At 43.3% G+C, this 138,799-nt stretch overlaps 1 protein-coding gene across 1 annotated transcript; it reads left to right on the top strand.

Moving 5' to 3' along the window:
• Positions 1 to 19,859: 19,859 nt before the first annotated feature.
• Positions 19,860 to 80,316, top strand: LOC128704770 (uncharacterized). Its single transcript, XM_070105418.1, has 5 exons — positions 19,860 to 20,019; positions 27,451 to 27,574; positions 56,135 to 56,379; positions 61,216 to 61,313; positions 80,112 to 80,316. The coding sequence occupies exons 2-5, from the start codon at positions 27,457 to 27,459 to the stop codon at positions 80,314 to 80,316; spliced, it is 666 nt and encodes a 221-aa protein (XP_069961519.1). The 5' UTR covers positions 19,860 to 20,019; positions 27,451 to 27,456.
• The last annotated feature ends 58,483 nt before the right edge of the window (positions 80,317 to 138,799 follow it).

Raw genomic sequence — 138,799 nt, 5'->3', positions numbered from 1 at the left:
GAGCTAAGAGGTATGTCCTACGAGGAGAGGTTAAGGGAAATCAACCTGACGACACTGGAGGACAGGAGAGATAGGGGGGACATGATAACGACATACAAAATACTGAGAGGAATTGACAAGGTGGACAAAGACAGGATGTTCCAGAGATTGGACACAGTAACAAGGGGACACAGTTGGAAGCTGAAGACACAGATGAATCACAGGGATGTTAGGAAGTATTTCTTCAGCCACAGAGTAGTCAGTAAGTGGAATAGTTTGGGAAGCGATGTAGTGGAGGCAGGATCCATACATAGCTTTAAGCAGAGGTATGATAAAGCTCACGGCTCAGGGAGAGTGACCTAGTAGCGATCAGTGAAGAGGCGGGGCCAGGAGCTCGGACTCGACCCCCGCAACCTCAACTAGGTGAGTACAACTAGGTGAGTACACACACACACACACACACACACATACACACACACACACACACACACACACACACACACACACACATACACACACACACACACACACACACACACACACACACACACACACACACACACACACACACACACACACACACACACACACACACACACACATACACACACACACACACACACACACACACACACACACACACACACACACACACACATACACACACACATACACACACACACACACACACACACACACACACACACACACACACACACACACACACACACATACACACACACATACACACACATACACACACACACACACACACACACACACATACACACACACACACATACACACACACACACACACACACATACACACACACACACATACACACACACACACACACACATACACACACACACACACACACACACACACATACACACACACACACATACACACACACACACATACACACACACACACACACACACACACACACACACAAATACACACACACACACACACACACACACACACACACACACACACACATACACACACACACACACACACACACAGGCTAAACTGTCCTGCATAACTTCTCAACTTAATATTTTCTATTTAGATCAAAAATGTGTGTGTCCAAAATTTTAATATTAGTCCAGTATTAAAATAACACAAAGTTGAACACACTAAAGGTAAAGTTTGAAGTAGACCTCCCGAGTCATTCTCCAGGTAACAAAGACAATAATAAATTTATAAGTACAGCAACAGATGACTTGTGTATCATAAGTAACTTATAAAGTGTCTGGTTTACCATAAGTTACATCAAGCATTAACAACTGAAGACGTTCATACAGTCTTAGGGAAACACAAATTACTTATCAGTGAGAGAAATCTGCAAGAAAGATATATTATGTTAGTAAACCATACCACGGGTGGGGATAGAACCCGCGGTCGGAGACTCTCAAAACGCGACGGTCTGGAGTTTTGAGGCTCTCTGATCGCGGGTTCGATCCCCGCCCGTGGTATGGTTTGTTTGCAATCGTGTCATTACGATTTCGTTAATTATGTTAGTAAGTAGGATGATAATAAGCGGAAAGAGAAATATACAATATATATTAAATAAAAGTCATAAGAGGAATCTAGGAAAGTCACCCCTGGATAATGTAATTAATATGTGATACCATGAGAAGCAATGACCGGAACTGGTGGACGACCCTCGTATACTGATCATGTTGGTTAACGACTCTTGGTGTCGTCAGGATGGTCGTGACTTGAGGGTAATGATGCAGGAGCCCAGCTGACGTGGAGGCAAAGGACACCTGACGTGGAGGCAGAGCCCAGCTGCCGTGAAGGCACAGGACAGCTGACGTGGAGGCAAAGGACACCTGACGTGGAGGCACAGCCAAGCTGACGTGCAGATACAGCCCAGCTGACGTGGAGGCACAGCCCAGCTAACGTGGAGGCACAGGACAGCTGACGTGGAGGCACAGCCAAGCTGACGTGCAGATACAGCCCAGCTGACGTGGAGGCACAGCCCTGCTGACGTGGAAATAAAGGTCAGCTGACGTGGTGGCACAAGACAGCTGATGTGGAGGCACAGCCCAGCTGACGTGGAAACACAGGACAGCTGACGAGGAGGCACAGCCCAGCTGACGTGGAAACACAGGACAGCTGACGTGGAGGCACAGGACAGCTGACGTGGAGACACAGCCCAGCTGACGTGGAGGCACAGAACAGCTGACGTGGAGGCACAGGACAGCTGACGTGGAGGCACAGGACAGCTGACGTGGATGTACAGCCCAGCTGACGTTGAGACACAGGACACCTGACGTGGAGGCACAGGACAGCTGACGTGGAGGCACAGCCCAGCTGACGTGGAGGCACAGGACAGTTGACGTGGATGCACAGCCCAGCTGACGTGGAGGCACAGGACAGTTGACGTGTAGGCACAGCCCAGCTGACGTGGAGGCACAGGACAGCTGACGTGGAGGCACAGGACAGCTGACGTGGAGGGACAGGACAGCTGACGTGGAGGCACATGATAGCTGACGTGGAGGCACTTGACACCTGACGTGGAGGCACAGGACAGCTGACGTGGAGACACAACATGATTTAGTCATGTCGGGGATCCTGGGCATTTGTTTCTTGCTCTTCATTATATCTTCATTATATCTTCATTATATCTTCATTATATCTTCATTATATCTTCATTATATCTTCATTATATCTTCATTATATCTTCATTATATCTTCATTATATCTTCATTATATCTTCATTATATCTTCATTATATCTTCATTATATCTTCATTATATCTTCATTATATCTTCATTATATCTTCATTATATCTGTTCTTGTGTTGAGACGCAGGGAGACAGATAAGACTGATTTCCTTATAACTTTGTTCTCGTAATGCACGTAGCTGCAAATTGCACGTAGCTGCAAATTGCACGTAGCTGCATACTGCACGCAGCTGCATACTGCACGTAGTTGCATACTGCACGTAGCTGCATACTGCACGTAGCTGCATACTGCAGGTAGCTGCATACTGCAGGTAGCTGCATACTCCACGAAGCTGCATACTGCACGTAGCTGCATACTGCAGGTAGCTGCATACTGCAGGTAGCTGCATACCGCAGGTAGCTGCACGCTGCAGGTAGCTGCATACTGCAGGTAGCTGCATACTGCAGGTAGCTGCATACTGCAGGAAGCTGCATACCGCAGGTAGCTGCACGCTGCAGGTAGCTGCATACTGCAGGTAGCTGCATACTGCAGGTAGCTGCATACTGCAGGTAGCTGCATACAGCAGGTAGCTGCATACTGCAGGTAGCTGCATACTGCAGGTAGCTGCATACTGCAGGTAGCTGCATACTGCAGGTAGCTGCTTACTGCAGGTAGCTGCTTACTGCAGGTAGCTGCTTACTGCAGGTAGCTGCATACTGCAGGTAGCTGCATACTGCAGGTAGCTGCATACTGCAGGTAGCTACATACTGCAGGTAGCTGCTTACTGCAGGTAGCTGCATACTGCAGGTAGCTGCTTACTGCAGGTAGCTGCATACTGCAGGTAGCTGCATACTGCAGGTAGCTGCTTACTGCAGGTAGCTGCATACTGCAGGTAGCTGCTTACTGCAGGTAGCTGCATACTGCAGGTAGCTGCATACTGCAGGTAGCTGCATACTGCAGGTAGCTGCATACTGCAGGTAGCTGCATACTGCAGGTAGCTGCATACTGCAGGTAGCTGCATACTGCAGGTAGCTGCATACTGCACAGTTGCAGTGGACATTGAAGATAGGCACAGACAAGCATTTCAAAAAAAATAATTGCAACTTCAGCACAAGTAACTACAACTGTTGTTCGTAACTTTGAGACGATTATAACATCCGTACACCTGGAGGATCAGTTAGGTTTGCCAGGCGCCGGTATGGTGCAGCAGTACACATCCGTACACCTGGAGGATCAGTTAGGCCTAAAGGCAGAGACGAAATGAAAAATAATTATATCCTGTATTATATAACAGTCAAACAGTGCCTGGGGAATGGAAGGTATTCAGGCCTAATTCAGAAACTGGACCACAGGCCTAGTTTCTTAGATTAAGTTCCCCTTGAGGGAAGAATAGGCTACTAACTTAACAAGCAGTTAGCTGCCAATACAATGTTAAATTGGTAGTAACTGTGTAAATCTGATTTAACACAACATCTGTTTCCCACCACAACAGTGTCCCGAGAGAAATACACAGTATTATCACTCCATCACTGTCTTGCCAGAAGAGTGCCGATACTACAGTCCAATAACTTCAACACATCTCGCACCCATCCTTCAGTGAGCAGGCACTGTACTTTCCACCTCCAGGACTCAAGTTTGGCTAACCGGTTTCCCTTAAGCCCTTCATAAATGTTACTTTGGTTACACTCCAACAGCACGTAAACTCACAAAAACCATTTGCCTCCAGCTCCTTCTGTCTAACACGCTCATCCATGCTTGCTGGAAGTTCAATCCTCTCGCACATAAAACCTTCACTACCTCTCTCCAACATTTCATAGCACGAGACTTACCGTGCCATTCAAGTCATTCTATTTTGAGTCATCCTCTCTGTCTGAACCACCTCAAAATCCCATCTTCAGCCCAACGAAAAATCTCCAAGCTACGGATTCTCACCATAATATTCACACAACACATTGCCCTCAGACACAACATCTACACTACCTCCAAGCTTCTCCTTGATGCAACATTCACCACCTTTGCTTCACACCCTAATAAGATCATTGGTACCACAATACTTATACATTACCCTCTTTGCTTCCATAGATAACGTTGTTTCCACAGATTCCTTAGTGGACCAATCATATTTTTCACCTCGTTATTTCTATGGTTCACCTCGTCTGTCATAGACTCATCAGTAGACAAGTCTGGTCCCAGATATCTGAACACATTCACTTCCTCCATATTTCCTCCCTCTAACCTGATATTCAATCTTTCATTTTCTAATTCTTTTGCTTTCCTCATCATATTCACTTTTCTTTTACATGCTCTCCCAAATTCGTTCACTTTCCTCTGGTACTTCTCTTTAGAGCCTCCAAAGAACACAGCATCATCAGTAAAGAGCAGGTGTGGCAACTCCCACTTTGTGTTAGATTCTTTATCTTTTAACTTCACACCTCTTGCCAACACCCGAGCATTCACTTCTCTTACAACCCCATCTATAAATATATTAAACAACCATGGTGACATCACACATCCTTGTCTAAGGCCTACTTTTACTGGGAAATAATCTCCCTCTCTCCTACTTACTCTAACCTGAGCTTCACTATTTTCGTAAAAACTCTTAACTGCGTTCAGTAACCTACCACCTATTCTATACATTTCCAACATCTGCCACATTCCTTCCCTATCCACCCTATTATACGCCTTTTCTAAATTCACAAACACAGCCAAAACCTTATCTAAATTTTGTTCGCTTATATACTTCACTGTAAACACTTGCACTACACATCCCCTATCCTTCTTAACACTCCTAGGTCGTCTACGATCCTGCTCTCCATCTATCCTTCTTAACACTCCTAGGTCGTTTACGATCCTGCTCTCCATCTATCCTTCTTAACACTCCTAGGTCATCTGCGATCCTGCTCTCCATCTATCCTTCTTAACACTCCTAGGTCGTCTACGATCCTGCTCTCCAGCTATCCTTCTTAACACTCCTAGGTCGTCTACGATCCTGCTCTCCATCTATCCTTCTTAACACTCATAGGTCGTCTACGATCCTGCTCTCCATCTATCCTTCGTAACACTCCTAGGTCGTCTACGATCCTGCTCTCCATCTATCCTTCTTAACACTCCTAGGTCGTCTACGATCCTGCTCTCCATCTATCCTTCTTAACACTCCTAGGTCGTCTACGATCCTGCTCTCCATCTTAGTCAAAATTCTTACAATAATAACTCTACCATATACGTAACCAGGTATACTCAATAGGCTCATCCCCTATAATTCTTACACTGTCTTTTGTCCCCTTTGCCTTTATACAATGGAACTATGCATGTTTTCCATCAGTCCCTGGATACCTTCTCGCTTTTTATATATTTATTAAATAAAAGCACCAAGGATTCCTAAAGTACATCCCACCTGTTTTAAACATTTCTTTTTTGATCCCATCATTCCCAGCTGCTTTACCTCTTTTCATTCTTCCCACAGCCTAATGCACCTCCCCCACACTCGTCTGGCTCTTCCTAACTCCTAAAAGATGTTATACCTCCCTGGCAAATGCACGAAATTACAGTTTCCTTGTCTTCAACATTTAACAGTTCCTCAAAATATTCCCTTCATCTTCCTGTTACCTCTAATTCTCCATCTAATAATTCTCCTGTTCTGTTTTTAAAAGTCAAATAAATTCGTTCCCTACACTGTCTCACCTTCTTAATCTCACTCAAAAACTTTTTCTTATACTCTGTGGAAAATTGCATTTATCTGAATGTATCATTATATACATAACAGTAAATGAACAGATAATTATTATTTATCAGTTAGACAAGTAGGAATTTGGGACACCTAGGTCGCAAAAAATGTCCCCCTTCGATACCTACCATTGTCATATCCACAAGTTGCTCTGGACCTATTAATTACCAATGAAATATGTATAACCAGGAATACTGGTAAATATATAAATTTTGTGGACTGTATATTAAAAATAATAAATGGTTATATATATATACACAATTACATAACAGAAGGAAAATATATCTTAATATCACTCACCAATTTGACTGGAGATTAATGTGTCATGTACAGGACCCCCCCCCCCCTTTTGCCTACATTTATGAAAAATTTACTGGCCAGAAATTAAACATAATTTAGACAGCTTATCTGAGGTTCCTGGAGTTGTCCTGTCCTGTCGCCTGATATCTCAAGTTATACAGGAATGCACATCCAACAATTTCGCCTCCTATTTGAGAGGTGTCAACCCAATTTTAACCTCTAGAGCACGAAAATTCTTCACATTATTAATTAACGTCTTACTCTATTCAAACAAACTGGCGACTCCCTTCTCCCCAGGCTCAGTTTCCCATTTTCTATGACATAAACGTTATTAAATACAGTATGGCCATCTATATACATATAAATACTGAATTTCTGGAAAATATATACAGTATTTTCCACATACTCAACAAAATTTATTGATAACATCTCACCCACTCTCTCATTTGCTCTCCTTTTACATCACTTCACCACTCTCTTAACTTCTCTTTTTCTCTCCATATATCCACAGATTTCTGCTAAACACAAACACTTCATTCTTAAATTTACCACATACTTCCTCAAACCCTTTGTCTATACTCTCGCTACCACATCTTTCTACCAATTGTCACTTATATCGTACTCAAACTGTCATGATGGAATGACATGATGCAGAGGTGTTCCTGTCTGCAGACAACTTGAAGCTTATGCGGAAAATTCACACGGACGAGGTTCAGGTAGTACTACAAAGGGATCTGGACAGATTGCAAACCTGATCTAACAAATGATTCCTGGAGTTTAACTCCACCAACTGAGAAGCCATGAATGTTGGATAAGCATAATATACATTGAAAGACCCTCCTTTCTCTTTACCCTTCCTGCTCATTTCTGTTTTTCTACTAAACCTATTACTGTCCTTGTCACCTAGTGTCACTGGCTTTTCAATATCTACCTCGTTCTGCTTATTACTAGTTCCCCTAGAACTCATAACATTACTACACTGGGACTTCACTGTTTTCCCGCCAAAACCCATACCACTAACTATTCCTAGTTTAAAGTCCTAACAGCTCCCTCCACTGAAGTTGCCAGTGCTCCCACCCCACACCTAGATAGTGAACCCCATCCCTGGCATATATGTCATTTCTGCCATAGAGGAGGTCCCAGTTGTCAATGAATGTTACCGCATTTTCCTTACAGTATTTGTCCAGCCAGTAATTGACACCAATTGCCCTGGACAACCATTCGTTTCCAACTCCTATCCTTGGCAAAATACCACATATGACAGGATTCCCACCCTTCCTCCTAATTATCTCTTTTGTTGTCCTATACCTGCTAATCAGGTCCTCACTCCTACTTCTGCCAACATCGTTGCCACCAGCACTGAGACAGATAATAGGATTGCTCCCATTACCTCTCATGATGTCATCCAGACGGCTAACAATATCCTCCATCCCAGCCCCAGGAAAGCAAACCCTGTGTCTCCTACTCCTGTCCTTCAATCAGAAGGCCCTATGCATGTGCTTAACCTGGCTGTCCCCAACAATAACAATATTTTTACATTCTCTGGTGTCGCTTATCGTGACGTTCCCAGTAGTCGACTCACATTCGTTGGGTAGCACAGAGAATGCATCAGATGTTTCCACAACAGTTTCCGTAGCAGTCTCTTTCATCATCGTTTCTACCTTTCCATTCGTCTTCTTGATCGTCAACTTCGTTCCATGCTGTCCAGCCACTGTCCAGGTTCCCTTCTTGACCTGAGGACTCAAAACAGGAGAACTACTACGAATCCTCTTGTTTTCCTCAGTCATTTGCCGTATCTCCATCCACGCTACCCTCAATTCTTCCTTAGCTGTTGGTAGAGTTGCTCGATGGAGGGCATCTTGGTTCAGTCCGCAGAAAGCACACTCGACACCTCCTCACTGAGCTAAGTACAGGTCACCACTCCACTTGCATCTCCACTTGCATATATCCACAGTCGTGTACATACATACGCATAAATCGTCAAGTATGAATACATAAACATATGCACTCTCCCGCAGTCCCAGACTCGTGGAAATCTGTGTTCATCAAAAACTGCAAGAAGTCCCTGTCACGTGCCTTCAGTATTTTATGGAGAGGGAGCATGGACACAGGGATCATCCCACACACACTAAAAACAACAAACATAGCCCCACTCCACAAAGGTGGCAGTAAAGTAATTGCTAAGAACTTCAGACCAATAGCTTTAACATCACATATCATAAATATCTTTGAGGGGGTTCTAAGAAGCAAGTTCGCCAACCATCTAAATACCCATCAGTTACACAACCCAGGGCAACACGGGTTTAGAGCAGGTCGCTCCTGCCTGTCCCTGCTACTGGACCACTATGACAAGGTCCTGGATGCTGTAGAGGATAAACAAAATACAGATGTAGTATACACAGACTTTGCAAAAGCTTTCGACAAGTGTGACCATGGTGTAATAGCGCACAAAATGCTTGATAAAGGAATAACGGGAAAAGTTGGTAGATGGATCTACAACTTCCTGATAAATAGAACACAAAGGGTAATAGTAAACAGAGTAAAGTCTGAGGCAGCCACGGTAAAAAGCTCTGTTCCACAAGGCACAGTACTCGCTGCCATTCTATTCCTCATCCTCATATCTGACATAGACTGAGATGTAAGTCATAGCTCCGTGTCTTCCTTTGTGGATGTCACCAGGATTGCCATGACAGCGACCTCCATCGAAGACACTGCAATCGAGCGTAAAAGTAATGTGAAGGACCTGGGAGTGATAACGTCAGAGGATCTCGCCTTCAAAGACCACAACAATGTATCTACCTCATCTGCTAGGAAAAAAATAGGATGAACAATGAGAACCTTGAAAACTAGGGACGTCAAGCCCATGATGATTCTCTTTAAATCGCTTGTTATCTCTAGGCTGGAATATTGCTGTACACTAACGGCCCCCTTCAAGGCAGGCAAAATTGCTGACCTGGAGAGTGTACAAAGAACTTTCACGGCACACAAGTGCGATAAGGCACCTAAATTACTCGGAACGGTTGAAAGCCCTTGATTTGTATTCCCTGGAGTGCAGGCGAGAAAGATACTTGATAATATACACTTGGAAGGTCCTGGAGGGATTAGTACCAATCTTGCACACGAAAATCACTCCATATGAAAGCAAAAGACTCGGCAGGAGATGCAACATTCCCCCGATGAAAAGCAGGGCAGCCACGAGTACATTGAGAGACAACACAATAAGTGTCCGGGCCCAAGACTATTCAATTGCCTCCCAGCATACATAAGGGGGATTACCAATAGATCCCTGGCTGCCTTCAAGAAGGCACTGGACAGGCACCTAAAGTCAGTACCTGACCAGCCGGGCTGTGGTTCATACGTCAGCTTGCGTGCATCCAGCAGTAACAGCTTGGTTGATCAGACCCTGATCCGCCATGAGGCATGGTCTCAGACCGGGCCACGGGGGCGTTGACCCCCGAAACCCTCTCAAGGTAAACTGGTACAAAGAACTGTTATAAGAACTGGTTCAAGCAACTGGAACAAGCAACTGATGTAAGCAACTGGTACAAGCAACTGCTACAAGCAACTGGTAAATGCAACAGGTATAAGCAACTGGTGCAATGAACTGGTATAAGCAATTTGTACATCAACTAGTACAAGCAACTGGTTCAAGCAACTGGTAGATGCAACAGGTATAAGCAACTGGTACAAGGAACTTTTACAAGCAATTGGTACAAGCAACTGGTACAAGCAAATAGTACAAGCAACTGATACAAGCAACTGGTACAAGCAACTGGTGTAAGCGACTGGTAGAAGCAACTGGTACAAGCAACTGATACAAGCAACTTGTGCAAGCAACTGGTACACGCAACTGGTACAAGCAACTGATACAAGCAACTTGTGCAAGCAACTGGTACACGCAACTGGTGCAAGCAACTGACACAATTAACTGGTGCAAGAAACTGGTATACGCAACTGGTACAAACAACAGGTACATATAACAGGGAAAAGCATCGAGTACACGCAACAGGTATAAGCAACTGGTACAAGCAACTGGTATATGCAATTTGTACAAGCAACTGGTTCAAGCAACTGCTACAAGAAACTGGTACAAGCAACTGCTACAAGGAACTGGTAGATGCAACAGGTATATGCAACTGGTAAAAGGAACTGGTAAAAGCAATTTGAACAAGCAACTGGTACAAGCAGCTGGTACAAGCAACTGGCACAAACAACTGGCGCAAGCAACTGGTACAAGCAACTGGTGAAACTAACTGGTACAAGCAACTTTTATGAGCAATTAGTACAAGCAACTATTACAAGCAACTGGTACAAGAAAGTGATACAAGCAACTGGTACAAGCAACTGGTGAAAGCAACTGGTAGAGGCAACTGATAGAAGCAACTGGTACAAGCAACTGGTACAAGCAACTGGTGTAAGCAACTGGTGCAAGCAATTGGTACAAGCAACTGGTACAAGCAACAGGTACATGCAACAGGGATAAGCAACTGGTACATGCAACAGGTATAAGAAAGTGGTATGTGCAATTTGTACAAGCAACTGGTACAAGCAACTGGTCAAAGCAACTGGTACAAGCAAATGATACAAGCAACTTGTACAAGCAACTGGTGTAAGCAACTGGTAGAGGCAACTGGTAGAAGCAAATGGTACAAGCAACTGGTGCAAGCAACTGTTACAAGTAACTGGTCCAAGCAACTGGTACAAGCAACTGGTAGATGCAACAGGTAGAAACAACTGGTACAAGCAACTGATGCAAGCAACTGGTACAAGCAACTGTTGCAAGCAACTGGTGCAAGCAACTGGTACAAACACCTGACACAATCCACTGGTGCAAGCATCTGGTATAAGCAACTGGTGCAACCAACTGATACAAGCAATTGGTACAAGCAACAGGTATAAGCAACTGGTACAAGCAACTGGTACAAGGAACTGGTACAAGCAACTGGTTCAAGCAATTGGTACAAGCAACTGATACAAACATATGATACAAGCAGCTGGTGCAAGCAACTGGTACAAGCAACTGGTACATGCAACAGGTATAAGCAATTAATATAAGCAACTTGTACAAGCAACTGGTACAAGCAACTGGTACAAGCAACTGGTACATTCAACGTGTATAAGCAACTGGTACAAGCAATTGGTATAAGCAACTGGTATAATCAACTGGTACAAGAAACTAGTACAAACAACTGACACAAGAAACTTTTACAAGCAACTGATACATGCAACAGGTATAAGCAACTGGTCCCAGCAACTGCTACAACTCAACTGGTATAAGCAACTGGTACAAGCAACTGGTATAAGCAACTGGTACAAGTAACTGGAACAAGTAGCTGATACAAGCAACTGGTATAAGCAACTGCTACAAACAACTGCTGCAAGCAATTGGTATAAGCAACTGGTGTAAGCAACTGGTACAAGCAACTGGTAAAAGTAATGTAACTTAATGCTGAGGTGTGTTTGGTCAATGTTCGGTCAATGTTTGGTCAATATTTGGTCAATGTTTGGTCAATGTTGGGTCAATATTGGGTCAATGTTTGTTCAATGTTTTGTAGGTGTTTGGTCAATGTTTGGTCAATGTTTGGTCAATGTTTGGTTAATGTTTGGTCAATGTTTGTTCAATGTTTGGTCAATGTTTTTTCAGTGTTTGGTCAATGTTGGGACACTGTTTGGTCAATGTTTCGTAAATGTTGCATCAATTTTTGGTCAATGTTTGGTAAATGTTGGGTAAATGTTTGGTCAAAGTTTGATCAATATTTGGTCAATGTTGAGTCAATGTTTGGACAATGTTTGGTCAATGTTTGGTCAATGTTTGGTCAATGTTTGATCAATGTTTGGCCAACATTTGGTCAATGTTTTGTCAATGTTTGGTCAATGTTTGGTCAGTGTTTGATCAACATTCCGTCAATGTTTGGTAAATGTTGGGTAAATGTTTGGTCAAAGTTTGATCAATATTTGGTAAATGTTGAGTCAATGTTTGGTCAATGTTTGGTCAATGTTTGGTCAATGTTTGGTCAATGTTTGGTCAATGTTTGGTCAATGTTTGGCCAACATTTGGTCAATGTTTGGTCAATGTTTGGTCAGTGTTTGATCAACATTCGGTCAATGTTGAGTCATTGTTTGGTCAATGTTTGGTCAATGTTTGGAAAACATTTGGTCAATGTTTGGTCAATGTTTGGTCAATGTTTGGTCAATGTTTGCTCAATGTTTGCTCAATATTTGGTCAATATATGATCAATGTTTGGTCAATGTTGGGTCAATGTTTGGTCAATGTTGTGTCAATATTTTGTCAATGTTGGGTCAATGTTTGGTCATTGTTGGGTTAGTGCTTGGTTAATGTTGGGTCAATATTTTGTCAATATTTGGTCAATGTTGGGTCAATGTTGCATCAATGTTTGATCAATGTTTGGTCAATATTTGGTCAATTTTGGGTCAATGTTGGGTCTATGTTTGGTCAATGTTTTGACATTTTTGGGTCAATGTTGGGCCAATGTTTGGTCAATGTTTGGTTCATGTTGGGTTTATGTTTGGTCAATGTTGGATCAATGTTTAGTCAATATTTGGTCAATGTTTGGTCAACGTTTGGTCAGTGTTAGGTCAATGTTTGGTCAATGTTTGGTCAATGTTGGGTCAATGTTTGGTCAGTGTTGGGTCAATGTTTGGTAAATGTTGGGTCAATGTTGGGTCAATGTTTTATCAATGTTTGGCCAATGTTTGGTTAATGTTGGGTCAATGTTGGGTCAATGTTGGGTCAATGTTTGGTCAATGTTTTGTCAATGTTTGGTTAATGTTTGGCCAATGTTGGGTCAGTGTTTGGTCAATGTTTGGTCAATGTTTGGTCAATGTTTGGTCAATATTAGGTCAATGTTTGGTCAATGTTTGGTCAATATTGGGTCAATGTTTGGTCAATATTGGGTGAATGTTGGATGTATGTTGGGTCAATGTTAGGTCAATGTTTGATCAATGTTAGGTCAATGTTTGGTCAATGTTTCGTCAATGTTAGGTCAATGTTGGGTCAATGCTTGGTCAATGTTTGGTTAATGTTTGGTCAATGTTTGTTCAATGTTTGGTCAATGTTTGGTCAATGTTTTTTCAGTGTTTTGTCAATGTTGGGACACTGTGTGGTCAATGTTTCGTAAATGTTGCATCAATTTTTGGTCAATGTTTGGTCAATGTTTGGTAAATGTTGGGTAAATGTTTGGTCAAAGTTTGATCAATATTTGGTCAATGTTGAGTCAATGTTTGGACAATGTTTGGTCAATGTTTTGATCAATGTTTGGCCAACATTTGGTCAATGTTTTGTCAATGTTTGGTCAATGTTTGGTCAGTGTTTGATCAACATCTGGTCAATGTTGAGTCAATGTTTGGACAATGTTTGGTCAATGTTTCGTCAATGTTTGGCCAACATTTGGTCAATGTTTGGTCAATGTTTGGTCAATGTTTGGTCAACGTTTGGTCAATGTTTGGTCAATATTTGGTCAATATATGATCTATGTTTGGTCAATGTTTGGTCAATGTTTGGTCAATGTTTGTTCAATGTTGTGTCAATATTTTGTCAACGTTGGGTCAATGTTTGGTCATTGTTGGGTTAGTGCTGGGTCAATGTTGGGTCAATATTTGGTCAATGTTAGGTCAATGTTGCATCAATGTTTGCTCAATGTTTGCTCAATACTTGGTCAATGTTGGGTCAATGTTGGGTTAATGTTTGGTCAATGTTTTGTCATTTTTGGGTCAATGTTGGGTCAATGTTTGGTCAATGTTTGGTTCATGTTGGGTCTATGTTTGGTCAATGTTGGATCAATGTTTAGTCAATATTTGGTAAATGTTTGGTCAACGTTTGGTCAGTGTTAGGTCAATGTTTGGTCAATGTTTGGTCAATGTTGGGTCAATGTTTGTTCAATGTTGGGTCAATGTTTGGTCATGTTTGGACAATGTTTGGTCAATGTTTGATCAATGTTTTGGTCAGTGTTTGGTCAATGTTTTGCCAATGTTTGGTTAATGTTGGGTCAATGTTGGGTCAATGGTTGGTCAATGTTTGGTCAATATTTGGTCAATGTTTTGTCAATGTTTATTCAATGTTAGGCCAATGTTGGGTCAATGTTTGGTCAATGTTTGGTCAATGTTTGGTCAATGTTTGGTCAATGTTTGGTCAATGTTAGGTCAGTGTTTGGTCAGTGTTTTTGGTCAATGTTTGATCAATGTTGGGTCAATGTTTGGTCAATGTTGGGTCAATGTTTGGTCAATGTTGGGTGAATGTTGTATGAATGTTGGGTCAATGTTAGGTCAATGTTTGGTCAATGTTAGGTCAATGTTTTGTCAATGTTTCGTCAATGTTAGGTCAATGTTGGGTCAATGTTTGGTCAATGTTTGGTCAATGTTTGTTCAATGTTAGGTAAATGTTTGGTCAATGTTTGGTCAATGTTTGGTCAATGTTTGGACTATGTTTGGTCAATGTTTGGTCAATGTTAGGCCAATGTTAGGTCAGTGTTTGGTCAATGTTTAGTCAATGTTTGGTCATTGTTGGGTCGATGTTAGGTCAATGTTTGGTCAATGTTTGGTCAATGTTTGGTCAATGTTTGGTCAATGTTAGGTCAATGTTAGGTCAATGTTTGGTCAATGCTTGGTCAATGTTTGAACTATGTTTGGTCAATGTTTGGTCAATGTTAGGTCAATGTTAGGTCAATGTTTGGTCAATGTTTAGTAAATGTTTGGTCATTGTTGGGTCGATGTTAGGTCAATGTTTGGTCAATGTTTGGTCAATGTTGGGTCAATGTTGGGTCAATGTTTGGTCAATGTTTGGTTAATGCTGGGTCAATGTTTGGTCAATGTTTGATCAATGTTTGGTCAATATTTGCTCAATGTTTTGTCATTTTTGGGTCAATGTTGGGTCAATGTTTGGTCAATATTGGGTCAATGTTTGGTCAATATTGGATCAATGTTTAGTCAATGTTAGGTCAATGTTTGGTCAATGTTTGGCCAATATTAGGTCAATGTTTGGCCAATGTTTGGTCAATGTTGGGTTAATGTTGAGTCAATGTTTGATCAATGTTTGGACAATGTTTGGTCAATGTTTGGTCAATGTTTGGTTAATGTTGGGTCAATGTTGGGTCAATGCTGGGCCAATGTTGGGTGAATGTTGGGTCAATGTTTGGTCAATGTTTTGTCAATGTTTGGTCAATGTTTGGCAAATGTTTGGTCAATGTTTGGTCAATGTTTGGTCAATGTTTGGTCAATGTTTGGTCAATGTTGGGTCAATGTTGGGTCAATGTTGGGTCAATGTTTGGTCAATGTTTGATCAATGTTTTGTCAATTTTGGGACAATGTTGGGTCAATGTTTGGTCAATGTTTGGTTAATGCTGGGTCAATGTTTGGTCAATGTTTGATCAATGTTTGGTCAATATTTGCTCAATGTTTTGTCATTTTTGGGTCAATGTTGGGTCAATGTTTGGTCAATATTGGGTCAATGTTTGGTCAATGTTGGATCATTGTTTAGTCAATGTTAGGTCAATGTTTGTTCAATGTTTGGTCAATGTTTGGCCAATATTAGGTCAATGTTTGGCCAATGTTTGGTCAATGTTGGGTTAATGTTGAGTCAATGTTTGATCAATGTTTGGACAATGTTTGGTCAATGTTTGGTCAATGTTTGGTTAATGTTGGGTCAATGTTGGGTCAATGCTGGGCCAATATTGGGTGAATGTTGGGTCAATGTTTGGTCAATGTTTTGTCATTGTTTGGTCAATGTTTGGCAAATGTTTGGTCAATATTTGGTCAATGTTTGGTCAATGTTTGGTCAATGTTGGGTCAATGTTTGGTCAATGTTGGGTCAATGTTAGGTCAGTGTTTGGTCAATGTTGGGTCAATGTTTGGTCAATGTTCCGTCAATGTTTGGTCAATGTTTGGTCAATGTTAGGTCAATGTTTGGTCAATGTTTGGTCAATGTTGGGTCAATGTTTGGTCAATATTTGGTCAATGTTTGGTCAATGTTTGGTCAATGTTTTGTCAATGTTTGGACATTGTTTGGTCAATGTTTGGTCATTGTTGGGTCAATGTTTGGACATTGTTTGGTCAATGTTTGGTCATTGTTGGGTCAATGTTTGGTCAATGTTGGGTCAATGTTTGGTCAATATTGGGTCAATGTTGGGTCAATGTTTGGTCAATGTTTGGTCAATGTTTGGTCAATGTTTGGTCAATGTTGGGTCAATGTTGGGTCGATGTTAGACAATATATGTAAATCAAGAAAGTGTTGCACTTGTGTCTAATTATCAATCAGAAAATTCTTTATGGTTTAAAGTTAGAATTAAAGACAATAGTAAACTTCACACCAGCTGAGGGAATGTTGCATCTAAAGAGTACCAAGCAGATGAAGTTGCTCCAGCAACACTAGACAAGAACACCAAAGTGTTGCATCTAAAGAGTACCAAGCAGATGAAGTTGCTCCAGCAACACTAGACAAGAACACCAAAGTGTTGCATCTAAAGAGTACCAAGCAGATGAAGTTGCTCCAGCAACACTAGACAAGAACACCAAAGTGTTGCATCTAAAGAGTACCAAGCAGATGAAGTTGCTCCAGCAACACTAGACAAGAACACCAAAGTGTTGCATCTAAAGAGTACCAAGCAGATGAAGTTGCTCCAGCAACACTAGACAAGAACACCAAAGTGTTGCATCTAAAGAGTACCAAGCAGATGAAGTTGCTCCAGCAACACTAGACAAGAACACCAAAGTGTTGCATCTAAAGAGTACCAAACAGATGAAGTTGCTCCAGCAACACTAGACAAGAACACCAAAGTGTTGCATCTAAAGAGTACCAAACAGATGAAGTTGCTCCAGCAACACTAGACAAGAACACCAAAGTGTTGCATCTAAAGAGTACCAAGCAGATGAAGTTGCTCCAGCAACACTAGACAAGAACACCAAAGTGTTGCATCTAAAGAGTACCAAGCAGATGAAGTTGCTCCAGCAACACTAGACAAGAACACCAAAGTGTTGCATCTAAAGAGTACCAAACAGATGAAGTTGCTCCAGCAACACTAGACAAGAACACCAAAGTGTTGCATCTAAAGAGTACCAAGCAGATGAAGTTGCTCCAGCAACACTAGACAAGAACACCAAAGTGTTGCATCTAAAGAGTACCAAGCAGATGAAGTTGCTCCAGCAACACTAGACAAGAACACCAAAGTGTTGCATCTAAAGAGTACCAAACAGATGAAGTTGCTCCAGCAACACTAGACAAGAACACCAAAGTGTTGCATCTAAAGAGTACCAAACAGATGAAGTTGCTCCAGCAACACTAGACGAGAACACCAAAGTGTTGCATCTAAAGAGTACCAAGCAGATGAAGTTGCTCCAGCAACACTAGACGAGAACACCAAAGTGTTGCATCTAAAGAGTACCAAACAGATGAAGTTGCTCCAGCAACACTAGACGAGAACACCAAAGTGTTGCATCTAAAGAGTACCAAGCAGATGAAGTTGCTCCAGCAACACTAGACGAGAACACCAAAGTGTTGCATCTAAAGAGTACCAAGCAGATGAAGTTGCTCCAGCAACACTAGACAAGAACACCAAAGTGTTGCATCTAAAGAGTACCAAGCAGATGAAGTTGCTCCAGCAACACTAGACAAGAACACCAAAGTGTTGCATCTAAAGAGTACCAAGCAGATGAAGTTGCTCCAGCAACACTAGACGAGAACACCAAAGTGTTGCATCTAAAGAGTACCAAGCAGATGAAGTTGCTCCAGCAACACTAGACAAGAACACCAAAGTGTTGCATCTAAAGAGTACCAAGCAGATGAAGTTGCTCCAGCAACACTAGACAAGAACACCAAAGTGTTGCATCTAAAGAGTACCAAGCAGATGAAGTTGCTCCAGCAACACTAGACAAGAACACCAAAGTGTTGCATCTAAAGAGTACCAAGCAGATGAAGTTGCTCCAGCAACACTAGACGAGAACACCAAAGTGTTGCATCTAAAGAGTACCAAGCAGATGAAGTTGCTCCAGCAACACTAGACAAGAACACCAAAGTGTTGCAACTAACGCGTTCAAAACAGATGAAGTTGTTCCAAGAGAGACGCTGGTAACACTAGACAAGTTCTAACCGAGTCACTGGTAGTACTAGACAAGTTCCAACACTGACACTGGTAACACTAGATAAGTTCCAACTCTTACATTGATAACACTTGTCAAGTTCCAACAGTGACACTGGTAACACTAGAGAAGTTCCAACAGTGACACTGGTAACACTAGACAAGTTCGAACACTGACACTGGTAACACTAGAGAAGTTCCAACAGTGACACTGGTAACACTAGAGAAGTTCCAACAGTGACACTGGTAACACTAGACAAGTTCGAACACTGACACTGGTAACACTAGACAAGTTCCAACACTGACAATGGTAACGCTAGGCAAAATCCAACAGAGACACTGGTAAAACTAGACAAGAACACCAAAGTGTTGAAACTAACGAGTACCAAACAGATGAAGTAGTTCCAACAGAGACGCTGGTAACACTAGAGAACACCAAAGTGTTGCAACTAACGAGTACCAAACATGTGAAGTTGTTCCAACCGAGACGCTGGTAACACTAGAGAACACCAAAGTGTTGCAACTAACGAGTACCAAACTGATGAAGTTGTTCCAACAGAGACGCTTGTAACACTAGACAAGAACACCAGAGTGTTGCAACTAACGAGTACCAATCAGATAAAGTTGTTTCAACAGAGACGCTGGTAACACTAGAGAACACCAGTGTTGCAACTAACGAGTACCAAACAGATGAAGTTGTTCCAACAGAGACGCTGGTAACACTAGAGAACACCAGTGTTGCAACTAACGAGTACCAAACAGATGAAGTTGTTCCAACAGAGACGCTGGTAACACTAGAGAACACCAGTGTTGCAACTAACGAGTACCAAACAGATGAAGTTGTTCCAGCAACATTAGACAAGAACACCAAAGTGTTGCTGAAGGATAAAACACTTGACTTTCCTCCGGGTGATAAATGTCGACAAAAATATGAAATATCCTTAGAGGAAGAAAATGGCTTTTGTGGGAACTTGATCAGTGCCTGAAGGAATTTGTGGGAGAAAATGGGTATGCTACGTGGGAATTTAATTATAGAAAGTGTCATCAGTGCTTAGTGGTGAAGTTAGTGCTGTTGGTGGCGCCGTACAGGAAGGATCTCCAGTCACCGCTTCTACAGTCATTCTACAGTACCTCAGTCACTGCCTCTCAGCAGTCATTCTACAGTACCTCAGTCACTGCCTCTCAGCAGTCATACTACAGTACTTCAGTCACTGCCTCAGTCACTGCCTCTACAGTCATACTACAGTAAGTGCTGGAGAATGACAGTAATGGCATGTTTATTATTTTGCAAGTTTGACGGGGATACGTACAGTGCTGTGATGTTTAACAAACTAAATATTATTCTCTCTAGGCACATTTAAATATATTCACAAAACATTTTAGTGTTATTATATAAAATCAAGGACTAGATTTTTAAATTTAAGAAACATCTATATAGGGAATAGGAAACCATACCACGGGTGGAGTTAGAACCCAAAATCAGAGAACCACAAAACTCCAGACCGAGGCGTTAGCCACTGGGCCCCTGGGTAACTAGCTGACCCTGTGGCTAACGCGTCGGTCTGGAGTTTTGTGACTCTCTGATCGCGGGTTCTAACCCCTCCCGTGGTTTGGTTTGTTTGCAATCGTGTCATTACGATTTCATGAGTCATGTTAATGAATAGGAAGTTGATGCAACCTGGAACAAGATGTTGCAATTAGTCACTTTATTTCCTTTCTGTAAGTTGCAATGATGTGAGAACCTCTATCACGAGAGAATTATTCGAGGATTGGCCGATGTCTTTGATAATTGCACAAGAGTGAAAATTATTAAAGATTTCGGTGTAGGGTTTGTTTATCAAGCCACAGTTGGTTAGTGCTTAAAAACCACTTGTTGGTGGCTGCATTAATGTACTGCTCGTTAAGACTGGTATTTCAAATGGGAGTAGAAAGAAATTAGTTCCGAACGTACCACAGTCACGTATGTAGCTATGGTACGGCTGGTAAGGTTTAACACAACCACGTACGTGACTGTGGTAAGCCGTACCATAAATTCAGGGATTATGTGGATTGAAATAAGGGTCGGATGCAAAAAGTGGGTTATAATAACGTTTATGCGCATGGAGAAGAGAGGAGTGTAGAGGAGAGAGAGAGAGAGAGAGAGAGAGAGAGAGAGAGAGAGAGAGAGAGAGAGAGAGAGAGAGAGAGAGAGAGAGAGAGAAATTTTAGGAGATATTTAGCGAGTGTTTGGGAAGTTTTGAACCAAACGAGAGAGTTGTAGCGGTTGGGTAACATGAATGAAGTGGGTGACACTGTAATAAAAGGTGTGGGAGGTAAGTTTGGGGTGCCAGGTGTAAACAATAATGGGGCGTTTGACTGAATTTTCTAGAGAAAGGTGTTTGGTAATAGGTAATACACATTTTAAGAAAAAAAAAAGGAAAATAAGTATACAAGAGATGATATAGGGTGTAATGACAGTAGTTTGTTGGACTATGTGATGGTAGATAAAAAACTGATAGATCGACTTCAGGATATCAATGTTTATAGAGAGGCCACAGATATATTAGATCATTTTCAGTTGTAGCTACAGTGAGAGTTAAAGGTAGATGGGATACAAGGAGAATGGCATCAGCAAGTAAGAGAAAGTTAAAGGTTTATAAACTAAAGGAGGAGGCAGTTACGGGTAAGATATAAACAACTATTGTAAGAAAGATGGGATAGTGAGAGTATGGGTAGTAAGGTTGAAGAGGTTTTGAGATAGTTTTAAAAATGTAGTGTTAGAGTGTTCAACAGAAGTATGTTGTTACAGGAAAGTGGATGCTGGAGGGAAGAAGAGTGATTGGTGGAATGTTGATGTAGAGTAATAAGAGAGACAAAGTTAGCATGTGAGACGTTTTTACAAAGCAGAAGTGATGTAAACAGGGAGGAGTATATGGAGAGAAAAGAGAGGTTAAGAGAGTGGTGAAGGAATGTAAAAGGAGAGCAAATGAGAGAGTGGGTGAGATGTTATCAACAAATTTTGTTGAAAATAAGAAAAAAAATTGGAAGGAGATTAATAAGATAAGAGAAACTAAGTAACGAATGGATTTGGCAGTTAAATATTGGAGAGGAGAGTTATTAAATAGAGAGTTGTATCAGAAAGATGGAGCGAATATTTTGAGAAACTATTAAATCCTGGTGAGGATATGGAAGCAGTAATATCGTGTATTGGGCAGGGAGGTATAACATCATGTAGGAGTGAGGGAGAGCCAGCTGATAGGTTAGGGGAAGTTCGTGAAGCAGTGCGTAGAATGAAACGGGGTAAAGCAAATAGGATTGATAGGATAATGACAGAAATGTTAAAAGCAAGTGTGGATATAGTTTTGGAATGATTGATTCTTTTATTTAATAAATGTATGGAAGAAGGTAAGGTACCTAGGGAATGACAGAGAGAATGCATAGTTCCTTTATATAAATTCAAAGGGGACAAAAGAGGGTGTAAATAATAAAGGGAAACAAGCTTCTTGTGTATACCTGGTAAAGTGTATGTTAGAGTTATTACTGAAAGAATTAAGAGTAAGACAGAGAGCAGGATAGCAGATGAACAAGGAGGCTTCAGGAAAGGTAGAGGGTGTGTAGACCAAGTGTTTACAGTGAAACATACAGGTGAACAGTATTTATATAAGGGTAACGAGGATTTCGTTGTATATAGATTTGGAAAAGGCATATGATAGGGTGGATAGGACTGCAATGTGACAGATGACACAAATATATGGAATAGGAGGTAGGTTACTGAAAGTGGTTAAGAGTTTTTATGAGGATAGTGAGGCTCAGGTCAGAGTATGTAGGCGAGAGGGAGATTATTCCCCAGTAAAAGTAGGCCTTAATTACCTAGTTCAGCTATCAAAACTTTGGGGGCCCAGTCCCTGGACTCATTATGTACCTCTGTAATATGTAAATACCTTTGTAACTTGTCATGATTGTGACCAGATCTACCTGGAGTTCATTACCTTTGTAACTTGTTCAGCTATCAAAACTTTCGGGTCCAGTCCCTGGACCCATTATGTACCTCTGCAATTTTTTGACTACCGCCCACAGGATGGGTATGGGGTGCATAATAAACATATTAAACTAAATTTAGACAGGGATGTGTGATGTCACCATGGTTGTTCAATATATTTATAGATGGGGTTGTGGGAGAAGTGAATGCTAGGGTCTTGGCAAGAGGTGTGGAGTTAAAAGATAAAGAATCAAACACAAAGTGGGAGTTGTCACAGTTGCTCTTTGAAGAATTGAGACACTTATGCAGCACATGAGAATCTTTATTGAAGAAACGTTTCGCCACACAGTGGCTTCATCAGTCCAATACAAAGTAGAGATGGGTAAGGAGAGGAGGAGTTTGAGGTAATCAGTCCCTCAACCTGGAATCGATGTGTCCAGTCCATCACTCTTGTAGGAAGTGCAGCACAGGGCCAGAGAGGTGGCTTATATACTGCGGTGAGATGAGTTGAAGCAGGAGGAGGCGGGATCACAGTGGGACCTGCCACTAGTGTAAGTAGCAGGAGGAGGCGGGATCACAGTGGGACCTGCCACTAGTGTAAGTAGCAGGAGGAGGCGGGATCACAGTGGGACCTGCCACTAGTGTAAGTAGCAGGAGGAGGCGGGATCACAGTGGGACCTGCCACTAGTGTAAGTAGCAGGAGGAGGCGGGATCACAGTGGGACCTGCCACTAGTGTAAGTAGCAGGAGGAGGCGGGATCACAGTGGGACCTGCCACTAGTGTAAGTAGCAGGAGGAGGCGGGATCACAGTGGGACCTGCCACTAGTGTAAGTAGCAGGAGGAGGCGGGATCACAGTGGGACCTGCCACTAGTGTAAGTAGCAGGAGGAGGCGGGATCACAGTGGGACCTGCCACTAGTGTAAGTAGCAGGAGGAGGCGGGATCACAGTGGGACCTGCCACTAGTGTAAGTAGGTCGTCTGACTGCAGTATATAAGCCACCTCTCTGGCCCTGTGCTGCACTTCCTACAAGAGTGATGGACTGAACACATCGATTCCAGGTTGAGGGACTGATTACCTCAAACTCCTCCTCTCCTTACCCATCTCTACTTTGTATTGGACTGATGAAACCACTGTGTGGCGAAACGTTTCTTCAATAAAGATTCTCATGTGTTGCATAAGTGTCTCAATTCTTCAACTTGTCGGTTTTCTAAACCATTCATCACACAGTTGCTCTTTGCTGATGACACTGTGCTTTTGGGAGATTCTGAAGAGAAGTTAAAGAGGTTGGTGGATGAGTTTGGTAGGGAATGCAAAAGAAGGAAATTAAAAGTGAATATATGAAAGAGCAAGGTGATCAGGATAACAAAACAAAAACAAAATAGGTAATGAAAGACAGGATATCAGATTGGAGAGAGGGAGTCTGGAGGAAGAGAATGTATTCAGATATTTGGGAGTGGACTTGTCAGCAGATTGGTCTTTGAAAAACGAGGTGAATCATAGAGTTGATGAGGGAGGGGAAAGGGTGAGTGGTGCACTGAAGAGTGTGTAGACAACGTTATCCATGGAAACAAAGAGGGGAATGGTATAAACCTTGGTAATAAATACCGACAATTTGGTTTAGAAAGACACGTAAGCAAACACTATAACATATTTATTAGAAAACGTTTCGGTCCTGGAACCTTGATCACTTCTAACATACAGAGGTAGAAAGACATTATATATATAGGCAGAGAGTGAGGTGTGACGCACGTGACCTGAGGAATGTCATAAGAACATAAGAATGGAGGAACACTGTAGAAGGCCTACTGGCCCATGCGAGGCAAGTCCTTATCATAGGCAGAGGTTGTTTTGATAAGGACCTGCCTCGCATGGGCCAGTAGGCCTTCTACAGTGTTCCTCCATTCTTATGTTCTTATGACATTCCTCAGGTCACGTGCGTCACACCTCACTCTCCGCCTATATATATAATGTCTTTCTACCTCTGTATGTTAGAAGTGATCAAGGTCCCAGGACCGAAACGTTTTCTAATAAATATGTTATAGTGTTTGCTTACGTGTCTTTCTAAACCAAAGAGGGGAATATATGAGAGTACAGTGTTACCAACGCTCCTTTATGGGTGTGAAGCATGGGTTGTGATTGTGATGAATGGTTTGAAAAACCGACAAGTTGAAGATTGAGACACTTATGCAGCATATGGGAATCTTTATTCAGGAAACGTTTCGCCACACAGTGGCTTCATCAGTCCAATACAAAGAGGAAGGCGTAAGGAGAGGAGGAGTATGAGGTAATCAGTCCCTCAGCCTGGAGTCGATGTGTTCAGTCCATCAATCTTGTAGATTGTTGCAACAAGGAGATTGCTGGAAGTAGCGGAGATGTCGTGTCTAAAGTCTTTGTGTGGTGTTAATACAATGCAGAGAATCTATAGTTTGGAGATTAGGAGGCGTTGGATTTCTAAAAATATTATCGAGAGGGCAGATGAAGGATGGTCTGGACATTTTAAGATGATGGAGCAAAATAGAGTGACTTTGAGGGCGTATAAATCTGTGGTGGAATGAATATGGGGCAGAGTTTGTCCTTGAAAAGGCTGGAGGGAGGGACTAAGGAGGTTTTGTGTGCGAGTGGCTTGAACTTCCAGCAGGAGTGCGTGAGCGTGTTAGATAGGAACAGTACAGATGAATGGTTTCATAACTTGACGTGCTGTTGGAGTGTGAACAAGATAACATTTATGAAGGGATTCAGGTTAACTGGTTAGCCGGACTTGAGTCCTGGAGGTGGTAAGTACAGTGCCTGCACTCTGAAAGACGGATGCTCTTATCTTGAATTTTTTTTTTACCTGTAGTATCTGGAGTTTCTGGAGAGAGTTCCGGGAGTCAACGCCCCCGCGGCCCGGTCTGTGACCAGGCCTCCTTAGGTCAGTGTCCCAGGATGCGACCCACACCAGTCGACTAACACCCAGGTACCCATTTTACTGATGGGGAACATAGACAACAGGTGGAAAGAAACACGTCCAATGTTTCTACTCTGGCTGGGAATCGAACCCAGGCCCTCAACGTGTGAAGCCAGAGCGTTAACCACCAGGCCACCAGAGCCTGTATAGGCACGCCTCTGGTAAGACAGTGATGGAATGAATGATGACGAAAGTGTTTCTTCTTTTTCGGGTTACCCTACCTTGGTGGGAGACGGCTGATGTGTAATATATATAATATATTAATGCAATCAAGGAACGAGTTAGAATCATTAACAAAACGATAACTAGCCGATGAAGAAACCCAAATGTTGGACAAGTTTAAGTCATGTTCCCATGAACATTCAGGTGTTCATTTACTGAACACAGACAAAAATGTACGTCCATGTTCAACAAAGGCATTCCCAGTATTACGATTGACCTTAGAATTAGTAATATATTAGGCCTGAATATAGGAGATGTTTAATATCTAATATACTCATGGAAAATCGTAATAAGGATTTGTATGATGTGGTGATGAAAAGTCTGGTTTAAAAGTTGTTTTTAATGTAAAGTAATTTAGGTGATATTCTATATAGTATTTTAGAATGGCACCTTCACTTATAAAGAAATAACACTTAACAGACTTATAACTTATATATCGTTTACAATTACATTTTCCGACTGAATGGGAATTTACATATGAATTTAATAAAGTTACATGGTCACTCAAACCAGCGACGATCCAAGCTTAATTGAAGTTTGTCTAAACACTGAAGAGATGTTACTTGGTAAGAGTTTTACAAATCTACTTACATGTGACTAAGAGAATAATATTATACTGCTGAATAACTTCTCAAAGTCAACGAGTAAGTAGAGAGGACCTTCTCAAGACTGAGAGAAGTGTTGTCCTGCTTATTCAACCCCACTCACACCTGACGTCAACCCCACTCACACCTGACGTCAACCCCACTCACACCTGACGTCAACCCCACTCACACCTGACGTCAACCCCACTCACACCTGACGTCAACCCCACTCACACCTGACGTCAACCCCACTCACACCTGACGTCAACCCCACTTACACCTGACGTCAACCCCACTCACACCTGACGTCAACCCCACTTACACCTGACGTCAACCCCACTCACACCTGACGTCAACCCCACTCACACCTGACGTCAACCCCACTCACACCTGACGTCAACCCCACTCACACCTGACGTCAACCCCACTCACACCTGACGTCAACCCCACTCACACCTGACGTCAACCCCACTCACACCTGACGTCAACCCCACTCACACCTGACGTCAACCCCACTCACACCTGACGTCAACCCCACTCACACCTGACGTCAACCCCACTCACACCTGACGTCAACCCCACTCACACCTGACGTCAACCCCACTCACACCTGACGTCAACCCCACTCACACCTGACGTCAACCCCACTCACACCTGACGTCAACCCCACTCACACCTGACGTCAACCCCACTCACACCTGACGTCAACCCCACTCACACCTGACGTCAGCTCGTCAGGTGTTACCAGAATAAATATATACACAATGAAAATGGGAAAGAAGAAAATGAATATCTAATATAAAGCTGATTACTCTCGTTTTAGCATTTAACGATGGTAATCGTAATATAATATTAGAAAGATAAACAAATATGAAAGACATATACATCATAATTGCACATCTGCGTAACATCAGTACAATTATTTAATTTAATACAGTGAGATTTGTGTTATCCACCTTTGCAGGTGAGAATGTACGTGGAGGTGGCGAGTATGTTTATGTTGGTGACTGCCGCCATGTGTGCTGCTGACGGAGCACCAAGGGACAAGAGATATATTTTCTTCAATACACACGCACCCATCACCTTGGGTAAGTACTTGTGATCCTCAGCCACCCATCACCTTGGGTAAGTACTTGTGATCCTCAGCCACCCATCACCTTGGGTATGCATCGCTCTTGGGCCATGTAGACCCCCTTGCCTGACACTCCTCAGTAACCTGACAGCAGTGGTATGAGGAGGTGTTGTTGTGTCTGTTGACACCACTGGAAAATTACTGGTGTTAAGATGGCGGTTTGTCATCGCAGACGCATTAATACTATTGGTATTGAACTGCTTCGAGGTGCGATTACACCTAGTTCAGCTCAGATACTCTTACCCAAGATAATCAGGGAGACATATGGCATTCAAGACGGTGAATTGTATGGGGTAGCGTTGAATGGAGCGCATAGAATATTTGTGAAACTGCTTGCTGCGACAGTTTATGAATCGGTGGTTACGCGCTTTCAAGATGTGTGTTTTGACGTTACGCCTGCTGTGCGTGTGAGACTGGTGGACGTGTCTCGATATTATACCTGGATAAAGTTGCGGAATGTCCCCTTTGAGGCGAACGAAGCTGACATCAGAAACGTCTTTGAGAAATATGGGACCGTGCATTCTGCCCAGCAGGGTAAGTGGTTGATGGGTGCCTACGAAGGTATGCCAGAAGGTACTTTCAGCCTTAAAATGACGTTGCGGCAACCCATACCATCATACGTGTATCTTCAAGATTTTAGGACACAGGTAATGGTTTTATATCCTGGACAACGGCGTACGTGTCGCATTTGTGGAGAGTATGACCACATAGCGGCGGCATGCGAGAAGAACAGACGCGTGACCAAAGCTGTGCAAGAAGAGGTAGCCCCGGTCACATGTGGTGAAGGTGAGCATCGATCATCAGAGGAAGGGCGTGGTCGTTTGTGGAGTGAGATGGTGGAACAGGCTTTTCGAAATGAGAGTGAGTCCTCCCCTCAGCTCCCTGCACCTGAGTCGTTGCCAATACCATCTGCTGGATTGGTACCCCGAAATGACGTGTTAAATATAGGGGAGGAATTGGACGAAGTTTTAAAGACCTTGTCACCACCTGTGGTGGAAGCTCCGTCTACGAATGACGTAGCTGGAGACTTTTTGAGTCCAGATTGTAAACAATATGAGACTCAGCGGAATGACGACGAGACTGAGACATCGGGGGACTTCATACCTCACTGTAAAGTGGATGTTGAGGTACACCGTGAGGCTTCCTCAGACCTTGACATGGAGGATAAGAAAGTTACGAGGAAACGAGCAGCTACATCAGATTCAGATGACATACTGACGCCAGCACAGAGGACTGGGAAGAAAACTGAGAGGATGGGAGAAGGAAGGGATGGAGAGGGGGGGGCGTCATGTGGGACGCCATCGCAAGAAGGGAGGCGAATGGGAAGGTACTGTAAAGAAAATCCATAGAAATAACAATTCAAGTGGTGAAAAACGAGAGGAGAAGAGGCAAGGGTGGAAAATATAACAGGCCTTAGGTGTATGACTGCTAATGTTAACGGTTTATGTACTAGACTAAAGAGAGATTGGTTAAACAATTTTCTTAGCAAACATAGAGTTGATGTTATGTTCCTTCAAGAACACAATTTCAAAGAGGGGGAAGTGTTGGAGGTTGCAGGTTATAAAGTACTGACCCTGCCAACTATCCATTTGAAAGGTGGTGTGGGTCTTTTAATAAAAGAGACGAGCCCGTTTGTATTGCAGAGATGTGAGGGGGGGTGGGGGAGGGTGTTGCAGAGATGTGAGGGGGGTGGGGGAGAGATGTGAGGGGGGTGGGGGAAGGTGTTGCAGAGATGTGAGGGGGGTGGGGGGAGGGTGTTGCAGAGATGTGAGGGGGTGGGGGGAGGGTGTTGCAGAGATGTGAGGGGGGTGGGGGGAGGGTGTTGCAGAGATGTGAGGGGGGTGGGGGGAGGGTGTTGCATAGATGTGAGGGGGGTGGGGGGAGGGTGTTGCTTGGATGGGAAAGCGTGTATCTTTAGTAAGTGTGTATGCCCCTGCAGAGAATAGCACGAAGGTACGAAAGGATTTTGTGTGTGAGGACCTTGTTTATTTTTTGCGTGCACTTCCGGAAGTGGCGATAGTGGGGGGTGACTGGAACTGTGTCATCAGGGCGGCTGACGTCGAACCCAAAGGGGCTGGGCATATGTCTGCACCTCTCAGAGATTTGTTGAGGGATGTTAAGTTATGTGATGTGTTTGGGGGAGGGGTGTGGGAAACGGAACATACTTTTATCAGAAGGGGATATGCTGCAAGGTTGGACAGAGTGTATATTTCTCAAGGAGTAGTTGCAAAGTCTTTTAATACGGTCGAGACGGTCTTGTCAGATCATAGGGCAGTAGTAGTGGAGGTAGGGTGGGAGGGGATGGCGGAAATTTATCAGCCTTATTGGAAATTAAATATTAGTGTGTTAAGTGATGATGAAGGTTTAGAGGGTTTTTCTATGCTGTGGAAAGAGCTTTCACGGGAAGATCAGGAGGTAGAAGACATTGTAACGTGGTGGGACTCGGTAGCAAAAGGATAAAATCCTTTTACGTGAGGGAGAGTAAACGTATAAATACTCTAAAATATGGACTAGTGAATTATTTAGAGGATCGATTAAGAGGTTGTTATGGGCAGGGAAAGGTTGGTGGTGTTTACCCCATGGACGAGATTGTAGACATAAAAGAGAGCTTGCGAACGTTGCATAATGAGCGGTTTCAAGCGGTGCGGGTGCAAGCAGGATTAGAAGAAGTTTTGTGGGGAGACAAGCCATCTGCGTGTGTGTTGCGGCAGCAAAAGCAAAAGCAGGCGCTGATGGCAATCCCGAGCTTGGAGGTACATGAGACGATGGGAATCCATAGAGCAGGTCAAGTGATAAGAAACACGAAAGCTATGAGTGCATATGCGGATATGTGGTATAAAAAATACTGGACTAGTAGTGATGTGGATGAAGTGGAATTAAATAGGGTGTGCACATATGCCAAGTGCAATTTGGGTCATAGTGATAGGAAGGCTTTGGGTGGGGATATTACTGAGGAGGAAATTGAAATTGCTTTACACGGAATGAGAAAGGGCAAAGCCCCGGGTATTGATGGTTTACCGGTGGAATTTTATTTACAGCATTGGGCGTTGATTGGGAAGTTCATGGTAAGATTATTAAATTGTATGAAGGAGAAGGGTACGTTAGGGAATAAGCAGAATACAGCAATTGTGGTGCTGGTCCCGAAAGGCAAAGGGCAGCCAGACCTTGGGAAGTATAGGGCAATATCGTTGCTCTGTGCAGACTATAAGGTTTTCGCTAAAATTTTGGGTAATAGGGTGAAATGCGTGGTGGGGAGGGTTGTTTCACCATCGCAGTTTGGGTTGCCGGGCAGGTCGATGTTAGAAGGTCACGGGATTTTAAGAAGTTTTGTGGAGTCAAAGGGCAGTGGGGAGGGGGCAGCTTTACTGGCCTTAGACTGGCGAGCTGCCTATGATAGAGTGGAAAGAGGTGCACTGCAGAGTATACTTAGGAGACAGGGTTATGGTGAAGAAATAGTTGGGTGGGTAAACACGCTGTATAAGGGAGCAAAGATGAGAGTACAAATAAATGGGTGTATGGGGACGGACTTTGAGATGGGTAGAGGTTTACGACAAGGGTGCCCTATGTCACAGATCTTATTTGCGTGTTTTCAGGATCCCTTTTACAGGATGGTTGAGAGCACAGTCAATTCCCGGGGTGAGGGGGGGTAGGGGAAGGGAGATGTTGGCCGGCATTAATAGGTTATGTGGATGATACGACTGTTTTGGTGTGTGAACGGATGTCTATGAAAGTGTTGGAAGATGTTGTGCGTGTGTTTGAACGAGCCACGGGTATGAAGGTAAATAGTGAAAAGTCGATGATCATGGGGTTGGGTACCTGGAAAGGGGGTGGAATGGTGAGCTGTAACGTGGTTAACACGACTGCGATGTCATTAAAGATTTGTGGTATTATTTATAGAGACGATTTGGATGTGGCGCGGGAGGAAAATTCAGTAAGGACGTTGGAAAAGGTCATTGGTCGTCTGGGTGTTTTGAGGCCCCAACATCTCACTCTGGCCCAACGTGTGATCGTTGTTAACGTTTTATTGTATAGTAAGGTGTGGCACGTTGCGGCTGTATTCCCAATTACAGGGACAGCGATCAATGGAATATTGAGACGAGTATTTACCTTTTTGTGGGGATCGAGGTGTGATTGGTTAAAACGTGAGGTTGTTATGTTACCTGTCCGTCGAGGAGGTTTGGGATTGTTGGACTTAAAGCGTAGGGTAAAATGTGTTTTTCTAAAGTGGGAGGTTTGGCGTGTGGGTGTGATGGCGGGAAATATGGAACAGGTATATATGAGGTTGAAAAAGTGGTATGGGGGAATGGAATTGAGGGAATGTGAGATTGTACTACGGGCTTTGTTGATGGTAAGGGAACGGAAAAACATTCGCATAAGGGTTTTAAGTAGGTTACTGGGGGGTACGTGCGCAGCTCCAGTAGAAGGTTTGTTCCCCATGTACTCGTGGGAAAATATTTGGCTCAGATTTAGTAAGCTGAAATTACGGCCTAGGGTGCGTGAAGTCATGTTCCGTTTTTTACATGGTATATTGCCGTCAGGGGCAATACTACGATCCAGAAGAGTCGTGGAAGGTGGCGGGTGTGGGTTTTGTGGAGGAGAAGACACGGCTTTTCATGTTGTCTATTTTTGCGAAGGTTTAGAAGATGTCAGAGGTTGGTTAGGTAGGGTGGTACAGAGGGTGGGGGGGAGAGGGGTGCATGTCCTGCGTGCGTTAAGTCTCGACATCGGTGGATTAGACCAGGAAGTTAGACGAGCTTTAGATTACATTACCGTGGATTACATTTATATTTCTTGGGTAATGAGAGGGAAAGGGGTAAGTGAGGTGCGAAGGCGTGTCCTTGCAATAACGTTTTATCGTACAATGTGGAAGAATAGGGAATTGTATGGGATGAGATGGGATAAGGGTTTTTCGGACGGTTATAAAAGGCTAACTATTGAAAGCCTTGTGAATTTGTGAATAATATACGGGCACACCGTGTAAGTTTCCGTGTAGGTCAGTGGACAATAGCTGGCTCGTCTCTTGGGGGGGGAGGTGTGAGTTGCGTGAATATGAGATTGGTCATGGATGTATTCTAGTTGTTATGGATGTGTGTTTGTTGATTCTGGAGTTAGGGCTACTTACTATATCTTTTGTGTACAAAATGACAGTGGCGCCTTTACAGTATTTGTTATGTTTTTGAAGCTTTCCTTTTGTGTAAAGACTCGTTTTTTCTTGAGTCACAAGTTTTCTAAAGTATTTTGTTTTTGATTGTGTTTTATAGGTCAAGATATTTGGGTTTACAAACCTGCATATATATATATATATATATATATATAGATATATATATATATATATATATATATATATATATATATATATATATATATATATATATATATATATATATATGCATGTTTTATCCCTTCCCTGTTACTGTTCAATCTAGTCTGTGAGTCACCAAAGTATTAAAGGGATATAACACGTGTACATTACCCTGAGTCGTCCAAATTTATCTTATAAATATTTCGTAATGTTGTGATTTTTGTTTGTGATTCAATCGTAGTTCATAGGTATCAAGATTGAACACATATAGAATGGATGGAAATTGCTGACGATTAACATGATCGTCAATTTATATAATATTTATTATGTTGATGAATTTGTCTTAGAGTAAATCATTGAATTTGTGTCTAAGTTGGAATTTCTATAAACAATTGTATATTTTGTATGCAAATTACATAAACTATTGTTTAATCATCAATGTAACATGTTTGTATGATGTGCATGTAGGTTATAATGGGTTAAGTGGGGTTTCCACCAGTGTTATATTTGTTGCGCAAACAGTTATATCTTTTGGTATTGTGTGTGTTTAGTGAAACGTACGTATGCGTTTTATGGTGTGTTTGTCGTATATATCTATTTGTATTAGTTACAAAGATTTTTTTTTGTGGTATTTATGGTGTGAATCTTGTTGTACTCTATAGAATATGTATGGTGATGCTATTTAATTTTTAAGCAGCCTTGTATTTATGATGTTTTAAATAAAATACACAAAAAATTCTTGGGCACGACCTTGGGCACGACCTACTTCAACATTGAACAAATGTTACACGACCTATGACTTCTGCACCTCTCCTGCCAACGGTTTATAAGCTCCTTCTCAGCACGTATGCCGTATTCTATTCAAGATTGATGGACTGACCACATCGACTCAAGGTTGAGGGACTGATTACCTCATTCTCCTCCTGTTCTTCAAGATTCTCCTTTGTATGGACTGATGAAGCCACTGTGTGGCGAAACGTTTCCTCAATAAAGATACCCAAGAGTTGCACATGTGTCTAATTTATCATCATATTTATATCATATTTATATACGTAACTATCTATGTATATTGTATGAACTGTTTTAAATAAAATATAAAAAAACCCAGGTTAGCCAACCAGATCACCATAAAACCCAGGCTAGCCAACCAGATCACCATAAAACCCAGGCTAGCCAACTAGATCACCATAAAACCCAGGCTAGCCAACCAGATCACCATAAAACCCAGGCTAGCCAACCAGATCACCATAAAACCCAGGTTAGCCAACCAGATCACCATAAAACCCAGGCTAGCCAACCAGATCACCATAAAACCCAGGCTAGCCAACTAGATCACCATAAAACCCAGGCTAGCCAACCAGATCACCATATAACCTAGGCTAGCCAACCAGATCACCATAAAACCCAGGCTAGCCAACCAGATCACCATAAAACCCAGGCTAGCCAACTAGATCACCATAAAACCCAGGCTAGCCAACCAGATCACCATAAAACCCAGGCTAGCCAACTAGATCACCATAAAACCCAGGCTAGCCAACCAGATCACCATAAAACCCAGGCTAGCCAACCAGATCACCATAAAACCCAGGCTAGCCAACTAGATCACCATAAAACCCAGGCTAGCCAACTAGATCACCATAAAACCCAGGCTAGCCAACTAGATCACCATAAAACCCAGGCTAGCCAACCAGATCACCATAAAACCCAGGCTAGCCAACCAGATCACCATATAACCTAGGCTAGCCAACTAGATCACCATAAAACCCAGGCTAGCCAACCAGATCACCATATAACCTAGGCTAGCCAACCAGATCACTATAAAACCCAGGCTAGGCAACTAGATCACCATAAAACCCAGGCTAGCCAACTAGATCACCATAAAACCCAGGCTAGCCAACCAGATCACCATAAAACCCAGGTTAGCCAACCAGATCACCATAAAACCCAGGCTAGCCAACTAGATCACCATAAAACCCAGGCTAGCCAACCAGATCACCATATAACCTAGGCTAGCCAACCAGATCACCATATAACCTAGGCTAGCCAACCAGATCACCATATAACCTAGGCTAGCCAACCAGATCACCATATAACCTAGGCTAGCCAACCAGATCACTATAAAACCCAGGCTAGGCAACTAGATCACCATAAAACCCAGGTTAGCCAACCAGATCACCATAAAACCCAGGCTAGGCAACTAGATCACCATAAAACCCAGGCTAGGCAACTAGATCACCATAAAACCCAGGCTAGCCAACCAGATCACCATAAAACCCAGGTTAGCCAACCAGATCACCATAAAACCCAGGCTAGCCAACCAGATCACCATAAAACCCAGGCTAGCCAACCAGATCACCATAAAACCCAGGCTAGCCAACCATAGCACCATAAAACCCAGGCTAGGCAACCATAGCACCATAAAACCCAGGCTAGGCAACCATAGCACCATAAAACCCAGGCTAGCCAACTAGATCACCATAAAACCCAGGCTAGGCAACCAGATCACCATAAAACCCAGGCTAGCCAACCAGATCACCATAAAACCCAGGCTAGCCAACCAGATCACCATAAAACCCAGGCTAGGCAAATAATCACCATAAAACCCAGGCTAGTCAACCAGATCACCATAAAACCCAGGCTAGTCAACCAGATCACCATAAAACCCAGGCTAGGCAACTAGATCACCATAAAACCCAGGCTAGTCAACCAGATCACCATAAAACCCAGGTTAGCCAACCAGATCACCATAAAACCCAGGCTAGGCAACTAATCACCATAAAACCCAGGCTAGTCAACTAGATCACCATAAAACCCAGGCTAGTCAACTAGATCACCATAAAACCCAGGCTAGTCAACCAGATCACCATAAAACCCAGGCTAGTCAACCAGATCACCATAAAACCCACGCTAGTCAACCAGATCACCATTAAACCCAGGCTAGTCAACCAGATCACCATAAAACCCAGGCTAGCCAACCAGATCACCATAAAATTCAGGCTAGTCAACCAGATCACCATAAAACCCAGGCTAGGCAACTAGATCACCATAAAACCCAGGCTAGGCAACTAGATCACCATAAAACCCAGGCTAGCCAACCAGATCACCATAAAATTCAGGCTAGGCAACCAGATCACCATAAAACCCACGCTAGTCAACCAGATCACCATTAAACCCAAGCTAGTCAACCAGATCACCATAGAACCCAGGCTAGCCAACCAAATTACCATAAAACTGTAGACAGCCTGTACTATCTGCACACACAGTCTATGCTGTCTGCTAGCTTAGTTCATATTTTGCGGCACTCAGGTGCTGCCCTCTAGGCCTGCCCAGGTCAGTGGGACGCTGGTCCCACTCGCTCTCACTGACTCAGCGGCCTAGACTCAGACACAGGGTGACTCCTATCTCCTCGCGGCAATGGCCCTCCCGGGCCATGGGGACTTAACACACGGCATGGGCACCCCAGATACCACAGTTAAAAGTAGTGTCCTAGAACCACTTATCATTGAACCCCGCTTTCAGCTTACCAAATAATCTGTGGGAAGCGGTGGTCGCAGCAGTTGTGTTTGCCCAGAGAGAGGAAGGAATGAAGTTGTGTACTTCATCACCCTACACAACAAGCATCCATCTCTCAACGAGTTATACTGATGTCGTGTCTGCATGTTTGAGCATCCAGACACAGGTACAAGCAGGATCTAGCCAAAATCTGTCGAATTTCTTCGAGAATTGTAAGTGGCGTCCCAGTGACCCCACGCTACAGCGTCCCACGCTGTTTCTCAAGTCACGTGTTCAGCGTCACTTGTATGTTCTGCTGTTGTTCAGCTCAGCACAGCTATTTCAGCAAGCCAGAGGTGAGTTTTGTGGTGATTTCTGCATTCAGTGTGCGTGTCTCCATGTACGTGGGAGAGGAAGCAGCCGGGTTCATCACCTCACCCACGCTCACCCTACTCACACCTCACCTGCCTACTACATTCCTCCACTATGTGTTGTTAGGTAAGACACATAGGCAACAGTTAGACAACTTTATTCCGAAACGTTTCGCCTACACAGTAGGCTTCTTCAGTCGAATACAGAAAGTAGGCAGGAACAGTAGAGATGTGAAGACGATGTAATCAGTCCATCACCCTTGTAGTCGTAGAATTTGAGGTTGTCAGTCCCTCGGCCTGGAGAAGTTCAGTTCCATAGTCAGGAACTATCTGAAGATCGGAATAAAGTTGTCTAACTGTTGCATATGTGTCTTACCTAACAACCTGTCGGTATTGTATACCATTTTGATGTTCACCTCCACTATGTGCTCACTCCCTCTGCTCTGTTTTCTGCTGTTTTCCATGTGAATTCATTGCCAAAGCTGTTTATCCGAGTGCCTGAGGCCACTCGAAGCTACATGGATCAGCATGCCACGTAGATCATGATGCCACGTGGATCCCGACACCACGAGGGGTGTGGACGAAGCCACGTGAGTTAGTGAGCCAGATGTCCCAGGCCTCATGCTGTGGTCTGCTGCCTTCATCACATTGACGTCACCGACGCTGCTGCCCGACTTCATGACATCATGATGTCTGCCTGATGTCACCTCGAGACATCTGCTGATGTCACCTCGAGATGTCTGCTGATGTCACAGTGCTGCTGGCATCACCTTGCGACGTCATGCCTAACATCATATGATGTCACATCGAGTGTTTCAGTAATTATGTCAGTTGTGCAAGAAAGGTATAAAATACCGACAATATGAAAGTTAAGACACATGTGCAACATCTGGAAATCTTTATTGTAGACGTTTCGCCATCCAGTGGCTTTATCAATACAGATTCAAGGACATAATAGGAAGACAGTAGAACTGTATACAAAAGATGAGGTAATCAGTCCCTCAGCCTTGGAGTTAGTGTTCACAGCATCGTGGTGGAGGAGAATCTGGAGCAAAGGCAAGCAAGCAAGCAAGTGCAGGTAAGATCCCAATGGGATGAGCGGGGAAGACGGGACAGACGAAGAACAGTGCTGGAGAGGAGTGTTCTTAGTCGTAGAAATAGAGCCAGGGCTTAACCCAGCAGCGAAGGCGATTGTGGGACAGACTTGGAGAAAAAACGGGAAGAGAGCAAGCTGTGTATGGAACTGAACTTCTCCAGGCTGAGGGACCGACAACCCCAAATTCCACGACCTCAAGGGCGATGGACCGACCACACCGCCCCCACACCTCCACTGCTCCCGCCCACCTTCTGTACTGAAGAAGCCTACTGTGTAGGCGAAACGCCCCGGAACAAAGTCGCCCATCTGTTGCCTATATGTCTCACCCACCAGTCTCGTGGTAGGTGAGGTCTTTGAGTCTCGAGAGCTGGAAGTTTCCAGGTCGCAGGAGAGGACATCAGACATGTGGGAGGTTATTTTAGTAGTTGAGGAGGCAGGTTTGCACTGGAGCCATTTGCAAACTTCTTGAAGCTGCTCCTGGAGAGGTGGTATAGCGTTGTCTTGTTGGAAAAAGTGAAACGAAGAGGCTTGATGAACTCAACAACTTGCGTGAGTGTGAAGTGAAGAGGTGATTCGCAGGCATACTTGACTGTTCCATCACCGAGGCGTTTGTATAGTTCAGAGCAGGTCATGGTGTCAGCGTTCGAGGGAGAGGTGTAGAAAGTAAGGTTTTCCCAAGAGGGTGTGCTGGAGTCGTCGCTATCTGCTTCGTCGGGGGACTCGTCAGGAAATTCTTGTTCAATTGTTTCTACAGTGATTGTGTCAAGAGGAGGCTGGGAGTCTAGAGTATTTGCGGTCTGGCTGGTTGTTGGTGGTTGTTGAGAGGTGGCAGTGGTCACTGGGCGTGGTTCAGGAGTGTTTTTTGGGGCAGAGTTAGGATTTGGGCCTGAAGTTGATGTGAAGTTAGCGATGTTTGGGATAATCTTGAGGAAGTCCTGTGATGTTGGCGAGTCAGGAAAGTTGAATGACGGCATGTTAAGACGGAATAGTTCGTTAATTGTAGTGTTGAATGTGCCTGGGTTTGCTGCATTTGCAAGGTGTGCATACATCATGCAGTACAACACCTTAGAGGGAGCAGCGTCAGGGAGTGCAGAAAGGGAATTGCTGGATAGAGATGACTGCTGTGTGGCTTGTAGAATTCTGGTGGTGTCCGACTGGAGTTTTGAAATGGCGGTATATGTCGGCGATTTGGGACTATTCTTTTTGGTTTCTTCTTTAATTTTTTTCGACATTACTTCTTTTCGTAGTGGGCATTTAGCTGCAAGGGTATGATGAGTACCCTTGCAGTTAAGACATGTTGGAGTGGCATTGGTGGTGGTGCAGGCTTTGAAGTTATGACCTTTTCCACAGGTAGAACAGAACTTTTTGTCTTTAATGGGACAGTCCTTTGTTGAATGTTGATAATAGTAACAGTTCCAACAGGGAGAGACATGGGCAAAACGTTCAGGTTCAATGTGGCGTGGATGTATGTGGTAATATGAGATAGCTAGTCCATTAGCGAGTGCTTGGGTAGCCATATCTATGTTTGAAAAGGTGATTTTGATCATAGATGAGACATTGGGAATTCGTGTGATGGTGTCTACAGAGGCCCAGGTATTTTGATCTTCGATAGAGGTCTTCAGTTCATCCGTTGGAATAGATGTGATTATCTTATCCAATTGTTTAACAAAAACTGAACGTTTCGCCAGCAAGGAGGGAGACGGTGATATGATGAATTGACGGTCCCGTAATGTGTTCATTGCAGTGTCGTCCATAAGTTTAGCTGCTTCATTGTCGTCGGTGCAGACGACAATAAAGGAATCCTTGAGTGAGTGGATCGCTGTGAATTTGAGATGTAGGCAGGTCCTCATAGCGGCAGCAAGTAATAGTTTAGTGGAATCATTTATAACACCACTGGCTGGTTTGATTTTAACACGATGTGCGAACATTGTCGAACAGGTAGAGGTTACCCTCCCCAACGGGAATCGTAGGGAAGAAGACTGGCGGTTATATAGGCGTCAGTGGACAGGGACGGGCAGCAGACGAGGGCAAAGTCACTGGTAGGCGGGATTTCCCAGTGGAAGTAGGTCCTTCCCAAAGAGATGGGTTAGTTGCAGCAGCCGTGAAGAAGGTCTTGTAGATGTCCTCTGAACCAAGATTCCATGATGTTGCAGTGTCTGACAAGTTGTGCAAGAAAGGTATAAAATACCGACAATATGACAATATAGTTCTACTGTCTTCTTATTATGTCCTTGAATCTGTATTGATAAAGCCACTGGATGGCGAAACGTCTACAATAAAGATTTCCAGATGTTGCACATGTGTCTTAACTTTCATATCGGTATTTTATACCTTTCTTGCACAACTTGTCAGACACTGCAACATCATGGAATCTTGGTTCAGAGGACATCTACAAGACCTTCTTCACGGCTGCTGCAACTAACCCATCTCTTTGGGAAGGACCTACTTCCACTGGGGAATCCCGCCTACCAGTGAATTTGCCCTCGTCTGCTGCCCGTCCCTATCCAGTGACGCCTATATAACCGCCAGTCTTCTTGCCTTTGCTCCAGATTCTCCTCCACCACGATGCTGTGAACACTAACTCCAAGGCTGAGGGACTGATTACCTCATCTTTTGTATATAGTTCTACTGTCTTCTTATTATGTCCTAGAATCTGTATTGATAAAGCCACTGGATGGCGAAACGTCTACAATAAAGATTTCCAGATGTTGCACATGTGTCTTAACTTTCAATTATGTCAGTATTGTCGAGAAAATTGAGAGAAGATATATGTCGTGTGTTAATTAATTCCTCTCATTCAGTGTTCTCACTTGTTAGTGTATGGCTTAGTGTCAATTTTGTGCACAGAAAAGCATCATTTGCTAGTTTAAGCTATGTTGTACCGCATGTACCGCGAATGTGTGTGCAATTTTCTGTGTCCTGTGTGGTCTTGAGCCCAGCTGTGTGTCGACCACAAGTCTGCGTCCAGACCCCTGTGTAGCACCTTGTGTTGTCACCCGGTTTGACCAGCATGTTTGACTGCTGGTATTAGTCAGACCTGAGCGTATGAGCCCCTTGTACAGAAAGCTCTTATGCTCGTCGCTCATAGATGTTCTGCAGAATTGTACCTGCTACAATTCCCGTCAAGATTTGTTTCACTTCACCTCCAGACCATCAGGCTTTCCTACTTGCTGACATTCTCGGCAACACTGGATATGATTCTTCACATCGTGCCTTAATTTTGGCCAATAGAATTCTTTTGTGATTCTATATAATGTTTTAGTAATTCCTAGGTGACCTCCTAATGATGTATTATGAGCTTAATTCGATATATGAGGTCTAAACTTTGTTGGAACCACTAACCTGTCTGACAGTTGCCTGCCATCTATCTCCTTACCAGTCTCAGTGCAGATCAAATAGTCGATTTAAAGTTTATATTTGACCGGGTGATCTGAAAAGGATTTACCCATGGCTGCCTTAAAAGCAAAATTCAAAGAAGGGTCCTTTCGTTGTTCCTCCTGGAAGGACAGTCCCTCGGGCATGGAAACAGATATCTGGCAATCCTGCAACCCTGGAATAGGAAGGCTTGATCTGGGTCTGTTCACTAAATTTATGAGGCTCCGGTCAGCTTTCCTCATAAAACAAATTGGCTATTCCGAGATCAGAGCCGTCAAAGGATAGGTCAACATTCTCGCCAGACAGCCCTTGGATGTTGCCCGAGTTATGGCCAACACCAGAGAAGAATTAATCATTATGGATTCAGGTCATACACTAGCAGTGGTAATGTTATTACCCAGTAATAACATGGCATCTTTCATAGGAAATCCTTCGGATACACCTACAGTCAAATATCCAGTGTAATATTTGCAATGTACATAGATTCTAAGCAAGGGGACAGAAAAAATAACTCCTCCGAAGACTTCAAGCAAAACAGAGGATTGTAATGAAATGTGTTCATTACAATCCTCCCTCTTTTATAATCAAGCAATATGCTACAGTATCTAATGGTTCTGACTTCAGTTGTTTTTGAGTCTTTCTGAAGGGAAATACGACTCTGACAGTAATAAGGAGCCATCCCTTTCTCTACTTCTTTTAGGAACATGTTACTAATGGTTGGGGTTTACTCGATCAGTTTGGGCAGATGTGACCTACTTTATTGCATAGAAAGCAGATGACAGGCTTGACCTTAGCTCCCTGCTGATGTTGCAACTGGTGTTGCTCTGGCTGGTGTTGCTCTGGCTGGTGTTGCTCTGGCTGGTGTTGCTCTGGCTTGTGTTGCTCTGGCTGGTGTTGCTCTGGCTGGTGTTGCTCTGGCTGGTGTTGCTCTGGCTGGTGTTGCTCTGGCTGGTGTTGCTCTGGCTGGTGTTGTCGAGTTGTACCATGTTGAGTGGTTTGTCGCTCACCAGGTGGACCATAAGTTGAGTAGCGTGGCACACCAGGTGACTTAGTTGGCTGATGTAGATGTTCTCCCTCCGGCTGGCACTTCATCCTCCAATGTTGACGATCTCTGCTCATGTCAGGCTGTTTCGAAGGTATGAGCCAACCTGGCTGCCTCCAATGCAGTGGTTAACACACGATCCTGCAGAAAGACTAACCTCTGATCCCACAGACTCCAGCAGGTTGTCGACTAGGACGAGCTGCACGAGATCATCGAAGGTAGCAACACCACTTGCTTTATACCAGCTGGTAAAAGCTTTGGTCTGTTGTCGCACGAAATCCACCAGGGATTGACCAAGCTGTCGTCTGCCTAACTTGAATGACTTCCTATACTTAGCGGGGATGTATTGGTATGCTCCAAGAACTGTGGTCTTCACGTCATTTAACACTGATGTAAACTCCTGTGCCTTACCAAACAATGCTGTGTGAACCAACGATGCCCAATGCTGTTCCGGCCACCTCAAGGCTCGAGCCTGATTTTCGAAACTTTCGAATAATTGTTCTGGTTCTGCCTCATTGAAGCGGGGAACAAGCTGTACTGCTTTCTGTAAACTAAAGTCATTTACAACTTGAGAAAACTGCTCTCTTTCTTTTTCCCTATCAAATTCTTCCTTGGCATAGGCCCTCTGTTCCCTAGCCTGTTAAAGATTGATTTTCACCAACTCAAGTGTCAAAGCCGATTCGCCTTCAGACAACCCTGTCGCATGAGACTGACGATTTTTCTCAGTTGATGTATCATTTTCGTCCAGCAAGAACATCGGGTTTTTATTCCTGGCTCCCGTAGAGGGAGGAGTTTGATGTGCCATCTCCTCTTCACGAAGTTTAATACTTATAAGAGTACAAAGCTGCGCAGCTGTGAGAGTGCGTTCATAATCAATGCCAATGGAATGAGCAATTTGCCAACAACACTGTAGAGAAAATTTAGACAAGTTTAATAGTGTATTCAGACACTAGACATCTGACTCGTCTAGGCGGCATACCCCAGTGTAACACACTATTCTCAATACATGCTTAGCTATGCACAGTACGACCGCAGAATACTCGTACCCCAACGTAACACGTTACTTGCAATAAACTCTTAGCTATGCACAGTATGACTGCAGAATATGCACATACAATTGCGAGGCTGATGCACAATAGCAAAGCAGACTGCAAAATACACAACAGCAAGATTGACCATAGCGAAGTGAGTACAATGAACAAGCTAATAGCAAGCTGTCAACGATCATACAATGCAGGCTGACCATAAAACGCAAGGCTGACACGGAAAGCTTTATAAAGAGTTGGTAAAACTAATGCAATAACAGATAGCAAGCTACACAATGTTCCTGCTCCAGCATCACCCGAGGCTCAACCTGTGATCTAAGTCCAGCTCCAGCTCTCGGACAGGCTTCCCATATTGCAACCCAGGAATTCAAAGGTATGTTATCCTGGGTGTAAAGGGAGCAAAAAGAAACACAGCAGAAAACTTTTGACTTATATTATCCTTTCACCAATTAAGAACAGAAGTATGTACACTATATACACTATGCACAACAATAGGTATTAGTGCACTCCACGGTAAGCAAGGCAGAATAGAAGCCACTAGAGAGCAGACCGTGCTTCAACCAGCTCTAGAATGGAAATGACAAGGGCAGACAAGCAGGTGGTACCCACAACACCTCTGCGATTGCCAGAACCATCTTCTCATTGGCTGAACATGGGTACTGATCGAACGACGGGGCCCCATCGTTCGACCCTAGTACTGGTTCGCTGGTTGGGGGAGATAGCCTTTCAATGAGGGTGTGTACATGTGCCGAATAAAGGTTACGTACTCTTTGCATGCCACACCATAAAACCGAGGCTAGCCAACCAGATCACCCTAAAAGCCAGGCTAGCCAACCAGATCACCATAAAACCCAGGCTAGGCAACCATATCACCATAAAACCCAGGCTAGCCAACCACATCACCATATAACCTAGGCTAGCCAACCAGATCACCATAAAACCCAGGCTAGCCAGCTATATTACCATATAACCCAGGCTAGGCAACCAGATCAATTATTGCCGATGCAGTTTGTAGCCATCTGGAAAGGCATAATTGAATCTCAACAAGATTTTACAAATGGGTGCTCACGTCGATTGAATTTACTAACTTTCTTCCCTAAGGTATTTGAGGAGGTAGATCATGGTATTGAACATGATATTGTGTATATGGACTTCAGTAAGGCTTTTGATAGATTTGCACATGAGAAGCTATTGAGGAAACTTAAGGCTCAAGGCATAAGAGAAGAAATTTTTTCCTGGGTAGAGGCGTGGTTGACAAATTGGCAGCAGAGAGTATGCATAAATGGGGAGAAATCAGAATGGGAGCAAGTCATGCTACCAGTCATACTACCAGTCATACTACCAGTCACACTACCAGTCATACTACCAGTCACACAACCAGTCATACTACCAGTCATACTACCAGTCATACTACCAGTCATACTACCAGTCATGCTACCAGTCATACTACCAGTCACACTACCAGTCACACTACCAGTCACACTACCAGTCACACTACCAGTCACACAACCAGTCATACTACCAGTCATACTACCAGTCATACTACCAGTCATACCACCAGTCATACTACCAATCATACTACCAGTCATACTACCAGTCACACTACCAGCCATACTACCAGTCATACCACCAGTCATACTACCAGTCATACTACCAGTCATACTACCAGTCACACTACCAGTCATACTACCAGTCACACTACCAGTCACACTACCAGTCACACTACCAGTCACACTACCAGTCATACTACCAGTCATACTACCAGTCATACTACCAGTCATACTACCAGTCATACTTCCAGTCATACTACCAGTCATACTACCAGTCATACTACCAGTCATACTACCAGTCATGCTACCAGTCATACTACCAGTCACACTACCAGTCACACTACCAGTCACACTACCAGTCACACAACCAGTCATACTACCAGTCATACTACCAGTCATACTACCAGTCATACCACCAGTCATACTACCAATCATACTACCAGTCATACTACCAGTCACACTACCAGCCATACTACCAGTCATACCACCAGTCATACTACCAGTCATACTACCAGTCATACTACCAGTCACACTACCAGTCATACTACCAGTCACACTACCAGTCACACTACCAGTCACACTACCAGTCACACTACCAGTCATACTACCAGTCATACTACCAGTCATACTACCAGTCATACTACCAGTCATACTACCAGTCATACTTCCAGTCATACTACCAGTCATACTACCAGTCATACCACCAGTCACACTACCAGTTACACTACCAGTTACACTACCAGTCACACTACCATTCACACTACCAGTCACACTACCAGTTACACTACCAGTCACACTACCATTCACACTACCATTCACACTACCAGTCATACTACCAGTCATACTACCAGTCATACAACCAGTCATACTACCAGTCACACTACCAGTCATACCACCAGTGATACTACCAGTGATACTACCAGTCATACTACCAGTCATACTACCAGTCATACTACCAGTCATACTACCAGTCATACTTCCAGTCACACTACGAGTCACACTACGAGTCATACCACCAGTCATACTACCAGTCATACTTCCAGTCATACTACCAGTCATACCACCAGTCATACTACCAGTCATACCACCAGTCATACCACCAGTCATACTACCAGTCATACTACCAGTCATACTACCAGTCACACTACGAGTCATACCACCAGTCATACTACCAGTCATACTACCAGTCATACTTCCAGTCATACTACCAGTCATACCACCAGTCATACCACCAGTCATACTACCAGTCATACCACCAGTCATACTACCAGTCATACTTCCAGTCATACTACCAGTCATACCACCAGTCATACTACCAGTCATACCACCAGTCATACTACCAGTCATACCACCAGTCATACTACCAGTCATACCACCAGTCATACTACCAGTCATACTTCCAGTCATACTACCAGTCATACCACCAGTCATACTACCAGTCATACTACCAGTCATACCACCAGTCATACCACCAGTCATACTACCAGTCATACCACCAGTCATACCACCAGTCATACTACCAGTCATACTACCAGTCATACTACCAGTCATACTACCAGTCACACTACGAGTCATACCACCAGTCATACTACCAGTCATACTACCAGTCATACTTCCAGTCATACTACCAGTCATACCACCAGTCATACTACCAGTCATACTACCAGTCATACTTCCAGTCATACTACCAGTCATACCCCCAGTCATACCACCAGTCATACCACCAGTCATACCACCAGTCATACTACCAGTCATACTACCAGTCATGCTACCAGTCATACCACCAGTCATACCACCAGTCATACTACCAGTCATGCTACCAGTCATACCACCAGTCATGCTACCAGTCATACCACCAGTCATGCTACCAGTCATACCACCAGTCATGCTACCAGTCATACCACCAGTCATACCACCAGTCATGCTACCAGTCATACCACCAGTCATGCTACCAGTCATACCACCAGTCATACCACCAGTCATGCTACCAGTCATACTACCAGTCATACTTCCAGTCATACTACCAGTCATACTACCAGTCATACTACCAGTCATACCACCAGTCATACTACCAGTCATACTACCAGTCATACCACCAGTCATACCACCAGTCATACCACCAGTCATACTACCAGTCATACCACCAGTCATACTACCAGTCATACCACCAGTCATACTACCAGTCATACTACCATCGTACCACGAATCATACTATGAGTCATACCACCAGTCATACTACAAGTCATACTATCATCATACCACCAGTCATACCACCAGTCATATTACCAGTCATACTACCATCGTACCACCAATCATACTACGAGTCATACCACCAGTCATACTACAAGTCATACTATCATCATACCACCAGTCATAATACCAGTCATAGCACCAGACATACTACCGGTCATACCACCAGTCATACTACCAGCCATACTGCCATCATAACACCAGTCATACCATCAGTCATACCACCAGTCATACCACCAGTCATACTACCATCATACCACCAGTCATACCACCAGTCATACTACAATCATGCCACCAGTCATACTACGTCATGCTACCAGTCATACCACCAGTCATGCTACCAGTCATACCACCAGTCATACCACCAGTCATGCTACCAGTCATACCACCAGTCGTGCTACCAGTCATACCACCAGTCATACTACCAGTCATACTACCAGTCATACCACCAGTCATACCACCAGCCATGCTACCAGTCATACCACCAGTCATACCACCAGTCATGCTACCAGTCATACCACCAGTCATACCACCAGTCATACTACCAGTCATACTACCAGTCATGCTACCAGTCATACCACCAGTCATACTACCAGTCATACCACCAGTCATGCTACCAGTCATACCACCAGTCATACAACCAGTCATACCACCAGTCATACCACCAGTCATGCTACCAGTCATACCACCAGTCATACTACCAGTCATACCACCAGTCATACCACCAGTCATACCACCAGTCATACTACCAGTCATACCACCAGTCATACCACCAGTCATACCACCAGTCATACTACCTCCACCACTCATTCAGTCTTCCACTCTCATTTAGTGAACTTTCCCCTTGCACTACTCTTTACTGTCTCTTTGTTGACCAGTTGCTTTGCCTTTACTGTCAACTTTATTTTGAATATTATCTTTTAAACATATCCCTGAGGTATCCTGGTAATATCTGCTGTTTTAAACGCTCATGCTGCAACCTGTTTGTTTCCACACACACGCCCATACCTCGATATTCTTTCAGTTTAAAATCTTAGACAAGTTAGCAATGGCCCCCTCGATAGAAATGGTTAGTGCTACTACCCCTTCCCCAGTGAGATGTACCCCATCTTTGCTTACATATCATGTTTGCCATAGAATTTGTCCAGTTATCAATGAATGGGATTGTAAGTTCCTTGTAGTATATGTCTAGCCAGCAATTTACATCAATTGCCCTGGACATCCATTCTGCCCACTCTTCTTCTAGGCAAGGTGCTACATATGACTGGGACCTGTCCCTCAGACCTAATTAAATCTAAAGCTGACTTGTACTTATCTAGCAGTTTCCGTCTCCTATCCTTCCCTGTATCATTTCCACCAGTACTGAGACAGATAATGGGCTTGTTCCCATCTCTTGACATATTATCCAACCTGTTGACTGTCATCAACACCATAACCTGGAAAACACACACTGTCACCTACCTATTTCTGTTACAGAAAGCACCAATCACAAGGATGCTCTTAAATTTATTAGCAGGGGAGTTAGGGGTACCTTTAACCTCACTAACCAATGATGCACCCTTCTCGTGGAGAATGGAGAATTGATTTATTACCTTCAGATCTTCTCTATTAATCTTCCTTATCTTGATGCTTCCTCTTGTAGTGTGAACCACTTCCCACTTTAAGTGGCTGCCATTCTCCAACTCGCTACTGGTAACCTCACCAACTCCTGCCATCTCACACTCACTCTCAAACCAATCTAGGTGAATTTTCAGCCTCCCATTTTCCTCCTTGAAAAGTAGAACCTTCTTCAGCACTTTAACCTGGGATTATAAAACACTACAAGAGCAAACCATGGTTCTCAGTAACACCCCATAATAATCCCCCAGACAACTTAGGACAGAATGACCACTCGTGACCACTGACCTCAGCAGTGCTCCATGAAGATGTCTGTTGGTCTCTCTGTTATTCACAATGTACATTAACGGCATTGACGAAAGAATAAACAGCGGCAAAAGCAAATTTGCCGATGTTCTAAAATAGACTGTCAGAGTATTTCTGATGAGGACACTGGAGTGTTATACAGGAAGATCTGGATAGGTTGGTGCACTGGTTGGAGAGGTGGAAGATGCAGTTTAATGTAGTAAGGTTCCATACCTGGGAAAAAAAAGTATAACCATGACACTTATGAAGTGAATCAGGTTGATGTCGGTCCCTCTGATGGTTCAGAGGGACCCAGATCATGGAAATAAAAGGATCATGGATAAACAATTTTATTAATAAATAAAATCAGTAAAGTATATAAAACACGTAAACATGTAATTAATCCTACTTCAAGCAACAAAATGAAAAATGAAATATGAAAATAATTAGTGATTGAAAGCAGATAAGTACACAATGACGTAGTGTAGAATGGTACCGTGCTCTGAATCGTGGTTTGAAACGCCGAGCTGTTGCTGGTGATAAAGGTGGGTCACAGATAGACGTGGTGTTCCCACCACGAGTAGAAATTCTAATGAAAAGAGGTTGACTGTGATCCTCTGACCACCATAACAATTATGAAGCAAGTGAGTCGCCAGTACAGATCTACCATTAAATGCTGGTAGAGTTATAACTGGGAGAAGACTGCTAGAATGGTGTGGAGCTCACTGAGTGGTCGGCTACATGTGGAAGAGCGACCAGTGTAGGCAGAGAGGTAAGATAAGATTTCGTTCGGATTTTTAACCCCGGAGGGTTAGCCACCCAGGATAACCCAAGAAAGTCAGTGCGTCATCGAGGACTGTCTAACTTATTTCCATTGGGGTCCTTAATCTTGTCCCCCAGGATGCGACCCACACCAGTCGACTAACACCCAGGTACCTATTTGCTGCTAGGTGAACAGGACAACAGGTGTAAGGAAACGTGTCGAAATGTTTCCACCCGCCGGGAATCGAACCCGGGCCCTCCGTGTGTGAAGCGGGAGCTTTAGCCACCAGGCCACCGGGCCACCACCACATTGACATTGACTCAGATCGTGTCAAGATATATGCTCCCCTTCGGGTATCTCGCCTGTGTCCAATGACCCGAACTGACAATCAAGGCTAAAATAAAGGAAACAAAATTACACACCAATCTAGAAATCACTCATAAAATGGGTGAACAGCCTTTAAAAGAAATGGTGAGGATTAAAAGATGACATAACAGTGTAAATTCAAATCATGGCAGAAATATATTGGAGTGTAAAACCCAAAAGAAGAGTGAAGCTCTTATTGAAACCAACTTAATCTAACCATATAATAATTTATACAGGAGTGGAACGAATACTTACAGATTTGATGGGAGCCGCAAGTCAAGTGACTGACCACCGGTCGTAATAATGTTGGTATAATTACCGACAATATGTAAAGTAAAAGGACACAAGTGCAACTTCTGTGACATTTTTATTGTGGAGAGCGAAACGTTGCCACAATAAAAATATCACATTAGTTGCACTTGTGTCCTTTTACTTGACCACCGGTCGGAGACACTCATCACCTCCCACTGGGTGCAGAAGGCGGGAGGTGTTTATCTGGAGAGAGTTCCGGGGGTCAACGCCCCCGCGGCCCGGTCTGTGACCAGGCCTCCTTAGGTCAGTGTCCCAGGATGCGACCCACACCAGTCGACTAACACCCAGGTACCCATTTTACTGATGGGGAACATAGACAACAGGTGGAAAGAAACACGTCCAATGTTTCTACTCTGGCTGGGAATCGAACCCAGGCCCTCGCCGTGTGAAGCGAGAGCGTTAACCACCAGGCCACCAGAGCCCAGGTGTAGTGGGAACTATTCACCCACACTAACTGAACAAGCAGACTGCCCACGAAACTACCACCACCATTCAGTCATACTTCCACCACTCCTATCTGACGAACTTTTCCCTCTCACTTTTTGAATGCAAAAAAGATTTATGACTTCTGGTCAGTAATCCAAAGCGAAGTCAACAGTGTACAAGTGTTTGCAATAAAGAAAATAGAATTCTTGGTTTCACACAAAGTATAAATAACAGGAGTACTCAGATCAATCTTCAACTTCATATATCTTTAGTAAGGCCTCAGATTATGCTGTGCAGTTCTGGTCAACGATCTACTCTGGTTATCAGACATTAATGCACTGGAGAAGGATGACAAAGTTGATCCAATGTATCAGAATTCTTTCCTATGAGGACAAACTGAGGGCACTGAATCTGCACTCTCTGGAAAGGCATAGAATATATATATATATATATATATATATATATATATATATAATATATATTTATATATAATATATATATATACATAATATATATATATATCTATAAATTACAAGTGACGACACTGTAGCCCCCAAGGATGAGACCACGGCCCAAGCACTAAGAGACAAGCACCCAACCAGGGACACCACAGCCATCAACGACAACCCTGAGGAAGACCCTATCACTGAACAATTAATTTTGCCAGAATCGGAAGTCTATAAGGCGATCGTGTCATTTCCAGCAGGATCTGCAGGAGGTTACACTGGAATTCGACCTCAGCACCTCAAAGAGATGGTAAATCCAGTACTCGGTGAATCTGCATCAATTCTTCTCACCGAGTTAACTTTCGTCAACAATTGCCTGGCTGGGTGAATCCCAGAAGAAATTAAACCTTTCTTTTTTGGAGCCTCACTATGTGCTTTGAAGAAGAGGGATGGGGGAATCAGACCCATTGTAGTTGGAAACACTCTTCGCCGTCTCGTTGCCAAAGCAGCAGTGAGAAACATTCGCCTAGAAGCTGCCACTTTACTCCAGCCACACCAACTGGGCTTTGGGGTCTCTCAAGGCAGTGAAGCTGCAGCTCATGCGGCAAGGGCCTACATCAGGGACCTACCAGAAGACAAGGCCATAGTCAAACTTGATTTTAGAAATGCCTTTAATATGGTGAGGAGAGATGCTGTTTTGCCAGCTGTTCGGGTTCGGTTCCCCAGTCTCTTTCCCTTCATTTCAGCCGGCTACAGCAAACCCTCAATTCTTTTGTTTGGAGAACATGAAATTCAATCATCAGAGGGTGTTCAGCAGGGTGACCCACTTGCTCCACTTCTCTTCTGCTTGGCAGTAAGAGAACTAACTTCCAGCCTACGCAGTGAGCTCAATATATGGTACCTGGATGACGGCACTCTGGCAGGTACTGAAGAGTCCCTCGTGGGGGACCCACAACTGGTGAAAACACAGGGAGAAGGCTTGGGACTCATCCTCAATCCCTCCAAGTGTGAAATCATCACAGCGAACCAGGAAATAATCAGTGCTGTGCGAAGAATCCTCCCGGAAATCTCTACTACCACTCCGTCCAACAGTACCCTCTTGGGGGCACCGCTGGGTCACCAGGCCATCGATACTGTCCTCAGGGACAAATTGAATGACATTATGAGAATGGAGGAGAGAATAAGCGATCTTGATGCCCATGATGCTCTGTATCTCCTCACAAGGTGTCTTACTATGCCAAGACTCACTCACTTCTTGAGGTGTGCACCCTCTTTTGACAACCCAACACTCGATGAATATGACGCACACCTGAGATCAACTTTTAAGAAGGCACTGAACCTGTCACTAGAGGATGAGCAATGGGATCAGGCAACCCTCCCAGTGCGACTGGGAGGTATAGGGGTGCGTAAAGCAACGCATGTTGCTTTACCTGCTTTTCTGTCTTCGTGTTTGGCTTCCAGTGCATTAGTCAAGAAGATAGTGCCCGAACGCTTGAGAGACTTGGTAGGAGCTCAAGACCCCAGGTTTACTGAAGCAGCAATTCAGTGGGACACCCTTACAGACCAGTAGACCAGCTCCTCCCAAACAGCACAAACAGTCCCACTGGGACAAACCGATCATGGAAAAAATCGCCAACACAATGCTCTCCAATGCTTCAGGAAAGAACAAAGCTCGTCTCCTGGCAGTGAAGGCACCACACTCAGGAGATTTCCTGTTAGCTGTTCCCAATTCCTCCCTGGGCACCCGTCTCGACCCACAGGCCATTCGGATTGGTGTTGCTCGTCGCCTAGCCGCCCCCATCCTCACCGAACATAGGTGTATTTGCGGCAGGGCGACAGCTGATCAATTCGGACTCCATGGTCTCGTGTGTCACACAGCAGAAGGGAAGTATGCCAGACATGAGGAGATCAATGACATAATAAAGAGAAGCCTCGCCACAGCCCGTTGCCCAGCTCAACGGGAACCCCAAGTACAGAGGTCTGATGGAAGTCAAAAGCGTCCTGATGGAGCCACTATGCTACCCTGGAAGGATGGAAAGCAGATTGCCTGGGACTACACCTGTGCTGCCACATTGGCAGACACCTACTTGCCATACTCCGTAGTGGAAGGGGGTGGAGCTGCCAGCCACAGGGAGACCCAGAAGATCCGAAAATATGAAGACCTTCCCCCTTGCTATAACATCATTCCAATAGGGTCGGAGACCCTTGGAGCATGGGGCAAGTGTGCTCTAAAGTTCCTCAAAGAGCTGGGTGAAAAGCTCATCATAGAAACCAAGGACCACAGGGCGACCAGCTTCCTCTTTCAGAGACTCAGTGTTGCGATCCAGAGAGGAAATGCCTGCAGCATTCTGGGCACGCGGCCCACCGCAGGGGAGCTGGACGAAGTATTCGAGATGTAGCTCTGAGTTACCTATGTTGTTTTACTTTGTATCATATTTTTGTGAATGTTTCGTCAATGTATTTTGTCTTTAAATAAAATATACATAATATAGGGGGTGGTAGGAGAAAATTCTCAAACAGCTTCAGGGAGAATCTTGAGTTTTCCCTGAAGCAAGTTTATTCTTTTCTCTGAGGATGAGGGTCCCTATTACAGTTCTAGAGGTGGTACCTCCCTATATATATATATATATATATATATATATATATATATATATATATATATATATATATATATATATATATATATATATATATATATATTATTTAAAAACACATTACATGGTGCACAATTATGCTCAACACAGTTCCAGTGACTTGAACAAATAAAAAAGATAACATACACAAACCCCATGTTCCAAACCTCCCTAAAAAAAATACAATTATGAACACCCACAACAATGTCTGTTGGACATACCCCCCCCCACCTAGATACTACAAGACCTCGACAATTCTAGATAACAAAATCAAACAGGCCACACCCGACCACACAGTTGGTAGCCATGATGATGCAGAAACCTGCTATGCGTGTAGATTATTATTATTATTATTATTATTATTATTATCAAGGGGGAAGCGCTAAACCCGGAGGATTATACAGCGCCTGGTGGGATATTCAATCTTTCATCACCTAATCTTTTTATCCTCATAACCTTACTCTTTCCTGTATGTGGAAGGCATTCAGGCTTAATTCGGGGAACTGGAGCACAGATCCAATTCCCTAAATCAAGAGCCCCTCACCAACATCAAGGAACCTTCCTTGAGGGGTATGCGTGTAGAAACACAAAATGACAACACACCACATTGTGTACTTATGTAACATAATGAATACTGGTGAATATAAGAAAAGAAGTTTCTTACAGAAACCACCTAAAGTAAGAATAATGGCCGTGTATGTGCACACCAAAGGCCCACCATCACAGTTTGATGCCACAAACACCAAGAAGGGCTCGCAGGCCTCCAAGAAAACTATTAAGTACCTTCACCCATCATACTGACTCGCCTCAGCGCACACAGGCGCCTGTGGCCGCCACACACATTCATAGGCGTGATGGACCCACATACGAATATACTGCTGACGAACGCTGAAGACCATGACAGAGAGGTGCAAGCAGCGACCGCTCACCCAGACACCTGGGCGACGAATGAGTTAGTTTAATATGCTTATTATGCACCCCATACCCATCCTGTGGGCGGTAGTCAAAAGATTACAGAGGTACATAATGGGTCCAGGGACTGGACTCCAAAGTTTTGATAGCTGAGCAAGTTACAGAGGTAATGAACTCACAATTTACAAAGGTAATGAACTCACAATTTACAAAGGTAATGAGCGACGAATGAAAGGTATGGAATTAGGGATAATATGACTGAGGTGCATAAATGAAAGAGAGGAAAAAATAAAGGGGATAATAATTTGATAAAAATATCTAACCAGAGAAGACTCGCAGCAATAGGTTGAAATTTTAAAAAAATAGATTTAGAAAATATATAGTGAAGTTCTGGTTTGGTAATAGAGTTGTGGGTGAGTGTAACAAACTGGCAGGTAGCGTAGCTGTACGTGGATGAAATACAGTACCTACTGGATGACAATTAGACACTTCTGCAACATCTGGGTATTACCTGGAGAGAGTTCCGGGGGTCAACGCCCCCGCGGCCCGGTCTGTGACGGCCCGGTCTGTGACTGTAGACGTTTCACCGTTCAGTGGCTTTATTAATACAAATTCAAGGACTGTAATTGAAGAGAGAATCTTTTTGTGGGGTTGGACCTACCTAACATGGGCCTTTTCTTATGTTCTTAAGAAGTTCCTTGGCAAGAGGCTCAGATATGAAGAAGCTATTGTTCTGGTCTTATTATCAGCGAAGAAGACACTTCTAATTGGGATATTAGCTTCCATGTGATAACTTGTGTCTCTCAATTTTCTTCCATTCGTCAGTGCTGATTTTAAGTGCATTTGAAACTTATGCCTTCACTCTACTATATCTTGCACTTTTAATGCAGAAAAGAAAGCTTGGATTATGGGACACAGGATTCCTTTCTCTGTATAGTGACCGATGCATATCTAGAGTTTTTTAATGATTTAAAAAGTGTTAATGTTGCATTCCATAGAATCATTTTCTGGATCATTTTTTAACATGTTCACTCAGAATTTATTGTTGCTTTCCACAATGTTACTGATGCTGTCGTAAATACCAGCAGCCAAAGTGGTCAGATAGCGGTTTACAATGAACGTACAGAGGATAGAGCCTTTAATGTTATTAATGCTTAATGCTCATTACGAATTTGGAATTGCTAAAAAGAATACAGTTATATACTAATATTATTGTTACTGTGGTTTCACAGGCATTCAAATTTACGTGCCAACCTCAGTGGCACTGCCCAGCCTCGTACCAGGACCTGGACCTGCATTTGCACGAACCTTCCAGTTGAGGAACATGGATGGTGACGTGGCCCTGTCTTCAGTACAAGGACGAGTCTCACACTTGAGCAGTATAATGGAGGATGACATACTGCCGGAGGACCTCATCTGGCAGCCTTCATATAAACAATCCTTAAGGAAACTCTACATCTACTTTGCTCATCTTGAGGTAATTAGTTTACTGACAACGTTGATAACGGAAACAGTAGTAATCAAATGGTTGTGGTAGACCAAAATGGTAGAAGTGACCCAAGGTAAGAGACATGTAATTGTAACGTAATGGTCACATGTTGTAGAGGATCATGGAAATAATAGATGTTACTGATTACATCTACCAAGCAAACAGCAATCACGACTAGATTAAAACCTGTTATTGGTATTCATAACAAGATGCTGTGTGTGGTTTTGCCAGCTAGTGTAGTGTTCTGGGTCCCTTATTATTCTTCTGCAATGTTAATGACATACCTATCAGTGTCAAGTGCAAACTCCTGTGTGCAGATGACAGTGCTCTGTTAGTGACAGGTAAAGTCCCACAAGATATTGCTAATGTTTTAACACTGGAACTGGAGTACTGCAGCAAATGGTTAGTAGACAACAAACTATCATTACACCTCGGGAAAACTGAAGTCATTCTCTTTGGAACGAAACATAAACTGAGAAGGGTAAATAATTTTAATGTCCAGTGTAATGGGGAGTCCATCACTTTGGTTTCATCAGTAAAATATCTGGGAATCCCCTTTGACCCGTGCATGTCAGGAGAATTGAAAGGGAACAGTGTAGTAAAGAAAGCGAATGCCAGACTGAAGTTCCTGTATAGACAAGCACAGTGTCTACCTACTGAGGCTCGCAGGACCCTATGTCTAGCCCTTATACAATGCCATATGGATTACGCTTGCTCTTCATGGTACTCTGCCTTGACAAAAAACTGAAAGATAGACTACAAATCACCCAGAACAAAATTGTAAGATTCATCCTGGACCTGGGACCAAGAGAACATGTAGGCCAGGATGAATTACAGCAGTTGGATATGCTGAATGTTGAAGACAGAGTAAAACAACTGAAACTAAATCATGTTTATAAAATTGCTCACAAACAATGTCCAGAATATCTTGCTGTCAATTTTGTCAAGGTTGTGAACCAAAGCAATCATAGTACTAGGGGGAGAGAGCACAACTTTGTAGTACCCACAGTCAGTGGCCAGGCTTCAAACACCTTTTATTGTACAGCAATAAAGGAATGGAACAGACTACCTGCACATGTCAAAGCCAGTCATAGCATGAACCAGTTCAAGAAGAGTGCCAAAAGGTGTCTGATGAATGTAGCTACAGAAAGGGAGGGGAATGATTTTCTATTTTTTAGCTACACACGTGTAATTTTACCTTATTCCTAGTAATGACCCTCGTGTAGTAGATAGTCTTAATGACCCTCGTGTAGTAGATAGTCTTAATGACCCTCGTGTAGTAGATAGTCTTAATGACTCTCGTGTAGTAGATAGTCTTAATGACCCTTGTGTAGTAGATAGTCTTAATGACCCTCGTGTAGTAGATAGTCTTAATGACCCTCGTGTAGTAGATAGTCTTAATGACCCTTGTGTAGTAGATAGTCTTAATGACCCTCGTGTAGTAGATAGTCTTAATGACCCTCGTGTAGTAGATAGTCTTAATGACCCTAGTGTAGTAGATAGTCTTAATGACTCTCGTGTAGTAGATAGTCTTAATGGCCCTCGTGTAGTAGATAGTCTTTTTAGTATGATAATAAGATGTTATCTGGTGGCTAAAGCTCTCGCTTCACACACGGAGGGCCCGGGTTCGATTCCCGGCGGGTGGAAATTCCGACACGTTTCCTTACACCTATTGTCCTGTTCACCTAGCAGCAAATAGGTACCTGGGTGTTAGTGGACTGGTGTGGGTCGCATCCTGGGGGACAAGATTAAGGACCACAATGGAAATAAGTTAGACAGTCCTCGATGACGCACTGACTTTCTTGGGTTATCCTGGGTGGCTAACCCTCCTGGGTTAAAAATCCGAACGAAATCTTATCTTATCTTATTATAACCTTTGTATTATAATAATAAGGTAAAAGGACACCAATGGAAATAAGTCACTCTGACTGACTTTTTTGGGTTATCCCAGGTTGTCTACACATATGCTGCTGTGTATGATAATCTATGTAACTGTATTTGTGTATACCTGAATAAACTTACTTATATACCTGAATAAACTTACTTATATACCTGAATAAACTTACTTATATACCTGAATAAACTTACTTATATACCTGAATAAACTTACTTATATACCTGAATAAACTTACTTATATACCTGAATAAACTTACTTATATACCTGAATAAACTTACTTATATACCTGAATAAACTTGCTTATATACCTGAATAAACTTACTTATATACCTGAATAAACTTGCTTATATACCTGAATAAACTTACTTATATACCTGAATAAACTTGCTTATATACCTGAATAAACTTACTTACATACCTGAATACACTTACTTATATACCTGAATAAACTTACTTATATACCTGAATAAACTTACTTATATACCTGAATAAACTTACTTATATACCTGAATAAACTTACTTATATACCTGAATAAACTTGCTTATATACCTGAATAAACTTACTTATATACCTGAATAAACTTGCTTATATACCTGAATAAACTTACTTATATACCTGAATAAAACTTATATACCTGAATAAACTTACTTACATACCTGAATACACTTACTTATATACCTGAATAAACTTACTTATATACCTGAATAAACTTGCTTATATACCTGAATAAACTTACTTATATACCTGAATAAAACTTATATACCTGAATAAACTTACTTACATACCTGAATACACTTACTTATATACCTGAATAAACTTACTTATATACCTGAATAAGCTTACTTATATCCCTGAATAAACTTACTTATATACCTGAATGAACTTACTTATATACCTGAATGAACTTACTTATATACCTGAATAAACTTACTTATATACCTGAATAAACTTACTTATATACCTGAATAAACTTACTTATATACCTGAATAAACTTACTTATATACCTGAATAAACTTACTTATATACTTGAATAAACTTACTTATATACCTGAATAAACTTACTTATATACCTGAATAAACTTACTTATATACCTGAATAAACTTACTTATATACCTGAATAAACTTATATACCTGAATAAACTTACTTATATACCTGAATAAACTTACTTATATACCTGAATAAACTTATATACCTGAATAAACTTATTATATACCTGAATAAACTTACTTATATACCTGAATAAACTTATTATATACTTGAATAAACTTACTTATATACCTGAATAGACTTACTTATATACCTGAATAAACTTACTTATATACCTGAATAAACTTACTTATATACCTGAATAAACTTACATACCTGAATAAACTTACTTATATACCTGAATAAACTTACTTATATACCTGAATAAACTTACTTATATACCTGAATAAACTTACTTATATACCTGAATAAACTTATTATATACCTGAATAAACTTACTTATATACCTGAATAAACTTACTTATATACCTGAATAAACTTACTTACATACCTGAATAAACTTACTTATATACCTGAATAAACTTATTATATACCTGAATAAACTTACTTATATAAATGAATAAACTTACTTATATACCTGAATAAACTTACTTATATACCTGAATAAACTTACTTATATACCTGAATAAACTTACTTATATACCTGAATAAACTTACTTATATACCTGAATAAACTTACTTATATACCTGAATAAACTTATTATATACCTGAATAAACTTACTTATATACCTGAATAAACTTACTTATATACCTGAATAAACTTATTATATACCTGAATAAACTTACTTATATACCTGAATAAACTTATTATATACCTGAATAAACTTACTTATATACCTGAATAAACTTATTATATACCTGAATAAACTTACTTATATACCTGCTGCGTTAATCTTGGAATTCCTAGTAAATATAACCTAGTAATCTTATTTTGCTTTCGTATTCCCTTTTTTATTATGACTGAATCATTACCATATGACTGAATCATTACCATATGACTGAATCATTACCATATGACTGAATCATTACCATATGACTGAATCATTACCATATGACTGAATCATTACCATATGACTGAATCATTACCATATGACTGAATCATTACCATATGACTGAATCATTACCATATGACTGAATTATTACCATATGACTGAATCATTACCATATGACTGAATCATTACCATATGACTGAATTATTACCATATGACTGAATCATTACCATATGACTGAATTATTACCATATGACTGAATCATTACCATATGACTGAATCATTACCCCTTGACTGAATCATTACCCCTTGAATGAATCATTACTGTATAATTGAATCATTATTTCATGATTTAATCATTTTTTAAGCAGTGAATCATTACAACGTAAAGATAAATCATTACATCAAAAGTGAATCATTTCATCAGAGATGAATCATTTCCTCATGGATATCATATCCTCATCGATGAATCTTTACCTAACGGATGAATCATTACCACAATGATGAATCATTAGCACAATGATGAATCATTACCACAATGATGAATCATTACCACAATGATGAATCATTACCACAATGATGAATCATTACCACAATGATGAATCATTACCACAATGATGAATCATTACCACAATGATGAATCATTACCACAATGATGAATCATTACCACAATGATGAATCATTACAACAATGATGAATCATTACTACAATGATGAATCATTACCACAATGATGAATCATTACCACAATGATGAATCATTATCTCTTGGATGAATCATTTCATCAAGGATAAATAATTACCTAAAACATGAATCATCACGTCGCGAATCATTCTTTAGAATATCAATAAATGTTTGAAACATTTCTGTCATTTGTTTTTTTACAGATATCAACAGTGAGGTGCCAGGAGCGTTTTATCTGTGAAGTCAGTGCCCACTCTGACACTTTCTACCCCGTCAGTGACATCTTCATGAATGTGCTCAGGTAAGATCAACACTACCATGTATGAAGTCAGTGCCCACTCTGACACTTCATACCCCGTCAGTGACATCTTGAGTGTGCTCAGGTAAGATCAACACTACCATGTATGAAGTCAGTGCCCACTCTGACACTTCATACCCCGTCAGTGACATCTTGAGTGTGCTCAGGTAAGATCAACACTACCATGTATGAAGTCAGTGCCCACTCTGACACTTCATACCCCGTCAGTGACATCTTGAGTGTGCTCAGGTAAGATCAACACTGCCATGTATGAAGTCAGTGCCCACTCTGACACTTTCTACCCCGTCAGTGACATCATGAATGTGTTCAGGTAAGATCAACACTACCATGTATGAAGTCAGTGCCCACTCTGACACTTTCTACCCCGTCAGTGACATCATCAATGTGCTCAGGTAAGATCAACACTACATGTATGAAGTCAGTGCCCACTCTGACACTTTCTACCCCGTCAGTGACATCATGAATGTGTTCAGGTAAGATCAACACTACCATGTATGAAGTCAGTGCCCACTCTGACACTTTCTACCCCGTCAGTGACATCATGAATGTGTTCAGGTAAGATCAACACTACCATGTATGAAGTCAGTGCCCACTCTGACACTTTCTACCCCGTCAGTGACATCATCAATGTGCTCAGGTAAGATCAACACTGCCATGTATGACGTCAGTGCCCACTGACACTTTCTACCCCGTCAGTGACATCATGAATGTGTTCAGGTAAGATCAACACTGCCATGTATGACGTCAGTGCCCACTGACACTTCCTACCCCGTCAGTGACATACCTGGAGTTTACCTGGAGAGGGTTTCGGGGGTCAACGCCCCCGCGGCCCGGTCTGAGACCAGGCCTCAAGGTGGATCAAGGACTGATCAACCAGGCTGTTATTGCTAGCCGCAGGCTCAGGTAAGACAAACAAATATTCTACAAAACAATTATGCACCAGTAATACCAGTACTGGGTTAGTACTTACCAGTAATACCAGTACTTGGTTTGTACTCACCAGTAATACCAGTACTGGGTTAGTACTTACCAGTAATACCAGTACTTGGTTAGTACTCACCAGTAATACCAGTACTGGGTTAGTACTTACCAGTAATACCAGTACTGGGTTAGTACTTACCAGTAATATCAGTACTGGGTTAGTACTTACCAGTAATATCAGTACTGGGTTAGTACTTACCAGTAATACCAGTACTGGGTTAAAACTTACCAGTAATACCAGTACTGGGTTAGTACTTACCAGTAATACCAGAACTGGGTTAGTACTTATCAGTAATACCAGTACTGGGTTAATACCAATAATACCAGTACTGGGTTAGTACTTACCAGTAATACCAGTACTGGGTTAGTACTTACCAGTAATACCAGTACTGGGTTAGTACTTACCAGTGAAACCAGTAATGGGTTAGTACTCACCAGTAATACCAGTACTGGGTTAGTACTCACCAGTAATACCAGTACTGGGTTAGTACTTACCAGTAATACCAGTACTGAGTTAGTACTCACCAGTAATACCAGTACTGAGTTAGTACTCACCAGTAATAACAGTACTGGGTTAGTACTTACCAGTAATACCAGTACTGGTTTAGTACTTACCAGTAATACCAGTACTGGGTTAGTACTCACCAGTAATACTAGTACTGGGTTAGTACTTACAATACCAGTACTGGGTTAGTACTCACCAACAATATCAGTACTCACCAACAATACCAGTACTCACCAACAATACCAGTACTCACAAACAATGTGAGTACTCACCAACAATACCAGTACTCACCAACAATATCAGTACTCACCAACAATACCAGTACTCACCAACAATATCAGTACTCACCAACAATACCAGTACTCACCAACAATATCACTACTCACTAACAATACCAGTACTCACCAACAATATCACTACTCACCAACAATACCAGTACTCACCAACAATATCAGTACTCACCAACAATACCAGTACTCACCAACAATACCAGTACTCACCAACAATATCAGTACTCACCAACAATATCAGTACTCACCAACAATATCAGTACTCACCAACAATATCAGTACTCAACAACAATACCAGTACTCACCAACAATATCAGTACTCACCAACAATATCAGTACTCACCAACAATATCAGTACTCACCAACAATATCAGTACTCACCAACAATATCAGTACTCAACAACAATACCAGTACTCACCAACAATATCAGTACTCAACAACAATATCAGTACTCACCAACAATACCAGTACTCACCAACAATACCAGTACTCACCAACAATATCAGTACTCACCAACAATATCAGTACTCACCAACAATATCAGTACTCAACAACAATACCAGTACTCACCAACAATATCAGTACTCACCAACAATATCAGTACTCACCAACAATATCAGTACTCACCAACAATATCAGTACTCACCAACAATATCAGTACTCACCAACAATATCAGTACTCACCAACAAAATCAGTACTCACCAACAATATCAGTACTCACCAACAATATCAGTACTCACCAACAATATCAGTACTCACCAACAATACCAGTACTCACCAACAATACCAGTACTCACCAACAATACCAGTACTCACCAACAATACCAGTACTCACCAACAATATCAGTACTCACCAACAATACCAGTACTCACCAACAATACCAGTACTCACCAACAATACCAGTACTCACAAACAATGTGACTACTTACCAACAATATCAGTACTCACCAACAATATCAGTACTCACCAACAATACCAGTACTCACCAACAATACCAGTACTCACCAACAATATCAGTACTCACCAACAATACCAGTACTCACCAACAATACCAGTACTCACCAACAATACCAGTACTCACAAACAATGTGAGTACTTACCAACAATACCAGTACTCACCAACAATATCAGAACTCACGAACAATACCAGTACTCACCAACAATATCCGTACTCACCAACAATACCAGTGCTCACCAACAATACAAGTACTCACCAACAATACCAGTACTCACCAACAATACCAGTACTCACCAACAATATCAGTACTCACCAACAATACCAGTACTCACCAACAATGTCAGTACTCACCAACAATGTCAGTACTTACCAACAATACCAGTACTCACCAACAATGTCAGTACTTACCAACAATACCAGTACTCACAAACAATGTCAGTACTCACCAACAATACCAGTGCTCACCAACAATACCAGTACTCACCAACAATATCAGTACTCACCAACAATACCAGTACTCACCAACAATGTCAGTACTCACCAACAATGTCAGTACTTACCAACAATACCAGTACTCACCAACAATATCAGTACTCACCAACAATACCAGTACTCACAAACAATGTCAGTACTCAACAACAATGTCAGTACTCACCAACAATGTCAGTACTTACCAACAATACCAGTACTCACCAACAATACCAGTGCTCACCAACAATACCAGTACTCACCAACAATACCAGTACTCACCAACAATATCAGTACTCACCAACAATGTCAGTACTCAACAACAATATCAGTACTCACCAACAATATCAGTACTCACCAACAATGTCAGTACTCAACAACAATACCAGTACTCACCAACAATATCAGTACTCACCAACAATACCAGTACTCACCAACAATGTCAGTACTCACCAACAATACCAGTACTCACAAACAATACCAGTACTCACAAACAATGTGAGTACTCACCAACAATACCAGTACTCACCAACAATATCAGTACTCACCAACAATATCAGTACTCACCAACAATATCAGTACTCACCAACAATACAAGTACTCACCAACAATATCAACACTCACCAGTAATACCAGTTCTCACCAACAATATCAATACTCACCAACAATACGAGTACTCACCAACAATATCAGAACTCACGAACAATATCAGTACTCACCAACAATACCAATACTCACCAACAATATCAGTACTCACCAACAATACCAGTACTCACCAACAATACCAGTACTCACTAACAATATCAGTACTCACCAACAATGCCAGTACTCACCAACAATACCAGTACTCACCAACAATACCAGTACTCACCAACAATATCAGTACTCACCAACAATACCAGTACTCACCAACAATGTCAGTACTCACCAACAATACCAGTACTCACCAACAATACCAGTACTCACAAACAATGTGAGTACTCACCAACAATACCAGTACTCACCAACAATATCAGTACTCACCAACAATACCAGTACTCACCAACAATGTCAGTACTCACCAACAATACCAGTACTCACCAACAATACCAATACTCACAAACAATGTGAGTACTCACCAACAATACCAGTACTCACCAACAATATCAGTACTCACCAACAATACCAGTACTCACCAACAATATCACTACTCACCAACAATACCAATACTCACCAACAATATCACTACTCACTAACAATACCAGTACTCACCAACAATATCAGTACTCACCAACAATACCAGTACTCACCAACAATATCAGTACTCACCAACAATACCAGTACTCACCAACAATATCAGTACTCACAAACAATACCAGTACTCACCAACAATACCGGTGCTCACCAACAATATCAGTACTCACCAACAATATCACTACTCACTAACAATACCATTACTCACCAACAATATCAGTACTCACCAACAATACCAGTACTCACCAACAATATCACTACTCACTAACAATACCAGTACTCACCAACAATATCAGTACTCACCAACAATACCAGTACTCACCAACAATACCGGTGCTCACCAACAATATCAGTACTCACCACCAATACCAGTACTCACCAACAATACCAGTACTCACCAACAATACCAGTACTCACCAACAATATCAGTACTCACCAACAATACCAGTACTCACCAACAATATCAGTGCTCACCAACAATACCAGTACTCACCAACAATACCAGTACTCATCAACAATACCAGTACTCACCAACAATATCAGTACTCACCAACAATACCAGTACTCACCAACAATACCAGTACTCACCAACAATACCAGTACTCACCAACAATATCAGTACTCACCAACAATACCAGTACTCACCAACAATACCAGTACTCACCAACAATACCAGTACTCACCAACAATATCAGTACTCACCAACAATATCAGTACTCACCAAAAATACCAGTAATCACCAACAATACCATTACTCACCAACAATATCAGTACTCACCAATAATATCAGTACTCACCAACAATACCAGTACTCACCAACAATACCAGTACTCACCAACAATACCAGTACTCACCAACAATATCAGTACTCACCAACAATATCAGTACTCACCAAAAATACCAGTACTCACCAACAATATCAGTACTCACCAACAATATCAGTACTCACCAACAATACCAGTACTCACCAACAATACCAGTACTCACCAACAATATCAGTACTCACCAACAATATCAGTACTCACCAACAATACCAGTATTCACCAACAATATCAGTACTAACCAACAATACCATTACTCACGAACAATACCAGTACTCACCAACATTACCAGTACTGGGTTAGTACTCACTAACAATACCAGTACTCACCAACATTACCAGTACTGGGTTAGTACTCACCAACAATACCAGTACTCACCAACAATACCAGTACTCACCAACAATACCAGTACTGGGTTAGTACTCACCAATAATACCAGTACTCACCAATAATACCAGTACTCACCAATAATTAAATATACTCACCAATACTATACTCACCAATAATACCAGTACTGGGTTAGTATTCACCAATAATAATATCAGTACTCACCAACAATACCAGTACTCACCAATAATACCAGTACTCACCAATAATACCAGTGCTGGGTTAGTACTCACCAATAATACCTGTTCTCACCAATAATACCAGTACTCACCAATAATACCAGTACTGGGTTAGTACTCACCAATAATACCAGTACTCACAATTGATATACTCACCAATAATACCAGTATTCACCAATAATATCAGTACTCACATTAATACCAGTACTCACCAACAATACCAGTATTCACCAATGATACCAGTACTCACCAATAATACCAGTACTCACCACTAATATAAGTACTCCCTATTAATACCAGTACTCACTATTGATATAAGTACTCACCAATAATACCAGCACTCACCACTGATATAAGTACTCACCAATAATAACAGTACTCACATTAATACCAGTCCTCACAATTGATATAATTACTCACGAATAATACCAGTACTCTCCAATAATACCAGTACTCACATGAATACCTGCATGCATTAACCCAAAATACAGCAGGCATTACCCCTGTGAACAGCAGCTCTGAGCCGCTGGAACAGACAACTAGCTGCCCTGGGATCCCTAGGTACCTTGATGAGTCTTTTTCCCAGCTCCTTAAGGAATTTAGATGCACTCTTTCCCCATGAGCCAAGAGTCTCTGAGCCTATGGGAACAAACTTATAATGATGGGCAAGTTCTCCATATTTTCTAGACTTTTGGGACTCCCTGAAGCTGGCAGCTGCCCCTCCTTCCTCCCTGGTGTATTTGAGATAGGTATCAGCCAAGGTAGATGTACATGTACAGTCCCACACTACCTGCTTACCGTCTGTCCAGGCTTGAAGGGTGATACCATCTGAAAGCTTCTGGCTGCTATCAGATCTGCATAGCTGGGGTGGCTCCCTTACTGCTGGGCATCTGGCTGCTGTGAGGCTCCTCTCACACACACACACACACACACACACACACACACATATATATATATATATATATATATATATATATATATATATATATATATATATATATATATATATATATATATATATATCGTGCCGAATATGTAAAAACTGGTCAGTTAGCAAGAACTCATTTAAAATTAAGTCCTTTTTAAAATTTTCTCTTATACATTTAAAGATATATTTTTTTCATTAATGTTAATGTAAAAATGTTTAATTTTGCTCCAAAAGAAACTTAGAAAACTTACCTAACCTTATTATAACAAGAACAATTTATTTTAGCCTAACCCAACTAAATATATTTTAGATTTTTTTAGGTGGCCCGGTGGCCTGGTGGCTAAAGCTCCCGCTTCACACACGGAGGGCCCGGGTTCGATTCCCGGCGGGTGGAAACATTTCGACACGTTTCTTTACACCTGTTGTCCTGTTCACCTAGTAGCAAATAGGTACCTGGGTGTTAGTGGACTGGTGTGGGTCGCATCCTGGGGGACAAGATTAAGGACCACAATGGAAATAAGTTAGACAGTCCTCGATGACGCACTGACTTTCTTGGGTTATCCTGGGTGGCTAACCCTCCGGGGTTAAAAATCCGAACGAAATTTTATCTTATCTTATCTTATCTTAATAATTTAATACTAAACAAACAGTGAAATATACTTTTTTTCGTTAGGTTCAGAATGATTTTGGCAAAATTATTGCATACACAAATTTTCACTTGTCCTATATGGCAAGATGAGCGTTGCTATTTAAGCCAAGATCGCAAGTTCTGCCTATTCGGCACGACATATATATATATATATATATATATATATATATATATATATATATATATATATATATATATATATATATATATATATATACACACACACACAAATTAACCACGGGGGGAGTAGAATAATAGCTCTAGGCCTTTCGTGCTGCAATCAACAAATCATCAGGAGCTTGCAAAATTGCAGAAAAGAGGAGGAGTTCTAGCAAATAACGTTCCCAGAGGAGCGCCTTTACAGGAGTGAGAGAATATTGTAGGGAGAAAAGAGAGCACCGGCAATGACCAGGCATCCCAAGGTCAACTTGTCCCTTAAATTATGAGAGAAAACGGTCCTGTATATGAGGGACTTCTACAAGTTATATAATGGAAACCAGGGCTCATTAATTATTATTATTAAATATTAGCCGGTATTCTCCCGGCCCGGGCCTTTTCCAAGTGGTGGCCCGGCCTTGGCTCCCTCTTTAGGGAGTGTCTGAGTCCGAAGTCTCCCATGGGAGGAGGCACAAGTACCTCCTCATCTTTGGGACCAACTGTCCCCAGGCCTAGCCACAAGCTAGGCCTCTCTGGTCTGCCATCCCCTCCCCAAGGGAGCAAATGGGAATGACAGTCTTATGAGCTGAAAGCTCGGGCTCAGGCACCTACCCTACCCTAGAAGGGTTAGGCATGGTGTCGATCGGGCTCATTAAAATAAATAAACGCATTTAAAGGGGGAAGACAGTCAAAAACAAGGAAACCAGTCACATATATTCGTCCTACATAATTCTGAGGCAAACTCTGGTTCAACCTTCAGAAACTGCAGGATAAATATATACAAGGAATGTTTATATACTAGGAAACTAAATAATCTCATCGCACAAAATGCCTGGTTTCAACATGTTAACCCGGAATTTGCTATTAATCTGTCTAGTGTTGAACTTACCCGGGACCAGCAGACTGCATTAGAATACGGGTTAAGTTTCGCGCCTACTAGTGGGGGTACTAGTTATATTGACCTCGCCAAATCCTTTTCCAACTTGGAAAAACAATGGGACCTATTCCCTGAAACATTCAACATCTGCAAAGGCATGGTACATGGAGTCTTGCTCGAACCTGTGGAACCGAACTGTCCTCAAAGATTTATTAAGTCGTACCATGAAATGGAGAAAGATCCTCGACTTCATCTTATTAGAGGACAGGGATACTTACCTTCCCCTTAATAAGAACCCTTTGGACCAGGTTAAGGGAAACGTAAGTATCCCTGTCCTCTAATAATGTTATTAGAGGACAGGGATACTTACGTTCCCCTTAATAAGAGCCCTTTGGACCAGGTTAAGGGGAACGTAAGTATCCCTGTCCTCTAATAATATTATTAGAGGACAGGGATACGTACGTTTCCCTTAATAAGAACCCTTTGGACCAGGTTAATAGTAAATTTAATAAACAACTTAGAACCTTACTGAGAGGTAATGAGGAATTAATTAAGCAATTATCGGCGAGATCTGCAACACTCACTTACATGTACAGTTTGATTAAAACCCACAAGCCAGGTTTTCCAGCCAGACCTATAATTAGTTCGGTAGGATCGGCATCATATGCCTTGTCAAAATGGTTGGTAGAAATGCTAACTCCTTTGCTTGGCAATATTTCTGAAGCCCACTTAAAAAACAATGATGATCTCATCGACAAACTGCAAAATATCAACACTTGTTAGTTTTGATGTCACTGCGTTGTTCACGAGAGTCCTTGTTCCCGCCTTGCTAGCTAATTTGGAAGATGAATTTGATGAGTTCCCTTTGCCGTATGAGAAAAATACCATTACTGAATTGATTAAGCTTTGCGTAGTTGACTGCAAGTTTGAGTTTGAAGGGAAATACTATGCTTAAGAACAGGGAATGGCGATGGATAATCCGTTGTCCCCCTTACTGAGCAATTTGTATATGGAATTTTTCGAGGCTTGACTGTTGAAGGATATCTTGCCATGTAGAGCTCAATGGTTCAGATATGTGGATGACATCTTGTGTCTTTGGCCAAATGATATGGTCCTGGATACATTTTTACCAAGACTTAACGCACAAGTCTCGTCTATTAAATTCACTGTGGAGAAAGAGGTGGACTCTAAACTTCCATTCTTAGATGTGTTGATACACAGAGTTGATAGAAAGTTTCAGTTTACAGTATATAGGAAGGCTACCAATGAGTGCTCATACATTCACTATTATTCCAACCATGAGATTAAAGTGAAAAGGAGTGAATTTCTTACTATGTTTTTGAGAGCCTATAGAGCGTGCAGTCCAGAGTTCCTAGATGAAGAAATTGGGAAAATATTTGACATTGGTACGAAACTACGACACCGTACAGTGTTTATGGAATCTACCTTGCTGGCAGCTAAAAAAAACTGTTACAGAACACAACCTAGGATAACACCTCAGACCAGGAATGTGCTGGTTCTCCCATATAAAGAGAATTTATCTATCCTGCAGAATGCTCATGGAAGATTTAATATACAAGTTGTATTTAAACATTCACAGACTGTTAGAAGCATCCTGATAAAGAATGCACCCCAACAACGTTGTGGAAAATTACATTTACCTGGATGAATCTCATTAGATACATACCAGTAAATGGTAACAAAGATAATTACTATTTATCAAAGTTACATAGACAAGTAGGAATTTTGAGACACCTAGGTCGCAAAAAATGTCCCCCTTCGATACCTACTGCTGTCATATCCACAAGTCACTCTTGACCTATATGGTAAACATTATTATAAATTTGTGGACTGTATGTTAAAATTAATAAATGATTACATATACACATTTATATAACAGAAGGAGAATTTATAATCATAGCACTCTCCAATTTGTCTGGAGATTACTGTGTGCCATGTACAGAAACCCCCCCCCGTCTAAATTTATGAAGAAATTACTGGCCAGAACTCTAAACATAAACATAGACAGCTTATCTGAGGTTCTTGGAGATGTCCTGTCCATCTGCTTAATGCTCTCATTATGCAGGACTGCACATCCAACAATTTTGGCTCCTATTTGAGAGGTTTTAAGCCTAATATAACCCCTAGAGTGATGAGAATTATGCACATTTCACTAGTGTGCTTGTATCACATTGAAAAACAATGGCAACTCCTCCCTGCTCCTCAGCGCAGGCGCAGAGCTTCCCTGTCGGTCCACTTCTTTATTTATTTACAAGTTAATTTTTATTACCTACAATATAGGCCATCAATTTACATATAAAATACACCGTATTTTTGGAGAATATACAGTATTTTCCACAAACGTGTTGGTGATGTTTACAGAGTTGGTTGCAATGGTTGCAATCTCTCCTATTTGGGACAAACTGGAAAGTCATTGGAGGTGAGAATTTCCCAGCACCGTTATTCAATACATATAGCACATGAGTTGAATGCAGTTTTCAACCATATTAGAGCTTGTAATAACCCAGAACGTTGGCAGGAAGCAAAAGTCAGTTTCCCCTGTTCCTCCTGGCTTGAAAGGAACATTGTGGAATCAGCAATTATTAAGCATGATAGGCAGTCTTTATACAATATCAGTGATGGGCTGTTCAGATTAGATACGTATTTAATTTTTGATAATACTGGCCAGAATTACAAACACAATTTAGATAGCAGATCTGAGGTCCCTAGAGCTGTCCTGTACATAGATTTAATGCTCAAATTATGCAGAAATGCACATCCAACAATTTCGGCTCCTATTTGAGAGCGTCGAAAATTCCTCTTATTTTCACTAACGTTTTCTTGGCTCATTCAAAAACACAATGGCGACTCTTCCTGCTCGACCGCGCAGGCGCCGAGCTTCCCATTTTTTATAATATAATTTTTATTAAATATAGTATATTTTATTAATTTACATACCAATACACTATTTTTTTGAAAATAAACTATATTTTCCACAGACATACTACTATATAGAAAGTCTTTTGTTATGCTGAGCATTTCCCACAAATCAGGTCAATTTTGTCCCAGGATGCCACCCACACCAGTCCACTGACACTCAGGATGCCACCCACACCAGTCCACTAACACCCAGGATGCCACCCACATCAGTCCACTAACAACCAGGATGCCACCCACACCAGTCCACTAACACCCAGGATGCCACCCACATCAGTCCACTAACACCCAGGATGCCACCCACACCAGTCCACTAACACTCAGGATGCCACCCACACCAGTCCACTAACACTCAGGATGTCACCCACACCAGTCCACTAACACTCAGAAAGCCACCCACACCAGTCCACTAACACTCAGGATGCCACCCACACCAGTCCACTAACACTCAGGCTGCCACCCACACCAGTCCACTAACACTCAGGATGTCACCCACACCAGTCCACTAACACTCAGGATGCCACCCACACCAGTCCACTAACACTCAGGAAGCCACCCACACCAGTTCACTAACACTCAGGATGCCACCCACACCAGTCCACTAACACTCAAGATGCCACCCACACCAGTCCACTAACACCCAGGATGCCACCCACACCAGTCCACTAACACTGAGGATGCCACCCACACCAGTCCACTAACACTCAGGATGCCACCCACACCAGTCCACTAACACTCAGGATGCCACCCACACCAGTCCACTAACACTCAGGATGCCACCCACACCAGTCCACTAACACTCAGGATGCCACCCACACCAGTCCACTAACACTCAGGATGCCACCCACACCCATTGACTAACACCCAGGCTGAAAATGGATAACCGGTGTAAGGAAACACGCCTGATGTTTCTACCCTTGCTGGGAATCGAACCCAGACATCGCCGTGTGAAGCGAGAGCTTTAGCAACCAGACCACGGGACACCTTAACATTATGTGAATCATTAATCAGTATTGAAAATAGAGTCAAGCTCAGCGTCATAACTTAGCTTCATTGACATTAGGATTGCAAACAACTCATTCAGTTTGCAGTACAGACGCGCAGTTGTTAATTCTTATGCATAACTCAACAAAATTACTGTCATTCTTAACTAGGGAGGTGGCAACAAGAGGAACTGCAGCCCTGCCAGTAAACTCCTACTTAGATCCACCAGTTTACCTGGAGTTTACCTGGAGAGAGTTCCGAGGGTCAACGCCCCCGCGGCCCGGTCTGTGACCAGGCCTCCTGGTGGATCAGAGCCTCATCAACCAGGCTGTTACTGCTGGCTGCACGCAACCCAACGTACGAGCCACAACCGACTTTAGGTGCTTGTCCAATGCCAGCTTGAAGACAGCCAGGGGTCTATTGGTAATCCCCCTTATGTATACTGGGAGGCAGTTGAACAGTCTCGGGACCCTGACACTTATTGTATGGTCTCTTAACGTGCTAGTGACACCCCTGCTTTTCATTGGGGGTATGTTGCATCGTCTGCCAAGTCTTTTGCTTTCGTTGTGAGTGATTTTCGTGTGCAAGTTCGGTACTAGTCCCTCTAGGATTTTCCAGGTGTATATAATCATGTATCTCTTCCGCCTGCGTTCCAGGGAATACAGATTAAGGAAATTCAAGCGCTCCCAGTAATTGAGGTGTTTTATCTCCGTTGTGTGCGCCGTGAAGGTTCTCTGTACATTTTCTAGGTCAGCAATTTCACCTGCCTTGAAAGGTACTGTTAGTGTGTAGCAATATTCCAGCCTAGATAGAACAAGTGACCTGAAGAGTGTCATCATAGGCTTGGAATCCCTAGTTTTGAAGGTTCTCATTATCCATCCTGTCATATTTCTAGCAGATACGATTGATACAATGTTATGGTCCTTGAAGGTGAGATCCTCCGACATGATCACTCCCAGGTCTTTGACGTTGGTGTTTCGCTCCATTTTGTGGCAGGAATTTGTTTTGTACTCTGATGAAGTTTTAATTTCCTCGTGTTTACCATATCTGAGTAGATAAATTAGACACATGTGCAACTCTTGGGTATCTTTATTGAGGAAACGTTTCGCCACACAGTGGCTTCATCAGTCCATACAAAGGAGAATCTTGAAGAACAGGAGGAGAATGAGGTAATCAGTCCCTCAACCTTGAGTCGATGTGGTCAGTCCATCAATCTTGAATAGAATACGGCATACGTGCTGAGAAGGAGCTTATATACCGGACTGATGAAGCCACTGTGTGGCGAAACGTTTCCTCAATAAAGATACCCAAGAGTTGCACATGTGTCTAATTTATCAACATGTCGGTTCTCTGAACCATTCATCTACAAACATATCTGAGTAGTTGAAATTTCTCATCGTTGAACTTCATATTGTTTTCTGCAGCCCACTGAAAGATTTGGTTGATGTCCGCCTGGAGCCTTGCAGTGTCTGCAATGGAAGACACTGTCATGCAGATTCGGGAGTCATCTGCAAAGGTGCTGTGGCTGACATCCTTGTCTATGTCAGTTATGAGGATGAGAAACAAGATGGGAGCGAGTGCTGTGCCTTGTGGAACAGAGCTTTTCACCGTAGCCGCCGCAGACTTTACTCTGTTGACTACTACTCTTTGTGTTCTGTTTGTGAGGAAATTATAGATCCATCCACCAACTTTTCCTGTTATTCCTTCAGCATGCATTTTGTGCGCTATTACGCCATGGACACACTTGTCGAAGGCTTTTCCAAAGTCTGTATATATTACATCTGCATTCTTTTTGTATTCTAGTGCATCTAGGACCTTGTCGTAGTGATTCAGTAGCTGAGACAGACAGGAGAGACCTGCTCTAAACCCATGTTGCCCTGGGTTGTGTAATTGATGGGTTTCTTGACGGGTGGCGATCTTGCTTCTTAGGACCCTTTCAAAGATTTTTATGATATGGGATGTTAGTGCTATCGGTCTGTAGTTCTTTGCTATTGCTTTACTGCCCCCTTTGTGGAATGGGGCTGTGTCTGTTGTTTTTAGTAACTGTGGGACGACCCCCGTGTCCATGCTCCCTCTCCATAGGATGGTAAAAGCTCGTGATAGGGGCTTCTTGCAGTTCTTGATGAACACGGAGTTCCATGAGTCTGACCCTGGGGCAGAGTGCATGGGCATGTCATTTATCGCCTGTTCGAAGTCATTTGGCGTCAGGATAACATCAGATAGGCTGTGTTAACCAAATTCTGTGGCTCTCTCATAAAAAAATTCATTTTGATCTTCGACTCTCAGTCTGGTTAGCGGCTTGCTAAAAACTGAGTCATATTGGGACTTGAGTAGCTCACTCATTTCCTTGCTGTCATCTGTGTAGGACCCATCTTGTTTAAGTAGGGACCCAATACTGGACGTTGTTCTCGACTTTGATTGGGCATAGGAAAAGAAATACTTTAAGTTTCTTTCGATTTCATTTATGGCTTTTAGTTCTTCCCGCGATTCTTGACTCCTATAAGATTCCTTTAGCTTAAGGTAGATGTTTGCTATTTCTCTGACCAGTGACTCCCTACGCATTTCAGATAAACTGGCCTCTTTTAGCTGCTCTGTTATTCTTTTCCATCGCCTGTAAAGGGAGCGCCTGTCTCTTTCTATTTTACATCTACTCCTCCTTTTTCTAAAAGGAATAAGCCTTGAGCATACATCAAGTGCCACCAAGTTAATCTGTTCTAGGCATAAGTTGGGGTCTGTGTTGCTTAGTATATCTTCCCAGCTTATATCGGTTAGGACTTGGTTTACTTGGTCCCACTTTATGTTCTTGTTATTGAAGTTGAATTTGGTGAATGCTCCCTCGTGACTAATCTCATTATGTCGGTCTGGGGCTCCACGCATACATGTCTGAACCTCAATTATGTTGTGATCTGAGTATGTTGTTTTTGATATGGTGACATTTCGTATCAGATCATCATTGTTAGTGAAGATGAGGTCCAGTGTATTCTCCAGTCTAGTAGGCTCTATTATTTGCTGGTTTAAATTGAATTTTGTACAGAGATTTAAAAGCTCGTGTGAGTGTGAGTTTTCATCAGAGCTGCCTCCTGGTGTTATTACTGCAACAACATTATTTGCTATATTCCTCCATTTTAGGTGCCTTAAGTTGAAATCCCCCAGGAGCAAGATGTTGGGTGCAGGAGCTGGCAGATTTTCCAGACAGTGGTCAATTTTTAACAGCTGTTCCTGGAATTGCTGGTGCGTTGCATCCGGAGGCTTGTAGACTACCACAATGACTAGTTTTTGGTTCTCGATCTTTACTGCTAAAACTTCCACTACATCATTTGACACATTAAGCAGTTCTGTGCAAACAAGTGACTCTGCGATATACAGGCCAACCCCTTCCCCCCTTTTGCCTGTTCACTCTGTCGCATCTGTATAGGTTGTAACCTGGGATCCAAATAACTTACTGATAAATTATTACTAACAGTTTAGGGAGAAATTTATTCTTGAGCAGTTGCTTAAACAAGTGATTTAAGGAAGGGATTACTAGCAATGAGCTTCCCAGGAAGGTCTTGATGGTATGTGATATTGAATGAACACATCTTCCATGTTGTTCTTGATTCACCGCTACTCTCCCGGCCCGGGTCTTTTCCCGATGGTGACCCGGTCTTGACTCCCTGTCGGGGAGTGTCTCAGATCTATGTCTGCCATGGGAGGCGGTACAACTACCTCCTCTTATTTAGGACCAACTGTCCCCAGGCCTAGCCCCATTGCCCGCTCTCACGGGGCTCGTAGGGAGAAGCTAGGCCTCTGGTCTGCCATCTTCCCTTACCCAGGGTGCACGTGGGAATGACAGTCTTGTGAGCTCGTAGGGAGAAGCTAGGCCTCTGGTCTGCCATCTTCCGTGACCCAGGGTGCACGTGGGAATGACAGTCTTGAGCTAGTAGGGAGAAGCTAGGCCTCTGGTCTGCCATCTTCCCTGCCCCAGGGTGCACGTGGGAATGACAGTCATGTGAGCTCGTAGGGAGAAGCCAGGCCTCTGGTCTGCCATCTTCCCTGCCCCAGGGTGCACGTGGGAATGACAGTCTTGTGAGCTCGTAGGGAGAAGCTAGGCCTCTGGTCTGCCATCTTCCCTGCCCCAGGGTGCACGTGGGAATGACAGTCTTGTGAGCTCGTAGGGAGAAGCTAGGCCTCTGGTCCGCCATCTTCCCTGATCCAGGGTGCACGTGGGAATGACAGTCTTGTGAGCTCGTAGGGAGAAGCTAGGCCTCTGGTCTGCCATCTTCCCTGCCCCAGGGTGCACGTGGGAATGACAGTCTTGTGAGCTAGTAGGGAGAAGCTAGGCCTCTGGTCTGCCATCTTCCCTGCCCCAGGGTGCACGTGGGAATGACAGTCTTGTGAGCTCGTAGGGAGAAGCTAGGCCTCTGATCTGTCATCTTCCCTGCCCCAGGGTGTACGTGGGAATGACAGTCTTGTGAGCTAGTAGGGAGAAGCTAGGCCTCTGGTCTGCCATCTTCCCTGACCCAGGGTGCACTTGGGAATGACAGTCTTGTGAGCTCGTAGGGAGAAGCTAGGCCTCTGGTCCGCCATCTTCCCGGACCCAGGGTGCACGTGGGAATGACAGTCTTGTGAGCTCGTAGGGAGAAGCTAGGCCTCTGGTCTGCTATCTTCCCTGCCCCAGGGTGCACGTAGGAATGAGGTTTGTGAGCTCGTAGGAAGAAGCTAGGCCTCTGGTCTGCCATCTTCCCTGCCCCAGGGTGCACGTGGGAATGACAGTCTTGTGAGCTCGTAGGGAGAAGCTAGGCCTCTGGTCTGCCATCTTCCCTGCCCCAGGGTGCACGTGGGAATGACAGTCTTGTGAGCTCGTAGGGAGAAGCTAGGCCTCTGGTCTGTCATCTTCCCTGCCCCAGGGTGCACGTGGGAATGACAGTCTTGTGAGCTTGTAGGGAGAAGCTAGGCCTCTGGTCCGCCATCTTCCCTGACCCAGGGTGCACGTGGGAATGACAGTTTTGTGAGCTCGTAGGGAGAAGCTAGGCCTCTGGTCTGCCATCTTCCCTGCCCCAGGGTGCACGTGGGAATGACAGTCTTGTGAGCTAGTAGGGAGAAGCTAGGCCTCTGGTCTGCCATCTTCCCTGCCCCAGGGTGCACGTGGGAATGACAGTCTTGTGAGCTCGTAGGGAGAAGCTAGGCCTCTGATCTGTCATCTTCCCTGCCCCAGGGTGTACGTGGGAATGACAGTCTTGTGAGCTAGTAGGGAGAAGCTAGGCCTCTGGTCTGCCATCTTCCCTGACCCAGGGTGCACTTGGGAATGACAGTCTTGTGAGCTCGTAGGGAGAAGCTAGGCCTCTGGTCCGCCATCTTCCCTGACCCAGGGTGCACGTGGGAATGACAGTCTTGTGAGCTCGTAGGGAGAAGCTAGGCCTCTGGTCTGCTATCTTCCCTGCCCCAGGGTGCACGTAGGAATGAGGTTTGTGAGCTCGTAGGAAGAAGCTAGGCCTCTGGTCTGACATCTTCCCTGCCCCAGGGTGTACGTGGGAATGACAGTCTTGTGAGCTCGTAGGGAGAAGCTAGACCTCTGGTCTGCCATCTTCCCTGCCCCAGGGTGCACGTGGGAATGACAGTCTTGTGAGCTCGTAGGAAGAAGCTAGGCCTCTGGTCTGCCATTTTCCGTGCCCCAGGGTGTACGTGGGAATGACAGTCTTGTGAGCTCGTAGGGAGAAGCTAGGCCTCTGGTCTGCCATCTTCCCTGCCCCAGGGTGCACGTGGGAATGACAGTCTTGTGAGCTCGTAGGGAGAAGCTAGGCCTCTGGTCTGCCATCTTCCCTGCCCCAGGGTGCACGTGGGAATGACAGTCTTGTGAGCTCGTAGGGAGAAGCTAGGCCTCTGGTCTGCCATCTTCCCTGCCCCAGGGTGCACGTGGGAATGACAGTCTTGTGAGCTAGTAGGGAGAAGCTAGGCCTCTGGTCTGCCATCTTCCCTGCCCCAGGGTGCACGTGGGAATGACAGTCTTGTGAGCTCGTAGGGAGAAGCTAGGCCTCTGGTCTGCCATCTTCCCTGATCCAGGGTGCACGTGGGAATGACAGTCTTGTGAGCTAGTAGGGAGAAGCTAGGCCTCTGGTCTGCCATCTTCCCTGCCCCAGGGTGCACGTGGGAATGACAGTCTTGTGAGGTGCAGGTGGTAGTAAACTCTGTCTATCGTCCGTTATCTTCCATGGAGGGGTGAAATAATCTTGTTGTTAACAGTGAAACAGTTCATGCAGGTTATGAAACTAGACACTTAGTAAATTCGTAGTGACTCACTTGTAAATCACATTATTAACATTCATAGTTGTTGACTGATTTAAGGTTTATGGATCCAGTGAATTACAAAGAAGTGCAATATTTGTCTTCATTATAGCCGTTGGTGAGGAATTTAACTTCTATATCTCTATTATTTTTATTTCCACAGGCCTGTCTACGGTCCTGTCAACATGAGTGATGACTCGTTGATATGGCGGTACATGTCAGCTGCTCGTCATGGCTTCACCTCACAAAATGACACTTGCGTTACTGTCTATCCCAACTGTCCTCATTCTCCTGACAGTATCCTCTACTTGCCTGGACTTAAGTTATGGCAGTTTCTCTCAACAAAGGTCAAGTTTGAGTTTACTTAAGTTGAATAATCAACATCATTTGAAAAATACTTAACAGATAAATTTTAGCAGTGAAGCAACAACAGCAGAAGTGAAGCAATAACAGTAGTAGTGAAGCAACAACAGTAGTAGTGAAGCATCAACAGTAGTAGTGAAGCAACAACAGTTTTAGTGAAGTAACAACAGTAGTAGTGAAGCAACAACAGCAGAAGTGAAGCAATAACAGTAGTAGTGAAGCAACAACAGTTTTAGTGAAGTAACAACAGTAGTAGTGAAGCAACAACAGCAGAAGTGAAGCAATAACAGTAGTAGTGAAGCAACAACAGTTTTAGTGAAGTAACAACAGTAGTAGTGAAGCAACAACAGTAGAAGTGAAGCAACAACAGTAGTATTGAGGCAACAACAGTAGTAGTGAAGCAACAACAGTAGTAGTGAAGTAACAACAGTAGTAGTGAAGCAACAACAGTAGTAGTGAAGCAGCAACAGTAGTAGTGAAGCAACAACAGTAGTAGTGAAGTAACAACAGTAGCAGTGAAGCAACAACAGTAGTAGTGAAGCAACAACAGTAGTAGTGAAGCAACAACAGTAGTAGTGAAGCAGCAACAGTAGTAGTGAAGCAACAACAGTAGTAGTGAAGTAACAACAGTAGCAGTGAAGCAACAACAGTAGTAGTGAAGCAACAACAGTAGTAGTGAAGCAACAACAGTAGTAGTGAAGCAACAACAGTAGTAGTGAAGCAACAACAGTAGTAGTGAAGCAACAACAGTAGTAGTGAAGCAACAACAGTAGTAGTGAAGCAGCAACAGTAGTAGTGAAGCAACAACAGTAGTAGTGAAGTAACAACAGTAGCAGTGAAGCAACAACAGTAGTAGTGAAGCAACAACAGTAGTAGTGAAGCAACAACAGTAGTAGTGAAGCAGCAACAGTAGTAGTGAAGCAACAACAGTAGTAGTGAAGCAACAACAGTAGTATTGAGGCAACAACAGTAGTAGTGAAGCAACAACAGTAGTAGTGAAGTAACAACAGTAGCAGTGAAGCAACAACAGTAATAGTGAAGCAACAACAGTAGTAGTGAAGCAAGAACAGTAGTAGTGAAGCAGCAACAGTAGTAGTGAAGCAACAACAGTAGTAGTGAAGCAACAACAGTAGTATTGAGGCAACAACAGCAGTAGTGAAGCAACAACAGTAGTAGTGAAGCAACAACAGTAGTAGTGAAGCAACAACAGCAGTAGTGAAGCAACAACAGTAGTAGTGAAGTAACAACAGTAGTAGTGAGGCAACAACAGCAGTAGTGAAGCAACAACAGTAGTAGTGAAGCAACAACAGTAGTAGTGAAGCAACAACAGTAGTAGTGAAGTAACAACAGTAGTAGTGAAGCAACAACAGTAGTAGTGAAGCAACAACAGTAGTATTGAGGCAACAACAGTAGTAGTGAAGCAACAACAGTAGTAGTGAAGTAACAACAGTAGTAGTGAAGCAATAACAGTAGTAGTGAAGCAACAACAGTAGTAGTGAAGTAACAACAGTAGTAGTGAAGCAACAACAGTAGTAGTGAAGCAACAACAGTAGTATTGAGGCAACAACAGTAGTAGTGAAGCAACAACAGTAGTAGTGAAGCACAAACAGTAGTATTGAGGCAACAACAGTAGTAGTGAAGCAACAACAGTAGTAGTGAAGCAACAACAGTAGTAGTGAAGCATCAACAGTAGTAGTGAAGCAACAACAGTAGTAGTGAAGCAACAACAGTAGTAGTGAAGCAACAACAGTAGTATTGAGGCAACAACAGTAGTACTGAAGCAACAACAGTAGTAGTGAAGCAACAACAGTAGTAGTGAAGCAACAACAGTAGTAGTAAAGCAAAATCAGTAGCATTGAGGCAACAACAGTAGCAGTGAAGCAACAACAGTAGTAGTGAAGCAACAATAGTAGTGAAGCAACAACAGTAGTAGTGAAGCAACAGCAGTAGTAGTGAAGCAACAACAGTAGTAGTGAAGCAACAACAGTAGTAGTGAAGCAACAACAGTAGTATTGAGGCAACAGTAGTAGTGAAGCAACAACAGTAGCAGTGAAGCAACAACAGTACTATTGAGGCAACAACAGTAGTAGTGAAGCAACAACAGTAGTAGTGAAGCAACAACAGTAGTAGTGAAGCAACAGCAGTAGTATTGAGGCAACAATAGTAGTGAAGCAACAACAGTAGTAGTGAAGCAACAACAGTAGTAGTGAAGAAACAACAGTAGTATTGAGGCAACAACAGTAGTGAAGCAACAATAGTAGTAGTGAAGCAACAACAGTAGTAGTGAAGCAACAACAGTAGTAGTGAAACAACAACAGTAGTAGTGAAGCAACAACTGTAGTAGTCAAACAACAACAGTAGTAGTGAAGCAACAACAGTAGTAGTGAAGCAACAACAGTAGTAGTGAAGTAACAACAGTAGTATTGAGGCAACAACAGTAGTGAAACAACAACAGTAGTAGTGAAGTAACAACAATAGTAGTGAAGCAACAACAGTAGTAGTGAAGCAACAACAGTAGTAGTGAAGCAACAACAGTAGTAGTGAAACAGCAACAGTAGTAGTGAAGCAACAGTAGTAGTGAAGCAAGAACAGTAGCATTGAGGCAACAACAGTAGTGAAGCAACAACAGTAGTAGCAAAGTAAGAACAGTAGCATTGAGGCAACAACAGTAGTAGTGAAGCCACAACAGTAGTAGTGAAGCCACAACAGTAGTAGTGAAGCAACAGCAGTAGTAGTGAAGCATCAACAGTAGTAGTTAAGCAACAACAGTAGTAGTGAAGCAACAACAGTAGTACTGAGGCAACAACAATAGTAGTGAAGCAACAACAGTAGTTGTGAAGCAACAACAGTAGTAGTGAAGAAACAACAGTAGTAGTGAAGCAACAACAGTAGTAGTGAAGCATCAACAGTAGTAGTTAAGCAACAACAGTAGTAGTGAAGCAACAGCAGTAGTATTGAGGCAACAATAGTAGTGAAGCAACAACAGTAGTAGTGAAGCAACAACAGTAGTAGTGAAGCAACAACAGTAGTAGTGAAGCAACAACAGTAGTATTGAGGCAACAACAGTAGTGAAGCAACAATAGTAGTATTGAAGCAACAACAGTAGTAGTGAAGCAACAACAGTAGTAGTGAAACAACAACAGTAGTAGTGAAGCAACAACAGTAGTAGTCAAACAACAACAGTAGTAGTGAAGCAACAACAGTAGTAGTGAAGCAACAACAGTAGTAGTGAAGTAACAACAGTAGTATTGAGGCAACAACAGTAGTGAAACAACTACAGTAGTAGTGAAGTAACAACAATAGTAGTGAAGCAACAACAGTAGTAGTGAAGCAACAACAGTAGTAGTGAAGCAACAACAGTAGTAGTGAAACAGCAACAGTAGTAGTGAAGCAACAGTAGTAGTGAAGCAAGAACAGTAGCATTGAGGCAACAACAGTAGTAGTGAAGCAACAACAGTAGTAGTAAAGTAAGAACAGTAGCATTGAGGCAACAACAGTAGTAGTGAAGCCACAACAGTAGTAGTGAAGCCACAACAGTAGTAGTGAAGCAACAGCAGTAGTAGTGAAGCATCAACAGTAGTAGTTAAGCAACAACAGTAGTAGTGAAGCAACAACAGTAGTACTGAGGCAACAATAGTAGTGAAGCAACAACAGTAGTTGTGAAGCAACAACAGTAGTAGTGAAACAACAGTAGTAGTGAAGCAACAACAGTAGTAGTGAAACAACAGCAGTAGTAGTGAAACAACAGTAGTAGTGAAGCAACAACAGTAGTAGTGAAGTAACAACAGTAGTATTGAGGCAACAACAGTAGTGAAGCAACAGTAGTAGTGAAGTAACAACAGTAGTAGTGAAGCAACAACAGTAGTAGTGAAGCAACAACAGTAGTAGTGAAACAGCAACAGTAGTAGTGAAGCAACAACAGTAGTAGTGAAGCAACAACAGTAGTGAAGTAACAACAGTAGTATTGAGGCAACAACACTAGTGAAGCAACAACGGTAGTAGTGAAGGAACAACAGTAGTAGTGAAGCAGCAACAGTAGTAGTGAAGCAACAACAGTAGTAGTGAAGCAACAACAGTAGTAGTGAAGCAACAACAGTAGTAGTGAAGCAACAACAGTAGTAGTGAAGCAACAACAGTAGTAGTGGAGCATCAACAGTAGTAGTGAAGCAACAACAGTAGTAGTGAAGCAACAACAGTAGTAGTGAAGCAACAACAGTAGTAGTGAAGCATCAACAGTAGTAGTGAAGCAACAACAGTAGTACTGAGGCAATAGCAGTAGTAATGAAGCAACAACCGTAGTAGTGAAGCAACAACAGTAGTAGTGATGCAACAACAGTAGTAGTGAAGCATCAACAGTAGTAGTGAAGCAACAACAGTAGTAGTGAAGCAACAACAGTAGTAGTGAAGCAACAACAGTAGTAGTGAAGCAACAACAGTAGTAGTCAAACAACAACAGTAGTAGTGAAGCAACAACAGTAGTAGTGAAGCAACAACAGTAGTATTGAGGCAACAACAGTAGTAGTGAAGTAACAACAATAGTAGTGAAGCAACAACAGTAGTAGTGAAACAGCAACAGTAGTAGTGAAGCAACAACAGTAGTAGTGAAGCAAGAACAGTAGCATTGAGGCAACAACAGTAGTGAAGCAACAACAGTAGTAGTAAAGCAAGAACAGTAGCATTGAGGCAACAACAGTAGTAGTGAAGCAACAACAGTAGTAGTGAAGCAACAACAGTAGTAGTGAAGCATTAACAGTAGTAGTTAAAAAACAACAGTAGTAGTGAAGCAACAACAGTAGTATTGAGGCAACAACAATAGTAGTGAAGCAACAACAGTAGTTGTGAAGCAACAACAGTAGTAGTGAAGCAACAACAGTAGTAGTGAAGCAACAACAGTAGTATTGAGGCAACAACAGTAGTGAAGCAACAACAGTAGTAGTGAAGCAACAACAGTAGTAGTGAAGCAACAACAGTGGTCGTGAAACAACAACAGTAGTAGTGAAGCAACAACAGTAGTAGTGAAACAACAGCAGTAGTAGTGAAACAACAAGAGTAGTAATGAAGCAACAACAGTAGTAGTGAAGTAACAACAGTAGTATTGAGGCAACAACAGTAGTGAGGCAACAACAGTAGTAGTGAAGGAACAACAGTAGTAGTGAAACAACAACAGTAGTAGTGAAAAAACAACAGTAGTAGTGAAGCAACAACAGTAGTAGTGAAGCAACAACAGTAGTAGTGAAACAACAACAGTAGTAGTGAAGCAACAACAGTAGTAGTGAAACAACAACACTAGTAGTGAAACAACAACAGTAGTAGTGAAGCAACAACAGTAGTAGTGAAACAACAACAGTAGTAGTGAAGCAACAACAGTAGTAGTGAAACAACAGTAGTAGTGAAGCAACAACAGTAGTAGTGAAGCAACAACAGTAGTAGTGAAGCAACAACAGTAGTAGTGAAGCAACAACAGTAGTAGTGAAGTAACAACAGTAGTAGTGAAGCAACAACAGTAGTAGTGAAGCAACAACAGTAGTGAAACAACAACAGCAGTAGTGAAGCAACAACAGTAGTAGTGAAGCAACAACAGTAGTAGCGAAGCAACAATAGTAGTAGTGAAGCAACAACAGTCAGTAGTAGTGAAGCAGCAACAGTAGTAGTGAAGCAACAACAGTAGTGAAGCAACAACAGTAGTAGTGAAGCAACAACAATAGTAGTGAAGCAACAACAGTAGTAGTGAAGCAACAACAGTAGTAGTGAAGCATCAACAGTAGTAGTGAAGCAAAAACAGTAGTAGTGAAGCAACAACAGTAGTAGTGAAGCAACAACAGTAGTAGTGAAGCATCAACAGTAGTAGTGAAGCAACAACAGTAGTATTGAGGCAACAACAGTAGTAGTGAAGCAACAACAGTAGTAGTGAAGCAACAACAGTAGTAGTGAAGCAACAACAGTAGTAGTGAAGCATCAACAGTAGTAGTGAAGCAACAACAGTAGTAGTGAAGCAACAACAGTAGTAGTGAAGCATCAACAGTAGTAGTGAAGCATCAACAGTAGTAGTGAAGCAACAACAGTAGTAGTGAAGCAACAACAGTAGTAGTGAAGCATCAACAGTAGTAGTGAAGCATCAACAGTAGTAGTGAAGCAACAACAGTAGTAGTGAAGCAACAACAGTAGTAGTGAATCAAAAACAGTAGTAGTGAAGCATCAACAGTAGTAGTGAAGCAACAACTGTAGTAGTGAAGCAACAACAGTAGTAGTGAAGCATCAACAGTAGTATTGAGGCAACAACAATAGTAGTGAAGCAACAACAGTAGTAGTGAAGCAACAACAGTAGTATTGAGGCAACAACAATAGTAGTGAAGCAACAACAGTAGTATTGAGGCAACAACAATAGTAGTGAAGGAACAACAGTAGTATTGAGGCAACAACAGTAGTATTGAGGCAACAACAGTAGTATTGAGGCAACAACAGTAGTAGTGAAGCAACAACAGTAGTAGTGAAGCAACAACAGTAGTAGTGAAGCAACAACAGTAGTATTGAGGCAACAACAGTAGTATTGAGGCAACAACAGTAGTAGTGAAGCAACAACAGTAGTAGTGAAGCAACAACAGTAGTATTGAGGCAACAACAGTAGTATTGAGGCAACAACAGTAGTAGTGAAGCAACAACAGTAGTAGTGAAGCAACAACAGTAGTATTGAGGCAACAACAGTAGTATTGAGGCAACAACAGTAGTATTGAGGCAACAACAGTAGTAGTGAAGCAACAACAGTAGTATTGAGGCAACAACAGTAGTAGTGAAGCAACAACAGTAGTAGTGAAGCAACAACAGTAGTAGTGAAGCAACAACAGTAGTAGTGAAGCAACAACAGTAGTAGTGAAGCAACAACAGTAGTAGTGAAGCAACAACAGTAGTAGTGAAGCAACAACAGTAGTAGTGAAGCAACAACAGTAGTATTGAAGCAACAACAGTAGTAGTGAAGCAACAACAGTAGTAGTGAAGCAACAACAGTAGTATTGAAGCAACAACAGTAGTAGTGAAGCAACAACAGTAGTAGTGAAGCAACAACAGTAGTAGTGAAGCAACAACAGTAGTAGTGAAGCAACAACAGTAGTAGTGAAGCAACAACAGTAGTATTGAAGCAACAACAGTAGTAGTGAAGCAACAACAGTAGTAGTGAAGCAACAACAGTAGTATTGAAGCAACAACAGTAGTAGTGAAGCAACAACAGTAGTATTGAAGCAACAACAGTAGTAGTGAAGCAACAACAGTAGTAGTGAAGCAACAACAGTAGTAGTGAAGCAACAACAGTAGTAGTGAAGCAACAACAGTAGTAGTGAAGCAACAACAGTAGTAGTGAGGCAACAACAGTAGTATTGAGGCAACAACAGTAGTAGTGAAGCAACAACAGTAGTAGTGAAGCAACAACAGTAGTAGTGAAGCAACAACAGTAGTAGTGAAGCAACAACAGTAGTAGTGAAGCAACAACAGTAGTAGTGAGGCAACAACAGTAGTAGTGAAGCAACAACAGTAGTAGTGAAGCAACAACAGTAGTAGTGAAGCAACAACAGTAGTATTGAAGCAACAACAGTAGTAGTGAAGCAACAACAGTAGTAGTGAAGCAACAACAGTAGTAGTGAGGCAACAACAGTAGTAGTGAAGCAACAACAGTAGTAGTGAAGCAACAACAGTAGTAGTGAAGCAACAACAGTAGTATTGAAGCAACAACAGTAGTAGTGAAGCAACAACAGTAGTAGTGAAGCAACAACAGTAGTAGTGAAGCAACAACAGTAGTAGTGAAGCAACAACAGTAGTATTGAAGCAACAACAGTAGTAGTGAAGCAACAACAGTAGTAGTGAAGCAACAACAGTAGTATTGAAGCAACAACAGTAGTAGTGAAGCAACAACAGTAGTATTGAAGCAACAACAGTAGTAGTGAAGCAACAACAGTAGTAGTGAAGCAACAACAGTAGTAGTGAAGCAACAACAGTAGTAGTGAAGCAACAACAGTAGTAGTGAAGCAACAACAGTAGTAGTGAAGCAACAACAGTAGTATTGAGGCAACAACAGTAGTAGTGAAGCAACAACAGTAGTAGTGAAGCAACAACAGTAGTAGTGAAGCAACAACAGTAGTAGTGAAGCAACAACAGTAGTAGTGAAGCAACAACAGTAGTAGTGAGGCAACAACAGTAGTAGTGAAGCAACAACAGTAGTAGTGAAGCAACAACAGTAGTAGTGAAGCAACAACAGTAGTATTGAAGCAACAACAGTAGTAGTGAAGCAACAACAGTAGTAGTGAGGCAACATGAGGTTTTAACCTCAGATGTGATTATATATGAATCTTTTTATATGTATTAACATTTGATTAAGACAAATATAATTTTGGTTTCTCAAAATGGAGAATAATAATTTAATGATGAAAATAATCATAAATGTAATATAATTTTAGGAAGAGGAACTTATTTGTTGTTTCTTAATAATTGCAGAAGTTTTTAAAGTGATTAATAATCTATGTTATAGAATACTATGTAAAAGGATGTTAATGGGTAAAGTCTAGATTAAATGGGTGAACAAGATCTCCCTATCTATTGTACATGACTGGTGGAGTACAGGTGACATGCAGCCTTCCCGACCTTCATGTAGTGACTGGTGGAGTACAGGTGACATGCAGCCTTCCCGACCTTCATGTAGTGACTGGTGGAGTACAGGTGACATGCAGCCTTCCCGACCTTCATGTAGTGACTGGTGGAGTACAGGGGACATGCAGCCTTCCCGACCTTCATGTAGTGACTGACTGGCAGCCTTCCCGACCTTCGTGTAGTGACAGGTAACATGCAGCCTTCCCGACCTTCATGTAGTGACTGGTGGAGTACAGGTGACATGCAGCCTTCCCGACCTTCATGTAGTGACTGGTGGAGTACAGGTGACATGCAGCCTTCCCGACCTTCTTGTAGTGACTGGTGGAGTACAGGTGACATGCAGCCTTCCCGACCTTCATGTAGTGACTGGTGGAGTACAGGTAACATGCAGTCTTCCCGACCTTCACGTAGTGACTGGTAGAGCCTTCCCGACCTTCATGTAGTGACTGGTGGAGTACAGGTGACATGCAGCCTTCCCGACCTTCATGTAGTGACTGGTGGAGTACAGGTGACATGCAGCCTTCCCGACCTTCATGTAGTGACTGGTGGAGTACAGGTGACATGCAGCCTTCCCGACCTTCATGTAGTGACTGGTGGAGTACAGGTGACATGCAGCCTTCCCGTCCTTCATGTAGTGACTGGTGGAGTACAGGTGACATGCAGCCTTCCCGACCTTCATGTAGTGACTGGTGGAGTACAGGTGACATGCAGCCTTCCCGACCTTCATGTAGTGACTGGTGGAGTACAGGTGACATGCAGCCTTCCCGTCCTTCATGTAGCGACTGGTGGAGTACAGGTGACATGCAGCCTTCCCGACCTTCATGTAGTGACTGGTGGAGTACAGGTGACATGCAGCCTTCCCGACCTTCATGTAGTGACTGGTGGAGTACAGGTGACATGCAGCCTTCCCGTCCTTCATGAAGTGACTGGTGGAGTAGAGGTGACATGCAGCCTTCCCGTCCTTCATGTAGTAACTGGTGGAGTACTGGTGACACGTAGTCTTCCTGACCTTCGTGTAGTGACTGTACAAGTGACATGCAGTCTTCCTGACCTTCATGTAGTAACTGGTGGTATATAGATATCATTTTCCATTAACGACCTTCATACACTCAATAAGCTTCTAAAGTACCAAACTAACTACCCAGAATATCTGCTCTGGCAACAATATGGCTAACTCTTGTTTTTGTTAATATAACAAATGTGGTTATGTTAAGTTAGGTTAGGTTTGGTTAGGTTAGGATAGGTTAGGTTAGGTTTGGTTAGGTTAGGATAGGTTAGGTTAGGTTTAGTTAGGTTAGGATAGGTTAGGTTAGGTTTGGTTAGGTTAGGTTAGGTTAGGTTAGGTTAGGTTAGGTTAGGTTAGGTTAGGTTAGGTTAGGTTAGGTTAGGTTAGGTAAGGTAAAGTATGTTAAGGTAATGTTTGGTTAGGTAGGATTTGCCAGGAAACGGGTCAAGTTTTCCCTGACGTGGGTTTTACTTATATGATGATCAACCACTGAAGGTTTCGGTCATCTGACTAAGGCCTTCAGCTGGCTTATCTGTCCATCCCTTTAAAAATTAAGGTTATACTATAACCATTTTGACATAGACTTACCTCTCTAAGTTGAGTTCATGGAGGCAAACTTGGTAACTATTCTTGATTTCTAAAGTTGTTAGAAATTTATCATTTATTACCAATTATAAAGATTTAGAAAATTACAAAGACGACATAGTTATTCTGGCTGATTGATAATAAACAGTTCGAAGTTAATTATTAGTTTCAATCAAAGCTTTTTAATTATTGTTCAAAACTATAGTTGATGGATTTATGGTATAATATGTATTAAAATAACAGAAATTAATGTTATGGGAAAGTAATGTGACATGAATGAAGATGAATGTGATGTGAGATGAATAAATATGAATGTGATATGACATGAATGAATATGAATGAGAGAATCTTGAAAATTCTCTGGTAATATATCTTGGGAATCATTCATATGTTACTGTATTATCTTGATACAAAATCACATAAAGTATTTCTCTCTCATAGTGTTTGTCAGGTCCTATATTTTGGTGTAGATTTAACATATAACTTTGATGGCTGTAAATTTATATATTTTATATCCTTCCACTTGTCTTCTTATGGCTCAAAGTTGTTACTTCTCCATTTACCTAAAAAATATCTTTCTGTACCTCCTTCCGGCTTCATAATATTACTAATAGTACCCAAAAAACACATTTTTGCTCATTTATTTGCCAATATTCCCCCCTCATAATCATCTTTCCACTCACTGCAACATACCCTGTGGAAAACCTTCAGAAATTCATCATCTGTTTACTATCTTCAAACCTTCATCTTTCAAGGCAGGTGATGCTGATCTGGAGAACGTACAGAGAACCTTCATGACACACACATAAGTACGTTAAAGCACCTAAATTATTGGGAAGGTTGAATTCCCTTGACTTGTACTCCCTGCCATGCTGGCGAGAAAGATACATAATAATATATGTGAAAGTTCAACATCCCTATCAGACCCTCAAAGTGTATTTGATAAAGCAGGTTCCTCCTCACGGAAATTAAAAGATAGAAAAGTACACGATAAAATAAGAAGATAATTTTTTTTTATTAATACGTAAAACTAGTAACGAAAATAAGACACTTAAACATGAAATTAATTCAACTTGAAGTAAAGAAATTAAAAATTATTTATTTTTTTTTTTTTTTTTTTTTTTTTCAACAAGTCGGTCGTCTCCCACCGAGTTACTCAAAGCTAATATGTACACAATACGCAGTGAAGAATGGCGACCTGCCGATGTTCTGGTCACGTAGCTCTAAATAGTTTGGAACGCCGAGCTGTTGTTGATGCTGGGGGGGATGAGGGGTCACAGGTGGACATAACTGTTGACACACTGAGTAGACAGTGACCCCAAAACGAATAGAGATTTCTGCGGATCCTCTGACCACCACAACACTTGAGAAGCAGTTAAGTCGTCAGTGGAGAACCACCGTGAAACGTTAGTGGGGTTATAACTGGGGGACGGCTGCTAGAATGATGTATTCACCTAATTGTAGTTGCAGGGGTCGAGACTCAGCTCCTGGCCCCGCCTCTTCACTGACCGCTACTGGTTCTTCCCTCTCCCTGCTCCATGAGCTTTATCATACCTCGTGTTAAAACTATGTATGGTTCCTGCCTCCACTACATCGCTTGCCAAACTATTTCACTTCCTAACAACTCTGCGGCTGTAATAAAGTTGGTAGAATTACCGACAATATGTAAAGTAAAAGGACACAAGTGCAACTAACGTGACATTTATTGTAGCAACGTTTCGCTCTCCAGGAGCTTTATCAAGCCATTACAAACAATACATGGACACAGAGGGTATATAAAGGCTCAGAGTGAGGTGAATACTAGTGAGGTACCATTTCGATGTTCACTAGTGGTAGTAGTAGTAGTAGTAGTGGTAGTAGTAGTAGTAGTAGTAGTGGTAGTGACAAAAGCAATTAATTCGTACATGAGTAAAAGGATAAAAGCTATTACTTGGGTAACATAAAAATAGGTTGGACAAATATAAACTGGAATGAGGCAGGTTGTTTCAGTGTTCACTCTCTGTGCTTTGTGTAGTATAACAGGAGAGACTATGTGATGGCAGGGTTTACTGTTTTCAGGAGGATTCTTGCTAAGACTTCGGAGATGGTGAAGCTGCCGTTGTTTTGTTTAATTGTATTCGAAACAGCGATCAGTGCTGATTCAAGGCACTTGCGTGTGCGGAAATTAGTTTCTTTTATCACTAATTGGGCGTCTCTGAATTTCATAAGATGATTGGTGGAATTTCGGTGTTGTACACAGGCGTTGTTTAAGTTGTCGTTCCTACATGCGTATATGTGTTCATTGAGGCGGGTGTCGAGGTTTCTTGCTGTTTCACCTACGTAGATCTTGTCACAGCCTCCACAGGGTATAGTGTAAACTCCTGCATTGACTGGTTCGTGGTGCTTGGGTTTTGTCCTGGTTAGATCCTTTATTGAAGTGGTAGAAGCGATGGCGACTCTGGTGTTAGCTTGTGAAAGTACTTTTGAGACGTTTAGTGCAACCTGGCTGTTGGGAAGAATTATAACTTTGTTGGGAGCGGTGTTGATGCGTGGAGAATTGATGATCTGAAGAGCTCTTTTCTTGCAGTCTTTGATGAAAAAAGAAGGAAATTGTAACTCAGTGAATGTTTGGTGAATGTAAGTACATTCCTCGTCAAGAAACTCAGGACTACAAATTCGGTATGCTCTTAGGAAAAACCCGATGATGATGCCTCTTTTGGTCTTGGTATCTTGACTGGAATAGAAGTGTGTGAGATCATTTTTATTGGTGGGTTTCCGATAAACTTGAAATCTTAGGTTGTTGTCTACTTTGTGAATGAGGACGTCGAGGAAAGGTAGCTTGTCATTGGACTCTTCTTCTAGTGTAAACTGAATCGCTGGTTCAACTGCGTTGAGCCTTGCCTGAAGATCCCGTACATCAAAACGTTTTGGAGTTATTACGAGGACATCGTCCACGTAACGTAACCAAGTGACGCTTGAAGGGATGATGTTGGCGAAGTGTTCGGACTCTAGGTGTTCCATGTATAAGTTGGCTAGGACGGCACTTATTGGGGACCCCATTCCCATGCCGTAGGTTTGTTTGTAGAGCTTGTTATTGAAGGAAAAACAGTTGAAGTTAACACAGAGTTCAATCAAGTCAACAAAATCTCCGGGAGGTAAAGGAAGATTAAGGTCCTGGTTGACTTTACGTCGTAGAACCTCGATGGCTTTTTTGGTAGGTACTTTTGTGAAGAGGGAAGTCACATCCAAACTGCTTAGTTTCTTGTTACGGATGGAGAGGTTACGGATGCGGTTGAGAAGGTCGCCTGAGTGTTTAAGATGAGCGGGGCTGATGGTCCCCAGAAGGCAGGAAAGATGTTTGGCAAGAACTCCGGCTAGTTTGTGTGGAGCACTGCCTATTCCTGACGTGATTGGTCTGAGAGGAATATTGTGTTTATGGGTCTTGGGTAAACCATACATGTGTGCTGGTTTAGGGTTGCTTGGTAACAAGTACAGAAGTTTCTTCCCTTCTCTAGTGCGTTTGAGTATTTGTCTGCTTTTGTATAGAAAGTCTTTGGTGAGCGTCTCCCACTGTTGAGTGCTGATAGGTTCGTATGTAGATTGATCATTCAAAAGGTCCATCATTTTAGTGTTGTAGTCACTGGTGTTGAGTATGACGACTCCACCTCCTTTGTCGGCGGTGGTGACGATAATGTTGGGGTCGTTGGCGAGGTCCTTAAGGGCAGTGATGTATCTTCTAGGAAGATTAGAAGAAGAAGGTTCACATAAAGCTGCAGTGAGAAGGCCCTGTATATAACCCTTCTGGAAGTTGCTGTCACTGTGTCTATGGTTCCTGGTAACAAGATTGAGTTGATAGTTAGGTTTGCGTATGTTGGTGGTAAATTTGAGTCCCAGACTCAGTGCTTGTTTCTCGTAGTCGGTTAAGGTGCGTGACGATAAGTTGTTTATCAGGGATTCGCGTCCCATTTCCTTCCACCGACTGTTAGTGCAGAGGTACTGAAGTTTGCGATTGAGTTTGATCTTCTGTTGGAGGTTAGCTGTGGTGACTGTGCTGAGAATATGCTCAGCAGTGTGTTGGTCAATCTGAAGATTGGCCCTCATATTCCTTGCAGTTTCAAAGGTTTCCTTAGCGATGTTAGAAAGTTCTTCGGCACATTCAGTTAAGTAAGCTTGGGTAGCTGGAGAGAAGGGGTGCTTGGAGTTGGAGAGTTGTGCAGGAGTAGACTTAGGGATCACCTTCTCTGCCAGGCAATCTTGTAGGAAGTTGTGTCTGTTGCGATAGCTGTGAGCACGAAGAAGGGTGTCCAAATAACGTCTGCATGAAATGTCCATTATGTTGCGGTGTCCGACAGATTGTAATAAAGTTGGTAGAATTACCGACAATATGTAAAGTAAAAGGACACAAGTGCAACTAATGTGACATTTATTGTGGCAACGTTTCGCTCTCCAGGAGCTTTATCAAGCCATTACAAACAATACATGGACACAGAGGGTATATAAAGGCTCAGAGTGAGGTGAATACTAGTGAGGTACCATTTCGATGTTCACTAGTGGTAGTAGTAGTAGTAGTAGTGGTAGTGACAAAAGCAATTAATTCGTACATGAGTAAAAGGATATAAAAGCTATTACTTGGGTAACATAAAAATAGGTTGGACAAATATAAACTGGAATGAGGCAGGTTGTTTCAGTGTTCACTCTCTGTGCTTTGTGTAGTATAACAGGAGAGACTATGTGATGGCAGGGTTTACTGTTTTCAGGAGGATTCTTGCTAAGACTTCGGAGATGGTGAAGCTGCCGTTGTTTTGTTTAATTGTATTCGAAACAGCGATCAGTGCTGATTCAAGGCACTTGCGTGTGCGGAAATTAGTTTCTTTTATCACTAATTGGGCGTCTCTGAATTTCATAAGATGATAGGTGGAATTTCGGTGTTGTACACAGGCGTTGTTTAAGTTGTCGTTCCTACATGCGTATATGTGTTCATTGAGGCGGGTGTCGAGGTTTCTTGCTGTTTCACCTACGTAGATCTTGTCACAGCCTCCACAGGGTATAGTGTAAACTCCTGCATTGACTGGTTCGTGGTGCTTGGGTTTTGTCCTGGTTAGATCCTTTATTGAAGTGGTAGAAGCGATGGCGACTCTGGTGTTAGCTTGTGAAAGTACTTTTGAGACGTTTAGTGCAACCAAGACCAAAAGAGGCATCATCATCGGGTTTTTCCTAAGAGTATACCGAATTTGTAGTCCTGAGTTTCTTGACGAGGAATGTACTTACATTCACCAAACATTCACTGAGTTACAATTTCCTTCTTTTTTCATCAAAGACTGCAAGAAAAGAGCTCTTCAGATCATCAATTCTCCACGCATCAACACCGCTCCCAACAAAGTTATAATTCTTCCCAACAGCCAGGTTGCACTAAACGTCTCAAAAGTACTTTCACAAGCTAACACCAGAGTCGCCATCGCTTCTACCACTTCAATAAAGGATCTAACCAGGACAAAACCCAAGCACCACGAACCAGTCAATGCAGGAGTTTACACTATACCCTGTGGAGGCTGTGACAAGATCTACGTAGGTGAAACAGCAAGAAACCTCGACACCCGCCTCAATGAACACATATACGCATGTAGGAACGACAACTTAAACAACGCCTGTGTACAACACCGAAATTCCACCAATCATCTTATGAAATTCAGAGACGCCCAATTAGTGATAAAAGAAACTAATTTCCGCACACGCAAGTGCCTTGAATCAGCACTGATCGCTGTTTCGAATACAATTAAACAAAACAACGGCAGCTTCACCATCTCCGAAGTCTTAGCAAGAATCCTCCTGAAAACAGTAAACCCTGCCATCACATAGTCTCTCCTGTTATACTACACAAAGCACAGAGAGTGAACACTGAAACAACCTGCCTCATTCCAGTTTATATTTGTCCAACCTATTTTTATGTTACCCAAGTAATAGCTTTTATATCCTTTTACTCATGTACGAATTAATTGCTTTTGTCACTACCACTACTACTACTACTACTACCACTAGTGAACATCGAAATGGTACCTCACTAGTATTCACCTCACTCTGAGCCTTTATATACCCTCTGTGTCCATGTATTGTTTGTAATGGCTTGATAAAGCTCCTGGAGAGCGAAACGTTGCCACAATAAATGTCACATTAGTTGCACTTGTGTCCTTTTACTTTACATATTGTCGGTAATTCTACCAACTTTATTACAATCTGTCGGACACCGCAACATAATGGACATTTCATGCAGACGTTATTTGGACACCCTTCTTCGTGCTCACAGCTATCGCAACAGACACAACTTCCTACAAGATTGCCTGGCAGAGAAGGTGATCCCTAAGTCTACTCCTGCACAACTCTCCAACTCCAAGCACCCCTTCTCTCCAGCTACCCAAGCTTACTTAACTGAATGTGCCGAAGAACTTTCTAACATCGCTAAGGAAACCTTTGAAACTGCAAGGAATATGAGGGCCAATCTTCAGATTGACCAACACACTGCTGAGCATATTCTCAGCACAGTCACCACAGCTAACCTCCAACAGAAGATCAAACTCAATCGCAAACTTCAGTACCTCTGCACTAACAGTCGGTGGAAGGAAATGGGACGCGAATCCCTGATAAACAACTTATCGTCACGCACCTTAACCGACTACGAGAAACAAGCACTGAGTCTGGGACTCAAATTTACCACCAACATACGCAAACCTAACTATCAACTCAATCTTGTTACCAGGAACCATAGACACAGTGACAGCAACTTCCAGAAGGGTTATATACAGGGCCTTCTCACTGCAGCTTTATGTGAACCTTCTTCTTCTAATCTTCCTAGAAGATACATCACTGCCCTTAAGGACCTCGCCAACGACCCCAACATTATCGTCACCACCGCCGACAAAGGAGGTGGAGTCGTCATACTCAACACCAGTGACTACAACACTAAAATGATGGACCTTTTGAATGATCAATCTACATACGAACCTATCAGCACTCAACAGTGGGAGACGCTCACCAAAGACTTTCTATACAAAAGCAGACAAATACTCAAACGCACTAGAGAAGGGAAGAAACTTCTGTACTTGTTACCAAGCAACCCTAAACCAGCACACATGTATGGTTTACCCAAGACCCATAAACACAATATTCCTCTCAGACCAATCACGTCAGGAATAGGCAGTGCTCCACACAAACTAGCCGGAGTTCTTGCCAAACATCTTTCCTGCCTTCTGGGGACCATCAGCCCCGCTCATCTTAAACACTCAGGCGACCTTCTCAACCGCATCCGTAACCTCTCCATCCGTAACAAGAAACTAAGCAGTTTGGATGTGACTTCCCTCTTCACAAAAGTACCTACCAAAAAAGCCATCGAGGTTCTACGACGTAAAGTCAACCAGGACCTTAATCTTCCTTTACCTCCCGGAGATTTTGTTGACTTGATTGAACTCTGTGTTAACTTCAACTGTTTTTCCTTCAATAACAAGCTCTACAAACAAACCTACGGCATGGGAATGGGGTCCCCAATAAGTGCCGTCCTAGCCAACTTATACATGGAACACCTAGAGTCCGAACACTTCGCCAACATCATCCCTTCAAGCGTCACTTGGTTACGTTACGTGGACGATGTCCTCGTAATAACTCCAAAACGTTTTGATGTACGGGATCTTCAGGCAAGGCTCAACGCAGTTGAACCAGCGATTCAGTTTACACTAGAAGAAGAGTCCAATGACAAGCTACCTTTCCTCGACGTCCTCATTCACAAAGTAGACAACAACCTAAGATTTCAAGTTTATCGGAAACCCACCAATAAAAATGATCTCACACACTTCTATTCCAGTCAAGATACCAAGACCAAAAGAGGCATCATCATCGGGTTTTTCCTAAGAGCATACCGAATTTGTAGTCCTGAGTTTCTTGACGAGGAATGTACTTACATTCACCAAACATTCACTGAGTTACAATTTCCTTCTTTTTTCATCAAAGACTGCAAGAAAAGAGCTCTTCAGATCATCAATTCTCCACGCATCAACACCGCTCCCAACAAAGTTATAATTCTTCCCAACAGCCAGGTTGCACTAAACGTCTCAAAAGTACTTTCACAAGCTAACACCAGAGTCGCCATCGCTTCTACCACTTCAATAAAGGATCTAACCAGGACAAAACCCAAGCACCACGAACCAGTCAATGCAGGAGTTTACACTATACCCTGTGGAGGCTGTGACAAGATCTACGTAGGTGAAACAGCAAGAAACCTCGACACCCGCCTCAATGAACACATATACGCATGTAGGAACGACAACTTAAACAACGCCTGTGTACAACACCGAAATTCCACCAATCATCTTATGAAATTCAGAGACGCCCAATTAGTGATAAAAGAAACTAATTTCCGCACACGCAAGTGCCTTGAATCAGCACTGATCGCTGTTTCGAATACAATTAAACAAAACAACGGCAGCTTCACCATCTCCGAAGTCTTAGCAAGAATCCTCCTGAAAACAGTAAACCCTGCCATCACATAGTCTCTCCTGTTATACTACACAAAGCACAGAGAGTGAACACTGAAACAACCTGCCTCATTCCAGTTTATATTTGTCCAACCTATTTTTATGTTACCCAAGTAATAGCTTTTATATCCTTTTACTCATGTACGAATTAATTGCTTTATGTATTACTTTTGTCACTACCACTACTACTACTACTACTACCACTAGTGAACATCGAAATGGTACCTCACTAGTATTCACCTCACTCTGAGCCTTTATATACCCTCTGTGTCCATGTATTGTTTGTAATGGCTTGATAAAGCTCCTGGAGAGCGAAACGTTGCCACAATAAATGTCACATTAGTTGCACTTGTGTCCTTTTACTTTACATAGTAGTTTATCAAGTGGTTGTGTGAATTACGGTGTTGTACGCAGGCATTCCTTGTGTCGTCAGACCTGCTTGCGTATTGGTGTTCTGAAATACGTGTTTGGAGGTCCCTTGATGTTTCGCCCACGTATAACTTGTTGCAGTCATTACAAGGGATTATGTATACCCCTGCAGAGGATGGAGGCTTGTCCTGCCTACTACTGGTGATGTCCTTGATGGTCGTGGTTGTGGAGGTAGATACTTGGAATGATGTTTTGGCAAAGATGTTGGAAACATGTTTGGCAATGGAGTTGGTGGGAAGGACTATGTATCTCTTCTCGGCAGTGTCTTCTCTGGGTGTGTTGAAGATGTTTAGTGCTCGCCGTCTGCAGTCTCTGATGAAGTGACGAGGATAGTGGAGTTTGGAAAATACTTGTTCAATTATAGTGCATTCTTCCTCAAGGAACTCGTTGCTGCAGATTCTGAGTGCACGCAGGAAGAAGCCTATAATTACACCACGTTTGGTCATGCAGACGTTATTTGGACACCCTTCTTCGTGCTCACAGCTATCGCAACAGACACAACTTCCTACAAGATTGCCTGGCAGAGAAGGTGATCCCTAAGTCTACTCCTGCACAACTCTCCAACTCCAAGCACCCCTTCTCTCCAGCTACCCAAGCTTACTTAACTGAATGTGCCGAAGAACTTTCTAACATCGCTAAGGAAACCTTTGAAACTGCAAGGAATATGAGGGCCAATCTTCAGATTGACCAACACACTGCTGAGCATATTCTCAGCACAGTCACCACAGCTAACCTCCAACAGAAGATCAAACTCAATCGCAAACTTCAGTACCTCTGCACTAACAGTCGGTGGAAGGAAATGGGACGCGAATCCCTGATAAACAACTTATCGTCACGCACCTTAACCGACTACGAGAAACAAGCACTGAGTCTGGGACTCAAATTTACCACCAACATACGCAAACCTAACTATCAACTCAATCTTGTTACCAGGAACCATAGACACAGTGACAGCAACTTCCAGAAGGGTTATATACAGGGCCTTCTCACTGCAGCTTTATGTGAACCTTCTTCTTCTAATCTTCCTAGAAGATACATCACTGCCCTTAAGGACCTCGCCAACGACCCCAACATTATCGTCACCACCGCCGACAAAGGAGGTGGAGTCGTCATACTCAACACCAGTGACTACAACACTAAAATGATGGACCTTTTGAATGATCAATCTACATACGAACCTATCAGCACTCAACAGTGGGAGACGCTCACCAAAGACTTTCTATACAAAAGCAGACAAATACTCAAACGCACTAGAGAAGGGAAGAAACTTCTGTACTTGTTACCAAGCAACCCTAAACCAGCACACATGTATGGTTTACCCAAGACCCATAAACACAATATTCCTCTCAGACCAATCACGTCAGGAATAGGCAGTGCTCCACACAAACTAGCCGGAGTTCTTGCCAAACATCTTTCCTGCCTTCTGGGGACCATCAGCCCCGCTCATCTTAAACACTCAGGCGACCTTCTCAACCGCATCCGTAACCTCTCCATCCGTAACAAGAAACTAAGCAGTTTGGATGTGACTTCCCTCTTCACAAAAGTACCTACCAAAAAAGCCATCGAGGTTCTACGACGTAAAGTCAACCAGGACCTTAATCTTCCTTTACCTCCCGGAGATTTTGTTGACTTGATTGAACTCTGTGTTAACTTCAACTGTTTTTCCTTCAATAACAAGCTCTACAAACAAACCTACGGCATGGGAATGGGGTCCCCAATAAGTGCCGTCCTAGCCAACTTATACATGGAACACCTAGAGTCCGAACACTTCGCCAACATCATCCCTTCAAGCGTCACTTGGTTACGTTACGTGGACGATGTCCTCGTAATAACTCCAAAACGTTTTGATGTACGGGATCTTCAGGCAAGGCTCAACGCAGTTGAACCAGCGATTCAGTTTACACTAGAAGAAGAGTCCAATGACAAGCTACCTTTCCTCGACGTCCTCATTCACAAAGTAGACAACAACCTAAGATTTCAAGTTTATCGGAAACCCACCAATAAAAATGATCTCACACACTTCTATTCCAGTCAAGATACCAAGACCAAAAGAGGCATCATCATCGGGTTTTTCCTAAGAGCATACCGAATTTGTAGTCCTGAGTTTCTTGACGAGGAATGTACTTACATTCACCAAACATTCACTGAGTTACAATTTCCTTCTTTTTTCATCAAAGACTGCAAGAAAAGAGCTCTTCAGATCATCAATTCTCCACGCATCAACACCGCTCCCAACAAAGTTATAATTCTTCCCAACAGCCAGGTTGCACTAAACGTCTCAAAAGTACTTTCACAAGCTAACACCAGAGTCGCCATCGCTTCTACCACTTCAATAAAGGATCTAACCAGGACAAAACCCAAGCACCACGAACCAGTCAATGCAGGAGTTTACACTATACCCTGTGGAGGCTGTGACAAGATCTACGTAGGTGAAACAGCAAGAAACCTCGACACCCGCCTCAATGAACACATATACGCATGTAGGAACGACAACTTAAACAACGCCTGTGTACAACACCGAAATTCCACCAATCATCTTATGAAATTCAGAGACGCCCAATTAGTGATAAAAGAAACTAATTTCCGCACACGCAAGTGCCTTGAATCAGCACTGATCGCTGTTTCGAATACAATTAAACAAAACAACGGCAGCTTCACCATCTCCGAAGTCTTAGCAAGAATCCTCCTGAAAACAGTAAACCCTGCCATCACATAGTCTCTCCTGTTATACTACACAAAGCACAGAGAGTGAACACTGAAACAACCTGCCTCATTCCAGTTTATATTTGTCCAACCTATTTTTATGTTACCCAAGTAATAGCTTTTATATCCTTTTACTCATGTACGAATTAATTGCTTTTGTCACTACCACTACTACTACTACTACTACCACTAGTGAACATCGAAATGGTACCTCACTAGTATTCACCTCACTCTGAGCCTTTATATACCCTCTGTGTCCATGTATTGTTTGTAATGGCTTGATAAAGCTCCTGGAGAGCGAAACGTTGCCACAATAAATGTCACATTAGTTGCACTTGTGTCCTTTTACTTTACAACTCTGCGGCTGAAGAAATACTTCCTAACATCCCTGTGACTCATCTGAATCTTCAGCTTCAAATTGTGACCCCTTGTTTCTGTGTCCCATCTCTGCAACATCCTGTCTCTGTCCACCTTGTCTATTCCACGCAGTATTTTCTTTGTCGTTACCATGTTTCCCCTGACCCTCCTGTCCTCCAGTGTCATCAGACCGATTTCCCTTAACCTTTCTTCATTGGACATTCCCCTGAGCTCTGGAACTAGCCTTGTTGCAAACCTTTGCACTTTCTCTAATTTCTTGACGTGTTTGACCAGGTGTGGGTTCCAAACAGGTGCTGCATACTCCAGCATTGGCCTGACGTACACAGTGTATAAAGTCTTGAACGATTCCTTACTGAGGTACCGGAACGCTATTCTCAGGTTTGCCAAGCTCCCATATGGTTAATGTGGGCTTCTGGCGATGTGCTCGGTATTATACTCACCCCTAGACCTTTCTCCTTGAGTGAGGTTTGCAGTCTTTGGCCGCCTAGCCTATACTCTGTCTGCGGTCTTCTTTGCCCTTCTCTGATCTTCATGACTTTGCATTTGGCAGGGCTAAATTCTAGGAGCCAGTTTCTGGACCACACATCCAGCCTGTCCAGGTCTCTTTGTAGACCTGTCTAGTCCGCATCTCATTTAATTCTCCTCATTAACTTCACATCATTTGCAAACAGGGACACTTCTGAGTCTATCCCTTCCGCCATGTCGTTCACATATACCAAGAATAGCACTAGTCCCAGGAATGACCCCTGTGGGACCCCGCTCGTCACCGGCGCCCACTGTGATACCTCATCACGGACCATGACTCGCTGTTGCCTCCCTGTTAAGTATTCTCTGATCCATTGCAGTGCCCTTCCTGTTATATGTACCAGTTCCTCCAGCTTCTGTACTAATCTCTTGTAAGGAACTGTGTCGAAGGCCTTCTTGCAGTCCAAGAAAATGCAATCAACCCTCTCCTCCCTCTCATTTTTTACTTCAGTTACCTTGTCATAAAACTAGTAGATTTGTGATACAGGATTTACCTTCCAAGAATCGTTTATAATCTTGTTCCGCTCCAGGAACAAGCTGATTGTGTGTCGGCTACGATTGGAAGGGGACCAGTGTAGGTACAGGGACCAGTGTAGGTACAGGGACCAGTGTAGGTACAGGGACCAGTGTAGGTACAGGGACCAGTGTAGGTACAGGGACCAGTGTAGGTACAGGGACCAGTGTAGGTACAGGGACCAGTGTAGGTACAGGGACCAGTGTAGGTACAGGGACCAGTGTAGGTACAGGGACCAGTGTAGGTACAGGGACCAGTGTAGGTACAGGGACCAGTGTAGGTACAGGGACCAGTGTAGATACAGGGACCAGTGTAGGTACAGGGACCAGTGTAGGTACAGGGACCAATGTAGGTACAGGGACCAGTGTAGGTACAGATGCCACGTTACGTGTTACAGATGTTACGTGTCAGATGACCCGAGCCGACAATCAAAATTACGCACCAGTCGAGAAATTATTCACATGATAGGCCATACTGCTTTTAAAAGAAAGACTGAGGATTAAATGATTACGTTACGCTATGTAAGTCCAAAATCAGGACAGGAAGAATTTGGAACATGAAAACCTAAACAATAGTGAAGCTCTTGTTGAAACCAAATTAACCTGAACACATAATATATTAAACATGAGTGGAATGAATAATTAAAGATTTGATAGGAGCCGAAAGTCAAGTGACTGACCACCAGTCGGAGAGACACTCGTCACCACCCACAGGGTGTTGTAGGGGGGGGGGACGGTAGCGGCAACTATACACCCACACTAATTGAACAAACAGACTGCCCAACAAACTACCATCAACATTCATACTTCCACCACTCCTATCTAATGAACTTTTCCCTCACAATATGCATTTGGAAACTCTTAGAGGGATAAGTACCAAATTTGTACTCGAAAATCACTCTCGTCGTCACAAAGTCGTTCATTTGCTTAGAACTACTAGGCACCTCAAGTGATGTAGTTCAAGTTTTCGTAGTAAAGATTGAAAACCAAAACTTTGTCATTGTGGTTGCATACAAGCCTCCAGATGCAACTTACAACCATTTCCAGGAACAGCTTCTGAAAACCGATCACTGTCTGGAAAATCTCCCAACTCCTGCCCCAAACATCTTGCTACTGAGACACCAAAAATGGAGGAGTATAGCTCACATGAAAATTCACACACACACACCAACTATTAAATCTCTGCAACAAATTCACCTTAAACAAGCAAATAGTAGAGCCTACAAGACTAGAAAATATGCTCGACCTCATCCTCACTAATAATGACGATCTGATATGTAATATAACCGTATCAAAGACAATACACTCAGATCACAACATAACAGAGTTGCAGGTATGAATACACAGCATTTCTGACCAGCAAAATATAATCAGGTATTAGGGTGTCTTCACAAAATTCAACTTCAATGATAAAAACATTCACTGGGAACAAGTCAACCATGTCAACTGCCTCCCAGCATACATAAGGGGTATTACCAACAGACCCCTGACTGTCTTCAAGAAGGCATTGGACAGGCACCTAAAGTTAGTACCTGACCAACAGGGCTGTGGTTCGTACGTCAGTTTGAGTGCGGCCAACAGTAACAGCCTGGTTGATCAGACCCTGATCCACCACGAAGCTTGGTCTTAGACCGAGCCGCGGGGGCGTTGACCCCCGAAATCCTCTCCAGGTAAACTCGAGGTATGTCCTAAATGAAACAAGCTGGGAAGATATCCTAAACAACACGTGTCTGAACCGTTGCCTAGAAATAATTAACTCTGGGGTTCTTGAGGTCTGCTCAAAGCCCATTCCATTAAGAAAAAGAAAGAGAAGATGTAAACTAGAAAGAGAGAGACGCTCCCTATACAGGCAAAGGCAAAGAATCATAGAACTGCTGAGTGTGGCCAGTATATCTTAAATACGAAAGGAGGCACTGGTCAGAGAAATAGCACATAATGAACTTAAACTTAAGGAATCTTACGGGAGACAAGAATCTCAGGAAGAACTTAAAACCGTCAATGAAATTGAAAGAAACCAGAAATACTTCTTCTCTTATGTCAGATTTAAGGCGAAAAGATCATCTAACATTGGACCCCTACTTAGAAGAGACAGGACCTATGCAAATGACAGCAAAGAAATGCTTTGGATATTAAGGTTCCAATATGACTCAGTGTTCAGCGAGCCGTTAACCAAACTATGGTACGACACTAAATGAATTTTTTATCACAAACTCAAAGTTAGGTCATTTAAAAAATCTTTGATATTATCCTAACACCATAAGACTTCAAAAAGGCAATTAATGAAATGTCTATGCACTCTGCCCCAGGCCCGGATTCGTGGAACTTTTTGTTCATCAAAAACTGCAAGAAGCTCTTGTCACGTGTCTTCAGCATTCTATGGAGAGGGAGCATGGACACGGGGGTCGTCCCACACTCATTAAAAACAACAGACACATCCCCACTCCACAAAGGTGGCAGTAAAGCAATTGCAAAGAACTACAGACCTATAGAGCTAACATCCCATATAAAAAAATCTTTGAAATGGTTCTAGAAAGCAAGATTGCCAACCACCTAAATACCCATCAATTACACAACCCAGAGCAACACGGGTTTAGGGTAAGTCGCTCCTGCCTGTCCCAGGAACTGGACTAATATGACAAGGTCCTGGATGCTTCAGAGGATAACCAAAATACAGATATAGTACACAGATTTTGCAAAAGCGTTCGACAAGTGTGACCACGGCATAATAACACATAAAATGCGTGATAAAGGAATAAAAGGAAAAGTTGGTAGATGGATCCATAACTTCTTAACAAATAGAACACAGAGAGTAATAGTAAACAAAGTCTGAGGCAGCTACAGTGAACAGCTCAGTTCCACAAGGCACAGTTCTTGCTCCCATCCTGTTCCTCACACTCATATCTGATATAGACAAAAATAATATAATCATATATCTTTATTTCTACAAGCACATGTATAAGGTATACAGACCATAGCTGATATCAGTAATATACTTCTACATAGAAAGCCGCTGTTTATGCAGAGCTTTTCTGGCAATTTAGGTTAGTTTTGTCACAGGATGCGACCCACACCAGTCGACTAACTCCCAGGAACCCATTTTAGTAATGGGGAACATAGAAAACCGGTGTAGAGAAACACGACTAATGATTCTACCCCCTCTGGGAATCGAACCCAGACTCTCGCCATATGAAGCGAGAGCTTTAACCACCAGGCCATAGCTCTGTGTCTTCATTTGTGGATGACACCCGAATTGCCATGACACTGACCTCCATCGAAGACACCGCGAGACTTCAGGTGGACATCAACCAAATCTTTAAATAGGCTGCAGAAAACAATGTGAAGTTTAATGAAGTGAAATTTCAACTTCTCAGATATGGAGAACTTGAAATTAAAAGTGTATTAGAGTATAAAACAAATTCAAACCACACACAATAGAGCGAGAAACTAATGTGAAGGACCTGGGAGTGATAATGTCAGAGGATCTCACCCTCAAAGACCACAACAATGTATTTACCTCATCTGCTAGAAAAATGATAGGATGCATAACGAGAACCTTCAGAACTAGAGACGCCAAGCCCATGATGATTCTCTTCAAATCACTTGTTCTCTCATGGCTGGAATACTGCTGTACACTAAGCGTCAAGGAACCTCCCTTGAGGGTTACCCCGCTGAGGTATAAATAAATCAAAGACGATGTTAAGAGTTACATGAAAGTTAGTGGTGCTGTGTTAATAATAATGTCGTGAAATTGGTTATTTATTCCAGTATGATTGTAACTGGTGAAAAATGTTTGAGATGAAACTATGTAGAAGATTTAAATTTACAGCTATTCACTCACTGATGGACTCCTTCGTTGTCGTCTCTACTGATGATTTTGGAGCTTCTAAACTAAGACTCTCACCGTCTCTCCGTCACCTTTCCTTTTGGTAAAACGTTCTGTTTTTGTCAAACATTTGGACAGGATCATAACATCCCTATCGACTGATGACCTGACAGCATCAGCAAGATTCCTAATTCTCCTTCTATCATCAATATCACCTTCAACATCGATATGGCTACCAGAGCATTTTCTGACGGCCTAGCCATCTTCTACTATCATATTCATCAACGTCAAATAGAACCGGACGTTTTGCTCATGTCTCTCCTAACGGAGAGACATGAGGAAGAATCCTCAGGAAGAATCCTCAGGATTCTTCCTAACGTCGTTAACTTCACTACTCTTGCTGACCTGTCTCCTAGTGCCCAAGCAGCTGTTCCTGCACCTTCCACAACCTTTCACGGCTCTTGCTGCCTCGACCATCGCCTCTCAACCAGATGTTACTCCTCCAGTACAACCCTCCACTGCTCCTGTCGACCCATAATCACCTGCTAGCGCCATGGTAGACTCGGCTACTGAATACACATCAGAAGATGAAGAAGATATTGACGACTCTAGCACACCAACACGGGAAAGCCCTACCGTCTACACTGCTCCATCAAACACTGACACTATGACCTGCACTTAACTGTACAAAGACCTCGGTGCAGGAACTGTCAAATTTTCCAGCGAACAACCTCATCACTGCACACTTACCCAAGTTCTGGAATTCCTCAAGTCTCTTCGATCCCACAAGCAGATTCAAGAAATTTGAGAATGGCTCTTCACAAACCTGCCTCCCTAATCGCGTCATATAACACCACCAGTATGCTGCCCTCTGTTGTTCTACCCTGCCCACCCTGCCTACCCTGTTATGAGACACAAGCATAAGGCCAGCTTGTCAAGTCTGAAGACATCCAACTTCTACAAGACCATCGTAAATGAGTTTGCTATTCCTGATTCTTAAGTCTGTGTCACGATCGCATAGCTGCTGGGTTTAGCCCTGGAACAGTTTCTACGACGGTGCCCCGTGGCCTGAGCGCTAAAGATCTCACTTCACACGGCGAGAGTTTGCGTTCGATTCCCAGGGCGGGTAGAAACATTGGGCGTGTTTCTTTACACCGGTCGTCTATGTTATCCCATCAGCAAAATGGGTACCTGGGTGTTAGTGGACTGGTGTGGGTCACATCCTGGGTGTTAATGGACTGGTGTGGGTCATATTCTGGGTGTTAGTGGACTGGTGTGGGTCACATACTGGGTGTTAGTGGACTTGTGTGGGTAACATCCTCGGTGTTAGTGGACTGGTGTGGGTCATATCCTGGGTGTTAGTGGACTGGTGTGGGTCATATCCTGGGTGTTATTGGACTGGTGTGGGTAACATCCTGGGTGTTAGTTGACTGGTGTGGGTCATATCCTGGGTGTTAGTGGACTGGTGTGGGTCACATCCTGGGTGTTAGTGGACTGGTGTGGGTCACATCCTGGGTGTTAGTGGACTGGCGTGGGTCACATCCTGGGTGTTAGTGGACTGGTGTGGGTCGCATCCTGGGTGTTAATGGACTGGTGTGGGTCATATCCTGGGTGTTAGTGGACTGGTGTGAGTCGCATCCTGGGTGTTAGTGGGCTGGTGTGGGTCATATCCTGGGTGCTAGTGGATTGGTGTGGGTCGCATCCTGGGAGTTAATGGACTGGTGTGGGTCATGTCCTGGGTGTTCGTGGACTGGTGTGGGTAACATCCTGGGTGTTAGTGGACTGGTGTGGGTCGCATCCTGGGTGTTAGTGGACTGGTGTGGGTCACATCCTGGGTGTTAGTGGACTGGTGTGGGTCACATCCTAGGTGTTAGTGGACTGGTGTGGGTCACATCCTGGGTGTTAGTGGACTGGTGTGGGTCACATCCTGGGTGTTAGTGGACTGGTGTGGGTCACATCCTGGGTGTTAGTGTACTGGTGTGGGTCACATGCTGGGTGTTAGTGGACTGGTGTGGGTCACATCCTGGGTGTTAGTGGACTGGTGTGGGTCACATCCTGGGTGTTAGTGTACTGGTGTGGGTCACATGCTGGGTGTTAGTGGACTGGTGTGGGTCACATGCTGGGTGTTAGTGGACTGGTGTGGGTCACATCCTGGGTGTTAGTGGACTGGTGGGGGTCACATCCTGGGGCAAAACTGACCTAATTTGCGGGAAATGCTCAGCATAACAAGAGGCTTTCTGTAAAGTAGTATGTCACTGATGTCAGCTATGATCTGTATACCTTGTACATGTACTTGTATACCTTGTACATGTACTTGTATACCTTGTACATGTACTTGTATACCTTGTACATATATTTGTATACCTTGTACATATATTTGTATACCTTGTACATGCACTTGTATACCTTGTACATGTACTTGTATACCTTGTACATGTACTTGTATACCTTGTACATGTACTTGTATACCTTGTACATATATTTGTATACCTTGTACATGTACTTGTATACCTTGTACATGTACTTGTATACCTTGTACATGTACTTGTATACCTTGTACATGTACTTGTATACCTAGTACATGTACTTGTATACCTTGTACATGTACTTGTATACCTTGTACATGTACTTGTATACCTTGTACATGTACTTGTATACCTTGTACATGTACTTGTATACCTTGTACGTGTACTTGCATACCTTGTACATGTACTTGTATACCTTGTACATGTACTTGTATACCTTGTACATGTACTTATATACCTTGTACATGTACTTGTATACCTTGTACAAGTACTTGTACTAAATAATGATATTATTATGATTATTATCATTATTATTATTATTATTATTATTATTATTATTATTATTATTATTGTTATTGTTATTATTATTATTATTATTATTATTATTATTATTATTATTATTATTATAAGAACACTGTCCCGTCTATCCCGCTCACTTCATTTGGGTCTTACCTATACTCTCTTGATTTTCATCTTGATCATGATCATGATCTTGATCTTGATCATGATCATGATCATGACTTTGATCATGATCATGACCTTGACCTTGATCATGATCATGACTTTGATCTTCATCTTGATCATGATCATGACCTTGATCTTGATCTTGTTCTTGATGATGATCATGACCTTGATCTTGATCTTGATCATGATCATGACCTTGACATTGATCATGACCTTGACCCTGATCATGATCATGACCTTGATCTTGATCATGACCCTGACCTTGATCATTATCATGACCTTGATATTGATCATGATCATTACCTTGATCATGACCTTGATCATGATCGTGACCTTGATCATGATCATGACCTTGATCATGACCTTGACCTTGATCATTATCATGGCCTTGATCTTGCCTCACGTACCACTAGGTGTTCCTCCAGTGTGACTCTCCCTCTACTGACATAAATGGAGACGAGTAACAAGATGGAACAATAAAACTGAAGAAGGAAAATTTACTGATGAAATATATCGTGGTTATAATGTGTGCAATATTTTTCATGTGAATTCTGATGCTGTAAATACTTATGGAACAAGTTATTGTCTGGGTAATAAATATTTCTACCAGTACATGTACAAGGTATACAAGTACATGTACAAGGTATACAAGTACATGTACAAGGTATACAAGTACATGTACAAGGTATACAAGTACATGTACAAGGTATACAAGTACATGTACAAGGTATACAAGTACATGTACAAAGTATACAAGTACATGTACAAGGTATACAAGTACATGTACTAGGTATACAAGTACATGTACAAGGTATACAAGTACATGTACAAGGTATACAAGTACATGTACAAAGTATACAAGTACATGTACAAGGTATACAAGTACATGTACAAGGTATACAAGTACATGTACAAGGTATACAAGTACATGCACAAGGTATACCAGTACATGTACAAGGTATATAAGTACATGTACAAGGTATACAAGTACATGTACAAGGTATACAAGTACATGTACAAGGTATACAAGTACATGTACAAAGTATACAAGTACATGTACAAGGTATACAAGTACATGTACAAGGTATACCAGTACATGTACAAGGTATATAAGTACATGTACAAGGTATACAAGTACATGTACAAGGTATACAAGTACACGTACAAGTTATACCAGTACATGTACAAGGTATATAAGTACATGTACAAGGTATACAAGTACATGTACAAGATATACAAGTACATGTACAAGGTATACAAGTACATGTACAAGGTATACAAGTACACGTACAAGTTATACCAGTACATGTACAACAAGGTATATAAGTACATGTACAATGTATACAAGTACATGTACAAGATATACAAGTACATGTACAAGGTATACAAGTACATGTACAAGGTATACAAGTACATGTACAAGGTATACAAGTACATGTACAAGGTATACAAGTACATGTACAAGGTATACAAGTACATGTACAAGGTATACAAGTACATGTACAAGGTATACAAGTACATGAACAAGGTATACAAGTACATGTACGAGGTGTACAAGTACATGTACAAGTTATACAAGTACATGTACAAGGTATGCCAGTACATGTAAAAGGTACACAAGTACATGTATATTGTATACAAGTACATGTACAAGGTATACCAGCACATGTACAAGGTATACAAGTACATGTACATGGTATACAAGTATATGTACAAGGTATACAAGTACATGTACAAGGTATACAAGTACACGTACGAGGTATACAAGTACATGTACAAGGTATACAAGTACACGTACGAGGTATACAAGTACATGTACAAGGTATACAAGTACACGTACGAGGTATACAAGTACATGTACAAGGTATACAAGTACACGTACAAGGTATACAGTCCTAGTTGACATCAGTGATATAACACTGTATTATTCTATGTTATGCTGAGCATTTCCCTCAAATTTGGTCAGTTGTGTCAGGATGTGACCCACACCAGTCCACTAACACCCAGGATGTGACCCACACCAGTCCACTAACACCCAGGATGTGGCCCACACCAGTCCTCTAACACCCAGGATGTGGCCCACACCAGTCCTCTAACACCCAGGATGTGACCCACACCAGTCCACTAACACCCAGGATGTGGCCCACACCAGTCCTCTAACACCCAGGATGTGGCCCACACCAGTCCACTAACACCCAGGATGTGACCCACACCAGTCCTCTAACACCCAGGATGTGGCCCACACCAGTCCTCTAACACCCAGGATGTGGCCCACACCAGTCCTCTAACACCCAGGATGCGACCCACACCAGTCCTCTAACACCTAGGTATCCATCTTATACTGATGGATGAACATAGACATCAGGTGTTTTAAGGAAACACATCCTAGTGTCTTCCATCCGTACTGGAAATTCGATCTCCGGACCTCAGTGTGTGAGCTGAGTGCGCTTGCGATCTAGCTAGAGAACCATTATTTAATGCGCACAGATGTGGAGTTGAAGATGGTGACACTGCAGGAACTGTTATCAAGTCTGAACCTTCACCAGATCAGAGAAGACAAAATCTCCCCTATATAGCGGCTATAATAAGTAAGTTTGGTATTGGTTTAGAAAGACACGTAAGCAAACACTATAACATATTTATTAGGAAACGTTTCGGTCCTGGAACCTTGATCACTTCTAACATCCAACTTGTCGGTATTTATTGCCAAGGTTTATACCAAGTTTGGTATTGCTGGAACATCAGAGGACGATGTCATTTATCAAAAATTAATTGAAAATTCAAGAAATTCGGCTTGTGGATTAAGAAAAAAATGTTGCTGACAGGATAAGACACTTCAAGGAAGCAATTCAAAGATTTTTTGATAGTGCAGAAGACAATATAAATATAAGAAAGGATATTTTCCTCGGAAGGTATTGTAAGATAAGGAACTTTAAACTATGATGTCTGGGATTGCCATTACAAGTCCATACTCGAACATATGTCTCTGTAGGTGAAGGAAGAAGATAAGAGATAAGATTTTCTTCTGATTTTTAACCCTGGAGGGTTAGCCACCCATGATAACCCATGAAAGTCAGTGAGTCATCGAGGACTGTCTGCCTTATTTCCATTGTGGTCCTCAATTTTGTCCACCAGGATGCCACCCACACCAGTCGACTAACACCCAGGTACCTACTTTGCTGCTAGGTGAACAGGACAACAGGTGCAAGGAAACGCGTCGAAATGTTTCCACCCCTCCGGGAATCGAACCCAGGTCCTCCATGTGTGAAGCGAGAGCTTTAGCCACCAGGTCACGGGGCACGATATTCAGACAGTGGTTGTTAGAGAAGAAGAAAATAAAGAAGAGATGCAAGAGGCACAAGATGACTCGAAACTGTTAACTGTTAGAGTTTAGAGAAGGGCTTGGTAACTTATAACGTAGAATTGGACTTCTGCGCCTTCGTCGGGTGTGGACGTCTCTCTCCCGCCTGTGTATCAGTGCCAAATATCCACCGTTCTTTCTGGGACGCTTCTCCTTATCTACTTTGCCCGCCGGGCACTCTACTAGAGGGGCATCTGTACATCGGCTTACTGTAGCCAGCTCCATTTTTTCCCGCTCTGCAGATAATTCTTTAACGGTCCTTGGTGGGAAGCCGGTTACTGTACTCAGGTGGGAGTGTGGGCGTCCCTCTCTGCTGGGGCTTGGCAAGGGTGTCCCTCTCTGCTGGGGCTTGGCAAGGGCGTCCCTCTCCGCTGGGGCTTGGCAAGGGCGTCCCTCTCCGTTGGGGCTTGGCAAGGGCGTCCCTCTCTGCTGGGGCTTGGCAAGGGCGTCCCTCTCTGCTGGGGCTTGGCAAGGGCGTCCCTCTCTGCTGGGTCTTGGCAAGGGCGTACCTCTCTGCTGGGGCTTGGCAAGGGCGTCCCTCTCTGCTGGGTCTTGGCAAGGGCGTCCCTCTCTGCTGGGGCTTGGCAAGGGCGTCCCTCTCCGCTGGGGCTTGGCAAGGGCGTCCCTCTCCGTTGGGGCTTGGCAAGGGCGTCCCTCTCTGCTGGGGCTTGGCAAGGGCGTCCCTCTCTGCTGGGGCTTGGCAAGGGCGTCCCTCTCTGCTGGGTCTTGGCAAGGGCGTACCTCTCTGCTGGGGCTTGGCAAGGGCGTCCCTCTCTGCTGGGTCTTGGCAAGGGCGTCCCTCTCTGCTGGGGCTTGGCAAAGGCGTCCCTCTCTGCTGGGGCTTGGCAAGGGCATCCCTCTCCGCTGGGGCTTGGCAAGGGCGTCCCTCTCTGCTGGGGCTTGGCAAGGGCGTCCCTCTCCGCTGGGGCTTGGCAAGGGCGTCCCTCTCTGCTGGGTCTTGGCAAGGGCGTCCCTCTCTGCTGGGGCTTGGCAAGGGAGTCCCTCTCTGCTGGGGCTTGGCAAGGGAGTCCCTCTCTGCTGGGGCTTGGCAAGGGCGTCCCTCTCTGCTGCGGCTTGGCAAGGGCGTCCCTCTCTGCTGGGGCTTGGCAAGGGCGTCCCTCTCTGCTGGGGCTTGGCAAGGGCGTCCCTCTCTGCTGGGGCTTGGCAAGGGCGTCCCTCTCTGCTGGGGCTTGGCAAGGGCGTCCCTCTCTGCTGGGGCTTGGCAAGGGCGTCCCTCTCTGCTGGGGCTTGGCAAGGGAGTCCCTCTCTGCTGGGGCTTGGCAAGGGCGTCCCTCTCTGCTGGGTCTTGGCAAGGGCGTACCTCTCTGCTGGGGCTTGGCAAGGGCGTCCCTCTCTGCTGTGTCTTGGCAAGGGCGTCCCTCTCTGCTGGGGCTTGGCAAGGGCGTCCCTCTCTGCTGGGGCTTGGCAAGGGCGTCCCTCTCCGCTGGGGCTTGTGGGCGTCCCTCTCTGCTGGGGCTTGGCAAGGGCGTCCCTCTCCGCTGCTTGGGGGCGTTCTCTGCTGCTTGGCAAGGGCGTCCCTCTCTGCTGGGGCTTGGCAAGGGAGTCCCTCTCTGCTGGGGCTTGGCAAGGGCGTCCCTCTCTGCTGCGGCTTGGCAAGGGCGTCCCTCTCTGCTGGGGCTTGGCAAGGGCGTCCCTCTCTGCTGGGGCTTGGCAAGGGCGTCCCTCTCTGCTGGGGCTTGGCAAGGGCGTCCCTCTCTGCTGGGGCTTGGCAAGGGCGTCCCTCTCTGCTGGGGCTTGGCAAGGGCGTCCCTCTCTGCTGGGGCTTGGCAAGGGCGTCCCTCTCCGCTGGGGCTTGGCAAGGGCGTCCCTCTCTGCTGGGGCTTGGCAAGGGCGTCCCTCTCTGCTGGGGCTTGGCAAGGGCGTCCCTCTCTGCTGGGGCTAGGCAAGGGCGTCCACCGGATCTAATTGGAAACTTCAATTTTCTATCTCTATTTACAAAAAAAACTTTTGTTCCTTTTCTGTCATCGCTCAGACTTAAGCAACAAGTTTCCTGGTATCATCGAGATGTCGGGCTCGATACTCCGGCTTGTGACGTCAGTGGCCCTCATAAACCCAACAAAGAAGATAAAGAAAGAACTTATAAAGTAACTTATAAGTTAAGTAAAAAACTTTGGGGTTCATTTACCAGTACAGATGTAACTTATATGTCTTATTGTATCTTGTTCTTACCATTTTTTTAATTTAAATGTATCATGACGACCAGTTTAGACATAACTTACGAGTATCTGATGCATGTTGGTAGTGGATCCTCTCCACCCATGGTATTGGTAGTGGATCCTCTCCACCCACGGTATTGGTAGTGGATCCTCTCCACCCACGGTATTGGTAGTGGATCCTCTCCACCCACGGTATTTGTAGTGGATCCTCTCCACCCACGGTATTGGTAGTGGATCCTCTCCACCCATGGTATTGGTAGTGGATCCTCTCCACCCACGGTATTGGTAGTGGATCCTCTCCACCCACGGTATTGGTAGTGGATCCTCTCCACCCACGGTATTGGTAGTGGATCTTCTCCACCCATGGTATTGGTAGTGGATCCTATAGACCCACGGTATTGGTAGTGGATCCTCTCCACCCACGGTATTGGTAGTGGATCCTCTCCGCCCACGGTATTGGTAGTGGATCCTCTCCACCCACGGTATTGGTAGTGGATCCTCTCCACCCACGGTATTGGTAGTGGATCCTCTCCACCCACGGTATTGGTAGTGGATCCTCTCCACCCACGGTATTGGTAGTGGATCCTCTCCACCCATGGTATTGGTAGTGGATCCTCTCCACCCACGGTATTGGTAGTGGATCCTCTCCACCCACGGTATTGGTAGTGGATCCTCTCCACCCACGGTATTGGTAGTGGATCCTCTCCACCCATGGTATTGGAAGTGGATCCTCTCCACCCACGGTATTGGTAGTGGATCCTCTCCACCCACGGTATTGGTAGTGGATCCTCTCTACCCACGGTATTGGTAGTGGATCCTCTCCACCCACGGTATTGGTAGTGGATCCTCTCCACCCACTGTATTGGTACTGGATCCTCTCCACCCCACGGTATTGGTAGTGGATCCACTCCACCCACGGTATTGGTAGTGGATCCTCTCCACCCACGGTATTGGTAGTGGATCCTCTCCACCCACGGTATTGGTAGTGGATCCTCTCCACCCACGGTATTGGTAGTGGATCCTCTCCACCCACGGTATTGGTAGTGGATCCTCTCCACCCACGGTATTGGTAGTGGATCCTCTCCACCCACGGTATTGGTAGTGGATCCTCTCTATTGGTAGTGGATCCCACCCACGGTATTGGTAGTGGCTCCTCTCCACCCACGGTATTGGTAGTGGATCCTCTCCACCCACGGTATTGGTAGTGGATCCTCTCCCCATGGTATTGGTAGTGGATCCTCTAGACCCACGGTATTGGTAGTGGATCCTCTCCACCCATGGTATTGGTAGTGGATCCTCTCCACCCACGGATCCTCTCCACCCACGGTATTGGTAGTGGATCCTCTCCACCCACGGTATTGGTAGTGGGTCCCATGGTATTGGTAGTGGATCCTCTCCACCCACGGTACTGGTAGTGGATCCTCCCCACCCATGGTATTGGTAGTGGATCCTCTCCACCCACGGTATTGGTAGTGGATCCTCTCCACCCACGGTATTGGTAGTGGATCCTCTCCACCCACGGTATTGGTAGTGGGTCCTCTCCACCCACGGTATTGGTAGTGGATCCTCTCCACCCACGGTATTGGTAGTGGATCCTCTCCACCCACGGTATTGGTAGTGGATCCTCTCTACCCACGGTATTGGTAGTGGATCCTCTCTACCCACGGTATTGGTAGTGGATCCTCTCTACCCACAGTATTGGTAGTGGATCCTCTCCACCCACGGTATTGGTAGTGGATCCTCTCCTCCCACGGTATTGGTAGTGGATCCTCTCCACCCACGGTATTGGTAGTGGATCCTCTCCACCCACGGTATTGGTAGTGGATCCTCTCTACCCACGGTATTGGTAGTGGATCCTCTCCACCCACGGTATTGGTAGTGGATCCTCTCTACCCACGGTATTGGTAGTGGATCCTCTCCACCCATGGTATTGGTAGTGGATCCTCTCCACCCACGGTATTGGTAGTGGATCCTCTCCACCCACGGTATTGGTAGTGGATCCTCTCCACCCACGGTATTGGTAGTGGATCCTTTCTACCCATGGTATTGGTAGTGGATCCTCTGCACCCACGGTACTGGTAGTGGATCCTCCCCACCCATGGTATTGGTAGTGGATCCTCTCCACCCACGGTATTGGTAGTGGATCCTCTCCACCCACGGTATTGGTAGTGGATCCTCTCCACCCACGGTATTGGTAGTGGGTCCTCTCCACCCACGGTATTGGTAGTGGATCCTCTCCACCCACGGTATTGGTAGTGGATCCTCTCTACCCACGGTATTGGTAGTGGATCCTCTCTACCCACGGTATTGGTAGTGGATCCTCTCTACACACTGTATTGGTAGTGGATCCTCTCCACCCACGGTATTGGTAGTGGATCCTCTCCACCCTCTCTACGGTATTGGTAGTGGATCCTCTCCACCCACGGTATTGGTAGTAGGATCCTCTCCTCCCACGGTATTGGTAGTGGATCCTCTCCACACCCACGGTATTGGTAGTGGGTCCTCTCCACCCACGGTATTGGTAGTGGATCCTCTCCACCCACGGTATTGGTAGTGGATCCTCTCTACCCACGGTATTGGTAGTGGATCCTCTCTTCCCACGGTATTGGTAGTGGTTCCTCTCTACCCACAGTATTGGTAGTGGATCCTCTCCACCCACGGTATTGGTAGTGGATCCTCTCTACCCACGGTATTGGTAGTGGATCCTCTCGACCCACGGTATTGGTAGTGGGTCCTCTCTACCCACAGTATTGGTAGTGGATCCTCTCCACCCACGGTATTGGTAGTGGATCCTCTCCACCCACGGTATTGGTAGTGGATCCTCTCCTCCCACGGTATTGGTAGTGGATCCTCTCCACCCACGGTATTGGTAGTGGATCCTCTCCACCAACGGTATTGGTAGTGGATCCTCTCTAGCCACGGTATTGGTAGTGGATCCTCTCCACCCACGGTATTGGTAGTGGATCCTCTCTACCCACGGTATTGGTAGTGGATCCTCTCCACCCATGGTATTGGTAGTGGATCCTCTCCACCCACGGTATTGGTAGTGGATCCTCTCCACCCACGGTATTGGTAGTGGATCCTCTCCACCCACGGTATTGGTAGTGGATCCTCTCTACCCATGGTATTGGTAGTGGATCCTCTGCACCCACGGTACTGGTAGTGGATCCTCCCCACCCATGGTATTGGTAGTGGATCCTCTCCACCCACGGTATTGGTAGTGGATACTCTCCACCCACGGTATTGGTAGTGGATCCTCTCCACCCACGGTATTGGTAGTGGGTCCTCTCCACCCACGGTATTGGTAGTGGATCCTCTCCACCCACGGTATTGGTAGTGGATCCTCTCTACCCACGGTATTGGTAGTGGATCCTCTCTACCCACAGTATTGGTAGTGGATCCTCTCCTCCCACGGTATTGGTAGTGGATCCTCTCTACCCACGGTATTGGTAGTGGATCCTCTCCTCCCACGGTATTGGTAGTGGATCCTCTCCACCCACGGTATTGGTAGTGGATCCTCTCCACCCACGGTATTGGTAGTGGATCCTCTCCTCCCACGGTATTGGTAGTGGATCCTCTCCACCCACGGTATTGGTAGTGGATCCTCTCCACCCACGGTATTGGTAGTGGATCCTCTCTAGCCACGGTATTGGTAGTGGATCCTCTCCACCCACGGTATTGGTAGTGGATCCTCTCTACCCACGGTATTGGTAGTGGATCCTCTCCACCCATGGTATTGGTAGTGGATCCTCTCCACCCACGGTATTGGTAGTGGATCCTCTCCACCCACGGTATTGGTAGTGGATCCTCTCCACCCACGGTATTGGTAGTGGATCCTCTCTACCCACGGTATTGGTAGTGGATCCTCTCCACCCACGGTATTGGTAGTGGATCCTCTCTACCCACGGTATTGGTAGTGGATCCTCTCCACCCACGGTATTGGTAGTGGATCCTCTCTACCCACGGTATTGGTAGTGGATCCTCTCTACCCACGGTATTGGTAGTGGATCCTCTCCACCCACGGTATTGGTAGTGGATCCTCTCTAGCCACGGTATTGGTAGTGGATCCTCTCCACCCACGGTATTGGTAGTGGATCCTCTCCACCCACGGTATTGGTAGTGGATCCTCTCTAGCCACGGTATTGGTAGTGGATCCTCTCCACCCACGGTATTGGTAGTGGATCCTCTCTACCCACGGTATTGGTAGTGGATCCTCTCCACCCATGGTATTGGTAGTGGATCCTCTCCACCCACGGTATTGGTAGTGGATCCTCTCCACCCACGGTATTGGTAGTGGATCCTCTCCACCCACGGTATTGGTAGTGAATCCTCTCCACCCACGGTATTGGTAGTGGATCCTCTCCACCCACGGTATTGGTAGTGGATCCTCTCTACCCACGGTATTGGTAGTGGATCCTCTCCCTTTTTGTTAAGAAACTCCTCTGCCAGATGTTCCTTCCTCGACATCATGGCGAGGATACGTGTAAGATTACGTATTGATGGTAATCAAATGTCGATGAAAGAAATTCTAGCATGTATTTGCTCGAACTCAACTGTTGCTCCAGTGGATGTTTTTCAAACCCACGCTGGAGCAGTACTTCTCCTCTCTTCGGAAGAAGAGTTACTTCAACTGCTGAAGCATGATGTGCTTGACAAACTGAAGACTTCTGGTGTTACCCCAGTTGCACCTGAGAGCTATCAAGCTCAGAGGACTGTGTTTGTTGCAAGAATCAACAGTTTCATGAAACATAGCACAGTGAATGAAATTGTTGAGGACTTTAATACAGAGAATGCGGAATTTAGGGCTGTAGAAGCACATAAATTCTCTAATCCTAACAACAACAAGGTAACCTTAAAGTTAATACTTGAGACACCTGAGGAGGCCAAACTTGTGTGTCAAAATGGCTTCAAATGTTTTGGCACCAGATGTACACCTGACCAAATCTCTCTTGAACGCTTTGTCAGTGTGACACAATGTTTTAAGTGTTATGCCTTTGGTCATAACAACAACAAATGCAGTACTCAAGGGCAAATTTGTAGCATTTGCTCTGGTCAACATTCTTATCGTGATTGTAATAATAAAAATACACCCAAATGTGTCCTCTGCAACGGAAAACATCATGCTGTTTCTGCTATTTGTCCTGAAAGGAAAAAGGAGATGCAGAAAATTATTGAAGCCAAGAAACTGTCCACTTCTAAGAAGACCACTTCCCAGGCACCGCCAACGATGTCCCAAACTTCCTTCCCAGCTCTGCCTGGATCAAGTGGGACTCCTCAGGTCTCTACCAATGGTTTCAATGTTTGGAATTCTGCCCCTCTTGGAGCGCCCCACCTACAACATACACAAACGCAACAACAAGGTTCAGTCTCATCTCCTATGTCTCAGGTATCCACAGCCGGGGATATGACGAGAGCACAACTAATGTATATGTTGGCCAAAGACATAGCAGGTGGTGACATTCAACTCTGCTCTCAGGTTTTAAATGATCTGTTTATGGCTAATGGGATCACTCCCATCACTATCCCAGAAAATGTGAAGGCTATTATGACTCAGCCTTCTCATAACAAGAAGTATGTACCCTACTCTACATCTAAAAATAAGCCTAAGTCATCCCTGGCCCAGGGATCGCCCACCTCGCATACCCAGGTTGTCAACTCCCCTCAACCCGATAAGTCAACACCTGAACATAACAATGCCCCAGAAATTGGTGCCTACTCTCCCGCTATTGTAGCTGATCCTGTTGAACAGGAACTTTCCCAAGGTAACTCACCTTGCCTACCTAATTTTCCCTTGGAGCCTCCACAGTCTCCCATTAACTCTCACGAGCCTCTGCTTCCTGTAACTGGGAATAGCATACCTCAGTTTTCTGATGATGACTCTAACGACTCTAATGAGTCTGTTAATATTACCACCTCTAGTGAAGATGATGGCATTTTTAATACACAAGCAACTACGCAGAAGTTCCCTCCTCCCCTTGACGAGTCCAGCAGGGATAGTGTGGATAACAAACATGACATTACTTGCAGGCGTTCAGACCGCAGTACACGAGCGAAGTGCAAGAAATAATGGGGATTACAATTTTCCAACTTAATGTTCAACATTTCTTTAATAACCGTTACCTCCTTGAGGTTGAACTACATAATTACAATCCCGATGTTATACTCTTGAACGAGACAGCTGCAAGAGTTGATCAACATATTAAATTACGTGGATACTGTACTGTGGAGAAATCGAGAGGACCGTTTAGTGGTGTAGCCATCTTGGTTAAATTAGGATATACATTTAAAAATATTCATGTTGACGAAGATAACATTCTTGCAATAGAACTAACAACGTCCCATGGACAACTAGTGATAGCAACTGGATATTTTCCCCGAGACAACAATATATAGAGTCAATTCCTCTACATAGGATATTAAGCAGAAATATTCCAACAATTCTAGCTGGAGATTTTAATGCTCATCACCCTGCCCTCTTTAACTGTGGAGCTGGTATTCCATTGGGTGACTTAAAAGGAAAACAACTCTTTAATATCATGACAGCTAGAAACTTGTCATTTCAAGGCCCATTCTTCAAATCGTACATTGGACCTCATCCAGGGACACCAGATATAGTACTGACAAACAGAGACTGTGACATCTTTCACTGTCGTATATCTCCTGGTGGAAATGTAGGATCTGACCATATCACTGTTATAATACAACTACAAACTTCTCCATTTAGAATACCTGTAACTCCTAAACCCAATCTTAACACCCTAGGATTTGACCCCTTCTGGGCATATCTGGGTGATGATGAAATTGTGTCTTTGGAAAATCTACCTTCCACTGCAATTGATGATGCAATCAGGTCCCTGCATAATCGAATTATTGAAGCTACTAATGCAACTTGTCAATTAGCTTCCACAAAGATATACCAACAATATAATCCTACAAGGGAAATTAGAGACAGTTTAAGAAATTATCAAGCAGAATGTCGAAGGCATCTTCAAACGCGACAACCACCAGTAGCTACATTGCACCGATTAAGGCAAGAATTAATTAACATGATTAGTCATCACAAACGTGACTTATGGAAATTTCTAGTTCTTCAAGCTAATCAGTATAAACGTGAACCAGCAAAATTTTGGAGTAAGATCCGACAACTTTTAGGGGCAAAGCACAAGGTTCCTAACTACCTAGTTCATACCTTCACTGACGAGGATGAAGATGTTGAAATTAAACTTGACGATCCACAGGACCAGGCTAATTTGATGGGTGATGTATGGGAGAAAATTCTCTCCCACAATAACAGTCGTCAATTTAACAATAATCATTATCAGTTGGTAAATGAATGGAGAGATGAGAACTTGGATGATCTACAACCACTACCTTCCATCGATACTTCAACTCTTGAAGATACCCACCCGCTTACTAGACCTATTACATTACTCGAGATGAGTCAGGTTATTGGAAGAATGAGAAATAGAGCCCCTGGTCTCTCTGGAATAACAATGAAACAAATAAAGTTCCTTCCCAGAAATTGTAAACAGTCTTTGGTTAATATCTTTAATGCCATCTTGGCCTCAGGACATTTTCCAGTTGTTTTTAAGACTGCTACGATGATCTTTCTTGGTAAGCCCAATAAAGACATCCACCAACCAGGGAACTATAGACCTATATCTTTACTTGAAGTCACTGGAAAAGCTCTTCAGAAAGTCCTTTCCAACAGACTGAACTACTATATGGAGTTTAATCACTTTTTTACTGAAAAACAATTTGGCTTTAGAACACATAGAGGTACCAATCATGCAATAAATGTTATTTTTGACACTGTAGCAAGTCTAAAACATCAGGGCAATCTTGCCTTAATTACCACCAGAGATGTTCATAAAGCTTTTGATAACTTATGGCATGATGGTCTTATATACAAACTCATTGACCTACCAGACCATAACTGGACTTTTCTCAGAGTAATATATAATTTCTTAACTCAAAGAAAAATCATTCCCACCTTTCATGGCAGGTCGACAGAGCCTTTTATACCGACAGCTGGTGTCCCACTAGGTTCTTGTCTTAGTCCACTTCTGTTCAACATTTATGTGAATGACCTTCCTCAACCAGAGTTTAGTGATACAATTGTGACACAGTTTGCAGATGATGTTATTCATGTCGTCTCATCAACTCCGGTAACAGAAAAATACAAGTATGAGAGAGTCATAGAAAAAATGAATATTGAACTTCGTCGAACATCTAATTGGGAAAAGAAATGGAGAATTACGACTAATCCTGACAAGGTCCTTGTTAGCACGATAGGATGTTTTGCATCAACAATTGAAGATAAAGGAGGTATCTCCATCAGAGGTACACCTGTAGCCATTAGAAACCCTAACAAGATTTTGGGATATGAAATAGACAGGCTGCTCCACTCAACATCTCATGTAACTGAAAAGATCAACATAGCCAAAGCCGGTCTTAGCAGTCTCTTTCGATTCAATCAAGCCCCTCAGCATGTCAAAAAACATCTGTATAAAATGTTAATAAGACCTATACTCGAATACCCTTGTGTCCCAATGTCATTAACAACAAAGACCAACATGCTACGGTTACAAAGGGTCCAGAATAGAGCTCTTCGCTTCATTACCAATACCAGGAGGAGAGACAGAGTTAAAATGGCAGATTTACACATACAACAAGATATTACAGCCATAAATGTACGCCTTGACACCCTAAAAAAGAAACAACTCTATACAATGCAAGAACTATACATGCCAGATAGAGAACATCCTATACAAGTGGTAAATACCACGGATTATACCATCAATACTCCTCCTCACAGGACTCAAAGAATGACTCTCCCACAGAGGGTCCGTCGTTTTATACATAAAGATGATTACCCTCGACCCATGATATTGAGCAACCTCCCTGATGAAGAAGATTGGGTACCACCAGAACCCTTCTATGTATACTGAGAACATCATCGCCCCCAATTAGGGAGACATCTTATATAACAATCTAATGTAAAAATTATGCTATTTACCATGTCTGGACACCACCTGTAAGAAGCCATTGTCACGTAACTCTATAAACTGGCCAGAAAATTGTTGCCTTCATTGTCGCATAAATATCCGTTGTGCAATCGCAAAAAAAAAAAAAAAAAAAAAAAAAAAAAAAAAAAACAAAAAAAAAAAAAAAAAAAAAAAAAAAAAAAAGCAATTGCAACTTGTATAATTACTACCAATTCAGAGTCATGTACTTATATATCTGTTATATCTATGTGACTCTGATGGGTTAGTATTATACCTCTTCAAGAATATCTTATCATTCCACGTACACTTTTTAAATTACACAAAAGTGTTTGGGCCACTTACCTTTTATATCCTACCTCTCTCCCCCCTCCCACCCTTTTCCAATATTTCTATCCTTACCCATCCTTCTTCCTTACCCATCTCACCAAAGCTCTGGTCTGGATACCGAATACCGAATACCGAGTGGATCCTCTCCACCCACGGTATTAAATAATCCTTGAACACCTATTCCTTTCAAACTGACATAAGCAAAATACCATGAAAGAGTTGTAAGTGAAAAAAGATGAACTATTTTTCATACTGACATTTTTCATCATAAAGAAAGGTCATTGTGGCATGCAAAGAGTACGTAACCTTTATTCTGCGCATGTACACACCCTCATATACAGGCTATCTCCCCCAACCAGTGAACCAGGGAACTAAGGGTTGACGATGGGGCTCCGTCGTTCAACTAGTGACCAGGTTCCAGCCAATAAGAAGATGGTTTTGGCAATCGCAGAGGTTATGTGGGTACCGCTCTCCTGTCTGCCCTTGTCATTCCCATTCTAGAGCTGGTTGAAGCACGGTCTACTATCTTGTGGCTTCTATTTCTGCCTTGCTTACCGTGGAGTGCACTATACTTATCACTGTACATAGTGTACATATTGCTGTTCTAAATTGGTGAAGGATAATATAAGTCTAAACTTTTTTCTGCTGTGTTTATTTTGCTCCCATTACACCCGGGATAACAGGCCATTTGGATTCCTGGGTTGTAATATGGGTAGCCTGTCCGAGAGCTGGAGCTGGACTTAGAGAAACGGTTGAGTTTAGGGTGAAGCTCGTAGCAGGAACATTGTGCAGCTTGCTGTCTGGCATTGCATTAGCTTGGCCTACGCTTTACAAATTTTGCGTGTCAGTTACTGTTATGGTCAGCCTTGCTATTGTGTGATCGTTCAACAGCTCGCTACTAGCTTGTTCGGTGTGCTCGCTTCGCTATGGTCAATCTTCTAGAACAGTGTAGATGTCTGGCATTGCTTTACAAATTTTGCGTGTCAGTTGTTACTAGCCTGTTCGGTGTGGAGAATTTTGCAGTCAGCTTTGCTTGTATGCGTATTCTGCAATCGTACTGTGCATAGCTAAGCGTGTTCTGCAAATTAACGTGTTACGTTGGGGTATTCTGCAATCGTACTAGGCAGAGCGAATAACTTATGCCACCTAGACGAGTCAGACGTCTGGTGTCGGCATATACTTTGCATAACCTACCTAAATTGTCCCTACAGCGTTGTTGGCAAATTGCTCGTTCCATTGGCATTGCATACAAACGCACTCTCACAGCTGCGCAACTGCGTTCACTGATTGGTGAAAAACTTATAGAAGAAGAGATGGCACATCAGACTCCTCCCTCTACGGGAGCTAGGGCAAAAACTCCTATGTTCTCGCAGGAGGAAGATGATACTCCTACGGAGCAAAATGGTCAGTATAGTGCAGCTGGGTTGTCTCAAGGTGAATCAGCGTCGTTGGCACTTGAGCTGGCAAAAATCAATCTTGAGCAAACTAGGGAACAGAGAGCATTCGCAAGGGAAGAATTTGATAGGGAAAGAGAAAGGAGGCAGTTTTCGCATTCTGTAAATGATTTTAGTTTACAAAAAGCAGTACAGCTTGTTCCCAGCTTCAATGAGGCCGAACCAGAACAATTTTTCGAAAGCTTCGAAAATCAGGCTCGAGCCTTGAGGTGGCCGGAACAGCATTGGGCATCGTTGGTTCATACAGCATTATTGGGTAAGGCACAGGAATTTACGTCAGCATTAAATGACGCTGAATTTTCTGATTATAAAGTAGTGAAGACCACAGTGTTGGGAGCATATACATGTATCCCAGCCAAATATAGAAAGATTTTTAAATTAAGCAGGCGGCAGCTTGGTCAATCCCTAGTGGACTTTGTGAGACAGCAAACCAAAGCTTTTACCAGCTGGTATAAAGCAAGTGGTGTCTCTACCTTTGAGGAGCTGGTGCAGCTTGTTCCGATTGATAACCTGCTGGAGTCTGTGGGACCAGAGGTTCGTGTCTTTCTGCATGATCGTGACTTAACCACTGCATTGGAGGCAGCCAGGTTGGCTGATACCTTCGAAACTAACCGCTCCTTGTCCGAGCGGTCTCGTCTCTTTTCAACAGCCTGGCATGAGCAGAGATCGTCAACCTTGGAGAATGAAGTGCCAGCCGGAGGGAGAACGTCTACGTCAGCCAACTAAGTCACCTGGTGAGCCACGCTTCTCAACATATGGTCCACCTGCGGAGAGGCAAACTACTCATGGTGCATCTCGACAACAGTATCCAGAGAGACACTGGCCAGAACGACACCATTTGCAACGTCATCAGGGAGTAAAGGGCAAGCCTGTCGTCTGCTTCCTCTGTAACAAAGTAGGTCACATCCGTCCCAACTGCCCCCATAAACCCCAACCCATTGGTAAAATCTCTAATATCCCTAGTAACATGTCCCCTAGAGAAGTAGAAAAAGGTATGGCCCCTTATTGCAAGAGTCTTATTTCCCTTCAGGAAAACTCAGAAACAACTGAAGTAAAGACCTTTAGAGATACTGGAGCATATTGCTCACTTGTAAGAGAAGGAATATTACCCCTTTCAGAGAACACTTCCTTGAATTCCTCTGTTTTATTGGAAGCATTTGGAGGAGCTATATATTCTGTTCCTTTGCATAAAATTTATGTACAGTGCAAATATTACACTGGGTACTTGACTGTATTTTTTTTTTTTTTTTTTTTTTTTTTTTTTTTTTTTTTTTTTTTTTTTTTTTTATTATCACACCGGCCGATTCCCACCAAGGCAGGGTGGCCCGAAAAAGAAAAACTTTCACCATCATTCACTCCATCACTGTCTTGCCAGAAGGGTGCTTTACACTACAGTTTTTAAACTGCAACATTAACACCCCTCCTTCAGAGTGCAGGCACTGTACTTCCCATCTCCAGGACTCAAGTCCGGCCTGCCGGTTTCCCTGAATCCCTTCATAAATGTTACTTTGCTCACACTCCAACAGCACGTCAAGTATTAAAAACCATTTGTCTCCATTCACTCCTATCAAACACCCTCACGCATGCCTGCTGGAAGTCCAAGCCCCTCGCACACAAAACCTCCTTTACCCCCTCCCTCCAACCCTTCCTAGGCCGACCCCTACCCCGCCTTCCTTCCACTACAGACTGATACACTCTTGAAGTCATTCTGTTTCGCTCCATTCTCTCTACATGTCCGAACCACCTCAACAACCCTTCCTCAGCCCTCTGGACAACAGTTTTGGTAATCCCGCACCTCCTCCTAACTTCCAAACTACGAATTCTCTGCATTATATTCACACCACACATTGCCCTCAGACATGACATCTCCACTGCCTCCAGCCTTCTCCTCGCTGCAACATTCATCACCCACGCTTCACACCCATATAAGAGCGTTGGTAAAACTATACTCTCATACATTCCCCTCTTTGCCTCCAAGGACAAAGTTCTTTGTCTCCACAGACTCCTAAGTGCACCACTCACTCTTTTTCCCTCATCAATTCTATGATTCACCTCATCTTTCATAGACCCATCCGCTGACACGTCCACTCCCAAATATCTGAATACGTTCACCTCCTCCATACTCTCTCCCTCCAATCTGATATTCAATCTTTCATCACCTAATCTTTTTGTTATCCTCATAACCTTACTCTTTCCTGTATTCACCTTTAATTTTCTTCTTTTGCACACCCTACCAAATTCATCCACCAATCTCTGCAACTTCTCTTCAGAATCTCCCAAGAGCACAGTGTCATCAGCAAAGAGCAGCTGTGACAACTCCCACTTTGTGTGTGATTCTTTATCTTTTAACTCCACGCCTCTTGCCAAGACCCTCGCATTTACTTCTCTTACAACCCCATCTATAAATATATTAAACAACCACGGTGACATCACACATCCTTGTCTAAGGCCTACTTTTACTGGGAAAAAATTTCCCTCTTTCCTACATACTCTAACTTGAGCCTCACTATCCTCGTAAAAACTCTTCACTGCTTTCAGTAACCTACCTCCTACACCATACACTTGCAACATCTGCCACATTGCCCCCCTATCCACCCTGTCATACGCCTTTTCCAAATCCATAAATGCCACAAAGACCTCTTTAGCCTTATCTAAATACTGTTCACTTATATGTTTCACTGTAAACACCTGGTCCACACACCCCCTACCTTTCCTAAAGCCTCCTTGTTCATCTGCTATCCTATTCTCCGTCTTACTCTTAATTCTTTCAATTATAACTCTACCATACACTTTACCAGGTACACTCAACAGACTTATCCCCCTATAATTTTTGCACTCTCTTTTATCCCCTTTGCCTTTATACAAAGGAACTATGCATGCTCTCTGCCAATCCCTAGGTACCTTACCCTCTTCCATACATTTATTAAATAATTGCACCAACCACTCCAAAACTATATCTGTAGGTGTCTCAAAAGGATTCCCCCTGAAAGATGCCATGTTATTACTGGGTAATAACACTACTGTTAGTGCGTGTCCTGAACCTATAATGAGTAATTCTTCTCCGGTGTTGGCCATAACTCGGGCAACATCCCAAGGGTTGTCTGGAGAGAATGTTGACCTATCCTTGGACGACTCCGATCTCGGAATAGCCACGTTGTTTTATGAGGCACACCGGCCGGAGCCTCGTAAATCAAGTGAACAGACCCCGATCAAGCCTCCCTATTCCCAGGTTGCAGGATTGCCAGATGTTTGTTTCCATGCCCGAGGGACTGTCCTTCCGGGAGGAACAACGAAAGGACCCTTCTTTAAAATTTGCTTTTGAGGCAGCCATGGGTAAATCCTCTTTGGGTCATCCGGTCAGGTATGAAGTTAAAAACGATTATTTGATCTGCACTGAGACTGGTAAGGAGATAGAGGGCCGGCAATTGTATGACAGGTTAGTGGTTACAACCAAGTTTAGACCTCAAATATTAAATATAGCTCATAATACTTCATTAGGAGGTCACTTAGGAATTACAAAAACCTTGTATAGAATCACAAAAGAATTTTATTGGCCAAAATTAAAGAAAGATGTCCCCTAGAGGGACTAGTACCGAACTTGCACACGAAAATCACTCACTACGAAAGCAAAAGACTTGGCAGACGATGCAGCATCCCCCCAATGAAAAGCAGGGGTGTCACTAGCACGTTAAGAGACCATACAATAAGTGTCAGGGGCCCGAGACTGTTCAACTGCCTCCCAGCACACATAAGGGGGATTACCAACAGACCCCTGGCAATCTTCACGCTGGCACTGGACAAGCACCTAAAGTCAGTTCCTGATCAGCCGGGCTGTGGCTCGTACGTTGGTTTGCGTGCAGCCAGCAGCAACAGCCTGGTTGATCAGGCGCTGATCCACCAGGAGGCCTGGTCACAGACCGGGCCGCGGGGGCATTGACCCCCGAAACTCTCTCCAGGTAAACTCCAGGTAAGGTGTTGCCGAGAATGTCAGCAAGTAGGGAAACCTGGACATTCCATTAAACCTGCACCTCTCCAAACTATACCTGCTGATGGAGAACCTTTTGCAGATTTAATTATAGATTGTGTAGGTCCACTACCTAGGTCAAAGTCGGGAAATCAATATTTATTTACGATTATGGATAAAGTAACCAGATATCCTGAAGCAATTCCCATGCGCAGTATTAATACTAAAGCTATTCTCAAAGTTTTAACAAAATTCATTTCTTGTTTTGGCATTCCTAAAACTATTCAAAGTGATCAAGGTACTAACTTTACTGCCAAAGCATTTAGGGAAGTATTAACTAGGTTAGGGATAATCCACAACTTATCCACTGCCTATCATCCTCAGTCCCAAGGCGCCTTGGAAAGATTCCATCAGACATTAAAAACCATGATGAGAACTTTTTGCATGCACTTTCCTACAGACTGGGATGAATCACTTCCACTGTTGCTGTTCTCAGTACCAGAAACGGTGCAAGAGTCTACCGGGTATAGTCCGTTTGAGCTGATCTTTGGGCACAATGTACGAGGTCCTCTTTGGGTGCTCAAAAAAGGATGGATGGGAGAAGACGTAAGCTCAGCACTCTACAACCCGTCTTCAAGGTTGCAGGTGGCACGTCAGTTAGCCAAGGCTAACCTAAAGATAGCTCAAAGTAAGATGAAACAGAGGTATGACAGAAGTGCACAATTCCGCTCCTTCCATCCAGGAGACAAGGTGTTGGTGCAGGAACCTATACCTGGCCACACCTTGAAAGTTAGATTTACGGGACCTATGCAGATTGTAAGTAGATTATCTGATGTAAATTATGTGGTAGCTCCCATTGATAAGACCTCAAAAACTAAAATTTACCACATCAATCAATTGAAATATTTCCATACCAGATAAAGTCCCAGTAATGACTGTCCTCTATCTCTGATTCTTTGCACTCTATCTCTGAAATTAATATTAAACTTTCAAATTCTGTCCTCCTCAAGGATCCTAGCCCTTTATTGGCGGGATTATCTGAAACGCAAACAACAAATTTAACTGAGCTTCTACAGTCATATCCTAATATTTTTTCGGATGTGCCGAAAAAAATGTACGTTAGGTTACCATGATGTAGATGTGGGAAACTCTAAACCAATTAAACTCTACCCCTACAGAGCTAATCCTGAAAAGCAGAGGCTACTTCAGCAGGAAGTAGAATTTTTGTTAAAGCATGGTTTAGTGGAGGAGTCATGTAGTCCATGGGCTTCACCGTGCATCCTTGTGAAGAAGGCTGATGGAGGGTTTCGTATGTGTACAGACTACCGTAAGGTGAATGAGGTCACAATTACAGATGCTTACCCTCTTCCTCGTCTGGATGACGTAATTGACTTTGTGGGTAAGGCTATTTTTGTGTCCAAGTTAGATCTCCTAAAAGGTTACTATCAGGTACCTTTGACGAATAAGGCGAAGGAAATCTCTGCCTTCGTAATTCCAGGAGGTCATTATCAATACACAGTTACCCCCTTCGGAATGAAAAATTCCCCCTCTTCATTTCAGAAACTTATCCATCAGGCTATTAAAGGACTTGAAGGCACGGCAGCGTACCTAGATGATATTGTTGTGGTGTCTGATACTTGGGATCAACACCTACTTAGACTTAAGGCTCTTTTTGAGACCTTTAAGAGTTCCCATTTAACAGTTAATTTATCTAAATCTTCCTTTGGCCAGGCCACTGTCACTTTTCTAGGCCATGAAGTAGGTAGTGGTAAAGTTGCACCTAAACTTGCTAAAGTTCTTGCTATTAAAGATTATCCAGTTCCTCATGATAGGAAATCTCTTCAACGTTTCCTAGGCATGATAGGATTTTACAGAAGATTCTTTAAGAATTTCTCAGATATTGTAGCCCCTCTTACCTCTCTTACCAGTCACAAAGTTCCCTTTAATTGGACCTCAGACTGTAACACTGCTTTTAATAAAGCAAAAAAAATATTGTGTACTGCACCCATTCTCTTGTCTCCAGACTTCTCCAAACCTTTTTCATTACAGGTTGATGCTTGTGAGTCTGGGGTTGGGGCAGTACTATTACAAATCGAGAATGAGGAGTTGCAGCCTGTAGCATACTTTTCAGCCAAGTTCCAGCCACATCAGAGGGCTTACTCTACCATTGAAAAAGAAGCCCTCGCGCTGGTACTGGCTTTGGAGCATTTCGATGCTTATGTGGGCCAGACATCGCAGGTGGTCAGTCTACAGTGATCACAATCCTCTAATATATCTCCAAGCCATGAAGAACCACAACACATGGGTCATGCGCTGGACGCTAAGACTGCAACCATACTCACTCAGAATTAAATATATTGCCGGCAAAGAAAATGTGTTGGCGGACTCATTATCTAGAGTCTAATATTTTTATTTATTTAGGTTAGGATGTTATTTGTGGTAACCCATTTTCACGCTTTTTTTTTTATCCCCTGGTGTGGGTTTTTTTTTTAGTGAGGGGATGCGGGCTACCGTCTGCCTGTATCTTGGAGCTATGCTAGCCTGACTGTCTGCTGTCTCACTTTGAGTTTAGGGTTTGGCTTTTTGTCACGAGGAAAGCTGAGCTCTATCTAAGAGTTGGATGGTGGAGAGGAAAGGCGGTCCCATTATTTTGTGCCATGGCGGCACGGTTACCACTGGGAGGTGGCAGCCTAATCCTGAGCCTTCTCGGGGTGGGGGTGTGGCATGCAAAGAGTACGTAACCTTTATTCGGCGCATGGACACACCCTCATTTACAGGCTATCTCCGCCAACCAGCGAACCAGGTTGCTAAGAGTTGACGATGGGGCCCCGTCGTTCAACTAGTGACCAGGTTCTAGCCAATAAGAAGTTACTTTTGGCAATCGCAGAGGTTATGTGGGTACCACTCTCCTGTCTGCCCTTGTCATTCCCATTCTAGAGCTGGTTGAAGCACGGTCTATCTTGTGGCTTCTATTTCTGCCTTGCTTACCGTGGAGTGCACTATACTTATCACTGTACATAGTGTACATATTGCTGTTCTAAGTTGGTGAAGGATAATATAAGTCAAAAGTTTTTCTGCTGTGTTTATTTTGCTCCCTTTACACCCAGGATAACAGGCCTTTGGGACTCCTGGGTTGTAATATGGGTAGCCTGTCCGGGAGCTGGAGCTGGACTTAGAGCACGGGTTGAGCCTAGGGTGAAGCTGGAAGCAGGAACAGTGTGTAGCTTGCTGTCTGGCATTGCATTAGCTTTGCCAACGCTTTACAAATTTTGCGTGTCAGTTACTTTGCTATGGTCAGCCTTGCTATTGTGTGATCGTTCAACAGCTCGCTTCGCTACGTACATTTTTTTCGGCACATCCGAAAAAATATCTGGGTATGACTGTAGAAGCGCAGTTAAACTTGTTGCTTGAGTTTCAGACAGCCCAACCATTAAAGGGCTATGGTCCTTGAGGACAGAGTTTGGAGGTTTGACATTAATTTCAGAAATAGAGTGCGAAGAGTCTCTTATTCTCTTGCTTCTTGGTTGGCCAAAACCCTCACTCCCTTTCTTGGTACTTTTTCTCCTGCCCACCTCCCTCACTCCCAACCTGTAAGATGCTTAGTCCTGACATTGAGTCCCTCTTCACAAATGTCCCTCTTGATGATGTCCTTGATTTCCTTAGAGATAAGGCCCTTGAAGGGTTTCTACATCTCCCTATACCTATTTAAGTCTTTCTTGATCTTATCCGCCTCTGTGTGGACTCTAATTCCTTTTCCTTCCAAGGTAAATATTATTCTCTCACCTTCGGTGTGGCTATGGGCTCTCCTCTCTCTCCTGTCCTTGCTAATCTTTACATGGAATACTTCGAGACTGTTCTTCTTCCTACCATCGATGTGCGACCTTCACTCTGGCTCCGCTATGTTGATGACATCTTTGCTCTGTGGCCTCATGACTCCAGTCTCTTCCAACCTTTTCTTGAAGCTCTTAATAATCTTGCCCCTTCCATTAAGTTTAAAGCTGAATGGGAGTCTAATTCCTAGCTTCCTTTCCTTGATGTCCATGTCCACCGCTCAGATACAGGTTTTTCCTTTTCCGTTTACCGTAAACCTATGCACAGTGGCATGTACATTCACTACTTTTCTTATGCTTCCCCTGTCAAGAAAAGTGTTCTTATCTCCCTCTTTCTCCGTGCTCTCAGCATCTGTGATCCTCAGTTCCTTCCAGCAGAAATTTCCACTCTTCATAATTCGTTTTCCCGCCTTGGCTTCCCTTCGCATTTCATAGACTCTGCCTTCTCACGTGCTAAACGTAATTTCTTCTCTCCCAAACTCTCTACTCATGGGAACTCTTCTATCCTCTGCCTTCCCTACATTTCCGGTCTTTCTAATCTCAACAATTCTCTCCGTCCCTTAGACATCAAGCTTACTTTCCGCCAGACTAACACTCTTCGAACTAATCTCGTTCATACCTCTCCTCCCTCTACAGATGTTCCTGGTGTCTACTCTATTTCTTGCTCCTCCTGTCCTCTTCAATACTTTGGAGACACTGCCTGATCTCTTTCTGACAGACTTAGGGAGCACAAAAATAGTGTTAGGCTTGCCAACACTAACAATGCTCTTTTCTGTCAAGTCAGAGATAATAGCCATCCTATTGACTGGTCTTCTGCTAAAACTGTCTTCCCTACTTCCAACTCGAACAGTCGCCGTCTAGTTGAATCCTCTCTAATACACAACTTTCCTTGTATGAACCTTAGCCCTGGCTTCGTCTCTGTAGATGCCTTCCTCTCCCACTATATTGTAAAATGCTCCAAACTTCAGAACACCCGTGACTTAACCTGATTCCTCATTTTTCTTCTCCCTTTTCCCATTTCCTCTTTCCATTTTTGTCTTTCTTCTGTCGCGTGTTTCTGTTCCTTCATTATTTATTTCATCACTTCCCCTTTCCCCCACCTCTGTGCACTTGCTCTCCCTCTGTGGGCACCTAGCTCCCTTGTGGGCACCTAGCTCCCTTGTGGGCACCTAGCTCCCTTGCAGTGCTCCCCTTTCTTTGTATTTGACTGGCTCCTCCTCCTTAATTCCCCACTACCACCACTACCACTACTACTACTACTACTACCACCACTACCTCTTCCTGCCTATATATAGCCGTCCTGCTCCACTTCTGGTTAGTGTGACTTTGTAAATGATCCAAGTCGGACCGAAACGTCGTCGTAAGCTTCTCTTCTATGTGCGGGTTTTTTGTGTATCGTTCCAGTCACGGTATTGTGCCTTTTTCTGTTATTTAAGGTGATGGAGTAAGATGAACATTTGATGGAGATAAATGGTGGAAGGTGAACTAGACGTGAGAGTGCAAAAGGAACTGCAAGGAAAGATGTCAGGAGGAAACTACTGGCGCAGATATAAAGTGAATTATAGCAGTAATACCTGTATGACTACTAATTCCCTACATAATTATTCACTTTTGACTAGTGTAATATTATATCCAAGAAATATATTTGCAAAATAAGGAATATATAGAGTACGTGATCAACGCAAGTATCGGTAATTTATTGCCCCTCTATAAAAGAGGAAGTGTTAGTACGTGATTGAGGTCACTGTAGTGTTGTTAACGATGACAGTGATTAGTCTCACTGTCAGACCACCAGTCTTCCTGGTGTTGTTAACGATGCCAGTGATCAGTCTCACTGTCAGACCACCAGTCTTCCTGGTGTTGTTAACGATGCCAGTGATCAGTCTCACTGTCAGACCACCAGTCTTCCTGGTGTTCTTAACGATGCCAGTGATCAGTCTCACTGTCAGACCACCAGTCTTCCTGGTGTTGTTGACGATGCCAGTGATCAGTCTCACTGTCAGACCACCAGTCTTCCTGGTGTTGTTAACGATGCCAGTGATCAGTCTCACTGTCAGACCACCAGTCTTCCTGGTGTTGTTGACGATGCCAGTGATCAGTCTGTCAGACCACCAGTCTTCCTGGTGTTGTTGATGATGCCAGTGATCAGTCTCACTGTCAGACCACCAGTCTTCCTGGTGTTGTTGACGATGCCAGTGATCAGTCTGTCAGACCACCAGTCTTCCTGGTGTTGTTGATGATGCCAGTGATCAGTCTCACTGTCAGACCACCAGTCTTCCTGGTGTTGTTGACGATGCCAGTGATCAGTCTCACTGTCAGACCACCAGTCTTCCTGGTGTTGTTGATGATGCCAGTGATCAGTCTCACTGTCAGACCACCAGTCTTCCTGGTGTTGTTGACGATGCCAGTGATCAGTCTCACTGTCAGACCACCAGTCTTCCTGGTGTTGTTGACGATGTCAGTGATCAGTCTCACTGTCAGACCACCAGTCTTCCTGGTGTTGTTGACGATGTCAGTGATCAGTCTCACTGTCAGACCACCAGTCTTCCTGGTGTTGTTGACGATGCCAGTGATCAGTCTCACTGTCAGACCACCAGTCTTCCTGGTGTTGTTAACGATGCCAGTGATCAATCTCACTGTCAGACCACCAGTCTTCCTGGTGTTGTTGACGATGCCAGTGATCAGTCTCACTGTCAGACCACCAGTCTTCCTGGTGTTGTTGACGATGCCAGTGATCAGTCTCACTGTCAGACCACCAGTCTTCCTGGTGTTGTTAACGATGCCAGTGATCAGTCTCACTGTCAGACCACCAGTCTTCCTGGTGTTGTTAACGATGCCAGTGATCAGTCTCACTGTCAGACCACCAGTCTTCCTGGTGTTGTTGACGATGCCAGTGATCAGTCTCACTGTCAGACCACCAGTCTTCCTGGTGTTGTTGACGATGCCAGTGATCAGTCTGTCAGACCACCAGTCTTCCTGGTGCTGACGATGCCAGTGATCAGTCTCACTGTCAGACCACCAGTCTTCCTGGTGTTGTTGACGATGTTAGTGATCAGTCTCACTGTCAGACCACCAGTCTTCCTGGTGTTGTTAACGATGCCAGTGATCAGTCTCACTGTCAGACCACCAGTCTTCCTAGTGTTGACGATGCCAGTGATCAGTCTCACTTCCAGACCACCAGTCTTCCTGGTGTTGACGATGCCAGTGATCAGTCTCACTTCCAGACCACCAGTCTTCCTGGTGTTGTTGACGATGCCAGTGATCAGTCTCACTGTCAGACCACCAGTCTTCCTGGTGTTAACGATGCCAGTGATCAGTCTCACTGTCAGACCACCAGTCTTCCTGGTGTTGTTGACGATGACAGTGACCAGTCTCACTGTCAGACCACCAGTCTTCCTGGTGTTGTTGACGATGACAGTGATCAGTCTCACTGTCAGGCCACCAGTCTTCCTGGTGTTGTTGACGATGCCAGTGATCAGTCTCACTGTCAGGTCACTAGTCTTCCTGGTTAATAAATATTTTAAAATCAATATATATCTCCACGTCAGCTGGTGGTCAGTACGTTGATTTAAGCAACACTGAGTCATCTTGGTAGTACGATTTATCTTACTGTCTCAGCATTCTACGTCAGGTTTTATTTTTGTTCACATATTTACTTTATCTGTTTTCCACAATTATTTGCCGTATGTACTATCTACTCGTGAATCATTGCAATAGTCATTGCTTCTCAGTCTTTTCTAATTGATCTTACCAATGGTTTACTGATGGCAACTTGAACTGGGTCCACCAGTCCCCAATAAATGTGGCTACGAACATTCTCCAGATGATTAAAACAGAATGTGTTTCTGACAAGGAACAACAAGGGTTCCTGACAAGGAACAACAAGGGTTCCTGACAAGGAACAACAAGGGTTCCTGACAAGGAACAACAAGGGTTCCTGACAAGGAACAACAAGGGTTCCTGACAAGGAACAACAAGGGTTCCTGACAAGGAACAACAAGGGTTTCTGACAAGGAACAACAAGGGTTCCTGACAAGGAACAACAAGGGTTCCTGACAAGGAACAACAAAAGTTTCTGACAAGGAACAACAAGGGTTCCTGACAAGGAACAACAAGGGTTCCTGACAAGGAACAACAAGGGTTCCTGACAAGGAACAACAAGGGTTCCTGACAAGGAACAACAAGGGTTTCTGACAAGGAACAACAAGGGTTCCTGACAAGGAACAACAAGGGTTCCTGACAAGGAACAACAAGGGTTTCTGACAAGGAACAACAAGGGTTTCTGA

Source organism: Cherax quadricarinatus, chromosome 99, assembly GCF_038502225.1.
Source record: "Cherax quadricarinatus isolate ZL_2023a chromosome 99, ASM3850222v1, whole genome shotgun sequence".
Classification (NCBI taxonomy): domain Eukaryota; kingdom Metazoa; phylum Arthropoda; class Malacostraca; order Decapoda; family Parastacidae; genus Cherax; species Cherax quadricarinatus.
The sequence above is the reverse complement of the archived record's forward strand: the minus strand, read 5'-3'. Positions and strand labels throughout refer to the sequence as shown.

Excerpts from the sequence above, each read along its gene's own strand:
- LOC128704770 (XM_070105418.1), top strand. The coding sequence starts at position 27,457 with ATGTACGTGGAGGTGGCGAGTATGTTTATGTTGGTGACTGCCGCCATG. Across the intron at positions 27,575-56,134 it reads ACACGCACCCATCACCTTGG|GCATTCAAATTTACGTGCCA; the intron begins GTAAGTACTTGT and ends GTGGTTTCACAG. Across the intron at positions 56,380-61,215 it reads TCTACTTTGCTCATCTTGAG|ATATCAACAGTGAGGTGCCA; the intron begins GTAATTAGTTTA and ends GTTTTTTTACAG.